The sequence below is a fragment of the Malus sylvestris genome, chromosome 17, assembly GCF_916048215.2.
Source record: "Malus sylvestris chromosome 17, drMalSylv7.2, whole genome shotgun sequence".
In the NCBI taxonomy this organism is placed as follows: Eukaryota; Viridiplantae; Streptophyta; class Magnoliopsida; order Rosales; family Rosaceae; genus Malus; species Malus sylvestris.
The window spans coordinates 7,322,497-7,424,334 of NC_062276.1; the positions used below are offsets into that span (position 1 = coordinate 7,322,497).

Genomic DNA, 101,838 nt, shown 5'->3' on the forward strand with positions numbered 1-101,838 from the left:
CAACACCTTCAATGCATACAAACCTACTATTTGTGAGAGTAACCGAACCAGCTGGCCGATCAGGATACTAAAAATTTCTTACGGTGTACAACCGATAATCGTCCATGCCAATATCATTTATCCTTCAGTTTAAATAACATTTTACAAAGAATGGGATGAAACGCAATCCTTTTGTCACTCCAAGTAAAGCCTCATTTGTCACCATCATGGTGTCAAATTTCATCAAGTCATGGTCTGTAGAAAAACCTAAGATAAATAAAAGCACCTACCATGCTTTTGCTTTGGCTAGCAGCAAACTCGTCTCGTAGTACAATATCTTCCTGGTGGTTTAGAATTTTCAGGAAAGTACAACTGCAAACCACCACCACACACACACAACCATTCAAACCCTAAAAACTTTAAAACAAATTAATATCCACCACAAGAACCAAACTACTCGATCGAGTTCAGATCAAAATGCTAACAAGACTCTTTCAAAATGATATTTTTTAAAGATTTTCTATCACAATTTAACGTTAATTTTTGTATTAACATTATAAAATATTGTGCCAAAAATATGAATAACAAAGAGTTTACAGAGAATGTCTTGATGCCCTTAAACTCATGAAAGGAAGAGAGTTTAATGGGGCGGAGGGTCTTTATTTTTTACGCATCTTCTATATGGGGAATCCAATCCGTTGGAGCACATGTTTATATGTAATCAATCTCGGAAATCCATGTGCTCAATTTTCTGTGGAGATGTATCTCTCGCCAAGTTACCATCATGCATGTGCCCATTATTCTTGGCACGTCGTTGATGTACATCAGGTTTCCAATCTGGTGGCCATTGACATGTCTTTATGGAAGCTAATTTACATTCATTGTCGTTTCGAGCCTTGTGTTTACAGAATTGGAATGATTTACTATACTGCCCATCTCTTTCATGTAGAATGCCATGTCAAGTGTGATGTACACATATTCTCACGTACTCACCATCGTGTAAGGCTATCTCCAACCGAGGGCTGGCCAGAGGGCTCGTTTGAGCCTTCTGGCCCTCCAAGATTCCCCAAGATATTAATATTTTAATGAACAGTACAGGGCCATATTTGCCTCCGTCTCCAACCGAGGGCTAGAGGGCCAAAGGGCTCGTTTTAGCCCTGTCACAAAAAACCGTCTCCAACCGAAGGCCAAAGGGCCATAGGGCCAAACATAATTTATTATTTAAAAACTACAATTTAAATTCAAATCTAACGGCTAGGTGACGTCAACATGATGTCAGCTAGCCGTTGGTAGCTGACATCATGCTGACGTCAGCTAGCCGTTGGATTTGAATTTTTTTTGCTATAAATAGGGTGGATATTGGGCTATAATTCACACAACTTTAAATTCAATCTATTTCAATTCAATCTCTTGCAATTCAATCTCTTTCAATTCAAGTTTGCAATGAATTCCAACTTTGGATCTTCATCCAATTCCAATTGGGGGTCCTCATCCAATTCCAAATTGGAAGCAAAATGGGCGCAAATGAGACAAGAAGATGAGGAGTCTGATGAAGAAGCTCAAGTAAGGCGCAACACACAAAACATGGCAGCAGCCATGGCTGCGGCCATGGTGTGTCAGCCAACTGAGGAACAACCTCAATGGGGTGGCTCTGTTGCTGGTCGCTCTTACAAACCACGAAACAGAGCGATGGCGCATGCCAATCTGATGAACAACTACTTCAACCCCGACTCGGTGTACACAGAAGAGGATTTCAGACGTCGCTTCCGGATGAGGCGTCATGTCTTCGAGCGTTTACTTCGTGATGTCCAGCAGGTCAATCCATACTTTCGACAGAAGCAGGACAGAGCAGGCCGCCCTGGTTTCTCACCTCATCAGAAGGTTACTGTTGCACTCCGAATGATGGCATATGGCTCCTCAGCTGATTCGATGGATGAAACCCATGGTATGTCTGAGTCTACATGCCTTGATACTCTTGAAGAATTTTGTAACACAATTGTTCATGTTTACAAAGACGAGTACCTCCGAGAGCCAAATCAAGAAGATCTGAATCGGCTCATTCACAAAGCTGAAGACCGTAGGTTTCCGGGCATGATAGGGTCATTAGACTGCATGCATTGGGATTGGAAGAACTGTCCCACTGGATGGCAAGGAAGCTTTAGCGGAAGGTCGAGACTTGTCCAAGCCATTCCAAACCCTAGGAATGATGCAGAAAAGTTGTTTACCTTACACCAAGAGGCATACCGAAAGATGTTGAGAGAGCTTTCGGTATTCTACAAGCACGGTGGAAGATTATTTGCGAACCGGCAAGAGGGTGGAGTCGAGAAAATTTGAACTCCATCATGATGTCTTGCATCATATTACACAATATGATAGTGGAGGATGAGCGAGATCGGTATATTGATGGAGAGTCCGATGATGACCAAGAAGATCCAAATAGGTCAAGAAGGGCTCTAGCAAAAATATATGATGGGCCTAATTTGCCTTTCAATCCAAGAACTGATAGTATCTCTATAAATGAGTATATGAGGCGCTATAGAATGATACGTTCTCGTGCCACAAATACGTACCTACAACAAGATCTTGTTGCACATCTTTGGGCCAAAAGAAGCATGGAGTAGGCTTTTAAGTTTTATGTTGTTAAATGTTTTTAAAAATGTTGTTTAAGTTTCATGTTGTTAAATGTTTTTTTATGTTGTATAATTTGTATGTTGGTTAATGTTATTTAATGTTATTTTATATTGTTTAATGTTGTTTCATGTTACTTAATTTAATTTAATGTTGTATAAATGGCCTAGGAAAAAAATAGAATTGAAAAAAATTATGAAACAAATTTTGTGAAATAGAAGTTATATTTTGTGAAATAGAAGTTATAGGAAAAAAAATATGAATCAAATTTTGTAAAATAGAAGTTATAGGAAAAAAATAGAATTTAAAAAAAAATTGAAACAAATTTTGTAAAATAGAATTGAAAAAAAATATGAAACAAAATTTGATTAATATGAAAAGGAAAAAAAAAGGGAAAAAAAGTTTAAATTCATTAAAAAAAAAAGCCTAATAATACAACGGCTACTAGCCGTTATATTAAAAAACATTCAAACTATTAGTGTCGGTTATAACCGACACTAATAGTAGAACTATTAAAAAAAAAAATAAAACCTCTTTAATGCTGTCGGTTTTAACCGACAGCAATAGAAAACATTAAAAAAAAAAAAGCCAGCCCGGGGCTGGCTGGCTGGCCGAAAGCAGCCAGCCCTCCAGCCCTCCAGCCCTCTCCGATCCCGTGGGGCCCTCTCAGATTCCAGAGCCCTCTGGCCTAGCCCTCGGTTGGAGACGGTTTTAGGGCTATTTTCGGCCCTCTGGCCCTCTGGACCTTTCGGTTGGAGATGGCCTAAGTCCTTGTACTGATATTGTAAAACCATGATACACATTTTCGTGCTTATTCGCCTACTGCTGCATCTATCTTGTGTAAAGTGTTAGACATTCACAGTTGCGTTTAATCCTCACTGTTTTCACGACTTATTAATTTTTCTTTCGTTCTGCTAAAAGATTTATGTTCTTGATGCAGTGGTCCTCAGAGATTTGACTGGGATCGGAGTTCTCAAGCGTGGGTTTATAGGAGGACCAAAGCTCATTTATTGAAAATTCTAGAGAGTGAGTTGGAGGAACCGTGTGGTGAACCCATCAGCCTCTCGTAAACCGCCTCAAAAGTTAGGTAATATAGTTTCACTTGGAAATTAATTCGCTGTACTCGTAGTTTTTCTTCCAGAACACATATTTGGGGTCCTCCACAGCTGAATATAATCTTATCTTGACTAGTTATTGTCTGAAAATTTGTTTTTTGTGTGAATAAACAACATGCTTAATGGGAAGGGAACTTCATTTCGTTTCGCCAATTTTCTTGCAATGCAATTGTCTTCTAATTTCCTTTTGTGTTCTTTGGTCTCGCTGGGAAAAATTTCACTGTGCAACTTATGACCTATTTTCAATTTGTCCACTCGACTTTTAATTTGTTATGAGCCCCTCCAATCCTTTAAACCATGCCAATTTGCTCATTTTCTCTTGGTAATCAGAACTTTTTATATTATAAATAATTTTGTAAAGATTCTTTGTGAAAAGTTAATTAAAACTAAAATCGTTTAGTCAATTGTAATCAATTGTAATAAATAAATTGACGGTTAGTAATGTTTTTATCGAATCCGTCCATCTGTTTTTATACAATTCAACGACTAAATGCTCTAGTTTTAGGGAGTTTTTTTTTGTAGAGATGATCTATATATGGTGACATATAATATAAATTTTGTAGAGATGATCTTTTATATAGTGACTTATAATATAACAGTTCTGATTATAAGCATGAAGTTCTGTGAATAGTTTACAATGTATTTTAAGTAGGAGTTTCTACTCAATCTTTGAGGACCCAAGTCCTTTTCATTTAAAAGTCTTGCGGCAAATCGGAATAGAATATTAAAAGTCGCAATGCAAAAAATCAATTAAAAGTAAGGTAATTTAGTCATCAAACTATTTAAAAACAAATGAACGGTATTGGTACAAGCATTACGAACCGTCTCTGTATTTGCTACAATAGATTGACTAAACGATCTTAGTTTTAATTTATTTTTGTAGAGATGATATTTACAGTATGATTCATAGTATGAATGGTTCTGATCATAAGAACAAAGTTCTGTGATTAAAACACTAAGAATTTTGAGTAGGAGTTGTTACTCAAATATGAGTAGGAACTCCTACTCAAATATGAGTAGCCAAGTATTATTCATACTAATAAGTTCAATGGCATTGTTAAAAGTAGGGTAGTGTTCTCCACACATTCATGTTTATCTCCAACACTTCTTGTTAATTTTTGTCATTTGATTTTTTTCAATTCATTTGATTCGATGGTCGAAAATTAAGAGAAGTGTGTATGAGGTATAACAATGGTGGGTTGTATGTCCTTGAGGTACTAGGGCACTTTATACACCCCAACTCTATGGATGAGGATCTTCTTTGGATCTTCTTTGTAGGGATCTGGATAATCAATTAATCGTGTTTGTTTATCGTACATCGTGCGGTCAGTTTTCGTTAAGTACTGTTTGTACTTAAATAAAAAAATTCAAAATAATTTCTGACATCACAATATATAATGAACGGATACAATTGATTGTTCATTTCGATTCCTACAAAGAGGATCCAGATAGGATTCTAATCCCAACTCTATGATCACAGCCACAAAACTTTAATTCGACTTCTAGGTACAAGTGCTTTTCCGCATAGTGCCTGGCTAGCACCTGCTGGTTTTATGTATTAAACAAATAATGGATATTTTACAGAAAAATAAACGCTGTGTTGTGTCTCTTCCGAGTTGCAAAGGATTAAGGATAGAATTAAGATTGAATAATCCTCGGATTGGTACTAAATAAAATATTTTGGTTGACATAAAAGTCTCGATTCCGACTAGAGTTGAGATCAGATGATCCCTCTCAATTATTTACTCATTATATGACCTAACATACGTCATGTTTGAAACTACTTCTAAAATAATTAAAATATTTTTGAGTTAAAAGAAGCACTTGAAATATTTTTTGGATAGAAGCATTTGCTGTGTGTTTCTTTCATGAAGTACTTCAATTGCTTTTTCAAGAAGTACTTATATTTTTATTAAAAATTTGACATGCTTCTAATAGAAGCACTTTTGGTGGAAGCATAATCATCTCTAATTGGGCAATATATCTATCTACGGTTTATAAAATTTACAAATTTGTACTATTATATCCACCTCCAATAATGACTGAAAGTTGAGGATATAATATCCAGTTGTATACAAGAATATTCCGTTAAAATCAGATAAAAGCACCAGTGCATGAGTTGCACTGATCCATTAGACAATTGATTTTGCTTGGTTGAACTATTACAATTTTAATCCAGCATTTTAAACACTTCTGTATTATAGAAAAACCTAATATTTCAACGAATTTCAACATGACATGTGTATTTTAGAAAAATAACTACCCGAATAATTGAGCAGATTACAATGTGTTTATTATGCTTATTTGCCATCAATGTCACACTCATAGTGTTTAAGATCAACGGTCCCTATTGATCCATTTAATTTTGGATACCAACTTAGTGGTTGCTATTATACCATGGCACTATTAAGTTTCTGTCTGCAAGCTCAAAAGGGCAAGCATAATGCAAGTGTACTGATTCAGTACAAAGCTCCTTTCGTAAACAGCATACTTTCTGCGGTTGGTTTGTTCTCTTAAATATCCCCTCTGCCAATTTGGGTGGCCAGAAACCAAGTGAAAATTTAGATCAACCTCCATCGTTCAAGGTGGGAAAGGAAACAAACATTTCACCCAAAATCATGTGAGAGTAATATTCTAATTGAGGAAGTTTATCTGCAAGTGATCGATTGTATCTGTGGATATGATTTCTCTCGTCAACCAACTGCATCAAGGGTTTGAATTTTCTGAATGCCTCTATCCTTAGTCTAGTTTATGGTAGAAATATTGTTTGTAATAGAAAAAAAAAAGGAGGAAGTTTATAGAAAACATTTTTCAGAAATGTTTATGTTTGTAATTTAGCTAGAACATTGATTGGCTTCTTACATTACAGTTGCCCAAGCACATGTTTAGTGATTGTTAATCATTAATGAATGTAAATTCCACAATCTGTCAATTGAGAAAACCTTTGATATTATTGTCTGATTAGTTAAATAGTTGTGCACTCTCACAAAAAATCGAATCCACTATAGGTACCGTCAACTCCTTCAATGCATACAAGCCCATTCTTTGTGAGAATGACCGAACCAGCTGGCCGATCAGGCTCTCTTACTAAAAATTTCCTTCAGTGAATGACTGATAATCGTCCATGCTAGTATCATTTATCCTCCAGTTTAAATAACATTTTACAAAGAATGGGATGAAACACAATCCTTTTGTCACTCCAAGTGCCAGGAACATAAAGCTTCATTTGTCACCATCATGGTGTCATATTTCATCAGGTCATGGTCGGTAGAAAAACCTAAGATAAATAAAAGCACCTACCATGCTTTTGCTTTGGCTAGTAGCAAACTCGTAGTACAATATCTTCCTGGTGGTTTAGAATTTTCAGGAAAGTACAACTGCAAACCACCACCACACACACACAACCATTCAAACCCTAAAAACTTTAAAACAAATTAATATGCACCACAAGAACCAAACTACTCGATCGAGTTGATCCTTTGTGCGAAATACAAAAAAAAAAAAAAAAAAAAACAGTTTTAACAAAACACTCAACGTACTGTTTCCTTTTAACGAAAAATCACATTTTTAACTTTTACTGTCACCATTCATTATACCTTTAAACATGGTTTTCATTAAAAAAGAAGTTTATTTGGACTTTTGGTTAGTTTTTCTAAAAAAAAAAATGCTAAAGAGATTCCTTTAAAATGAGATTTTTTAAGGATTATTTGTCACAATTTAACGTTAACTTTCGTGTTAACATTATAAAACAGTGTGCCAAAAATATAAATAACAGAGAGTTTACATAGAATCTCATTTTGAAAAAGTTTTCTTAACATTTCTCGCATGGTAATTTGCAAAGGTTATTATTATTCTTTCTGAACAATTAACAACCCTTAAAAACGTACCAAAACAAAGTGATTAAGTAAATTAAGAACATATGATTGGGTGATGAACTTGTGGTGTCTGCTGAGAGCCTCTCTCAACCACAACCTGGTTACGTGGGAGATTTATTCGTATTATTTTATGATAATCTCTGATTAATGATTTGATGGCCGACCATGGACCTTACATTAATCAACAAATAAAGATAACGGATAAGATGCTAATCTCATGTTCTTCGTTAATCAACTTTGTTTAAGGTCTTAAGCTAGATATTTGTTGAGAGAAAAGAATAAACAAACATACACAGATATCCAAACCAATGTTAACCACTATGATTAGAACAAATTAAAGTAAAGTACGTAACCTTCGACCTACTAACAAATAAAGTTATGACATGGGATGGGAGGGTGTCTTATACTCTCATGCTTAAGCAATATTGTTGCTAAAACCCACCATCTTGTAAAAACCAGTCAATATCAACTCCCCTTCTCTCCTATTTTACAGGAGAATAGAAACTGTGGTAGTTTAGAGTTGTTTGATTAGAGTAGCTTCGTATCATGTGAGTTAGATAAATATGACATGTCCCAAATTTTTGTAGAACTTGTCTTAGAGTGATGTAATTTGGTTGCTCCTACATAAGGGTGCATGAAAATGTCTAGGATATTAATCAAAGGTTGAGAATTTGGAGAACAGCTGCTACGCCTTGGCTGTTGGTGCATATGATACCTACGACACGATTGATCAAAATTTGCCTGATTGTCAATATGCACAAAAAATTAGAATTTGACAATGATATGATACAAACATTTGAACGGTTAAATTTAACTGATCGTAATTTCAACACCAATAATATATCGACGGTGAGAATTCTCCAACACGTGTGGTGCTTGTGACGTGCGGGAGGTTATCATGGGTCATGACACAACGTTGGCTTTAAATCACAACACAATGTGTTCAAAGGACAAACAAATCACAGCACAAAGAAGTCCCAATCTAGTGTGTTGAACGATGACTTGATGTATGGACTAGGGTTTACTTGCGTGCCACAGAAATTGGCCATGGCATTTTCTGACAACTGCCACGACCCTTCACGCCACCTTCAATCCATCAACTCCACTCCTCTGAGGACTCGGTCGTTTCATCTCCACCACACATCATGTGCTACCTTCTACTGGCGCCGTGCTATTTTATCACAATAAATGCTCGTTTGGTATTGCTGTGTTTTGAAAAAAAAAAACTGTTTCTGTTGTGTTGTGAGAATAAATACATTTTTGTTGCTTTACGTTTTCAGTTTTTTTCACAGAAAATTATGAAAAAAGCTGTGTTAAAGTGTTTACCAAACACCTTTTTGAACTAAGTTTTTTTTTTATACCCACTTTTTTTTAAAATCATCTCAATAACAAACCAGTACTAAAATCTATAGACCTGGCTTCTCTGCCCTCTCACTTCCCATACACCCCCATCCCCTCCTATTTATAGGGTGACGATTAAGTCACATTAACATTTTCTATTACTATTGTTTTTTTTGTCTTATTTTCTCTTTAAAAAAATCAATATAAAATATTAATATGCCTTAATCATAACCGCACAAAAAAAAAATAAAATAAGAGTATGAAAAATGGAAAGGTAGAGAAGCCGGTCCAAAATCTATTCCTTCCAGAAACACGTCTAAATAAATTCACCGTCAAAATATTCTAGTAAGTTATGTTATCAGATTATTAATACAGACCATCCGTGTTCGAGCCGGATCGTCCACGAACAAAGATTTACTCGATTAATAATTCGGATTAACGGCCGGACTAAAATCATCCAACCCTACTTAAAAAGGGAAAACATAATAAGGCACTTCAATACAAGAAAGAGAAAGAAAAAGGAAATGGCTAATCTTGCAAATTACAGAAGGATGTGCTATCGACACACTCAATTTTACTTCTCACACGTCCCTTAATACTTTCAGTCCGTTGATCTTCTTCAATTCATCTGATTTGACGACCAAAAATTAAAAAGGTAAATGAGAAGTAATCACACCCCATTACAAAATAGTATTTTTACAAAATAATGGCACGACGTAAACATGAAGAATCGGAAATTTAAATTAGTAAAATAAAAAGAAAAAATTTAAACAAATTGCGTGCCTAATACGAAATTAACTACAGATCTAATCAGGAACCGCTGAGTTGAGACTGTTGTAAGTAAAAAGAATTATCCATCATCCCCACATCAGACGGCTACAAGCCTCCAAAGCGTAAAAATCGACGGCTTCAGATCCTTCATTAAATTTTACGGATTGTCTTGCCGGCGAAATCTCCTCGTGGACTCAATAACGGGCGAGGACAGGGAACCCGGCCGGTTTAGATCGATCCTCCGGTCTTTTCGAGGTCTCGATGAGTCAACCGAAGTGGCTCCGTCGTCGGGTTCGGTCCGACCCGCTCGAGCTGCCTTACTCGAGCCGCACCTCCGGTGAGGACATGAACGGTCGAGGTCGTCGACCTGTGATGTAAAACGCACGAATCTTAGCAGTTGAAAAATGAAAGACGATTCTGAAATCAACGGAAACAGAGAAGTAACGTACCTGAGAGCGAAGATCCGACGCGGTTTCTCTGAATCGCTTCAACGAAACGGCGGTGGCGTCTTCGGAACTATCTCCATCGCCATTGTTGGACGCAGTCGCAGACTGCTCGCTGCTCGATGCGCTCGAAGTCGGCGGAGGCGGCGTCGCCGTCGAAGACAACGGCACCACCTGATTATCTCCGCCCTCATCATCATCGGCGTCATCGTCGTCCTCAATCTCATCGTTGTCGGAATCGAATTCATCATCATTACCGTCCTGGCTCACCTCCTCCTCCTCCTCGTCTCTGCTTCCGTCTCGTACAACGCAGCTCTCGCAAACCGAAAAAGTGTGGCCGAGCTTTTCGCCGGAGGCATTCCACGGCGTCGGCGACTGGCACCCGTGGCAGAGGAGGCTCCTGGAGTGGCGAGCCACCAGAAAATTGGCGCCGTGGACCTTGGCGTCGCAGTCCCAGCACAGCATCGCCTGGTCCGATTCGCAGAAGATTCTAGCGGGAAGCCGGCAGAGCTCGCAGTTCTTCATCTCTCTCTTGATTGCAAAGGACGCAGAGTCCGCCTTCAGTTTCTGGAAATTTCTTTTCTCGCAGCTTCTTTGTGTTTTCTCGGAAAAAATTATTCTCTCTCTTCTGCAAGCTCGGGATGGGATGGGATGGGAAAGAAGGGAAAAGAAAGGATTTGGCCACTTGCAGTTATTTATAGCAACAACCCTGCTTTTTCATTTCATTTACGATTTTACCATTCTTGAACATGTTTTTGACACATCAACTACTTAAATAATTTAATTTCAAGAGCAACCACTTTGCTACTCATGATTAAATAGGAACTCTTATTTAATTAGTACAAGGTTTTATGTTTATAATCACAACTGTTTGTATTATGAATCACTGTATAAAGATTATTCTTGTAAAAAATAAATTAAAATTAAGGTTGTTAAGTCAATTATTTTAACAAATACATAGACGGTTAGCAATGCTCATTGTTCTAAAAATTCCTGCCTAGGCCTTGCCTGGGCGCTAGGTGGTTGGCCACCACCCCGATTAATGCCTAGGCATTTGAAAATAAAAAAATGACGTTTAGACATGCTGAGACGCCTGCCTAGACCTCCTAGGCACCCGCCTAGGTTGTGACTCATTTAGACAGAAAATAGATAAATTTCATTTTGTATTTTTTTTTTCAATAAACGGTAAGAAATTTGTTGAATACTTAAATAAATACACATTATATGCATATGTTTCCCATATTTTTATTATGTTCTAATACTTCACAATATATATGTTATTCTATTTTGTAGTTTATAATGAAATTATATATATTTTAAGTATAAATTGACATTTATTTACACAAAATAATAATAGATTTACTTAAATCTGCCTAATCTGCCTAGTCTGCCTAGGTGCTACGCCTCAGCTCGTCGTATGACTAACGCCTAGTCTTTTTTAGAACCTTGGTAATGCTTTTACCAAAAGACATTAAATTTAATTAATATTTTACAGATACGATCTTTATATAATGATTTATAATATAAAATGTTCTATAGAGCAATAAATATAACAATCTATTTTTGTACTACTTTTGCCCGTACCTGTTATTTGTAGTTGATTGCATATATTATGGTTTAATAGTATTTCTCTTTATTTGTAGTGAGATATTTTAAATTCGATTATCACTAAATACGAGTTTAAACAATATTATTACTAATTCATTCTAATGCTAAGACCATACGTAGGTAATATCATATTTTAAAGAAAGAATTTTTTTTACTGACGATGAAATCGGACCAAGTAACAAAGGGCACGGAGGTCATTTCGAAGTAGAAAACGGTGCAGAAATTCTTTGGGTGGCGTGTGAGGATAGCACCAAAATAGTCCAAGGGTTTCAAAGGGAGGAGGACCAAAGACGGAGGCTGTGGTGCTCCGCGGCGCCAGGTGTCGGCTCGTCAGGGAATAAAAGCTATGTGTGGTCTATATATCGAGAAATTTTTAGTTACGACGGAAACACGAGTGGTACTCTTTGTGTTTTTATGTAAGTAGTGATAAATTTTATTTTTTAAATTATTAATTTTTTATCACATATATCCTATTATTTATAAAATAACATATGATGTATGATTCTGTGTGACGATCACATTGAAAAAACTATCGTATATATCTAGGGGGCTTTCGGTCTATTGCCTCCTTGGTTGGTGGTGCAGACTTGCGAGGATATTTTTAAAAATCTGGCGGAAAATGTCGTCCAGGTGGCATATTTCAGTGCAAGGGAGATTGTAATGTGGCTTACGTGGCGGAATTTGAGCCAACGGACCACGTGGGTCTGCACCTGCAAACGGATTTGATTATCAATTACGTGTACTGTGGGCCCGGGCTCGTTCGATTTTCAGCCTTGCATTTCGCGGCTCCGAATATTGTTCTCCAATTCCTGGAGTCTTGAGTCTTCCCATACGCGTTTATTAAATATTTTAATATTAAAATAATAATATAGAAAGATGTTTTTTATTTATATTTTTATTTTGTAATAAAAAAAATAGAAATCAACTATAAATAAGCTGCCCACTATCTTTGAAAATAAATTATTTAAAACTTCGGGAAAAAAATAACAAAAACGAGGGAGCACACACAGTATTTATACTAGTCTTTTGGTAATTGTGTTTGCTGCTACGTGGCTCTTTCTCAGCCGTTGGTCTAAGGTCCATCAATTTCTTATCGGATGCCCCCAAAGGGACGTCCATCTAGTAACTAATGAGTAACGGTTTTCAAGTGTGTGTGCTTACAAATCACAAGTGACTTAACTAGTAAAAAAATGCTGGGCCAAGCCCAAAGCCCAAAGCAGATTTGCACACTTCCTTTTCCCAAAACAACTGGACGGCGTTATCTGCGGCAACCAAATCTCAATGCTAAACCCAGAGTTCCACCGGTAAATACTTTCAGTTTTTTCTTCTTCTTTTTTTTTCTTTAGAAAAGGGGAACACATGGTGGCTTGCCACGATAGGTCATCATTCTAGATGTCGGAAAGACTGATAGAGATATTTTAGTTTTTCCTTATCTAACATCATGCGATTCACCAGCATCAATAATCGAATCCAGCACCAATAAATACTTCCATTTCACTAACGCCATTTTGAAACTGTGAATTACCCTATTGATGATCAATGATTGAAAATGTTCTCAGCCTAGATCCCTAATTTCCTTTTCAGAGTTAAATTGGTGTGCACAGTTGAAAGCAGAGTACTACATTTATCATCAATTTATATCATTTTTTGTATCTTCTCTCTAATAGAGATAAGGTCCAACAACATATGTGGGTCTCATCTCTATTAGAAAAATGATACAAATAAATTGTAAGAACATCATTTTCGATAAATAAATGAAATAAATCGATTATGTAACTGTTAATCGAATTGCATACTAAGCGGGGTTAATGTCAGCCATATGTAGGTCTATTATGTACTTCTACGCTTAAACGTAAATGTATTATGCTCTAATAAGTTATAGTATTTGGTCAAATTTGCATCAAAGGACCTCAATTAAAAACCTAGATGGTAGCCAAACATCATTAATCAAGTTTATAAACACGGTGATTAAGAATCCAATATCAAAGGGCAATCGCAAAATAGGCAAAATTGGAAAACTAAATCATCATATTAGGGTTTCTTCATGCCCTTGCAAAGGTGTTTAGTTATGCATATCATAATAATAACAATAAAGGTCAACGATGGTGTGCTCCTAAGCTCTTTCTTAATTGACAAAAAAAAAAAAAAAGACCTCTCTTTCTTTTGGACGAATTTATGCTTATGGTGACATGTAGAGAGCTTAATTAGAACACTTTATTTATAATAGAAAAACTCTAAAAAGTCGGGTAAAAACTCTCATAAAAAGAAACAAAATCGACCACAAACAAGGAAAGAATTCTTCTTGACTTGATAAACACATCACACTTTGCATCCCAAATTGGGGCCTTTCCACTATCTAGAAAATTCTGTAAAAATACAAAACTTGGAGACCAATCTCTTAGATTACCAAGCATATATGGCACGACATTTGAAAAATCGGAGAAGCCTTTAAATCTTCATTCTCCCACAACTGCATAGTTCTGTTGAGAATTTAACTTTCACGGGATTGATTTGCAAAATTGAAACGTTTGGGTCCGTTAAAAAAATATGAAATTTGGACACAACGATCCTTCACATCTTAGCTTCCTTCTTGAGTTGGCCTTGCATCAAACACCTTCAAAAAGTTGATTTATCATAAAAAACGTCCCAAGTTCGCAAATTGGCTGAAAGTAAAATAATAATAATAATAATAATAATAATAATAATAAGGCTCTTTTAAGAACCATTCTTTAATAAAATCTAGAGATAATTGACATGACAATACATGAAATAATGCGCTTATCATACAGGAAAATGGCTTGTGGAACTGAAGTAGCAGTGTTAAAGAAAGCTAAATAAATACTGATGACAAAGATCATGATCGGAAGAACAAGCTGCATGCATGGTAACATGGTTTGCAAATCGCACGCTATCTCCCGTTTCTTGGCGTATGCAATACTGCTGCTGTTTTGCCCTGCTAGGGATACACTAACATATGAGAATCCAATCAGCGCTGGATCAGAAACTTCTGTTTCAGCCAAAGGAAAATTTGAACTTGGATTCTTTACCCCCTTCAGCTTCACCTACAGGAAGCGCTGGCGCTGGTAGCAGATATATATGTTGGCATATGGAACAGCAAGATGAGTCCGAGGACAGTGGTATCTGGTATGGGTTGCCAACAGAGAAAGAAACTCTCTTACAATTAATATATTGTCTCTGTGGCATTACCAATATATATATTTGTCGTGGACGTAAATAATACATCATTCGTCCATTATATAGTTGTCATGGGATTGCACTACATGACATTGCATGATCTTAGATAAATAATGCGTAGTAAAATAGTTATTAAATTGGCTAAATTTTTTGTTCAGAAAACTTATCCTCCACTCGAGAATCGTTTTATGATTTACCCCTCTCGTCCTAATGCCACTTTGTACTAAAATAAAAGATGTTAAATTCGATAACATGTTTACTTACTTGAAATGAGAGAAGTTATGAATAAGGAAAATCACGAAATAGCAGTTGGAGTAACCACACACTCTCTCTCTCATCAATCATATCTTTACTTATTCAGGTATTATATTATGAATTATATAATGTCGGCATACATATTCCAAAAACAATTTCAGATCTCATCATCATTCAAAGTACGTAAACTTGCTAAATCCAATGCTGGCCAAATACTTCCAATTCTCATATATCAGATCAACCTCTCAATTCTCACGGATTTCAGGGTAGGTTTTACATGTGGCTGTAGCTGCCGCTGACTGGTTGCGCTGCGACCGTTGTCATTGGCACTTTCAGAGCACTTGGATTGTCTTCAGGAATGAGAGCATCCTCAAATTAAAAAAAAAAAAAAAGAAAAAAAGAAAAAAAAAACCCTCTAGTAAGTTTCTCTCTCTTTTCCCAAAATTAAAGGTTTTGGATGAATTCCAAAAGCTTGACCTTTTTGTGGCATAATTGATTAAATTAGGTACCATTATAAAATCAATTGATAATATGGGGAGTAGCTCAAGATCATATAAGTCTATAGCTAAGTTGACAACTCACCGATGTGGGACAAATTGTCTCTCACATTTCAACTCTCAACACGCTCCGTACGTGTAGCTGATTTTCAAGCCTACATGTGGACAACAAGTGGGTGATGCGTGAGCACGTGTGACCCTTAGACTTTCACACGTGGGACAATCTGCTCTTATACCATGATGAAATTGGAGTTTCACCGTAAAACCAATTGGTAATATGAAATTTAACTCAAGACTATATAAGCACATATGCAAATTTATCCCTCATCGATATGGAACAAACTGTCTCTCACGTTTCAACTTTCAACACGTTCACGCACGTGTAACTAGACGTAAACAAGAAAATAATGCAGGTTGATTTTGGTCTTCATGGGTCTCTATCATCATATTATTATTAAAGTATAATTGGGAGAAAAACCAAAAAGTGGCAATTGTTTGTTTCCATAAAAAATTCTTAGGTCCGGGCATCGAATACTCCAACCAGTAGCGAGGTCAGTGGACAAAATTTATAAAGGTAAAAAGTTCTAGAAATATGTTGACAATCATTTGAGGTCCAAGTTCATGGTGTGCAGAGAAATTAGACAATATTTCATTCAACTAAATGACTTCGCTTGATGGAAACTATCCAAATTATTCGGATCTTTACTAACCGGAATGTTCAAATAAGGATTTGGATTATCCGAAATATTCGAATGAGGATTTAGACTAACCGGAATATTTGAAGTTGGATATAAACACAATTTCTTATAGTATAATTCCATTACAAGATTGTATGATGAGTAAAGTTTTAAAAGACATAAGGTTCTGACATATAATATATATAAAAAATTGATAGTCTTTCCTTAATATTTTGGTGAATATGATAGTATGAGAAAAATGTTCAATGATTACAAGTTTGTAGTACTTTATGGATTTTTTTTTGAAACTCGTATATTATTTATAGTGAATTTTAAGAGGAATAATTATGTCCAACATATGACCTAAAACTTTAAAATAACCAAGCTGAAAAATGAATATAGTGCGCACAGTAGCAACGGCAACAACCTTCATTCAAGCATTTCGTTGAACACTTTTCATACATGTTTACAATGGCGGATTTAGAAAATAATATTATGAGGGTTAGTTAGAATAGTGCGCGTAGCGCGCAATTTTTTATTTTTTTACCATAAATAGCATGTGTATCGCTATTTCATCGAGTCTTGGTAGACCTAAAGTCATTTGGAAAAGCATATCGCACACCTGTTAATGTATGCAAGGGGCACCACCCAAGGTATCCATGGACATTCACCGAGTCTTGGTAAACCTGAAGTCAGTTGGAGGGCATGTATGAAGGCAACTTTAATATTCAAAAGAGCAGCACCCAAGGTATCCATGAACATTTACTAAAGTTCGGAGGGTCAGCACCCAAAGTATCCATGAATGTCCACGGAAGTTCGGGGGGTTAGTTGACCCCCTGCGCCACAATGCATCTACCACTGCATGTTTAGAAGGGTGGATTCCCGATTTTCATGGGGATTTCGGACGACCGTAGGGCAACCGCCCCTCTTTGCTCTAGTATAGCTTCGCCCTTGACTCGAATGTATTAATATTTAAATTTAAATTTTTATATTTTTAAATAAAAACGATTCAAACATCAAGAACGTCGAATACTTCAAATCACTCGAAAAAAATTCCTTCTTTTTCTATTTCATACATAGAAACCCGCGTAAGCCCATGTCTTGAATTCTTCCTCACAAAAGGAGGTAGAAAAAGTGTGGGTAAGGGGGCCAAAAGAAAAAGAAGAAGATGACATGAGTGGAGATTAAACAATATCTTTCTTACCCTCCTTTCTTGACTTTGGTTTTGCTTTCCCAATAATTCAATCTGGTCTCTCTGATTAAGAGCCACTCAAATTATATTTTACTGTAGCAATGTGCTCTCAGTTACAGCAAAAACATTGTATTTTGGAGATAAACTTACTTATATCGGGATGTTGTTGTGCCGGATTGTCGACATTCTAAGAAAGTCTTTTGTTGTTAGGCATTTTAACTTTCTCATATGGTAGTATGTGATTGTCTCAAATACAGCCAAAATAATATCCATTGCATAAAGAAATTTTTAATTGTGACAGAAATACAAGTGGTACAGTATGTGTTTTAATAGAAGTGGTGGGAAATTTCATTTTTTAAATTATTAACTGTTTAGTACACATATCGTACCATTTGTAGAGTAAATATGATATACCATCCCGTGTACCTGTCATATTGAAAAATCTCCCCATTGCATGGAAGTCTCCTTAGAAATTTTCACTCAAATCAACCAATAATTTATTGGAACACTGCTCACAGCTTGCAAAGGTAACATGTAGCTATCTAGGGGTACTTTTGAGAATACGGAGAACAGCATCAGGACATGTGAATATCTAGAGCCAGACACTAATTAACTTAAATCATTAGTTTTTCCACCGTATGCCTCCTAGAATTATGACAAATGTTCTAGCTTAGGTACTTGTATCATGGTGATCCAAAGCAAGATCAGGAAGTTAATCATCATTAGCTGGTCTGCTAATCACATGTTCTTCTGTATGTTCTTTCTCTACTCTTTCTTGTTATGCACTTGTTTTCTGTGTTGCATTGCTAAAGATACCATGACACTTGGCAGCTTGATTAGTGATGATCAAGGTGATACTATAGTTTCATCAGGAGAGAAATTCGAACTCGGGTTTTTTACTCCTAATGGAAGCTCTCAGAGTAGAAGATATGTTGGAATATGGTACCATGGATCGAATCCGAAAACCGTTGTGTGGGTTGCCAATAGGGACAAGCCGCTTTCAGATGCTCATGGTGCTTTTGGTATTGCAGAAGACGGAAACCTTAAGGTTTTGGATGCCGGCGGTAAAATGTACTGGTCTACAAGTCTTGAGAGATCATCTTCAGACAGGGCTGCAAAGCTCATGGACTCTGGGAATCTTGTTGTTGTGAGCAATGAAGATCAAGGGCGAATTCTTTGGCAGAGTTTCGAAAATCCAACCGACACATTTCTTCCTGGCATGAAAATGAATGAAAATTTAGTACTTACTTCATGGACAAGTAATGTTGATCCTGCAACTGGGAATTTCACATTTCAGCAGGATCGAGAGGGAACAAACCAATTTGTTATCTGGAAAAGATCGGTGAGGTACTGGAAAAGCGAAGTTTCTGGAAATTTCATTAGTTCAGATGAGATGTCTCCTGCAGTTCTTTACATGCTATCAAATTTCACCTCTACCCCGGTCCGTAATGACTTTTTGCCACATCTAACGTCATCTCTGTACAATGCAACGAGACTAGTTATGAGTTCTTCGGGCCAAATTCGGTATCTGTTGTGGGATCATGAGAAGGTTTGGTCTTTGATCTGGTCAGATCCTAGAGATGGTTGCAGCCTGTATAATACATGCGGTAATTTTGGGAGTTGCAATAGCCAAAATGGTTTGGTTTGCAGGTGCTTACCTGGTTTTAAGCCTACTTCGCCGGATAATTGGAACAACGGAGATTATTCAGCTGGTTGTGTCAGGAAATCAACAATTTGCGGCAACAATGCTGTGAGCGACGCGTTCTTGAGTTTAAAGATGATGAAGGTGGGAAACCCCGATTCGCAATTTAATGCCAAAAGTGAGATGGAATGCAAAATAGAGTGCCTTAACAACTGCCAGTGCCAAGCTTATTCATACGAGGAGGTTGACATTGCACGAAGGGGTGGGAGTAATGGTTCTACATGCTGGATTTGGTCAGAGGATGTTAGAAATCTTCAGGAGGAGTATGACAGCGGCCAGAACCTCCAGGTTCGTGTGGCAGTTTCAGATATAGGTACGATGATTCTTCTTATACAAAAATCCTAGAATTGCTATATGTTCATGTAGCAGTTCCAAATGTTCTTTGGTAGACAATCATGCAAGCCAAACATTTGCTCTGTTTTTAAATTTCAATGAATTATACTTTTGCAGAATCAACAACGAGGAATTGCGAAACTTGTGGTACAAACCTGATCCCGTACCCCCTGAGCACTGGACCAAAATGTGGTGATCTTACATACTATAGTTTTAAATGCAACACCGCCACGGGCCAGGTTAGCTTTGAGGCACCCAGTGGCACCTACAAAGTCACAAGCATCAATCCGGATACACGAAAATTTGTCATCCAAGCCAAAAATGCAGATAACTGCAGAAATCAAAATTTCCTACAGCTCAATCAATCGTCTCCCTTTCATGTGATCAACAAGTGCAATGCTGAATTGTCTGAATTCAGTTCTGATTTCTCATTTAAAGGAAGACATGAGGTTGAAATTTCTTGGGATCCGCCATTGGAACCACTTTGTTCTTCATCTACAGACTGCAGGGACTGGCCCCGGTCTACTTGTAACACTACCAAAGAGGGGACGAAAAGGTGCCTCTGCACCGCGGACTATAAATGGGATAGCTTGACTTTGAATTGTACTCAAGGTAACATACTTACACAATGTATGATTGCAAATTTTTTAATTTGAGAAGATAGTGATTGCCTTTTCTTGTCTATTTTTCGCAGAAGTTGGTAACGGTAAGAAAACTGGCGAGCGACGAAAAAAGACCGTGGCTCTAATAGTTGTAGTAACTTTTGTAAGTGTAGCTGTTCTGGCTATTCTCTCAAGTACCTTCGTTTATGCTTACTTATGGAGAAGAAGATGGGTCAAGCGACAAGGTAACTAGAATATATCCACCACATGATTTACGTTATTTACAGCTTCATTAGTATGAATTTTCGGATTTTGATGGAGTTAAGTGTTTGGATTCAGAAGGCAGGGAAATCGTTCAAAAGAATTCGGTGCTTCACTTTTATGACAGTGGGAGAAAAGTTAAAAGTTTTATCGAATCAGGCCGATTTAAAGATGATGATACAGAAGGCTTTGATGTACCATTTTTTGATTTGGAAAGTATACTGGTTGCTACAGATTACTTCTCCAATGCGAACAAACTTGGACAAGGCGGCTTTGGCCCTGTTTACAAGGTACCATCCCTTTATTAGATACATGTCACGGTATAAATCAACTGGTTTTTGGTAAACACTGGACTTTATCTGGATTGTACTACCAGGGTAAGCTTCCTGGGGGACAAGAAATCGCGGTCAAGAGGCTCTCAAGCTGTTCGGGACAAGGCTTAGAGGAATTCAAGAATGAGGTTTTGTTGATTGCCAAACTCCAACATCGAAACCTGGTTCAACTTTTGGGCTATTGTGTCGAGGGAGAAGAAAAGATGTTAGTCTATGAATATATGGCTAACAAAAGCTTGGACTCATTCATATTTGGTTAGCCTCTAATTTTATTTCTCGAATTTTTCTTTTGCAAATCCCTATCTACACTGATTGACCGAAACTAACATGTAATGCTTCTTGGATGGAAAATAATACCATGCAAAGATCGAAAACTATGTGTGTCATTAAACTGGGATATGCGCTTCAATATCATTTTGGGAATTGCCCGGGGTCTGCTTTATCTTCACCAAGATTCTAGGTTAAGGATTATTCATAGAGACCTGAAAACCAGCAACATTCTTCTGGGCGAGGAGATGAATCCCAAAATCTCTGACTTTGGTTTGGCTAGGATCTTCGGAGGCAACGAAACTTCAGCAAACACCAACAGAGTAGTTGGAACATAGTAAGTTCAAGTATGTGCTATTTAACCTTTTCATCACAAGTATATGAGTTCACTAAATCAATTTATATTTCTTGTATTGCAGTGGCTATATGTCTCCAGAGTATGCATTAGATGGGTTATTTTCAGTAAAATCCGATGTTTTCAGCTTCGGTGTAGTTGTAATTGAGGTCATCAGTGGGAAAAGGAACACCGGGTTTTTTCAGCAGGAAAAATCTTTGAGTCTTCTAGGCTATGTGAGTGCTTGAAACATTTCATACACCAAATCGTATATTATCATCCTCAAAATATTACGCCTTACATTTTGTTAATTGATACACCAGGCATGGCACTTGTGGAAAGAAGAGAAGGCATTGGATTTACTCGAGCAGACACTGCGTCAAAGCTGCAACCAGGACGAGTACTTAAAATGTGTCAACGTAGGGCTCTTATGTGTACAAGAAGACCCGGGTGATCGCCCAACCATGTCACAAGTAGTTTTCATGCTAGGCAGTGAAACTGCAACGATTCCAATCCCTAAACAACCCGCCTTTATTGTTAGGCGGTGCCCTTCTAGAAGTAGCCCGCCTTCTTCCTCAAGCAAACCAGAAACATTTTCTAACAATGAGTTAACCATCACTTTAGAAGATGGTCGGTAGCCAAAGCAGTTTCTGTGCGCCTTCTCTTTATCTTACGTTGTTATCATGTTATGACGAGTGCATCAACATTGACTTTCATGATGTTTTTCCTTTTGCCATCTTCAATGTATTCTTTGCTTATAATCCGGTTATGTGTATGTTGTCTGTGCTGTAATATCTACAAATTACAGCAATCTATTGTAACTTTTGGAGCTCCCAAACATTTGGTGATCTCAGATGTGTTGATATAAATAGCAGTCTCATTATTTCAATGTGGAATTAGGAGGTAGAAGGGAGGCATTATCCTTTCTCCGTCTAAGAAAATTTAGTACCCGGAAAATATATTGGTACAAACCAGACCCTGGTTTCTCCCGTGGTGACCTTTTCGTTAGGCTTCTTCTTCAGTCCTGAAAATTCTACCAAACACCTCCTTGGTTTATGGTACAACAAAATCCCAAAGGCACGGATGGTATGGGTTGCTAACAGAGATTTCCCACTTAATTCACTGAGATTTTTCATGCTCCGCGGTGATGGGAATCTCGTGGTGTTGGATTCCATGGTGGGACTAGAAAATAGTGAATGCCACAACTGGTTCACTAATGAACACTGGATATCTTGTTCTGAGATTCGGAGAAGACACTCTGTGGCAGAACTTTGATTATCCCTTCGATACATATTTGCGCAGCATGAAGCTTAATGATATGAGCTGCCACAAACAACTTGTCTGAAGCTAATAAACTCAGGGAGGGAGGATTTGGCTCCATTTACAAGGTGAGAGTTCCGCTGTGTTCTTGATAATAAATACAATAATTTATGTTGTAAGTTTCTTAAATACTTTCCCTGTACGTTTGATTGTCGAGGAATATTTCTCTTTGCCTGGGATTTTTTTACCTCTACAGGGGATTTTGCCGGAAAATGAAGAAGTAGCGATAAAAATGCTGTCAAAGAAGTCAGAACAAGGACATGAGGAGTTCATGAATGAATAAAAGCTTATAGCCAAGCTCCAGCACTCTAATCTTGTTAGGCTCCTGCGTTGCCGGAAAATTACGTGGTACTGGAAATGATCTTGATCTACTAGTACATGCCCAATCAAAGTTTAGACAAAAAATTTCGGTATATATGCTCACCACTTCTAACATTGATTGTTTCATACGGTTGATTTCTAAGACATCACATTTGATTTCCTTTGTTCATTCTACTTCATGTTTTGTCCAATCAGATGCATCTGAAAAATCGAAATGGGATTGGGGCAAACGCTTTCGAATTATAGAAGGCGTTACTCAAGGAGTACTTTATATCCACAAGTTTTCTGGATTGAAGATCATTCACAGGGACCTAAAAGCAAGTAATATACTGTTGGATGGAGCAATGAACCCCAAAATTTCAGACTTTGGAATGGCGAGGATGTTGGGATGAACTAAACCGAAGCAGACACCAATAGGGTTGTTGGTACATAGTAAGTACAAAGAGCAAATGTTATCATTCATGTGAAACCTTGTGCAAATGTTTCTGTTGCTCACTTCTACCACCATTTCATGCAGTAACTACATGTTATCAGAGTGCGGAGAGTGTTGTTGTTGGAGATTGTAAGTGGAAAGAAAAATGCTGATGTTGGTCGCTTTGGACCGTTCACTAACTCTTGCTAGATGGGTAAGTACTAAAGTTTTCTTGCTCTTTACTTCCAGTGCAAGTAGCTAAATGGTCATGTCAGATGGGTTTGAAACTTCATTAGGCATGGAAGTTATAGAAAGAAGGCAGAGTAATGGGGGTGTTAGATGAATCGGTAAGGGAAACATGCCGGCCCAATGAAGCTTTAAGGTGTATCCATGTGGGGCTTTTGTGTGTGCAAGAGTATCCATTTGATCGATCAACAATGTCCTTATAGGAATTTCAGTGATGTTAGCTATTCCTCCAATGTAGACACCACCTGTCACGCTCCGATCTTGACATACGTCAAGGATCGACAAGTGACATCACCAAATACCCGCATCTCAAACATATCCCGCCTCCAGGATATGACAATTCACAACTCGAGAATCGATTTGCATAGCAATTTTTCGTATACTTTATGGCTGCCTCTAACCTCCTCTTTAGATTGCCTACGTACCCTAAACAGGGATCAAGCTCACTATTCCCCACACTCGAGCATTCGTCACATAAACCACTAGGTCTCGACATAATGCCATAAATCAGGCATGCAACAACTCATGGAACATTCAACGAAATACATTAATAATCTCTAGCCACATAGGTCAACGAGTCTAATCATAATGACAACCATCATAACCAACATCACTTCATAATCATACCAATCCATAACACATACAATACATCAAAATGTGGGGGTAGAGCGACACATTTCGGTTGAGGCCTACATTTCTGAAACTGAAATCAAATCCAAGGAACCAACAAGTCAAATGATGCAATTTCGGACCACTCAATGAAATCCATCAACATCGGGTTCCGGACCTCTCAACGGAACCAAGACACCAAAAGGGATTCTGGACCTCTCAACGGAACCAAGACACCAAAAGGGATTCCGGACCACTCAACGGAATCCAAACCTATACGATTTCGGACCACTCAACGAAATCGCGGAATAGAAGGGATTTCAGATCTCTCAACAGAATCCGAATGGATACGATTTCGGACCACTCAAAGGAATAGCGAAGTACAATGCATATCGAATCACGCAACGAAATCCAAGCTGGATACGATTCCGGACCACTCAATGGAATTACAGATCACGAGGGATTTCAGACCTCTTAATGGAATCCAGACGGAGCAGGGAACCAGACCACTCAGTGGAACCCCAACGAATACTCAATTCTGGATCACTCAACGGAACTGAGCGGAAGGCCAAGGAACATATCAATGGCTTGAAGAAACCAAACGTGAATCAAGTGCTCAAGATACAAAAGATCAACGAAACAAGAAATGGAACAATGATACAATGTGAAACAAGTCTCGAAGCAACAAACCCCATGACAATGGGTTAAATGGTCCACTACTAGCCCTCACATTTCGTCACATCATGCCAATCATACAACACAAACCACATTTCAAGCATGCACGTTAAATCACATTTCATAAATGTTCCCAATGTGCAATCGAAACATACTTAATAAACAAGTGTAATATAATACGATGCCACTAGTACACGAATCAAGTCACACGTTAATCAAGAAGTCACGTCATCAGGATGCCCATCATGCTCCATGAAGTCTCAACTGCACTCTAAGATAATCGATACGCTAGAAGAGCTCAACTACTTGGCTAAAAAGCCAACCGTCGATCAAGGTCGAGAGTAGGGTGCACAACCCTAGAAATCTAAAACGGAAGATTCGCCTATCAGATTTCTGATCCGTAACTTCCCAAAGTCCACATTATGCTTCTAGAACAACATACCAAAATTTCATTACAATCCAATGGTTGGATCTTCGCTAATCGCTAAAATTAAGTGGCGGTCAACGTTAAGTTTCACAAACTTCAAAATTTAATTTGGGAAGATCCGTACGTCAAATTCCCGATCCATAAGTTCCTAATGTCCTCAAATATTACATACTATCACATATTAGAGTTTAGTATCGATCCAACGGTCGGATAATCAATTCAAATAATAATCCAGTGATGCACCATAATGAAACTAGGTTTACAATAATCAAATCACATCATACGGATATCAAATCTGAGATCAAGATATCAATTTAGCATAAAATAAAATCGGCGGCCCACTGACCACGCGCCGCCGCAGGTGGCGGTCGGCCACTCCGACTAGCCGAAAAATTCAACTATTTTTAAAAATTACCAAATTTTACAGAAAAGTAGATCTTAGTGAGGGAAGAAAGTTTCATACCTGGGGCCAAGTCCAATTTGGCCAGGAAATACCTCAAATTGCCCACGAACCGTTGGAAACCCTTGATTTCGGGTGTTCTTGATTCGATTCCAAAACAACTCCACGCCCCAACCAATGCATGGGATTTGTTCCTGAGGTTGAGGGGAGTCTATTGGTGGTAGTGGTTGAAGGAAATTGCTTTAGGTTATGGAGAATCGAAGCCAAACCTGTCGCACCCCCCATATGATTTCTCTTGAAATCACTCCAATTTCGTCAGTTTTTCGAGTGGGAATAGGATAGAGAATGAATGGGTTCGAAGTAAAGATCATTTTGACATCTGTCCCGTCGTCAACGGTGGCCGGAATCGAAAATTATGGACTAGTCGGGTCAAAATTACAACCGGGTCGAAAGGGGATCCAGTTCCCCTCATTCTCCCCTCTCTCCTTTCCCCTCCTTGCTTCTGTTTTTCATTGGTCCTTCTCCCCCATCCTTTCTCTCCTTCCTCTTCTTTTCTTTTCATCTCAGCCGTCCATGTCACAATCTGACCATTCCAGAAAATCTATAACCTTTTAATGATGGCCAAATTTACTAAAATATCCCTAACTTTAAACTTTAATAACTCTTTCGTTATAACTCCGTTTCATGAACGGTTTGCGCCTACGTGTTCGTGAGATCGAGCTCTATTTGAAAATATAAATTGTGACCTCGAATGGTCTATGAATTTTAAATAATTAATTTCCAAACTTCAAGCCTCGTAACTACTTTAATAAAAATCTAAATTCAAACAAATTAAAATAAATTCTCGAACAATAATACAAAATCTCAATAATTCAAATACGTAAATCATAACAGTGAAATCCTACCATTACTTTACCAGAACTCCGATAGCGATTCAATGTGGGGAGGGGTCCAGTTCAAATTTCTCTTCTCGTAGCTAAAAAATAACATGATTATTAATCTACGCTGCTAACACAAACAATTATGTAGTTACCCATTTTTGAGAAAGTTGTGTGAATGCAAAAGCTTGTGATCTAATATGATGATGTATGATTTGACCAAAAGGAATGGAAATAATTTTGCTCAACCTCTTAGGTGGTGGTAAGCTCACCACCTTATTAATTGCCATTAAATGTGTGTGAATTTTGAAATTTGTGTAATAGATAGATTAAATCTAACTCATCTAACTATAACTTTTAAACAAATAAACCTACACATTATTTTCGATAAAACGACGAAATGTAAGAAATTTTCTCTGTGATAATCAAATGATTATTTGATAGAAACCTAACATTCAACCTTGACTCGTATGCTCAAGAATACAATCACCACAGAGTTTATTTCTCATCTGAATTCATACAATACGTTTCCATCTTATAAAGCTGACATCACTAGCTAACACATCTGTTAATGGCACTTTAACAACTTGCTAGTTAATAGAAGACAACTGTACAGGATGCCACATGGCACAATATCCTATCATTATTCGATTTCCCAAACAATCAACAGCGATCCGACCTTAGCTCAGTTGGTAGAGCGGAGGACTGTAGTGGGTAATATTCTCTCAGCCATCCTTAGGTCGCTGGTTCGAATCCGGCAGGTCCGATGTAACTTTTGGCACGTATAACTTCTTTTTCTTTCAATTTAAGAAAATATTTCTCGTACCATCCAAATCTGCAGAACAAATCCAATTACCCTTTTTTCTTTTGGTGTCAAATTTTCCAATTTTCCTGATCATTGCATCAACATGCCTACTCCAGCAACGTTTCAACAAAAACTCGCGTTCGTCGCGGCCATGGTCGTTCAAGTTGCAGTGTCCGTATCTCTCTTTGACAGAAAAAAGAAGAGAGGACGCTTGTTTCTTTTTCGAATACTTTTCTGATGTTGCACCATTTTACCAGATGTAGCAGTTAATAATTGTGAGGATCGCTTCTGAAGCCTATCAATCACATCCACGTGCTCCACTTCACACCTTTTGCGGTGTACATGTGTTAGCCTTAACGATTTTGCTTGCAATTTAGCATTGGTTTTTTTTTGTTTTGGTCTTTATGTCCCAGAAATAGAATAGGCACGTCGTCTGTTTGTTTCAACATTTTGGCAATGGGGGGAAATGCATTGTATATTTGACATTGGAAGAAATTAAGATCCAACACGCTTCTTCTGCTATTGGGTCCAATTTTCCCTCGGTAATGTGGAAGAAGGTCATATGATCCTTCATATTTTGGACCTACTAAATGACCAAATTAAGATCGAACGCACTTATTTCTGTTATTGCTCGCTTAGACCTACTCCAACCCTTATGTTAGAACCTAAGACGGTATTATGCTTCTCCCATCTGTCTCTCTGTAGCAGAATTGGGTGGATCCTTTGTGTTTTTATGTTTCTCCCATCTGTTTGTACAAGCCTAGACACCTTGGCGCCAGAAGAATCTCTCGGCGCAGACCAGACCTTGATTTCTTACAGGGGAACATTTGCATTAGGCTTCTTCAGTCCTGAAAATTCTAAGAAAATCTTCCTTGGAATATGGTACAACACAATCCCAAAGAACCCGAAAGTATGGGTTGCCAACAGAGGATCCCCTCTTGATTCTCCGGGTGTTTTGACGCTTAGCGCTGATGGAAATCTTGTGGTGTAGATGGAATGACTAGAAAACTAGTTGTCTGGTCGTCTAATGCATCAATACCAGCTTCTGCAATGAATGCCACAACTGCTGTACTGATCGATAGTGGAAACCTTCAACTAATATTTGAACAAGACATTTTGTGGCAGAGCTTCGATCATCCCTCTGACACATTGTTGCCTAGTATGAAGCTTAGCCTGAACAAAATAACAGGTCAACAAGCGTGTCTTACATCCTGGGCAGCACTTGATGATCCACAACGCGGATTGTTCAGCGTAGGCATTGATCCGAAACTTCCCAGGCAGCTAATTAACTGGAAGGGAAATGCTACGTATTGGAGAAGTGCTAATTTGCTTTTGCAAGGATGCAAACCCATTCTTTAGAAATCAAAGTGGAGAATTCTTTTACGTTGCTCACAATTTCGATGCTAATAAGATTGATTTTACTTTTGGTGCGTCAGATAGCTCTGTAAAAATTAGGGCCGTTTTGAGTCCAACAGGTCAGTTCAATCTGCTGCTGTGGAATGATAAAAGTAGGAGATGGCTTGAAGTGTGGAGAGAGCCTCTTAATAAACGTGACTTTTATGCTGAATGCGGTCCATATAGCACCTGTGATAATAACGGTGATACCCTCTCGTCACAATGCAAGTGTTCGAAAGGTTTTAGGACAGAATTACATAAACAATGGGCTATGGGGGACTGGCCCGGTGGTTGTGTTCGGGAAAAGGCCTTGAGATGTGATAAAGGGGAAGGGTTTGAGAAGTTTGAGGAGATGAAATGTTGGGGAAAAACTTAGAGTACACAACTTTAACACAAGTGTTGGAGAGACAATACAAGTAAACAAATTACTTGTATTACACATACAAAATATTACAACACTCAAAAGGACACAAAGACACTTTAGAAGCAATGACACTCACTCACTTTCTAGAGACAAACTCTAGATCACTCACACTCCTACAAGACTATTCTTACTTCTCACTCTCACTTGGTTGCCTACTTGGCTACTTTCTTGTTGGTTGGTTACTTGGTTACTTGGTTGATACAAATGGTGTGAATGCCTTCTCCTTTTATAGGCATGGATGGAACCTTGGAGAAGCATGGAAACATCATGCTAGAGTTATCTAGATAATTCTACTAACTTCCCAAGTTAGAATTATCTACACTAATCTTGCATGTTGGTGGAAACCTCACCATTCTTCTAAAATCTTCCACCAACTTAAGGAACAGCCTTCTTTGCTAGAGTTTTCTAGCATATTCCCATTATAGAATCTTCTAGAGAAAACCATGCATGTTTGAATTAGAATAATCTAGTTCCTTTGTACTGACTGATCTTAATGGGCTGGTGTTGATCTTTAACACTCCCCTTCAACACCAGCTCATTCTTTTCTTCTCGTTGAGTCGACACGTTATCTTGAACACCCATTTGCATGATATGGGTTTCAAATCTCTTGGCCTTGCCACTGGATCCCAAGTTTGATATTTCTTTAACGTAGCATCCTCTTTTCCCAGCTATGTGCCACTCAGAAGTCTGTGATTCTTCTTTACGCATCTCAGCTTCACTTGTTTCTTCTACTATGCCTGCGTTGGCGCATTTGGGATTTGACTTCGGTATTCCCATTGACCTTCTTAGTTGTGATCGTGGAGTTGGTACTTCCACTTCACTAGGTCTAACTTCTCCTGGTGGTTGATACACACCCACTTGCCAAGGACTCTTAGGTACTTCTTGCTTGACATCGTCACCATCAAGCAATTCCTCAAGCTCATCTAGACTCAATTGGATTTTGGCAGATTTGTCTCCAATTTTCTCCTGCAATGTATCTTCAACCTCTCTCGAGTCAGGCATCACCTCATTGAGCACCATGAAGAAGATGATTCAGCGTCCCATTCTTCCTTCATAGCTAGATATGCTACGGCGTCCCAATCATCTTCACTTTTCTTCTCTGAGTTGGCGACGTTACTATCCACGGGCTTTTTGAACCAACAATCCTTTGCCATGTGGCCCTTCTTTCCACAATTGTAACACTTGCCCTCAAACCTTTTATTATTCTGGGACTGACCATGGTTGCCGTGATACTTTGAAGCTCCCCCTGGTCGAGAACTCTCTCATCCTTGATGACCTTTTCCCTTGTCATCATTTCTTTTAGATCCACCACCAGCATGCTGCTTAAAGTTGCCTTTACTTTTGGTGTAGAGTGCTTCCTCCTCACCTCTTGACGAGACCCCTCCCATTTGCTTTGCCAAAGCTTCTTGATCGGCAAGCAAATTCTCAAACTCAACAAGTGATGGTTGGGTCGGCCATCCTTGTACAACGGAAACGAAGCCTCTTTATTCCAGTCTCAATCCATGGATAATTATTCTTTTTATCTTGGATTCTACAATGGTAGCACTAGGATCTAACTCAGAAATTTCACGGCAAATAGACTTTACCTTGTGGAAATATTCGGCAATCATCATGTCTCGTTGGGCCATCGATAACAGCTCGTTCTTGAGAAGTTGGAGTCTTGTATCATTCCTCTTTGAAAAGAGTGTGGCGAAGGTGTCCCACGCTTCTTTTGGTGTCTTGGCCTTCCGTATGTGCTCTAACATGTCATCTTCAACTGTGGTTTTTAAGGCAAATATGGCCTTACCTGCCTTGATCTTCCATTTCCTCAAAATGCCACTAGTGTCTTCTTTCGGCTATGTAACTTCATTACTGCCGACGACATCCCAAAGATCTTGGCCTTATAGGTAAGACTCCATACACGTCGCCCATGTGTTATAATTTTTGTTGTTCAACTTCTTGATTCCTCAAACAACTTGAAGATCTCCCATCGTGTCGGCAGAACTTCGATAAACCGAACAAGCTTAACGAATAATCTTGCGAAGTACAAAACTTCTCACGATTCTCAAAAACTTCACTAGAGACGGTCCCTGATCGTACCACTCTGATACCAATTGTTGGGGAAAAACTTAGAGTACATAACTCTAACACAAGTGTTGGAGAGACAATACAAGGAAACAAATTACTTGTATTACACATACAAAATATTACAACAATTAAAAGGACACAAAGACACTTTAAAAGCAATGACACTCACTCACTTTCTAGAGACAAACTCTAGATCACTCACACTCCTACAAGACTATTCTTACTTATCACTCTCACTTGGTTGCCTACTTGGCTACTTTCTTGTTGGTTGGTTACTTGGTTACTTGGTTGATACAAATGGTGTGGATGCCTTCTCCTTTTATAGGCATGGATGGAACCTTGGAGAAGCATGGAAACATCATGCTAGAGTTATCTAGATAATTCTACTAACTTCCCAAGCTAGAATTATCTACACTAATCTTGCATGTTGGTGGAAACCTCACCATTCTTTTAGAATCTTCCACCAACTTAAGGAACAACCTTCTTTGCTAGAGTTTTCTAGCATATTCCCATTATATAATCTTCTAGAGAAAACCATGCATGTTTGAACTAGAATAATCTTGCTCCTTTGTATCGACTGATCTTAATGGGCTGGTGTTGATCTTTAACATGAAACTGCCGGATCATGCTATTATTTTAGAAAATATGAGAACGAGTGAGTGTGAATCTGAATGCCTACGGAACTGCTCTTGCACATCTTATGCCTATTCAAATGTGATAGAAGGAGGTACTGTAAAATGCTTGACACGGCTTGATGACTTGACGGATCTTGTAGAGAATCATGGGCTTGGGCAAACCATATATATTCATGTTCACCGCTCTGATCAAGGCATGTCAGTTTAGTTTCTTTTGCTGTTTTCTGTGTCAATTTGTATTCTTAGCAGACAAGAGACAACAAAATTCAACAAGAAAATGATCATTAGTTGGAGCCTTTTTTGTTAGTTGCAGGCGGTAAGGGTCATGTTGATAAGCTGTCCCTTGTAATCCCAACAGTCTCTTGCTTACGATAATTTTTGGCTATTTATTGTGGAAGAAAACATTGAGAAAAGAAGGTAGTGCTACCACACGCACGCACACACCACCCTCTCTCTCTCTCTCTCTCTCTCTCTCTCTCTCTCTCTCTCTCTCTCTTTTCTGCAGGCACCAATTTGCACACAAACGAATGGTGCTATAACAATTAGACTCAAACAGGGAGCGTAGGAAGGAGCGTAAGCGAGGCTATAAGAAATTTTAGCCTTGGAGGTGGAAAGAATGACCCCGAACTACCACTCTTTAGGTTAAGGAGTATAGTAGCTGCTACAAACAACTTCTCTGAAGCTAATAAACTTGGAGAGGGAGGATTTGGTCCTGTTTATAAGGTGACCCTTCCACTGTGTGCACTACATACTAGCACATTAATAGTTCTTCATCATTTCCACCAACAATGTCTTCGGTAATTCGTATGCTGCAGAGCAATGAAGCTACATCACTTCCACCATCCAAAGAACCTGCATTCTCAATACATAGGGGTGCCGGTGCTGTTGGTTGTTCTTCTCTAACACCTGCCAGTTTTTCGAACAATGAACTCACTGTTAGTTTGCCAGAAGGTCAATAGAGGTTCATATTTCGTTTTGTGAACGTCAAAATTAACTATGTAAACCTCAAGAATAAAACTATGACATTCAACTCTTCCTTTCCATATCAGAAACTGTAGATCCTTGATTTTGTTATAATGAATATCTATTTTAAACAGAGACGGGAAGATTTTTGGGATGAATCAATCAGAGTATCAAACTGATGCAAATACTAACAAGATTGTTGGCACACGGTAAGTGTTATACTGCACATGTTTTAGTTATGTACTAAACCTTATGCAACAAAGATTTCGAAGCAGACAGAGGGAGGATTTGATTTTTCTGGCGAAAATGATCCATCATCAAATGGAAACGCTTATACCGTTGCTTACAAGTTTGACGATGATGAGTATGTTTCTTATGGTGTCTCAGGCAGTTCAATAAAATTAAGGCTTAAGGTGAATCCAACTGGGCGGATTGATCTACTTAAGTGGACAGATGACATAGTACATGGCAGGGTGGAGCATGCCTGTTAGTCAATGTGATTTTTATGCTCCTTGCGGTCCAAACGGTGCCTGCAGTACAGGAAAAATGAACCTCTCGCATCACCATGCTAGTGTTTGATAGGTTTTAGGCCAAAATTTCAAGAACAATGGAATATGGGGGATTGGTCCGGTGGTTGTGTTCCAGAAAAGGTACCGGTGTGCGAACGGAGAAGTGTTCTCAAAGTTGGAGGATGTGAAACTACCAGATCATGGTATTATGCTAGAAAATAAAGTTATGAGCGAGTGTAAATCTGAATGCCTCCATAACCGCTCTTGCACAGCTTATGCATATGTAAGTGCGAGAACGAAACAGATATGGTACGGTGACTTGATGGATCTTGTAGACAATCAACTTGTCGGGCAACGAGATATTTATATTCGTGTTCATGGCTCCCAACTAAGTTTGTTTGATCGGGAGGTAAACACATAAATTCCTAATCAACCAAGTTACCTAGGTCCTAAATCCTAATCACAAAAAATCACACTGATCAAATTAAAACACCGAATTAAAACATACCCAATTATAAAACTATCATTAAAAATGAATATTTCATCATTTTGGTATAGCAGCATAGAGCCTAGGGATGGGCAAATACCCATCGGTTATGGGTAACCGCGGTTATCAGTCCATTTAAATTTCAAGATTACGGTTATGGGTAACCGTTTAGATAAATAAACGGTTATGGGTATAACCGTTTACCTGCGAAATTTAAATGGGCGGTTATGAGTATTAACCGCGGTTATGAGTATTAACCGCGGTTATAAACGGGTAACCATTTACCCATTTATTTTATATATGTAAAATTAACACAAACCATGTTCCCTATCGGACAAAACTTAGATCAATGCCATTGATTATAGTGCATGATTTCTATAACTAATATAATATAGTTTTCCTTAATCACTTTAAATTTCATGGTCCATTATATATATTATGTTAATATTTTACATTCCGAGTCAAATAACTCAAGAATACTGTCTTTTAACAGTTTTCGTAACCCAAGAATACTTAGCAAATTTTATATTACCTTCATTGCTAACAGTTAAAAATATCGTCTGTAAACTATTATTTTAATTATTGGAATGATATACGGACTTAAAAAATTAAAATGCAGAAATGTATGATGAATGTACCTATAACAATGTTTAATTGTTAGAAAAACAAAATTATGACAATTTTTTCTTTTTTAATTTTCAAGTTATTAAAAAAACAAGTAGACGGGTGAAAAAGGAGTAAATGGTAAAAAAGAAAGGATAAACGGGTTTAAAAATGATAAATGGGTAAACGGGTACTAAACGGTTACGGTTAAATGGGTACACGGTTATGGGTATAGTTAACCATTTATAAACGGTTATGGGTATAAGAATAACCGTTTAGACAATTACCCAACCGGTAAACGGTTATGCGGGTATGAGAATAAACGGTTATGGATAAATAACCGCGGTTACCCGCCTGCCATAACTGTTGCTCATCCCTAATTGAGCCTCATTAAAAAGAGAAAAAGAAAAAATGCAGAGAGAGAATACAGCAGCATAATCAATCAAGTTGATGCATATTTCAATCAAATTGATGCATAATTCAATCGAGCCTCATTAACAACAGAAAATACAGCAGCGCAAAGCATAACAGAAGCTTGGAAATGGAAAAGAAACCTGCAATTAGGTTTCTTCAGAAGCAAAAATGGCAGAACGGAACCCAGAATCAGAGATAGAGAGAGAGAGTGGAGTGAGTCGGTCTGATCTAAAATAATGAAAATGAGCTTTAGAAAGGAGGAAAGGATTGTAGAATGAGTCTCACATTGACGAGGACCTTGCATGAGCTTATTGCCAATTGGTTTTATGGTGTATACTCAACTTTTTTTATGGTATCAGAGCAGGTTGTTTCTCATGTGAAAGCCCAAAGGTCACACGTGCTCACACGTCACCTAGTTGTTGTCCACGTGTAGGCTAGAAAATCAGTCACACGTGCAGGAACGTGTTGAGATTGGATGATGTGAGGAAAAGTTTGTTTCACATCGGTGAGGGACATGCCTTGCTATGAGCTTATATGGTCTTGAGCTACTTTTCATGTGGCCAATTGGTTTTATGATAGAACTCCAATTTCATCATGATATTAGAGCAGGTTGTCCCACGTGTGAAGCCAAACGGCCACATGTGCTCCACGCCATCCCGTTGTATTGTCTATGTGTTAGGCTCGAAAATTCGTCACACGTGAGGGGGCGTGTTGATAATAAGTCTTCCATTGATGGGAGAAGAGATGAGATGAGAGATCTTGCATGGGCTTATAAAAGATTGGACTACTCCCCTTGCATGGGCTTATAGAAGGTTGGACTATTCCTTATATTGCCAATTAATTTTATGATGGAAACTTATCTTTCTTCCGGAATGTTGTTCAACAATCAAGAAATCATTTTAAAGTTGAGTCAGAGGATACACCAAGACTGGACTTTTCCACTAGGCAAAACAATAAACTGCTGATGAATTAAACAATCTGCAGGCCACCCCCTGCTCTCTGTCGGTGATTTGGTGCCCAAACTCCATCCCCATCCGCCAAAAACAATTGTAGCCAACCAAAACAAACCCCACCCGGAGCCCAAACCCACAAAGACCATTCTTTAAAGCAATGGTATGGCCGTAAATAAAATGAAATTCGGACCCAAACACTATTCATTTGAACAGTGCAATTTGAGATCCCTCTCTAGACTAAAGAAAGTAATGATGTTCATTCGCAGTAGGGTGTGTACTTTCACTAGTTGTGCTGACAAATTATTGTTGATCACTTCTTCTTCTTCTCCTTCTCCCTCCGGCTCTCTGTAGGTGAATGGGGTGGATCCTTTGTGTTTTTATGTTTCTCCCATCTGTTTGTACAAGCCTAGACACCTTGATACCAGAAGAATCTCTCAGCGCAGACCAGACCTTGATTTCTTCTAGTGGAACATTTGCATTAGGGTTCTTCAGTCCTGAAAATTCTAAGAAATTCTTTCTTGGAATATGGTACAACCAAATCCCAAAGAACCCGAAAGTATGGGTTGCCAACAGAGGATCCCCTCTAGATTCTCCGGGTGTTTTGATGTTTAGCGCTGATGGAAATCTTGTGGTGTTAGATGGGATGACTAGAAAACAAGTCTGGTCGTCTAATGCATCGATACCAGCTTCTGCAATGAATGCCACAACTGCTGTATTGATGGATAGTGGAAACCTTCGACTAATATTTGTACAAGACGTTTTGTGGCAGAGCTTCCATCATCCCTCTGACACATTATTGCCCGGTATGAAGCTTAGCCTGAACAAAATAACAGGCCAACAATCGCGTCTTACTTCCTGGGCAGCACTAGATGATCCACAACCCGGAATGTTCAGCGCAGGCATTGATCCGAAAGTTCCCCTGCAGCTAATTATTTGGAAGGGAAATGCTACATATTGGAGAAGTGCTGTTCAGTTTGGCAAGGAGGTTAAAAGATACTTTAGAAATCAAAGTGGAGGGTTCCTTTCTTACAATTTCGATGCTAATGAGATTGATCTTACTTTTGGTGTGTCAGATAGCTCTCTAAAACTGAGGGTCGTTTTGAGCCCAGCAGGTGAGTTAAATCTGCAGCTGTGGACTGAATCTGATACAATTAAGACATGGTTTAAAGCATGGGAAGAACCTATTAATAAATGTGATTTTTATGCTGCATGCGGTCCATATGGAGCCTGTGATAAAAACAGTGATCTCCTCTCGTCACAATGCAAGTGTTTGAAAGGTTTTAGGACCGAATTACATAAACAATCGGCTCAGGGGGACTGGCCCGGTGGTTGTGTTCGGGAAAAGGCATTGACATGTGATAAAGGGGAAGGGTTTGAGAAGTTTGAGAAAATGAAACTGCCGGATCATGCTATTATTTTAGGAAATATGAGTACGAGAGAGTGTGAATCTGAATGCCTACGGAACTGCTCTTGCACAGCTTATGCCTATTCAAATGTGATAAAAGGAGGTACTGTAAAATGCTTGACATGGCTTGATGACTTGACGGATCTTGTAGAGAATCATTGGCTTGGGCAAACCATGTATATTCGTGTTCACCGCTCTGATCAAGGTATGTTAGTTTAGTTTCTTTTGCTGTTTTCTGTGTCAATTTATATTCTTAGCAGACAGGAGACAACAAAATTTAGCCAGAAAATGATCATTAGTTGGAGCCTTTTTTGTTAGTTGCAGGCGGTAAGGGTCATGTTGATAAGCTGTTCCTTGTAATCCCAATAGTCTCAATAACAGCAGGATTGCTTACAATAATTTTTGGCTATTTATTGTGGAAAAAAACATTGAGAGATGAAGGTAGTACTACCACACGCCACCGTCTCTCTCTCTCTCTCTCTCTCTCTCTCTCTCTCTCTCTCTCTCTCTCTCTCTCTCATGTGGGCTACACACAAACGAATGGTGCTATAACAATTAGACTCAAACAGGGAGCGTAGGAAGGAGCATAAGCGAGGCTATAAGAAATTTTAGCCTTAGAGGTGGAAAGAATGACCCCGAACTACCACTCTTCAGTTTAAGGAGTTTAGCAGCTGCTACAAATAACTTCTCTGAAGCTAATAAACTCGGAGAGGGAGGATTTGGTCCTGTTTATAAGGTGACCCTTCCACCGTGTGCACTGCATGCTAGCACATTAATAGTTGTTCATCATTTCTTTTGAATATTTCTTATCGATGTCCCAAATTAAGTTTCATCGTTAAGGAGTATAGCGGTTCCTTTATTCTGGAATTTTCCATCCTCTACAGGGGATTTTGATTGCAAATGAAGAAGTAGCCATAAAAAGGTTGTCAAAGAAGTCAGGGCAAGGGCATCAGGAGTTCATGAATGAGTTAAAGCTTATAGCCAAGCTCCAACATACCAATCTTGTTAGGCTGTTGGGTTGCTGTATTGAAGACGAGGAAATGATATTGATCTATGAATACATGCCCAATCGAAGTTTGGACAAATTTTTGTTTGGTATATGCTCTCCACTTCTACCAATATTCTTTCATATTGTCGACTTCCAGAGCATCACATTTTATTGCCTTTTTGCAACATTAAAATCTTTCTTCTTTACGGTTTGTGCAATCAGATTCATCTGAAAGGACAAAACTGGATTGGCGTACACGCTTTCGAATTATAGAAGGTGTGGCTCAAGGAGTTCTTTATATCCACAAATATTCTAGATTGAAAATTATTCACAGGGACCTAAAAGCAAGCAACGTTCTGTTGGATGAAACAATGAAACCCAAAATTTCAGACTTTGGGATGGCAAAAATTTTCGGGATGGATCAAACTGAGGCAAATACAAACAGGGTTGTTGGGACATAGTAAGTTACAATGTTTCCTTCATATGTAAACCTTATGCAGTCTTTAATGTTGACTTCTCTACCATTCTTGCAGCGGTTATATGTCTCCCGAGTATGCCCTCTATGGCCATTTTTCAGAAAAATTGGATGTGTTTAGCTTTGGAGTGTTACTCTTAGAGATTGTGAGTGGAAAGCGGAATTCTGCTTTTCATCGTTTTGAAGATCCGCTTACACTTGCTGGATGGGTAAGTACTAGAACTCCTAGTTTATGTCCCTCCTCTTTTTAAGCCCTGCAAGACTGATGCGTTTATATACATGTTATTTTCCTTAGGCATGGAGGTTATGGAAAGAAGGAAGAGAAATCGAGGTTATTGATGAATTGTTAAGGGAAACGTGCCAGCTTGATGAAGCTTTGAGGTGTATCCATGTAGGGCTATTGTGTGTTCAAGAAGCTCCAGCAGATCGACCATCAATGTCTTCGGTAATTTGTATGTTGCACAACAATGAAGCTACATCACTTCCACAGCCTGCTTTCTCAATACATAAGAGTGCCTGTGCTGTTGGTTCTTCTCCTCAATCATCTGCCAGGTTTTCGAACAATGAACTCACTGTTAGTTTGCCAGAAGGTCGATAGAGGTTCAGTCATGTTTCGTTTTGTGAACGTCAAAATTAAATATGTAAACCTTAAGAAAAGCACTATCACATTCAACTCTTCTTTTCCATATCAGAAATTGTAGATCCTTGAGTTTGCCATGATGTATATCTGTTTTAAACAAAGACGGAAGATGGTAGATCCCGCATCGTCCAGGGGAGTGGATCATCTATGCCTTAAATGTACATGCCCACCTCCAAATAGCACGAGGCATTTTTAGAGCTTACTGGCTTCCGGTTCCATAGGAACTCCGAAGTTAAACAAGAATGGGCCAGAGCATTCCCATGATGGGTGACCCACATGGAAGTTCTGCTCGAGTGCATTCCTAGAAACAAAACCGTGAGGGCGTGGTCGGAGCCCAAAGCGGACAATATCGTGCTATGGCGGAGGCGGGGCCCGGGAAGTATTTTTATATTAGCGGTGAGAAATTTTATTTTTTAAATTATTAACTTTTTAACACACATATCTTATTATTTCTATAATTACATGTGATGTACCACTCCGTATACCGATCATACTGAAAAATCTCTCTTATTAATCCTCCAATAGTCAAACAAATGAGATTTGAAAAAGATTTGCCGTTTTAAATACATGAATCTACATATAAAGTCATTTGATCCAAATGGTCTTTAGCGCGTGACTTGACCCTTAAATAGTTGACTTTGAATAATCCAAGTCTTTCTTTATTTTTCCATGAACTTGGAAGCTCTAATACCAAACTGGACTTGTTTGCAGATTTGTTTTGTGCAGCCATGGGTACCAAAACCAAGCAAAGTTTGGTGCTTTCAGCTATTTTTTATGCCTATTTCTCAAGCTCCATGTTTCCAGTGCAACTGACTCCGTCACTGCAAACCAATCTCTCTCCGGTGATCAAACCATTGTCTCTGCAGGTGGGATTTTTGAGCTCGGTTTCTTCGAATTAGGTGGCCGCTACTACATCAGTACATGGTACTACAACCAAGTGGTATCTGCGAGTACCATAGTTTGGGTGGCGAATAGGGAGCAACCGGTCTTCGATAAATTTTCTTCAGTGTTGAGGATCTTAGACGGTAATTTACTTCCCTCCAATGAGTCAAAAACTCCAGTTTGGTCCACAAATGTGACCTCCAACAACTTCTCTTCAGTAAAAGCAGTTCTATTGGATAGTGGGAATCTTGCATTCTTTGATGAATCTATTTCATCCTCAGAGCCTTTATGGCAAAGCTTTGATCATCCGACTCATACATGGTTACCCGGAGGTAAAATTGGATTCAACAAAATTACCAAACAAACCCAAATTCTCACTTCATGGAAGAATTCCGAGGATACTTCACCAGGTCTTTTCTCTCTTGAGATGAACCGAGATTAGACCTGGTATTCATGTTGTGTTTTCCGTGTTTGTATCATTTTTGTGTCATACCCGATATCTTAATGAGTCGTGTCGTGTAATACTTGTTAAAATAAACGGGTAAAATAACCGACCCTAAATCGACCCGATAATATTAACAGGTAATATGACCCGACCTATTACCCGTTAAGGAAAATATATTTTAAACCAATAAATAATCAAATGAAAAACATAATACTAAATAAGTGTGTGTGTGTGTGTGTGAAGGATGGCGAATGATGATGTTTTCACTGTGGATTCAAGCTGCTTCTGCTGAATTGATGGATGAATAGTAAAAAGTGATTTTACTATTCATAAATAGTGTCTTGTCGGAATGATTGCTGCTACTGCTGATGCTGCTTTCATTGTGAAAATCACATGGCTTCTACTGTAGGATTTACATGGGTAAAACTTAAAAATGATTACAAATCATTACATTTTGAATTTTACTAATCAAACGAGTCTTGGGCATCCTGGTAATCTGCCCACTTGGCTGGTTGAGACGAAGCGTTTGAAGATTCTAAACTTGGCTCTTCATCATCATTGCGCAGCAAAGCTGCTTCTGCTATAAGCTTATCTGCCATTTTCATGAGCTGTGAGGATTTCTCTTTCTTTTTCGAACTTGATGTTTTGGAGGATCTGGATAATTTAGATTTTCCTTTGAGGGAGGATGAAGGACTAATGTTTGATAAGGATTGGGTATTTTTTGGAATTTCTGGCAATGCCTTTGTTGTTGGTGGTGGAGATACCATTGGACCATGTTCAATCAGAAATTCTGATGAGACTAAACTGATAATTTTTCCGTAATCGAATTTATGCCACCATTTAACCCACCGAGCTCTGTAAACTTGACCTGTTTCAATCTCGTAATTCCATTTCATGATCCAATGGACCTTGTATTTTGCCATAAACAACGAAAGAAGAGTGATTCTGTCGTCGAAACGGCTTCGGTCAAACTGCTTTTGGAAACCAAATGAAAGAATTTGCATGAGATCTTCAGGTAGTAAGCTGGCTGTTGGGCCATAGGCTGACCACCAATTGGGAAGCCATGCTGGAAAGTTTAACCTGAAACTTTTGTAAAATGTGATGAACCAAAAATGACTAAAGTCAGATGTTTGGTGTAAAAATATATTGGTCCATGCTTGAATGTAGTCAAAATAACTATTTTGTTGTTTGGAATGAGATGATTTGGGGTGTGAAGTTGTTTGGTGTGATAAAGGGGGAGTCTCCATTCCTGTTCACTAAGAAATCTTCTGATATGGAAGGAATGGTAAAGGATTTTGTTTTGATGAGTGGTGCTATAAATGGGTTTGATAGCAATGCTTTCGGTCTCACTGAGAATTGCTTGATAATATTTGAGGGTTTTGAAAGATTCAGTTGGGATATGATGGAAATTTGGGGGTAGATAATTGTTTTGGCTATTTTTTCTGGGGATTGTTTTTTGTCAATATGACTTGGTATGTTGAAAAGGTATTTCATTGGGTTTTTCTTGACGTAGGGAGATGTTTTAGCAAAGTTAGGTGTTTTTGGGGTTGAAGGTGATGGCATGGATGAATATAGGTCATAAGGACTAGCTAAGGCAGTTTGGTAGTTTGGATGGAATTGTCCTACAGTTGATTCTAAGGGAGTAAATCTGTTGGTAATGGCTAGGGCCGATGATGAGGAATCGAGAATAGATTCCTGTTTTACTGGTGGTGGAGGTGGAAGAGTGGCTGGAAGCCTTCTCTGGCTACTGCTGTTTCCTGACATTCTTCCCCGGCATAAATTCTCTTGTTAAAAACTCTGGGATGCAATTATGGCTGGCTTTAATGTACTCAATTTTAAAATAAAAAATATTTAGTATGACTTGCCATCATGCAAAAATCTGTTTAGATGTAATGTTTTGAATATCTTTTTGTAAAACATGTTTTGCAGATTTGCAATCGACACGAACTAAAAATTTTTGATTTAATAAATCATTTTGAAATTTGCTAATGCATAATACAATAGATAATATTTCTTTCTTAATAGTACTATAATTAGTTTGTACAGGATTCCAAATTCTTGAATGGAAACGAACAATTTGTGTTTGTGCAGGATTCCAAACTCCTGAATGGAAACGAACAATTTGTTTAGGAGATTCGGAAGAAGTTTTTTTCTTGAGGATACCTCCATAATTGATATCAGATGCATCGGTTTCAACTATCTTAAAAGAGTTGGGAGTTGGAATGCTAAGACAGGGCAATGTCTTAACGTGAGTTTTGATTTGTTTGACAATGGAAGTATGAATGGTAGACCATGCTGGAGGATTATCTTTGAGACGATCAAACAATGGTTTACACTGCTGACGAAGATGATGATAGAATTCTGAAATATAGTTTAATGATCCAAGGAATCTTTGCAACTGGGTTTTGTCTATAATCTGATCTGGGAATTTATTAGCAAATTGAATGACTCGATCAATAGGTTGAATAGTAGATTGGTGGATGTTGTATCCTAAAAATTAAACATTAGTCCAAAACAGTTTGATCTTAGATGCAGAAACAACTAATTCATTGGACTTAATAATTCTAGCAAACAAATGTAAATGTTTCTAGTGTTCGTCTATTGACTTTGAATAAATAAGCACATCATCAATATAAACAATTGAGAAATAGCTATATCGATTAAAAATTTCATTCATAATATTTTGAAATTCACTTGGTGCATTCTTTAGGCTGAAAGACATTACATTCCATTCATAATATCCAAAAGGAGTTACAAAAGTTGTTTTGTATTTATCATTTTCATGAATTTGAATTTGCCAAAAAACCTGATTTCATATCAAATTTTGAAAAAATAACTGCTTGAGAAAGTCTCTTTATCAAATCTCTTTTGTTGGGGATTGGATACCGAATCCATTCCAAAACTTCATTCAAAGGTTTGTAGTTAATAACTAATCTGGGAGTTCCTCTTTCTAATTCTGCATTCTTTTGAACATAAAATATAGGGCACGACCATAGTGACTTGCTTTTCCTAATGATTCCTTTATTAAGAAGTTCTTGGATCTCTGTTTTGCAAAATTTCATAACTTCTTGACTCATTTGGATTGGTCTGGCCTTAGTAGGGATTTTGGATTCATTAAACTCCTTAATGTAAGGAAGTTTAACAATGTGTTGTTTACGATGCTAAAAGGCATTGGGAATGTCAGAACAGACTTCATTAATAAGTTTCTTTTGAAAATTATTAATAGTTTCTAACAAAGACTTATTTGTTAGCTGTTCTTCAATTCTTTTGTGATTAATTTCTTCTTTTAAGAAATTAATGTGTTGTGACTTATTAGTAATCATACTAATAGTTTTTGAAATATTATTTTTCTGTAAATGTATTAGTTTTTTGAGATCTATTTCCAGGCAGAACTCAAATGTAACCTTTTGTCCTACGACTCTGGTGGTAATCCTATTGTGATGAACCTTAAAAGGATATATGAGTGCCAAAAAGGGGAGACCTAATATGACTGGATCTAAAATATTTTATTATTAAAACAAATGGAGTTCTAAAACAAATATTCTTTTGACAAACATGTGCTTTAGATATTTCATATTTTAATTGCATTGGCGACTGGTTTGCAACACTAAGTATTTCTGTTGACTTATGAAAATACTTAGTAGGTATTAACCCTCTTGAATATAATTCAAGTCTGCACCTGAGTTTATTAAAGCAATTGTTTCTAAGTGAAAATCTTCAATTATTATTTTAATTTTAGAATACCATTTCTGGATTCTTATCTTGTATAAAAGACTCAAGACTAGGTCTTGTGTGGAATGTTTACTCAACTGAGTACTTGAAGAGGAACTGCTACTGCATTCTTCTTCGTCAAGTATGACCTGTGATTGGATTTCACTAAGACAAGTGCGGACTTCTAGATTTTCGGACTTTAGAAACCTAATTTCGTCTTTGATTTTATTAACTTCTCTTTGGAGGTCTTTAATTGTGATTTCTTTCTTAGACTTATTAAACCTTTCCAGGGTTGTGCTAAGAGAGATTTTTGGAATTGATTGAGTGTGGCTAGTGCTAGGTTCTTCTGAAGAAACTAATTTATTTAGTTTCTAAGTTTTAAGTTCAGGGTCATCGACTTTACTTATTAATTCGATTAGAAGATCCTCTTGGTCTTCTTGTTTATTAAAGACTGAGGCATTGTTTTTGCAGCAAGCATCGGTGCATCTAACCTTGATGTCTGGAGATGAGCTATTGCTCGATGAATCGTTATCAGAAGAGGATAATTTCAAATCATCTTCTGGTTGACTATGGTACGTGTCTTTTAATTCCAAAACTTGGATTAACTGAAGTTTCTCTTCCTAAGAGATCTTCAATTGATTGATAGTTTTCTTAACTCGACATTTGTTGGCGTAATGACCAAATTTGCCACATTTGTAGCATTTACCCTTCTGGCTTTGGTCTTTGGTTTGAAATTTCTTGGTAGATTTCTTTTTCCATTTGGAATGTTTGGGTTTTTCATAAAATTTATTTCTTTCGAAATTCTTATTTTTGCATTTGTTATATTTGGGATGTATTTGGTTGGATACCTGTTGTAGGTGTCTGACCTTTTCTTCTTATTGGAAGGAGCAATAGGAGGTAATCCATATTGTTCACAGAACGTGCTTAATTCGTATTTAGCTATAAATTTATCTTTATTAACTTGTTTTGAAATTTTCATATCTATACACATTTTCAAGCCTTCATTCTGGATAATATTAATTATATTTCCATAGATAAGGGTATGATATGGTATGATACCATCTTCATTTAATAAAACATTTCTGATTTTATGTGCAAAAAGATTTAGTAATCCATTTATAAATTTTTTTTTCCAAAATGGTTTATTACTGTCTTATATGAGCATGACTTTAGACATGAATACATCTTTGTACCATCTAAAGTCGCTTAGAGTTGGACATCTTAGATTGCTGAGTTGATCATGGATCCTAGAGGTGACATTGCTGGGTGTTCATATGAAATGTTCTATAATTGTGGAAAGCAACGTATTAACTGCGTTAGGGACGCCTTGTCCAATGTGTTCATAAAAAATGGGTATTCCCTCTTTATCTCTTTTAACAACATTTATTATTTCATTTCTGGACTGTTCAATGAGATGTTTCTCCCACCAGGAATGAAGCATTCCTGTAAATTCAGTGACCAAAAGGTCGACAACTTGTGGTTGGCTGAGATTATGATTGGTAATATAACTATTAGCAACCATAGAGATATGTTGGAGTTTATTTAGGAGTTCTTGTTCTGATAAGCCATCAATATTCTATTCATAGAGTTTATCAAAAGAGACAGAAAATTGATTTTGAATATTTCTTTCTTCAAATTGAAGATTAGGAGGAGTAGGCTTGGGATACCAATTCTTGGTAAGAGATTTTGGATTGACTCGTTTATTGATGACTCTTTTGAGTTCCAGATTTTGAAAAGTTGTTCAACTTTTTGAATAGAATCTGAATCACTTTCTAACTCAGATGATGATGAAGATATTTCTGATTGAGTTTTAGTAGGATGTTTTAAAACATGAGCTGTTTTTCCTTTTTTAATTCAAGTAACAACTGATCAATCGTTTGACTTGTAAGAGATTTTGGATTGACTCGTTTATTGATGACTCTTTAGAGTTCCAGATTTTGAAAAGTTGTTCAACTTTTTGAATAGAATCTGAATCACTTTCTAACTCAGATGATGATGAAGATATTTCTGATTGAGTTTCAGTAGGATGTTTTAAAACATGAGCTGTTTTTTCCTTTTTTAGTTCAAGTAACAACTGATCAATCGTTTGACTTGTAGAAGTTGAGGTTGTTTTCAAGGCTACTGCCTTTGAAAAAGATTCTGGGAAATTAACCAGGGATTTTTCTCTGATTATGGGTTTTGGCTGAGAGAGTTTGTCGATTTTAGTTTCAATTTTATCTAATTGTTTTCCAATTGTATGGAGACTTTGATTAGTGAAATTATTTTGTTCAATGACTGGTTTAACTCCTAAATCTTCCTTAGGGACTTTGAAAGGAGTTGCTGGAATTTGGGTATTACCCTTTGTGATTAGAATTGTTTCTTGTGGAGGATGGCTAAAAGAGACAATAGTCTTGTCTTCTTTGAGCCAATTTTCTTTAGTTATTACTTCCAATTTCTTTTCAGACTCATAGTACTTTTCAACATAATCGAAGAAAAATACTTCAAATCTGTGGGTTTCCATGAATTCATTCCATTTTTTTTATAAATTTCTAATATTTCTTCTTGGGTGTATTTGTTTCAGAAAATATTTCTTCGTGGAATGTTTTCTTTAGCTTCAATATCAGCATTAAGCCTTTTGCGGTTTTTTTTTTAATGGTTTGTTTAGAACTAAAAGTTGATGATTAATCTGACCTGCGTCAAAATCAGATTCTGTAGGAGAAGTTTGTTTTCCTTGATCTTGGGTTAGGGGTTGATAAACCGGATGTGTAACCTGGGAGGTTGTTTCTACTGATTTTAACTTGATATTAATCAAATCATTGATTAATTCTTGTTGAGTGACAGATGAACTAGTGTCTATTGCTTTTAATTTCCTATTGGCTAATGAATTGATTAACTCTTGATCTTGACCCATCGTATCGGTTGGTATGGATCTAGAAAAAAAGAATTTCTGTTAGGAGCAAATGATTTATGTGAGTGGACAGACTCACAAGATCCTTTGGCTGGACGATCAAAATTAATTTTGACAGTCCCGTCAAAGTATTGTTCTATGTTGTCTAGATTAACTAAACTGTTTTGGATAGCTACTGGCTTACTCTTATTAATCAAACACCAATATGAAGGTTGACTGATATATGACCACCTAATGGTTCTGGAAACTTTAATATTTGCATTTTCTTGATTGGTTTGAATTAAAAGTGTATGATCTCTAGGGCTTTTAGTTAAAGCCTATAAATTCATACTTGTGCCAATGACTTTGTAATAGACTCTATAAATTAATGTCAAGGGCTGTGTTCCTTCAAGGACTTGATATCCTGAAATTTTGATGTTTAATGTGAGTGCTTTCAGCATATGGGGGTCTGAATGGCTTATGGTAAGATCTAGAAAGCAATCAAAATGGATAGATCCATTATATAAACTAGACTCGATCATTCCAATGATACTATCACTAAAATTCGTTAATCTAGCATCTCGGAGACATAACAAAATAGAGGTGTTAAGTCCTCTACGTGTTAAGGGTTTTACGGCTATCTAGACTAAGCCAATGTGAATGTAGTTATGACCATCTTTTCTATGGGATTTGATTTGTTCAGGTGAAAACAATTGGCAAGTCTCATGTTCTTTACTAAGAGCATAAGCTTTTTCAACTGTCTTGACATAGTGTTCACTTCTAAATGAGGCTACTGACAATTTCTTTTGTAAATATTTTTACTTGAAACCTTGGGGATATTCCAATCTCCAAAGTCAATACTGTCATCAGTTTGAAAATCAAGTTTTTGTTCTTCATTAACAATATCAGGAATAATGCCTAAACTGGACCTAGAGCTAGTGCTGGCCATTGAATTAGATCTAAATAATCTACTCATAAAGTTCACAAATCAAACAAACAAAATACAGAAAACTTATGCTGATTCACCTTCTTCGTGCGTTAGCTAAACTCCTTCCCCGCTCATGCGATCCGCTCATGCCTCTCATGGGTCTTATTGTTTGGAACACGCCTTAATGTTTGGTTGGGGAATTTAAAAAAAAAAAAAAGACTATGAGGACCAACATATAAGATAAGCTGTAAATTGAGGGTTGGAATATGAACCTAACTTGCAGATTATAAAGATGTTAATGCAATTACCACTCACTTGGCTCTGATACCAAATGAGGACAGAAGCTTACAAGCAGATTTCCAATGATGGAATGTTTGATGAGGGCAATAAGAATAGGAACAATAATGATCATATTGATAAGACGAACATGGAATTGGATTATTATCATCAGATCCATAACAAATTTGGAACCAACTATGATAAACAAATAAAAAGAATTGAATGAAAGATTGATCGGTATTTACCTTGAATTTGAGATACTCAATGAATTGACTGTGAGTAAGAATTTTATGTTATTCAAAGTCAGTGATTATGAAAATATTTTTCATAATGAAAATAATGAATTAAAATTAATGATGCAGATATATTTTGAAAATAAGTTTATTGAACTTTGAAATGTAGACTTACAATTTTGCCTACTGGCAATTACAGATGATGAAGATGATGGAGCTCGCAGGCATCCTTCTTTGAAATATAAAATACAAGTATTTAATAATTTTGGTGATTTTGGGATGGAGCTTAATAGTGACTTCTGTTCTTTAGAGAATTCGTAGAGAGTCTCAACTATGTTGACGAAAGTCCCCTTCTACTGAGAATGAATTCTTCTTTTATGGGAAGAGGCTTGATGATTGAGGTCGGAAATCCCGCTGCTTTCTGTCTTCTGCATGTGCCAAAGGGTGTAAAGGATGGCAAATGATGATGTTATATATATATATATATATATATATATATATATATATATATATATAGACATACTATATCGTCACATCCAAAACATAAAAACGCATTTTTCTTTTAAGTATATATTTACATACCCAAAATAAGAGCATAATAAAAAAAAATTAGAACATTTGGACTCGTGAGGACAATATGAAATTGGTGGTGACTTCGATTTGGACGGTGTTGGTCAGGATGACAATGCACCATGTGTGCACAGTGAGAAGGGAGAGAGACTGCATGAGGAAGAAAGGGAGAGAGAGAGTAGAGAGAGAAAAATCAGAAAATTGGTGGAAATAACCCATTTATATGTGGATATTTTAGTAATTTCAATTTTGTGTATGGTGTGCATGGCTTGTGCATGACCCATTTGTCCTATTTTGTCTCAAGATTAAGAAGTTGTCCCATTTTAGGATGTTTCCCTAAGATTTAATAGCTAGATTTGACTTGTAGATTCTCATATTTTTGTCTTTGACCAACGTATAGCAGAATGTGGTAATTAATTCATTGAACTGTCTCTTTACATTGAACTGTTTGACAATGTGCAGAAGCCATGGCTGTTTTACATTGCCAAGTTCAAGGTTGGTCGATCGAACATGTCTTCCTCCCTTTGCAAGGACATAATCAACTTCAAGCAACGGAACATACATTGATAAAGTTGGCGGTCGCCTCGGCTCATCTTGTTCCTATACTGATAGCCCACCATATACTATTCTTCCCCTCGTCGTCTTCCTCCCTTTGCAAGGACATAATCAACTTCAGGCAACGGAACATACATTGACAAATTTGGCGGTCGCCTCAGCTCATCTGGTCCCAATACTGACAGCCCACCAAATAATACTCTTCCCCTCATCGTTTCACTGCATATTTCTTCCTTTTCTCTTTCACGTTTTGCTCAGAATACACGTGTATCTTGATCATTGTAATAATTAGGAATAGCGAAACAAAGAAATTAGACTGGCTAAAAGATATACATATACATATACATATATATATATATATATATTTTATATATATTATGCATTTGATTCCTGGAGAAAAAGAAATTAGGTATTACTGATATATTTATTTAGTATGCTTTTCCAACTAAGGGTGGACGGGGCAGAAAATTGTACAACCCGACTGGACCAGTTCTCCATCACATGAAAACGCAAATCCTGTCTTAAACTCTTTTTTATTGAATAATATGCTTTATTAAACATCATAGAATAGTACATAAAAAATCTATTTAAAATTTAAACATGAATATCAAGAACTAAATCAGCATCTTAATTAAAACATATGTGGCCTGATTAATATAACAAGGTTTAACAAAATGTCGTAAAAATACCAGCACAGTACGCTAGTGATGCAGGTGTCCATAAAAAATAAAAAATAATAAAAAAATCAGTTGGGACAAAACATTGAGACGGCTACGAAAAAAGAGCGTCACACATGCTTGAAGTTCAATATAAAATGATTGTTGCATTAGTCTACACCACTTTCATCATCTTCGCAATAATGAGACCAAGTAACAACTTCGTCAAGGTTAACTCCAAAACTACATGTTTGTACCGATAGATATACCAAAATATTCAAATGTATTAATGTACCTAAATGAAGAACATACAAAATTGTTATCGGAATATATATTATAAAACATTTAGTTGCCTAAATGTAGAAATTAAAATATAGGGGTTTTTGAACTTTAATCCTTCAAGAAGATTAAAATTTAAAAAAAACCTAGTGTTAGATTAAATATTGATTTTAGTCCCTAATGTGTCCTTAATTCAAAATAATTAATGTGCATTTTATTTAATGTCTCCCATTAAATATTTAAATTTATTAATACACAAATTTTAATTTATTTTTTGACCAAAAAAGAGTTTTTTAATTTATTAATTTTATTTAACATTCTTCAAATTTGAAAGACTTAATTAATGTACCTAAATGTTAATACCGAAATGTATGTACCTAAATATATGCACCGAAATGTATTAATATTAAATTAATGTACCTAAATGTGTGTACCGAAATGTATGCATTGAAATGTTAGTACCGAAAATGTATTATATTGAATTAATGTACCTAAATGTTTGTATCGAAATGTATGTACCGAAATGTGTGTACCTAAATGTATGCACCGAAATGTATTATAATGAATTTAATATACCTAAATGAAGAAAATAAAGTACATCGAAATATATTGTATAACAAAAATTAGTTTATCTAAATGTTCACAACAAAATATATTACGATGAATGAAATGAAAATAAAAATTATAATGAAATAAAATTAATACATTAAAAATTAGAAAGAAAAAGATAAATAATTAAAAAATCAAAATATAATTAATAAATGAGGTTATTAATGTATCAAGGGACTAAAATTAGATTTTGATGTTACTCATGGTTTTAATCAAAAAGTCATCTTTGCCAAGGATTAAAATGAAGTTAAAATATATTATGATGAATGAAATAAAAATTAAATTTAAATGTAATTAATACATTAAAATAAAAATAAAAAGATAAAATAAAACATCAAAATACAACTAATAAATGATATGATTAAATGTGCTAGAGACTAAAATTGGATTTTAATCTTACATATGGTTATAATCTAAAACTCTTCTTTTTTAGGGATTAAAATGAAGTTTTCTATAAAACCTACGACAAAAAAAAAAAAAAAAAAAGAAAAGAAAAAGAAAACAAATTAGTAGGCGTAATAGTTGAGATATATAATATTGACAAATACTGAAACTAAGGTAGTGAAACAAAGAGCAAAAATAAAGCCCTTAAACATAATATTTATGAAAAACACCTAAAAATTTAGTTTAACATACAAATAGCGTGAAAATCAAAACAAAATTAGCATATACTTATTTGGGACGGTTAAAAATCAAACTGCTAAACCATCGGCAACCCTTGGTTAAAGAGCACATTACTTGTTGCTTGTTTTATAACTGCGTCTTTATTAAGTAATAACCTTCTTACAATAAACCACAGCAAGTGGCCAAATGGTAGAGGTGTAGACAGCAACTCCCCAATAAACAAAGAAATGTGGGAGGTCTTAGTTCGATACTTTCAGCTGGTGCGTATAACTGTGGTTTGTCATCAGTTGTTTCTTTAAAAAATAAAAAAATAAAAAATAAAAAACCTTACAATAATAAAATTGACTTGGTCTGAATATTATAATTACTATAAAGAGGCTTTTACTGTATTTAATAGTCATGGCATATGGTATTAAAGGTCCCTTACATGTTAACACTTGCATCTAGATGAGTTAAACACCTAAAAATCCTTTAAATTCTATGGAATTTGTTGATAAATCACACAAAACTCTAATTTCATGAAATTAAAAAATCGAAATTTATAGTATCAATTGAAAGATGAAAACTCAAGTTAAGCATGAAACCTACTATAACTTGCACCAATGATTTCACGTGCTCCCACATCACATGTATAATATTGTCCACGTATAATGTATAAAAAGAAGTCACAAATGAAGGGGCATGTTCAAAATATGAAGGCCTAGCATAAAGAACTAAAAATATATGGGGATCTTCACCAACTACAAATTGATATCGAGTTAGATATTCATATTCTAGCATGTTCCCAACGACCTTTTAAACCACTACGGAAAGTGTGGTGTGGGATAACTCAAGTGATATGTTAGCACATTATTACATTCTACCTATGTACATATATTTTTTTTTATAACAAAATGTTGTTATTAAGGGGATACTTTACTAAAACACATGAAAATATTTTATGCAAAAATACATGCCAGATGTTTTTTTTCAAAAAACATTACTATAAAGCACTTTTAAGTTTTTTTTTTTTTTTTTTTTTTTTTGCCAAACATAATTAAAATTGCTTTTGGTTGTCAAAAACATTTTGTCATTCCAAAAACAAGCCCAAACAGTTGCTTAAAGAACAAAGAATAAAGGAAGGAAAGTGATATTCACAATTCATTTTTACCTTCCACACACCCTTGTTAATTTTTTTGCTATTGACTTTTTCAAATCATTTGGTCCAACCACCGAAAATGAAGAGAGGAATGTAAGAAGTAAAAATGGAGTGTAAATAGCACTACCTTAAAAGAAATCTTAAATGTAAGACGCCAGCGTGGCATATACCTAACGAAAAACGTGGCAAGTGCTCATTGATTTGGTGGGTATAAAAAAATGAGCAGCTATGTTGTAGCCACACTGTCTGAGAATCTGAGACTTGAGGCAACGAACTCCTCTTCTGCTTTGATCGAACCTCAAGGTACAAACCCTGTCCTTGTTTCTTCCTCACTCTCTCACAATGTCGCTGCTCATTGCTGGTCTTCTGAAATTAATAGTGGTGTTGTCTCTCATGCTGCTGCCATTTTCTTTTTGTACGGCAAGCAAACACAACAACTTATTAGTACCAGGCCATTCTATCATTGCAAAACAAACTTTGATTTCTTCCTCCGGAAACTTTGCACTTGGTTTCTTCCGTCCTGCAAAGTCCACCAAATATTTCCTTGGTATTTGGTACAATGCAATGCCAAACCCTCCAATTGTGTGGGTTGCAAACAGAGACTCTCCGCTCAATTCTCCGGGGGTCCTCATGCTGAGAAGTGATGGAAATTTGGTTGTGCTGGAAAATGAAGCCATCATCTGGTCATCAAATGCATCAGTTCCAGCTTCTGCAATGAGTTCGACAATTGGGTTGCTAATGGATTCCGGAAACTTTGTTCTCCAATTAGGAGAAGAGTTGGATAAAAACCCTTTGTGGCAGAGCTTTGATCATCCCTCAGATACATTGCTGCCCGGCATGAAGATTAGCCTCAATAAAAGGACAGGCCAGCAAAGGCGCCTTACATCCTGGTCCGCAGTTGATGATCCAAAACCCGGGAATTTCTCTGCTGGCATTTATCCCAAAGTGCCTGCCCAGATTGTAGTCTGGAAGGAGAACATTGGTGATCATCCCTACTGGAGAACTGCTGTCTACAATATGAACGGCCACAAGTCAAAATCAATTGTCATTAGAAATCTCAGTGGAACTTTCTTGTTCCTTTCTTACAATTTTGATCTTCATGATCATCATGACAATGATAGTGATGAGATTTATTTTAATTATAGCTCCCCGGATATTAGCTTGGTGAAAATGAGGTCTGTGTTGGACCCGAATGGGCTGCTTGTCCTGCTGCTGTGGCAGGATGAGCGTGAGAAATGGAGTGAACTGTGGAGGGAGCCAGTCGATAAATGCGATTTTTATGCTCCTTGTGGTCCTTATGCTGCTTGTACTAGAAATGAAACCGTGTCACCATGTAAGTGTGTGACCGGTTTTGTACCTAAATTTGAACAACAATGGGATATGGGGGATTGGACTGGTGGGTGTGTTAGGGAGAAGGGGTTAAAATGCAATCGAAACAGAGAAGGGTTTTCCAAGTTGGAGAAGCTGAAACTACCGGATCATGCTGTTCTGGTTGGAGATAAAAAGAGTAGGACTGAGTGTGAAGCTGAATGCCTTCAAAACCGCTCTTGCACAGCTTATGTTTACGCAAATGTGGCACAGGAAATTAGTTCTATGAGATGTATAACATGGTACGGTGACTTGGTGGATCTTGTTGAGAATCACACTCTCGGGCAAGACATTTATATTCGTGTTCATGAGGATGACTGCAATGATTGTGACGGTATGTTCAAAATTTTGGTTTCATTAAAACAAGCAAAGTCATTTATTTTGGCTCCAAGGTTACCAAAATTAATTTTTTGGAGCCTTCATTTTTGTTGTTCAACTTGATCATTTCCTTTTCACCGCAGGTTGTAAGGGTCATGTTGAAATTTTCTTGAAGCAACGATCAGATGTAATTGCCATTGCAATTGTCTCAGCAATCGTAGGAATTCTTGCAACCATTTTTGGATATCTATTATGGAAGAAAACTGTGAGAAATGAAGGGAAAGCTGGAGGTGGAAGGAACGATACTGATCAACTGCCACCTTTCAGCTTAAAGAGTATATTAGCTGCTACAAACAACTTCTCTGATTCTAATAAAATCGGAGAGGGAGGATTTGGCCCTGTTTATAAGGTGACGACCCATCCATGCCAGTGCATTGTTCTTGATAAATAAGATAATTTATCTTCCCTGTTAAAAAATAAAGATTTTATTTTCTTCTTTCATAAAAAAATCCATACTTCTTCCGCTGCAGGGGACTTTGCCTGAAAATCAAGAAGTAGCCATTAAAAGGCTGTCAAAGAAGTCAGGGCAAGGACATCGAGAATTCACAAATGAGTTAGAGCTTATAGCCAAGCTCCAACATACCAATCTTGTTAGGCTGTTGGGTTTCTGCAATGAAGAGGAGGAAATGATATTGATCTACGAGTACCTGCCGAATCGAAGTTTGGACAAATTTTTGTTCGGTATAGATATGCTCATCACTCTTGAGATTCTTTGTATTTGTTGATTTCCTGGGTATCAAATTTGATTAATTAATTTTTTGCAAGATCTTTTACCAAGTGTATTCACACAAGCTCTCTATAATGCAATTCAATATGTTCATTCAGATCCATCTGAAAAGACAAAATTGGATTGGGGGAAACGCTTTCAAATCATAGAAGGTATTACTCAAGGAGTACTTTATATCCACAAGTACTCCAGATTGAAAATCATCCATAGGGACCTCAAAGCAAGTAATATATTGTTGGATGAAGCAATGAACCCTAAAATTTCAGACTTTGGAATGGCGAAGATTTTCAGGATGAATCAAATCGAAGCAAATACCAACAGGATTGTTGGAACATAGTAAGTATATTTTGTAGACCATCTAATTTCATTCACTTACTAAACCTTAAGCAATTAACCTTTGTTATTATTGCTCACTTCTCTACCTTTAATTCATTCAGCGGCTACATGTCCCCTGAGTATGCATTCTTTGGCCAATTCTCTGAGAAATTGGATGTATTCAGCTTTGGAGTGTTGTTGTTAGAGATTGTAAGTGGAAAGAGGAACTCTTCATTTTATCGTTTTGATCCTTCTTTAACTCTTGCTGGTTGGGTAAGTTTAAGAAATTTGATCATTGTGCACTGGGTACGATCTTTTTTTATATATATATATGCAGTCCTTTTGTTTTAATTTTAAGCCTTGCAAATTTGCAATTAAATTAAGTGAATGATTGATGCGTTTTACATGTCATTGTTTAAAATCCCAGGCATGGGAATTATGCAAAGAAGGTAGAGGAATGGAGGTGATTGATGAATCAGTAAGGGAAACATGCTGGTCGGATGAAGCTCTAAGGTGCCTCCATGTAGGGTTTTTGTGTGTTCAAGAAGCTCCAGATGATCGACCAACAATGTCTTCGGTAATTTGCATGCTGACTAATGAAGCTACATCACTTCCAGCCTCCAAAGAACCTGCTTTCACAACACATAAGAATTCCATTGCTGCTGGTTCTTATCCTCGAGCATCTACCAGCTTTTCCAACAATGCAATCACCATTAGTTTGATAGTAGGTAGATAGACTGAAAAGGAACGATACCGTGAGAAGTACTGGCATCTAAACTTTTGATGTTCAAGAACTCCACACACCGAAAGTTGTGTTGGATAAAATATAAAGAAACCAAATGGTTTGCATCCTTAGATGAGATGATTTTTAAGAAAACTAATGAAAAAGGCTTAAAAATTTTGAGTTTTAACGATAAGGACAAAATAAAGGGTAAAGTGAATAGTACCAGGTTTGACTTTTTAGTGTAAAAATATGGTTTTTCGTTAAAGTGAATAATGTCGTGGGTTTTACGTTAAAACCCCTATGATTTTTTTATCCAACCCTGGAGGTAGATTTTAATTTCAGTAAGATGTAGGGTTCATTGAGAGTGAGTGATTATGTAGAAGTGGTTCTTTTTAGTGATATCATTATTTTAAAAGTTAACTAATTAACGCCACTACGGATTCTCTTGTTTTAGGAAAGAAAAAGAAAATCAGTTCTATAAAATCACTTGAAATGATTTTAGTTAATTATTATTTGAAGCTATTTTTAATTTTTGCTAAACACTTAAAAAATATAGGTAATATCGTTTGTTAAAAAAAAAAAAAAGATGTGATTATATATCGCCCTCCCATAACCCTTCTGAAACGGGTATTACGAATTGGTATATGCAGGTACGTGCATATATATATATATATATATATATATATATATATGTATATATATATATATATGTATATGTATATGTAATGTAATTATGGTATATTATTTGTAAGTACATTACAAATGCACTTATAACAACAATATACAAAATAATGTAATTGTGAACACAGAAAATTCCTGAAACGAAAGAGACAAGAACAACGTGCACAAACAAATATTTGTATTTGAAAATTTTGGGTTACAATCTCTCTTCTATTTGATCCTCTGATTCAATCTCCGTAAGGTGTTGATTTGTGGATGTGCGATTGATCCAAAGGGCCATTGGGCTTGATCTAAGGATGAACGTTCTTCCAGGGCCTGTGGACTTGATCTTGAAGGTGGATTTGAACGGATCTTCAAAGGGGCTTTTGGGCTTGATCTTTTGAAGAACAGTGATGAACGGATCTCCAAGGGCTTTTGGGCTTGATCTTGAAGAACGGTTGGACGTGTGGATTTGAACGGATCTTCAAAGGGGCTTTTGGGCTTGATCTTTTGAAGAACATTGATGAACGGATCTCCAAGGGCTTTTGGGCTTGATCTTGAAGAACGGTTGGACGTGTGGATTTGTTGATGTTTGTTGATCCAAGGGAGCCGTCGGGGCTTGATCTTGAATTTGGTGGAAGTTCTTCGAGGGGCCGTCGGAGCTTGATCTTGAAGGTGGATGATTGTTGATCCAAGGGGCCGTCGGGGCTTGATCTTGGAAGAATGATGAACGAAGAACGAAGAACACTTTCTTCAAGGGGGGTCGGGGCTTGATCTTGAAGGAGGATTTGATGGAGAATGAAAAGGGCTTTCTTAATCCTTCGGGATTTGCTTGAGAGCTTCGGAGTTTCAGAGCTTCAGAGCTTCAGAGCTTCAAGGTGTAATATCAATTGGTTCCTCCTTCTCTAAATGAATGAATTAGCCTTCTATTTATAGAAATTTCCAAGGCCTAATTTTGAATATAATATCCCAGATGAAATAAGTCGTTTCTGCCAGGTGTTGACACGTGTCCTATTTGATGACTTTTCCAACTCATTCAATTTTCGTTGAGTCACACGCTACGTGTAAAATTTATGTAATACATGAGCGTTGACACTTTGATTTATCGGTCAACATTTATTTACCGAAATTTCGATGTCTACAAATGCCCCCACTTCAAGGCACGTCGTATACATGTGCTTGTCACGTGTAGGAGATGCGTTTTGAAGTCCCTTATTGTAGATGTCGATCCAAGGGCCGTCGAGGCTTAATCTTGAATTGGGCTGGAGATTTCTTCAAGGGCCGTTGAGGCTTGTTCTTGAACTTTTGTTTGAAATTTCTTCAAGGGCCGTTGAGGCTTGTTCTTGAACTTTTGTTTGAAATTTCTTCAAGGGCCGTTGAGGCTTGATCTTGAAGGTTGAAATTGGACCACAAGGAGTTTCATGTGGTAGATGATCTTTGGCTTGGGTAGTGGATGAATCGGCACGTATTTGTTTTTGCGCTTTGTTGACTTTCCACAGCTTTGATCTTGAACTGGGAAGGAGGATTTTCTGGATTCCTCCAATTGTTGATTTTCCACAAGTTATTCTTGAACTAGGTTTTGATTCAAGAGTGGTAGACACTTGATCTTGAATCGGACTTGTGATTTCCTCAAAGGCCAGGCTTGATCTTGAATTTGGCTGGAAACTTCTTCAAGGGCCGTTGAGGCTTGATTCTTAAAGGTTGACTCGAACACATGGCAAGCAGGCACGAGGTGAAGGTGACGACTTGTTGCTTTGTTTAATCTTTCTAATTCACACCTGAGCAGTTTGGTCAGCGGTATGATCTTCGAGATTGATGGGCTCTTCTTCCAGTTGGTAACTTGATCTTTAAGGATTTGATTCAAGGGTGGTGAATCGGCACGTGCAGCCCACAACGCCTAGTAAGCCGACCCAAGAATTTGAGGGTCAAAATGAATTCACCGTCCAGAGTGATTGCAACCCTGATGATATGAGATACTTTTGATTTTGAAGAAGTAGCGGATGAATAAGCACGTGCTTGGTTGCATTTGTCTCCACATGCTTCAAGGTATCATTTTCATTTCCTTTATCTGTTCCTCAGGCAGATGTGGCGTCTTCTCGAGTTCTTCATCTCAGACTCTTTCTGCTGAGTTGACTGTGCATGTTGCATTCTTCTCTGCTTGTTTATTCAGGCAGATGTGGCATCTTCTCGAGTTCTTCATCTCAGACTCTTTCTGCTGAGTTGATTGTGCATGCTGCATTCTTCTCTGCTTGTTTCTTCAGGCAGATGTGGCAGCTTCTCGAGTTCCTCAGTTCAGACTCCTTCTGCTGAGTTGACTGTGTAGACCGCATTCTTCTCTGCTTGTTCCTTCTGCACCTTATCTCCACATGCTGCAAGGTATCATTTTCACTTGCCTTATCTGTTCTCGAGGCAGATGTGGCAGCTTCTTTGGAAGTACAGCAGCAGTGGGAGACGAGTACTCGAGAGCAGTGCTAGGTAGGCAATCAGGGAAGGGTTCCAAGCAGTCGGTTCCTTACCCGAGTTTGAGTGGAGGTTCCGGCATATTGTTTTCTTTATCCTTGTCTTTGTAAGTAAGAACAAGGACAAAGGAAAGGACAGGGAGAACGCATGATATGAGATACTCTTGCTTTCTACCCTGGTGATATGAGATACTTTTGCTTTGGAGTCATTGGCTTGCAAGGTACCCCAAGGAATAAGGAACACTGGGTGACTCGAGAGGCTTTGTTGGGAAGGCATTCTCAAAGATGAAGAAATGTTCTGTATGTCTGCCTCGCTATGTAGGGTGAAGGTGGACAGTTATAGGAAGTTCTTTAATACCTGTAGAGGTACTATTCTTTCACTCGTGTCGGCAACCGTTGGATGATTGAACAGTAAACTTTACGTGCTTTCTCCTTCACCCAAAAATCTTCGACAAATTGTCCGTGATTTGCGCAAAGTTGAGTGTGCATATGACAGGTGTTGACGCGACTGAAAAGACTGGCGCCTCTTCGATATCTGGGATCGGCGCTTCGACAAATTACCCGTGATTTCCGCAAAGCTGAGTTTGTGTGTGACGGGTGCCGACGCGTCTGGAAAAGCAAGATGCTTCTCCGATTTCCGAGCTTGCCTCTTCAATTTTTGAATGGCCTCTTCGAATTCTGAGCTCGCCTCTTCGATCTCTGAAATCCCGTCGAGTGCTGATTTTTTTTATAGAGGCATGCAGTTCGTTTCAAAGCACACTTAAATTTTCGCTTGTGAAAACTCCCTTCTTGCACTTCTAAGATCTTGATTTGTCCGTTTTCTTCTTCCTTCAATACTTTGAAAATGTCTGGACCCTCCGACCGTCGTTTTGACTTGAATCTTGGTGAAGAGGCAGTCCCTTCTTCTCCAGACAACATATGACGCCCATCCTTCATATCCCCTACTGGTCCTCTTACCGTTGGGGATTCGATGGTGAAGAATGATATGATCGCTGCGGTGGTGGCCCGAAACCTTGTCACTTCCATAGATAACAGACTACTTTCCAAACGGTCTGATGAGTTGGCTGTTAAGGATTCTCTGGCTCTTAGTGTGCAGTGTGCAGGTTCTGTGTCTAATATGGCCCAACGCCTATTTGCTCGAACCCGTCAAGTTGAATCATTGGCGGCTGAAGTGATGAGTCTCAAACAGGAGATTAGAGGGCTCAAGCAGGAGAATAAACAGTTGCATAAGCTCGCACATAGCTATGCGACAAACATGAAGAGGAAGATTGACCAGATGCAGGAATCTGATGGTTAGATTTTACTTGATCATCAGAGGTTTGTGGGTTTGTTCTAGCAGCATTTGCCTTCGTCTTCTAGGGCTGTACCGCGTAATGAAGCTACAAATGATCAACCTTCTATGCCTACTCCTCCTGGGGTTCCGCCGAGTGATAAGGCGCAATCTGATCAATGAAGGCCCCCTTATGTTTGCTGCTTGCACATTTGTATTTTTTTTTTTTTTTGTAGAATGCAATTTTATGTAATTTTTCCAGAGAAATAAATAAAAATGGATTTTATTTCTCTCAATGCAAAATTTATTATTATTATTATTTTTTTTTTTTTTCTTTTGCTTTTGGTGCTGGATGCACCCACCACTTCCTTTTTTATTTTTTTTATTTATATATATATATATATATATTTTTTTTCTTTATTATTTATTTATTTATTTTACGTCTGCTTTCGGTGCCACTACCTTTCTTTAAAAAATTTTCTTTCTGCACATAGTGCCCATGCACCACCAGAGACTTTTGATCTACCATGGGGCTGTTCCCCATCTTTGATCCACCATCCCCTGTTTTATTATATATTTTTTTATATAAATTTGGATGATGGGTTGAGGAATTTGCAGGGAAGGACGAAGGCGGACGGAGAGTTGTAGTCGAGACTTCATGACCGGCTAGTCGTTTGACGGCGGTTATTGAAGTTCTTCGCCGTTGATGTTTGCCACTGCCCCTACACAACCATTGCACCACCACCGCATTCTTGCTACCTTGCACCGCCGCCATTGCACAGCCGCTGTACTGCCTGCCTGGGCGCTTCCTACCAGACCACAAAGCGCTGCCACAAAACCCTCGAAGTCCACCTCCATGAAGGGACTCGCCAAGCCGTTTGCCGTTTACAGTGGAGTCAGAGACCGTGTCATCAAACTTGAGCTCCTATGAGCTGTCGGACGTGGTGTCGCAGCTCACCCAACCTCCAGGGTCTCAACATTTCCAGGTGCTTCAGCTACAGAAGCTATCTTATCTTCCAGTCGCTTCAAGCAAACTAGCTCTCCCAATCAGGGTGTACATGAAGTAGCAGATGTCTAACCAACACATCAATCCCCAAGAGAGTGAGTTTCAACAACAGATGCAATTTGCAGCTTCTGGTTTCCTAATCAGCAATTGATTAGCAACAACGATTTTGAGTCAGTTATCAAACTCCATCAGTACAGCCTCCATTTGGGATTTTGCAGCCTGTACTTCTGGCTAAACCTGAATGAAGAGATGCAGTGGACACGACCGTGAAGTAGAAGATGTCGGCGGCGGCGGCGGAGAGGAAGATGAGGGCAGCAACGAGGCCGAAGAGCCAGCAGAAGCAGCAGCGGCATGAACTTCGGCGAGGGTTCTGGCGAGTGTAATTCTTGTAGCGGGTTGCGTTCTCTGGCGGCGGGACGCGGTAGACTTTGGTCCTAAAGTCTGAAGGCCAGAAATTCCTATCCCCCAATGATTTTAAAGGAAACCCACTACCACCATCACTTCCTCGACTACCATATCGATCAAAACCAACTGAAACTCCTGAATTCGGACCTCGAACAAGATATTTTTTTTTGACCTGAAACCCACCTCCGAATCCAGAACCTTTTGAGGTTGACTCATATGGGTCACTCAAATTTGGATCAGAGTCAGCTAAATACCTGAAACTTTCATCATTTCTAACCCGAAACCCACCTCCATATTCAACAGCGATGCGGTTTTCCAGATCTGGGTTGGACCTGGATGAGTGGAAGCGCGCTCTTTCTCAGTCCAAAAGCGCCTCCGGTGCTTCTCCATCTTGTGACGGCATTGTATGGCGGTCTTGGGGGGAGAGAGTGCGAAGGAATTATGGGGATGAGATTCGATTGGGCGTTGAGGGAGAGAAGGTGACGGTTCTATCCCTCGATCCTTAGCCACCGTCGGCAAACCAGAGAGCAACGTTTCCGGTCGCCGGACCCGAGGGACTGGAATATACAGGCCAAACACTTGTCGGGAAAATCGAAGATGAAATCGGATGCCACGTCGTCGACGATCTCAGATCGTTTCTCGTCGGGCTGCAGCATCAAGGATATCACGACCGTTGCTTTGGACTTGGATCAATGGTTGTGGTTGTTGCTGTCACGGCAGCTTGAATTTACGACCGCCGAGGATGACTGACCCATTCACTGGTCCTTCACTTCCATGGTGATGTAAAGGTTGCTGGGTATGGGTGCGAGGAAGGAGGACGCCAAGGGTCGAAGACCACATCGGTGAAGATGAGATTGAGCTCGTGGATGCTGCTAACGGATCTGTAGTTGCTAGTTTTCGACGAATCGCCGCACTGGAGAAGCTTGTCAACATTAGCGGCAGAGACGAAGGGGATGAAGTTGTCGGAGTAGAGGATCAGTGAGCGGGGAAGAGTCGATGTTGAGATGCAGGTCACGGAATGAAGTGGAAGGAGGAGGGATTTAGGACTTGGTGTGTAACAGGTGGGCCTGGTTATTGGGCTGTGTTCCTTAGCTGAGGCTTGTGCGGATGGGAAAGAGAATCGGGCCTGTGAAATGAAGGGAGGCCTGGGCTGTGACTCCCTTTCTGTTGATGGAGACGAGGCTGGGGCCTAATTCCTTTTTTATGTTTTTTTTTTCTTTTTTTGCAGATACTGTATTCCTTCTTTTTTTTAATACATAATAACATATGCATTTATTTATTTATTCTTTTGTAATAAAATTGACTTTCTTTAATAAAATTTTTTTTTTTTTTTAATTTTGATATGACTGAACTCGAAATTGAATCTTCGAGCCGCCTACGTACCCTTCCAAAGAAGAGATCAAGTCATAACGTAGTTCAAATACATACATATATATTTTTTTTTTGGTATTTTCTTTTGGTGCCGTTTGCAGTTTCAACTCGTGCAGACAAGGAGTGTTGGTGTCGTTTGCAGTTTCAACTCGTGCAGACAAGGAGCATTTGGTGCCGTGTTGCAGTTTCAGCTCATGCAGGCAAGGAGCGTTGGTGTCGTTCGCAGTTTCAACTCGTGCTGACAAGGAGCATTGGTGTCGTTCGCAGTTTCAACTCGTGCATACAATGAGCGTTTGTGTCGTTCGCAGTTTCAACTCGTGCAGACAAGGAGCATTTGTGCCATGCAGTTTAGGCTCATGCAGGCGAGGAGCTTTGTGTCCTGCAGTTTAGGCTCTTGTGGACAAGGAGCTTTGGTTCGTGCAGTTTAGGCTCGTGCGAACAAGGAGCTTAGTGCCATGCAGTTTAGGCTCGTGCAGGCGAGGAGCCTCGTGTCCTACAGTTTAGGCTCGTGAGGACAAGGAGCTTTGTGAATTTGTCAAACGATCCGTGATAGTTGTTCCTCGCAATTTTCATAGCAAGGAGTCTTGTCCGAGTGATTGAAGAAGTCTTCAGGAAAGAAATCACGCATCGTGATGGGGATGGACGATCTATGTGTCGAAATTTCATCATCTTCAACACGTTCACGTTGCTTTGAAGGTTGACAAGAGCTGCTTTGCCCCCTTTCCGATTGGCGGACTTGTGGAGGAGACCTATACTTCTTGTGCAATTTCTTAGGAGTGACTTGAGTCTATCCTTCAACTTTGCTTGTCTTGGAGGATGCCCCCAGCGGTTGAAGTGAAAACTTTGAGTCAGAAGAGCCAAAAGTGATGGTGGTATAGTTTGATTTCACCACATCATCAAGATCTAGCTCGATGATTCCTTTCTGAGCCAGCTTCATGATGAGATCTTTCAACACAAAGCACTTTTCTGTCGGATGACTGATGAAGCGGTGGAATTTACAGTATCTTAGACTGTCGGTACGATTCATCTCTTCCGGCCATCTGCACTCAGGCAAACTGATCACCTTCTTGTCCAACAGGTCATCCAACATGGCAATCACATCAGAGTCGGGGAATGGATAGGTCTTCTCCTCAAGCTCCTTCAAAGTGCATCTACGCATCTCTTGATCACGAAAAGCTTCGGTTTGAATCGCCTTGCCTCGTGTAGGGATTTTGACGGGAGCTGTGTTGACCGTCATTGCTTCCTTGGTGGGTTTCCACGCAATCTTCTCCAACTTTGGCCCAAGAACTTTGTCGTTCTTGTAGTCGGCGATCGTTCTTTCTTCCCATGATGGGCGATGCTCAACTCCATGTCATGGGCGCGAGTGGCCAATTCCTCGAAAGTCCGTGGTTTAATGCCTTGAAGGATGTATTGCAAACCCTATTGCATGCCTTGGATGCACATCTCGATTGAAGAGGTTTCCGAGAGCCTGTCTTTACAGTCGATGCTTAGAGTGCGCCATCTGTTGATGTAGTCAATGACTGGATCGTTCTTCCACTGCTTTGTGCTCGTTAGCTCTAGCATGCTCACAGTGCGACGGGTGCTGTAGAAGCGGTTGAGGAATTTCCGCTCTAATTGCTTCCAGCTGTTGATGGACTCAGGCTCTAGGTTTGTGTACCACTCAAAGGCGTTTCCTTTCAGCGAGCGCACAAACTGCTTGGCGAGGTAATCCCTTTCGGTCCCTGCGTTGTTGCAAGTTTCAACAAAGTGGGCAACGTGCTGTTTTGGGTTTCCTTTTCCATCGAACTGCATGAACTTTGGTGGTTGATAACCCCTTGGCATCTTCAGGGCATCAATCTTCTTGGAGTAGGGCTTTGAGTAGAACAAGGAGGTATGTGAGCTCCTTTCGTACTGTGCCTTGATGGTGTTGGTGATCATCTCCTGCAACTGCTGGATAGAAAGAGATCCCATAAGTGCCGCTGCTTGGTCTGGCTCCGGCTTCACATCGTTTTTCTCCACCTGAGGCTCATCTTCTTCGTCATCTCTTCTCTTTAGTGGATCATTCTCTGGGTCGGGGTTCTCGTCGTCCTGTGGCTCCAGTCGGCTGACGAGTGCAGCGATTTGCAAGTCTTTTTCTTCAACAATCCGTGTTAGCCTTGCGATCACTTCATTCATTTGAGCCAGTTGTTCTTCGATGGAGGTAACGCCGATGGTCATGACTTGTGCAACCAATAAACGTGACTTTCCTTTAGACATCCAAGATGCTGACGAAGAACGTCGTTGGCTGTTTTGGGATGTCATCTTGTGTGCCTCAGCAGCATGCTTCGGTGCACCCAGCAAGGTCAGGTTGATGACAGATTCACACCTTTGATGCTCCCCTTGCTCTTTTAGCGGCACCAACTTTGAAGTGGCATGTTGAGAAGCAGTTGTGGGGCCAATGGATTGTCCGTTTGCGGCGGAAGTGCTTAGGATCCTTCCCTCAGTGGTTGCGAGAACGGCTTGTCCCTTGCTTGATGCCATTGACTTTGAGGTGTGTTTGGATTCCTTGAACGGAGAAAGAGATGAGAGGTAGAGATTGTCCCACTGGGCGTGCCAATTTGTGAACACAGAAAATTCCTGAAACGAAAGAGACAAGAACAACGTGCACAAACAAATATTTGTATTTGAAAATTTTGGGTTACAATCTCTCTTCTATTTGATCCTCTGATTCAATCTCCGTAAGGTGTTGATTTGTGGATGTGCGATTGATCCAAAGGGCCGTTGGGCTTGATCTAAGGATGAACGTTCTTCCAGGGCATGTGGACTTGATCTTGAAGGTGGATTTGAACGGATCTTCAAAGGGGCTTTTGGGCTTGATCTTTTGAAGAACAGTGATGAACGGATCTCCAAGGGCTTTTGGGCTTGATCTTGAAGAACGGTTGGACGTGTGGATTTGAACGAATCTTCAAAGGGGCTTTTGGGCTTGATCTTTTGAAGAACAGTGATGAACGGATCTCCAAGGGCTTTTGGGCTTGATCTTGAAGAACGGTTGGACGTGTGGATTTGTTGATGTTTGTTGATCCAAGGGAGCCGTCGGGGCTTGATCTTGAATTTGGTGGAAGTTCTTCGAGGGGCCGTCGGAGCTTGATCTTGAAGGTGGATGATTGTTGATCCAAGGGGCCGTCGGGGCTTGATCTTGGAAGAATGATGAACGAAGAACGAAGAACACTTTCTTCAAGGGGCGTCGGGGCTTGATCTTGAAGGACGATTTGATGGAGAATGAAAAGGGCTTTCTTAATCCTTCGGGATTTGCTTGAGAGCTTCGGAGTTTCAGAGCTTCAGAGCTTCAAGGTGTAATATCAATTGGTTCCTCCTTCTCTAAATGAATGAATTAGCCTTCTATTTATAGAAATTTCCAAGGCCTAATTTTGAATATAATATCCCAGATGAAATAAGTCGTTTCTGCCAGGTGTTGACACGTGTCCTGTTTGATGACTTTTCCAACTCATTTCAATTTTCGTTGAGTCACACGCTACGTGTAAAATTTATGTAATACATGAGCGTTGACACTTTGATTTATCGGTCAACATTTATTTACCGAAATTTCGATGTCTACAGTAATAACCAACAATAACAACAAAATCTTATCTCACTAAGTCGAGTCGGCTGTATGAATATTATAAGCCACTGCGCTTGGTTTTGTGTCAAACCTTTCGTTGGAATTTTAGAATTTTAACTATCAATGAGGAAATGAGTACTCATTGAGTTGATTCTCAGAGAAAGGATGAAGACTTTTAATTTGTTAACCAATGACTGGTTTTCCAAATTTTCTAAAAAAAGGTAACGCCAACAACTATTGATACTAAAGGGTTTTTTAGCCAAAATGGTCCATGAGATTTGCATAACTCCTTACTTTGGTCCATAAAATTTGAAATCAATAGAATTGGTCTCTGAGTTTGTTCACAATCAATCATTTTAGTTCTTGGGTGAAAAATTATGTTGAATAAGGATCAAAATGACAAAAATTAACCTCAATTTAATAAATAATAGGCCAAAATGATTTGACAAAAATTGAGGATATTTTTGTCATTTTCTCCTTATTTTATGGAGAATTTTCATGGAATGACCAAAATGATTGATTGTGGACAAACTCAGGAACCAATTCTATTGATTTCAAATCTTAGGAACCAAAGTAAGAAGTTATGCAAATCTCATTAGCCATTTTAGCTAAAAAAACCATATTGAAAAGAAAAAAAAAACTTAACAATGTCTAAATGAGCACGGTCATGTGTGGTTTGATTTTATTTTCAAATCCACATCGAACCAATGAAACATTACAGTTGTTGTACTAGCACAACCCAACTAGTTCAACTTATTTCGTAACCGGCTTGTTTTAGTTATTTTCCTTAGTAAGCAATTAGGAAATATTCAGTTACTCAAAAAAAAAAAAAAAAAAAGGAAATATTCAGTTACATACATCAAGGGGAGTACTTCACATTACCAGAAATTACCATTTACTTAACGAAATAAAAACTTTGGTGGGGCAAAAGTGGTGAACATTTTGGTTATTTTTTTTTCCCTAGACTTTAGATGGCGAAAACGTTTGACAGGCAAAGTAACCTTTGTCGGACAAAGTTTTCATGTCAAGAAAAAAAAATTGGAACGTATTATGACATATTTTGCCCGACAGAATAATGGTTTGTATGTTGGTAAGCATAACTTGGCTCGACGAACCATTTTGTCGGGAAAACCTAATTAATTAAATATTTCATTGGTCACTTCTCCCTTTCCTTGGTGACTTAGGGTTTAAGGTTTAGAGTTCGTCGAGAAAAATGTAACATTTTATCAGGCGAAATGAGGGACAAGGTTGGGCGACGGAAGGGTAAAGAGATCTGGATCTAGATCTATCTCTATAGTTGCTGATGAACGGGGTTTGGCAACTGAAAGGCTGCCTTGAAATTTTATGGTTGTTCAACTATTGCTGTAAGTTTCCATAAATTTGAAGTTCTGGAACTACATATACATTATCCTTCTTGTCTGCAAACTTTTTGTGTAGTCATGAGTACCATAGCAAAGCAAAGGTTGGTGCTTTTAGTTCTTTATTTATGCCTCCTATATCTCAAAGTCTATCCTTCCCTTGCGGTTCACACCATCAATGAAAATCAATCTCTTTGTCGCGATCAAACGGTTGCCTCTGCAGGCGGGATTTTTGAGCTGGGTTTTTTTCAGTCCAGGTGATTCTTCAAAATTCTATGTAGGCATATGGTACTCCAAACAAGTAGCATATGAGAGGACTATTTGTGGATGCAAATTTCTGCCTTCTTCTTCTTGGACAAAATTATACCTACAAAACAATTAACACCTTAGGTCAAGGCCAAGAGCCTCACGCATCCACAATGAATGGAGGGGGGCTTTGGCCAAAGAACCTCCGATGCCAAAGTTAGAATTTAGAGAGAAAAATATTTAGAGAGTTTTTGGGAGTTTTGCAAGAGTATGAAACTAGGTTTTGATGAAAATGGGAGCCAATATATAGGGCATAAGGTGTAACTTATGGTTTAATGTGTGATTTAATGGATTAATTAGGCAATTAATCCATTAATTAGTTAATCAACACATTTTTGGAATAAATATTTTGGGGGTTATGTAATTTATACCTTGTGGAAAATATAGGATTAGGATGGATGAAATAACTTTGAATTTGTTACTTATTTTGGGCACTTTTGATTTGGTTGAAGGATGATTGCCCCTTGCTCGCGCGTAGGAATCTCGTTGTACCTCAAGGGTATTTTTGTCCTCTTTTGTCCAAAAATTCACGTGACGCCTTATGATTATTTTTTGCTCCACAAATGCCCCCACACCTGTTGGGCTACTCATAGGAAAGGGCAGCAGGTGTAGAGATCATCTTGCTTTCGGAAACGTAGGATTACTTTATATTTTGATGTAGATTCTCTCTTTAATAGGAAATTAGGTCCTTCTAGGAAAATGAAATAAATTTCTCTCAAAGCCTATTTAAGTCCACCTTAAGTGGGTTATTAAATCAACTTTGGAGAGCGATTTATTCTACCCTACAAGAGAGAGAGAGCTTAAAGGATATTTGCTCCCTCTCCTCTAGCAATCTTCTACATCTTGCCCGTGCAAATGATCGTCCTTCGTTGATTTCTTCATCTTCTCCGTGCCGTACCGATGTAAGAAAAATTTAATTTCTTCTTGTGTTCTTCTTGGATAGTGCTATTGTGGGGCAGCAGTTGGGGTGGTGCGGCATGTCAGCTGGCAGAGGCTAGGAGTCGGCTCGGCATGGGCCGAGGAGGTGTCGTGGCAAGGGCCACTGCTTGGGCTGTTTAGCTTGGCTAGAGCCAAGGACAGCTTGTGCGGCAGGGGCCGTGGATTGAAGTGCTGGGATGTAGTGCTAGACGGGCTGCATGGCTCATGTCTTTTTGGGCTCTTGGTCCTGACACGGGTTAGGCCAGTGATTGAAGGAAAGGAGAAAGTCACGGGCTTCATGAGCTGTTGGAATGCTAGGCATGCAGGCCTCCTGCCTGCTGGAATGCTAGGTTGAGCTCCCCTGTTGAGTACTGTGAATGGCTTTGGCTGCTTAGTTCTCTTCGCCGGGAGAAAGGTTGACTGCTCCCGAAAGATGAGGTAAAGAGGATCAAGGCGGATGCATTGTCTCGTCTAATCGTTGTCGTGGAGCCTACTATGAATGAAGTTGGAAAGAAGATATCTTCCCCGCCTGCTCAAGAGATGCTGGTCGAGAAAAATTGAAGACTTCCTCTGCTACTCATGAGGGTCTGCCTGCTGCCGATATGCTTGTAATTAACATAACTTCTTTCATTGGGAAGAAAAAAAATGAGGCTGCTAGATCTGAGCCTGTGGCGCTTGCTATGTCGAGAATGGCTAGTACGATTGCTGATAGGATTGCTTAGCATAAAGGTCTCGTTATGCCCCCAGTGCTGAAGTCTATACCAAGATGTCTGTTGGGAGCTAAGTCCGGTTCACCTTTGGAGAGGCTAGCTACTATGAATAGCGATAAGGTGGACTTTGTTGCTAAAGTGGCGCCAAGGCCCACTCATTTTGCTGCTGAGACTGATTCGCCTGCTAGGAAGGAAGAGACTGCTCGCGTGGGCAGCTGTGAGAAATCCACTAAACCTGCTTTTAGGGAGGCTATTGAGATCTGTGTGCTTTTGAAACTAGATCTTCTTGAAGACATGGACGTTTGTGTTAAGTTTGTTGATGGCGGTAGAAAGGTTGTTTGCCCAAGTTCCTTTGCGAAGCATACGACCCAATATAGAAGGTCTACTTTGCTTGCTATGATGCATATATAGCAAGGCTGCCAAGGAGGTGGCGAAGACTATGGCAGCTGAAGCTTATTCCTCAGCTGAAGAGATCAAGATGTTGGATTTTGAGCTTGTTGCTTTGAAAAGGTCTAATATTTCTGCCCTCACTTTTCTGCAGCTTGAGACCGTTCGCCAAGATATTGTTGACTTTGAGACTAAGCTTGACGCGATCCAAGTTAAGAATGAAAGTGCAGAAAAGGAGATTAGATGTTACATACCTCAGATTCAAGATCTTGAGTTTGCAATTTCTGAGCTTTGTTTCGCTGCTTATGCAAAGGATGAAGAGTTGATTGCTGCTTATAATCAAGTGATTCACTTCAAGAAGGTCGTTGATAGGCTTGAACCCTAAGTGTTGGAACTTCAAGGTGTACTGAAGATCAACGAAAGTTTGAAGAAGGAAGTGGATGAGCTGCAGCACGTCCGTGTTGGTTTACTTAAGAAGAATAAGCAGCTGAAGGGTGAGAAGGATGTGCTTGAGGTTTCGAGACCTTTTCTATTTCTCCGGAAGACTTACTTGTTTTTACTTTTGAGCTTCCATTGATGAAGTAGTCGGAGAAGTTAGTGCTCAGGCTGGGGCAGTCGGGGGAGAAGTGCAGGATGATGCCACTGCTAAAAGTGTCACAGCTGTTGAAGGTGTGGCGACCGAGTAGTCATGGGATGTCCAAGCTGCTGTAGTCTTCTAGGTAGCCTTTAGGATTTTATATGCTTTTCCTTGTAGCTCTTGTTTTGCTTAAACTTCTTCGACATTTGCTAATTGTTTATAAACATGCTTATTTCGCTTTCTTCATCTTCGCTTCTTTTGTTCATGCCCTAACCTTTAGACTTGATAGACCAATGACAGGCATGCTACTTTTTTATAAGCAGATAAGCTAGCGTAGCCTATGTAGCCGTAAATGTTGGTGTAGAACTTTGCCAAGTTGTTAACATAGGTTGGCAGCCGAATGCCTTACTTACAGAAGTAGACAAGTGCGCGTAACCACTAGGATGTTAACCTTGGCTTTCTCCAATTCCGTAGGTTGCATAGCAAGTATGACAACACTTTAGGACTTGGTGTATGTTGTTCTGTGCTTGGCAGAGGTGAAGCTTATCGACTACGTAGCATGTCGGCAGTGGATAAAACTTCGTATATGCGCGCTAGCTTGTTTAACCTTTCACAAGAATGTGCGGTTATATAAATCTAGCGCGGCTTTACTGCTCGAAGGGCAAGCCGTAGGCAGTCTTCCGGAAATCGTAGGCTACCTTAGTGCACTTGGTAGCAGCTTTAGGGTTCTAGGGCAGCCGTCTGTAGGGCATACTGCATAATATGCCCCCTCATTCTCTAGGGCCCGGTTCCCTACGGATTAGGCCAAGAGACCAAAAATCCTTCAGTTAGCTAAGCCTTGAAAAAGACCATTGTGGCTACTTCTAGGAATCCCGGCGCAAGCCATCGTGCATCTAGCTATATTAGGGTAGCCAGGCTCATCCACGTCTGGATATTCGGAGTGTAAAGTTTATCCTTTCGTCTTGGAGAGCTGACTCATATGGGTGTTGGGGAATTGGTTTACCCTCTTGCACTAGAGAGCATGGTTGGTCATTCGGGGGCCGCAATTCCTGTGATGAGTCCCTAAGAAGGGTGCAGTCTTCTTTTGAAGTGCCAGAGTGATCAGTTGTTGCAAGCATGCAGCCGAGCCAAGTTATGATTACTTTTGAATTCCTCATTGAAAAACGAGTGAAACAAATGAGAACTTAGCTGTAAGGTAAGAATTGCATAACAACTGGATAGTCATCGGCTTGTGAGGTGGTGCCCGTCGAGCTTTATGAGTCTTCGGGCTTTGATGTAGTGGGAGGTCACACATGGTACTTCTTCATATTGTAGGCCCTCCACCACTTTTCAATCTTTTTTTATCGTTTCATGGTGGCGAGGGTGTAATTACTCTTGTCGCCTACTCTGCTGATCTTGTACAGACCTTCCCAGATGAGATCCATTTTTTTTAGCCTTCTCCGCGGGCAATGATGAAGGCTTTTCTTAGGACTAGAACTCTAGGCTGGAACTGCCGGATCTTGGCTCTTTTGTTGTAGCTGGAGAAGAATTGTTGCTGGTAAGCTGCGATGCGGGTGATAGTCTGCTTGCACTTCTCCTCTGCCAGATTTAAGCTTGTGGCCATCTCCTTTCGGTTACTCGTCTTTTGGTGGTGCGATATGCCCATAGACATCCAGGGAGTTCGTCTGGCCATTTTCTTTTCTTACTGGTAGGGGATTTCTTATGGCAGTCGAGGATCATCTTAGTGGATGCTTTGGCCGGCCTATTGCCTTGAGAATATCTTGGCTTAGACATGTGCTGCTTGATGCCATATTTTTGGAAGAACTTCGCCAAATCTTTGCCTACGAATTACGGACCGTTGTCAGTGACAATGGATTAAAGGATGCCAAATCGGCAAATGATGTTCCTCCATATGAAGTGCTTTATGTCCGTCTGAATCGTGGTCGTCATGGGCTTTGCTTCTACCTATTTGGTGAAGTAGTCGGTTGCCACGATCATCTTGCCTTTGCCCCCAGTAGTTCAGCTGGTGAGTAACTGGGAATCAGAATGAATTGAAAGCTTTTTTACCACAAAGTCTTTTGTCATTTGAAGGCCTGCTAGTGGGACTTCGTACTCTGCTTCATTGTTGGATGCTTTGAAACCTAGAATGATCGCCTGCTCGGGCATCGAACCACCTGGGATGACAAGGGCCACGTCTGCTCTCGACATGCAAATGCCAGAAGTCTCCATTGGGTGGAGCATGCGCGGCTAGACTGTGCTCGGCTACTTTCGGGGCATCGTTGGGCCGCTCTGTTGCGTCACTGAGCAAGGGTCGGCTAGGGCCGTGTGGTGCGCAGCAGGAGGTGGTACTCAACTGCCGGTACATGTTGCTCTTATGTAGAATGTTTTAAGGTGACGAGGACAAAACTTGCTTCCGAGTATGCCCTACTAGTGTTCGTCTACCTTTGGTGTGTCTTTTGGGCCGAGTTGTTGCATTCGTTAGAAAACTTTACATCCGCCAGGGTCTACACCTTTATCGTCGCGTGTATGGATTGGGCGGAATAGTGCGTCATGAGGATGCCTGCATGCGTCTGAAGATAAAACTTGACCTTCCAAGTTGCAACAACTATCGCCAAAGTTAGCTTTTGAATTTTTGGTAACATCGAGAAAAGCTTTTGAACTGTGGAATATAGGTAGTCGGCCCCCCATTTCTTCTTGTATGATGGTAGAGCTTATTGCTGCTTCAGATACCGTCAAACATGCGAATAAGCCCTTCACTACTTCCAGTTTGGATAATAGAAGTGTCTCTCCGGGTCTTGATCCCTTTTAAAAGACGTGAAATGAGGCATGTTGAACTCGCGTGGAGGTTCTGCCTGCTCGATCTCGTCCATGAATGGTGACATGCTTATGTTGGTCATGTTCCATCGTAATGCCTCGTCAGTGACTTCGTTGCGTTGGAAATTGCGCAATCGCTTGGTCAATAGTCTCTCTACTTCTTTCTGAATTTGCCTTTGTTGAGGTAGTGGAGCTTTCAGCTGCCCCCAACCGTGACTTATTGGTCTAAGATGTTTTTCCATGTGTTTGGCTCGTCTATGCCGCGGATCTAGTGCATGTAGCAATTTCCTAAGAGGGGAGCGAGTTCTTTGCAGGCTGCCGGTTGAACTTAAGCCATATTGGGTGACTGTTTTTCTCCGTCCTTCGTGCTGCCTACTCAGATGTGAGGTGAATAATGCTCATTGCGAGCTTAGCCACAAATTAACACTTCGCTTGGAAGGTTTCTCATGTTGACTATCAGAGTGTGACCCCAACCGTGAATGTATGTTCGTCCGTGGGCCTAATCGAGAGTGCACGCTCCTCCGCGCGCTAAGACGGGAGTATACATTATCTCGAGGGCCCAGTCGGAAGTGTACACTGCCCGAACGCTTGGTTCGTAGTTGGTCGAGTGGCTGCTTGCTGGAACGTTGCTGGAGAGGTTCTTCGTCTACCCTTGTCCTACTTCGGGAAAACTTGTCTGGGGCACGTTGCATCTTAGTGCACTGCAAGAGCTGGTTCACCAAAATCGTTTGCTGTGCAAGGGCGCTCGTCAACTCTATGACTTGTTAAGACAAGTGTTGTTCGCCACTTGGATTGGAAGAGCTTGGAAGGAATGTGCCTCATTGGGGCAGTGGAAGGGTGGTAGACTCCGAGCGCGAGATTTGAGTTGGGAAATGTCAAATCCGCGAAAAAATATGGTGAGAATACCCCCGGCTCGATGGTAGGTCCGAATGGTTGAGATAGTCTTGGGGTGACTTGGGCTGCTTGGAAAACCATGGGAGCAGATTGGGCTGCGGAAGCAGACTAGGCCACGAGAGCAGACTGGGTCACAAGAATGGGTTGCTCGTTGGGAGTAGGTTGCTCGGCGGGAACAGGCTGTGCCATGGGAGTGGGCTGCTCGACGGGAGCAAGCTGCTCAGTGCGTGATGCATGCGAATGCGAGGCTTGGGTTCGGGCCCGTGCAAGCTTGGATGGCACGGCTTGGGCCATGGTGGAACCTCGTAGTGGTGGTACCACTCCGCCTATGACCACATTTAGCCTCGTGGATCACCGCAGTCCCATTTCTTGAGTATTAGAATTTTCACTTGTGGAATTTTTTAAATTTCTAGCCATTATAATTTTTCTTATACGTTTTATCAAAGAACCCTTGCAAATAAAAAATTCTAATAATAAGAACGTATGAAAAAATATTCAAATGGACTAGAAAATAGAGAAAAACCTTTGTGCGCGAGAGTCTTCTACAAGTATGGATCTCAACTCTTAATGAAAGCACCAATTTGTGGATGCAAATTTCTGCCTTCTTCTTCTTGGACAAAATTGCACCTACAAAACAATTAACACCTTAGGTCAAGGTCAAGAGCCTCACGCGCCCACGATGAATGGAGAGAGCTTTGGCCGAAGAACCTCCAATGTCAAAGTTAGAATTTAGAGAGAAAAGTATTTAGAGAGTTTTTGGAAGTTTTGTAAGAGTATGGAACTAGGTTTTGGTGAAAATGGGGGCCAATATATAAGGCATAGGGTGTAACTTATGGTTTAATGTGTGATTTAATGGATTAATTAGGCAATTAATCCATTAATTGGTTAATCAACACATTTTTGAAATAAATATTTTGGAGGTTATGTAATTTATACCTTGTGGAAAATATAGGATTAGGATGAATGAAATAACTTTGAATTTGTTACCTATTTTGGACACTTTTGATTTGGTTGAATGATAATTGCCTGCTACTCGCACGTAGGAATCCCGTTGTACCTCAAGGGTATTTTTGTCCTCTTTTGTCCAAAAATTCACGTGTCGTCTTGTGATTATTTTTGGCTCCACACTATTGTCTGAGGAGCAATTGGGAACAACCAGTGTCTGATAAATTTTCTTTAGTCTTGAGGATCTCAGATCGTAATCTAGTTCTATTTAGTGAATCCAAAACTTCAATTTGGTCGGCAAATTGGACCTCCTCCAGCACCTCCGCTTCTATACACTCACTGCTTTTGGATAGCGGTAACTTTGTGTTATTAAAAGCTGGGTCTACATCTGAGTTTTTGTGGCAAAGTTTTGATTTTCCAACCCATACATGGCTACCAGGAAGTAGACTTGGATTCAGCATTGTTTCCCAACAAACCCAAATTCTCACTTCATGGAAGAGTTACGAGGATCCTGCACCAGGTCTTTTCTCTCTTAACCCGGGGAGCACTGCAAATCATATGCTGTGGAATAGGTCTACACAATATTGGACCAGCGGTTTATGGAACGAAAGTTCTAATTCTTTTAGCTTGGTTCCTGAAATGAGGCTTAGTTATGTATACAATTTCAGCTATGGCTCGAACAAAAATGAAGGTTATTTCACATATTCTCTTTATGATCCTAAGAGAATAGCTCGATTTGTGTTGTCTACCTCAGGACAAGTCAGCAGCTAACATGGTTGGCGAATTCCAATGGAATTTGGTTTCGCTTCGACCACAAAAACAATGCTGAGTTTATGCTGCATGTGGGGAGTTCGGCATATGCAATGAGGAGTCCTTGCTCTAAAACTACAAAGAAAAATACAAAGATCTGTATTCAAAAAGACCCAAAACTTTGCAGGAAACGATGCGTCCTCCGAGTAAAAAAAATCTACCACCACCGAACCAAAAAACAGAAACAACTTGCAACCATCATTTCCCAGCAACAAACAACCCCTTAATCACCAACTGCAGAGAGATGAAAGGGCTGAGAAACAAAATTCCAGAAAGAGGAAACAGATGAATACAAAAAACACACCCTTTGTTATCCTGCATCTCTTCCATAATTAGCAAAGCTAAACAAAACCCCAAATTAATTTCAAAAAAATTAATAGAGGACATTCCACCCCGATGATATCCTGCATCTCTTCCATATACCATCTGTGCATCTGAGACCAAATAAAAACCTCTAAATTCAAATTAACCACCCATGAAAAGCCACAATACAAACTGGGTTAAAAAATTCGCCCAAATAAAGATTTAATTTTTTATACTTTGGAATCTAAGAAAATCAAACTTACAGTTCGAAACAAAAGAAAACTAAAAAGATGAAAAACCTTACACTGATTCGGTGTTGACTGAGGAAACGAAAAGGTGAGAACGACAGAAAAAGGGACGACTGAAGGCGAGATTCGAAAGAGAAAAACCGGGAGCTTTGAAGACGATAGAGAAGCTGAAATGGGTATGGGAAACCAAACAAAAAGCAGTGTGGATATAGACTGAGGAAACTGTGGGGAGAAGAAATAAGGAAGATAGAACCCAACGAAGGGCATAACCGACTTTTCACTGCACAAATGAGGTAATAAAAAGGAAACTAAGCTGAATCAAAGGACATTTTTGCCATTTTATTGTTAATGAACAGTAACCAAATGTTTGGGTTTTAGTATATATAGATATAAATATATGAGTCGCACATGTTTTCAGTCATTTTAAACCTTATTCAATAACTGTCGTTGCTTACTTCGCTACTTACTGATAATATTCACGTGCAGCGGCTAGTAGACACGCTATGGCCATTTTTTTGAGAAATTAGATGTATTTAGTTTTGGAGTGTTGATGTTGGAGATAGTAAGTGGAAAAAAAAAGACACTTTAAATGCGGTCCTTAACTACCAATGTTCTTTGATTGAAACTTTGGTGGTTTTTAACTTTTGATTGAAGTCCCTCACATTAATGTAATAATGTATTTTTATGTAGGTTATTATATTTTTAAATTAAAAATAAAATTTGTAATTATTTATATTAATAAGATTTTAAATGAAACCCATATTTTATGGGATTAAAAATATTAAAGATGAATTATACTCTCCAATATATTTTGTGTGTGTGTATATGTATATGTGTGTGTGTGTGTGTATGGGTACGTTCATCAAAACTAATCAAAAAATTATTGTACCAAAGCATGGGTATATTTTTCAAAAGCACAAAAAAAATAAGCCTTAATAACATTATTAAATTTCTTCTATTAAACTTGACATGGATACATTCTCAAATCAATGAAAATAGAATGTATCCATATAAGTTAAAAAATGGATTAGAGAAAAGATTGAATGAAATTTTATATAAAAAAATGGGTACATTTTAAATTAAAAAAGGGTACATTTTTAACAAATTGGTATATTTAAGAATGGATACATATAAGCTTAAAAAATTGAAATTTTTTTATAAAAATTTAATGGGTACAAACTTATTCTAATTTTATTTATTTTTATTTGGGAAATGTTTGAATTGAAAATTAATTAAGAGTTTAATAAGGGTGTGAGTATTAAAACTCTAAATCAATTACTTTTTTTTTATATAAAAATTATGTAACTTACATGTAATTCATTAATATATTAATGATAGGGACTTTGATCAAAATCTAAAAATTGATAAGGTCTTAGTTAATGGACATTAGAAACTAGGGACCGGAAACTAATTTTTCCAAAAAAAAAATGCTTTTGAACACTCATCAACTCTTGCTGGATGGGTCAGTATTAAAGTTCTAACTATTGAATTCTTTTAGATCGACGTGTCGGGGGGTCTCACTCTAATGACACCGATACTATCCCAAACTTTACCACCTGCCCAATGCTTCAGATGTGGAGTTTTACCACAAAAGGCTTTGGTATTAGTTAGAGTGAGATAATTATATTTAAAGTCATTGTTTTTCTTTACCCCCACCGATGTGAGGCTGCTAACATAAAGTCATTGCTTTTCTTTACCCCCACCGATGTAGGACTGCTAACATGCTCCCTTAAGTGTAACTCCATTTAGTGGTTCACACTTGTAAATCCACACATCGGTAATTGAAACTCAGAGGTCGGCTCCAATGGAGTCCAAATTTGTTTTCAATTTTTTTCAGGAAGTGACTCTTAAGAACTTAGGATATAGTTATGCGAGACTGATGACTATATAATTTATGTGGTTAAACTTATATAGGCATGGGAATTATGGAAAGAAGGTAGAGGAATGGAAGTGATAGATGAATCAGTAAGGGATATGTGCGCCTGATGAAGCTCTGAGGTGTATCAATGTAGGGTTTTTATGTGTTGAAGAAGCTCCAGATGATCGACCAACAATGTCCTCAGTAATTCATATGCTTGCCAATGAAGCTACATCTCTGCCACCATCCAAAGCGCCTGCTTTTTCAACGAATAAAAATTCCAATAGTGAAGTTGTTGGTTCTTCTTCTCAAGTATCTGTCAGTTTTTCTAATAATGCAGTCACCATTAGTTTGGCAGAAGTTCGATAAAGCTTCGACAATGTTACCTTTCCTAAACACATTTTAACATTTGGATTTATAACGAAAAATAATAACACTGTGATCAGAGTAAAATCAAATGCACAAGAATTTGGCGATGTCTGTTAGGTACCGTTTGGTATGTGGGACGGGACGGAACAGAGTGGGACGAGGCGTTCCGTCCCATGTTTGGTGGGCCTAAAACGGGTGGAACGCGCTGTTCCACAGGACGAATTTTAGGTGAATTTTCGTTCCACCTCACCCCCTTGGAACGACTCGTTCCACGTCCATGGAACACAAAATTATAACCTCTCCGTCTCCTTCTTCTTCCTCCTTGTTTCCATCCGAGGGCATCTTTGCTCCCTCTCCGTTCCGTCCCGTCCTGTCCCGTCCCGTTCCGTCTGCATACCAAACGATACCTTATATAACTTAAAAGAACTTCCTTCTTTGAATTTCACAATTCTTATCTGCAGATGTCCTAGCTTCAAGGCTTCATTTACAACTATTATTATTTTGGCAAATGAGCGTGCTTCACAACTTATGTTGGTCTGATTCAGGTGCGTTCAACGGTAAAACACGTATTCCTCATGCCTCAGTTATTTGTCTAGGCTTCTTTTTAGCGTCGATTCTTAAATCTTTTACACATTGTAGAGCAATATGAATATGAACACGTTGTAGATCAGTTAATATGTTAGAAGAAACTGTGAGTGCGAGATCGGATGCAATGAGGTTAGCAGTCACCAAGTACGTCATTATTAATTAATTGATCTCATAATCTCTCACAAAGGGATGCCAGACAAATCTAATAAAGCAAAATGTCGGATAAAAAAAAAAGGAACAAGAAAATTTGGTTGGTGGAGATAATGGGATTCTCATTCACACATTACCAACTGTTTATCCCACCCAACCGTTAGAACTTTAGTGGCCCACCAAGAAAGCTCAAGCCCCATCCCCTTTAAAAGATGGGATTTTCCAAATGGATTTGTGTTCATATAGAGGGATAGTCAATTAAATCTTTTAGCGGAAAACTTTGGATCGAATTCTAATCTCTGTCTTCTACACATACGTACATCACGAGATTACACCACAAAAAGGAGTATTCTATGGACGCTCTATAGAACTTGAAGGTCGTCAAGTTAGCTATATGTTTGAGTTCGCCTCCTCGAGTCCTTGGTCGATAGTGATAACCCTAGAGGATGACCTAGTGTGTTCTTCTCCCTTCTCTGAAGCTCTCGTAGACGTTATGCAGCTAATTCTCACATAACTAGATGGTGTAGTTTTGAGCTATCTTCTCTAAGCTCTTTATGTCAATTCAATTAGGCTCAGTTGCTTACCTAAAAACTTTAGTAGTGAAAGTTGAATAAATAGATTTGTAAACCTAAGGAAGAGTGAATTGGTATATACGTGCAAGCAATCCCGTTATTTAGACTGCTAGAAGCTTTGTATGAGCAGTGAATAACGAGATGGGGAGGCTTCCCATGGTCTGAACTGGAAGAAGAAATGACGACTGTGACAGGCCAAAAATGTGAAAGTATGTGGAAAGTCATACCCACGTATAAGACACATATACACCAAAGAGCAATGGGCTATTCAGCATTTTTATTTTTATTTTTTTCATTTTTGCTTTTTATTTCAATTATTGTTTTCTTGCAAAAACGGCAAACTGTGTACAAATTATACACGAGAACTGTTGAATATAATATATTGAGGTATGGTGAAGTTACAATTTTATATTTGTTAAAATAATAGTTGGTATAAGTGCTAGAATCAACCTTGTCCTTCTTTACCCAAAAAATGGGTAGTACATGAATTCTCTAAGGTCTCGTTTGGTACGCTGTATAAAGCATCGGATTGGACTAATAGTACGGAGCCGGGTGTTTGGCATCTATATGTATTAAATAATCACCAGATTAAATAGTCCAGACCCACCTATTTTATACAATTAATGTACACCCACTTAGTTATACACTCTGAAACCATTGTATTATTTAGTCAGGTAGAAAACACTCTTGCTCGCTTGCTCTCTCCGTTCCTTTCATCGCTCTCTCCCGTCCCTCTCACATCACTTGCTCAAGAATCTTAGGTTCTTTTTCTTGCCTCTTTGTTCTCCCCTCCTATTTTTCTTGCAATTTTCCGCGGCGGTTGCTAGTGGAACTATTGCACATAATTGGCGACGGGGCAGAGTGGGAGAATTGCTTGACGTCGCGCTGGGCTTCTTTCTTGAGAGCCTTATAGAGGAGCTCATCCTCGTCCAGGTTGTCACCGTTACTCGACATTGTTGGGGATCTTGTCCCCCTCTCTCTCTCAACTCAATTTTACAATTTTAGATTCCGAATTTCTGAAAAATCCAGAAAAATTGTGAATGTAGAAGGATCTGAACTTGTTTTCCACCAGAAAATTGCGGTCCAATTATATCACACAACTATATATTTGTTAAGAGTTGTTCCACATTGGTGAGGGACAATGTTGGCTATGTGCTTATATGATATTGGGCTACTTCTCATATTGCCAATTGGTTTTATGGTGGAACCCCAATTTCATCATGGTATCAGAGCAGGTTGTCCTCGTGTGAAGCCAAACGGCCATACGCTCTCCACGTCACCCAATTGTTATCCACGTGTAGACTTGAAAATCCATCATACATGCGAGGACATATTGAGAGTTGTTTCACATCGGTGAGGGACAATATTTGCTATATGCTTATATGATCTTGGGCTACTTCTCATATTGCCAATTGGTTTTATGGTGGAACCCAATTTCATCAATATTTACATCGGTTATGGTTGGTATTTTGTTCAAATTGTTTACGACTAGAAAATTGAGAGATTTCATCTAGGTTTTTGGATTAAATAATAATTGAATTTTTGTTATGAGGTAATTAAACTCAAAATTGTGCAAGCTTTCATCTAGGATTTTGAAGGAAATTGAAGGTGGTGATGAATTGATGAATTGATGATAGATTTAAAATTAGGTTTTCTTGGAAAATATTTCAAATCGGAAAAGATGATAGGTTTTGCTGGGAATTGATAATGGGATTTGATAAGAATCGATAATAGGATTTCAAAATTATGAAAGGCTTCATCTGGGCAATTTCATATGGGAAAGATGATGGAGAGAAGAAGATGATGAGTTGGGTTTTTACTTTCTCGTTCTTATTAGTACAGTACCAAATACAGTATAAATAATACGATAATTAGTCTGATGTTATACCAAATGTTGGACTAATTTAGTCAGTGTTATCCAATGACTATTTATCCTATTTGACTGAAATAGTCAGTACAGTCCAAACTGCCAAACGAGGCCTAATAGATTGACAAAAGGAAATGATGTAATCACGATCTCATTTTTATGAGGACTTCCATGGCACGTTATAACTATGTTAACGTGACATTACATGTCAATAATGTAAAAAAATGTAGAAATTTTTATTCTTTTGACATTTTATTATTAATATAGAACATGACATATTCACAATAACAATATATAGTGTCATGTAAGTCGATCTCTATTTTCACACATTACCTTTCAATATTTTATACTTATGCTGATAAAAAGTTGCACAACAAAGTGTGTTCAGCAACCTTCTAAACTAAGCAAAGGAGGATGAGATTCTTAATGCCAACGTGCGACCATTTCTTATATGTGAAACAAATCAAAGCCTACTTCAATGGAAGACATTTCATATCTATAAGTAACACTTTTTGGCACGTAAATATTCTTATTTCTAAAGAGTAATGCAGAAGAGTTCCTATATTTTCCGGGAAAGAGAACGACCGACCTAAGCCCAACCATAAAAGAGGCTTTTTTTAGCCTTTGACCGACTTTTCATCTTCATTTCATGTGAACATGTTCAAAACTAGTTATGTAAACCAACTTCCATCCAATGTGATGAAAGTCAAAAGGCAGTCTCATAATCTGAAGTCTAAAGGCATCTTAAAGTGACAATAATATCCTTCATCACAAGTCATGAAAGTCATATTGGATGTAACTACCAAAGGAAACTACCCATGTCCATCGTTTGAATGCTCTTCCATGTCCGTAGAAATGTGATCGACATATTTTAACCGAGCACATTTAATTATTATTTCTGTAAAAATTCTATCTAATTATTTATTATTTAGTCAACTCAAACAAGTTAATGATTTATATGTTAATATTTTTATAATGAACCGTCCAATATTCTGATATATATAAATAAGAAAAAGATATGTATTTTGATTGATTAATTTTTATCCAATTCCAGATACGATAACAATGGCCCTAAATTTTCTTCAAAAGAATAAAAAAAAAAAATGAAACAATGCCCCTAATAGGTGGGAGAGAAGACACCAACTTTATAAAATGACATAATTAGCCTTGACAAGTTTCTGAGAAATAGAGGAGGCAACCGCTGGCCCCTGCAGCTGTATAGAATCAAAGCCGACCAGCAATTAATCCACTGTTCCATTTCTGTCATCCGAAGGGAGACCACAACCCTCCTCTTTCCAAGAACCCCGTTCCAGTTTCCGCCCTCCTTACCTTTTCTTCCATAATATAAATCCTCCACACCCCTTCCATGTTTTCCTCACACAACCAGAAACCAACATCTAATTTCTCTCTCCAAAACCCAATACATACATCAGAGAAAGAGATTATCATTTTAAATCCCACAAGATCATCAATCATCACCTATGGCAGGAGTTGGAAAGAGGGCTGCTGACGATTTCGAAGACCTGCTGCCGCAGATGGCGGATAAGCTCGGCGGCGAGGGGCTGATAAAGGAGCTGTGTAACGGGTTTCAGCTGCTGATAGACAAGGACAAAGGGGTCATTACGCTGGAGAGCTTGAGGAGGAATTCTGCCTTGCTGGGTCTGCAGAACTTGAGAGAAGACGAGCTTGTGAGCATGGTGAGGGAAGGTGACATGGACGGTGATGGCGCTCTGAACCAGATGGAGTTTTGCGTTTTGATGTTCAGACTGAGTCCTGCGCTGATGGAAGAGTCTTGGATTTGGCTTGAGCAAGCCATGCAAGAGGAGATAAGCGATAAAAATAAGAGACCCTAATTTCTTGATCCGTTGTTTTGATTTGTAAGTAGAATATTATTGGTAGTGAATTTAATCAAGGAAGAGTTTTACTTTTCCTTGGATTATATTCATGGTTTTTTTTTTTTTTTTGGTCAATATATGCATGGTTATTTCTTCATGGTTTTACTTTCAACGTTCTTCGTCCTGAAATAGTCAAATTTGAAAAATACATTGAAATAACAGGCACCTTCTTTTAGTTGTAATTCTTGGACGTGGTGTGTATGTGTGTGTGTATATATATATATGTGTGCGCGCGCACGCGCGCGCCTGTGTGTGTATACACATACATCGATTTTTTTTACAAAGAATTTATAGGGATCTTGAAACCATACGTATTAAAGTTAAGTCCAAGTATAACTTCTTTATAAAGATATGTAACTAATACATGCGTAATTATATTTCGGAAAATTGGTTGGAATAGCATTGTTGCAAAATGAACAATCTAAATAGCACTCTTCCTAAACTCTAATCTGCACTAGTTCTCTTTTGAAGAAAATACTCATTAAAAAAAATTTATGGCATCCAATATGGCATTGTTATGGCCTCGATATTCAGTCAAAATGCTATAAATCTGCTTATGGCAAATTATCAACAGCATATCAATGACATATATATGAACGTTATATGAACATCAGATTGATGGCATATATATGTACAACATATCGCATATTGAAATCAATATGGACATCTCCAAGCAACACAATATCTTCTATGAAAACTTGTTCATGTTCAATAAATTCCTGCCCAAAATTCAGAAGATAAGATTAAATCAATATAATCATGAGGTGCAGCCACATGAAATCGATCTCTTTTCCAAATTTCCCCAACACCTGTACTCTGCTTTTTATATGCTTCTATGACACCTCTAGGGCAGACTAATAAAAATAAATAAATACACTTACAATAATTTGAGTACCACAATAATATATTACGCAACAGTGTTTTAAGTATACAAAAAAAAAATCTCTAAACGTGATTACTGATGAGTAGTAACATCAAGAAACTTCCATTTATGATTAAAAACATATTTTTTGTCAGCTGTACATCCGAAGGAATTATATATTAGCCAGCACTTGCATAATAAAATATAATTTAAAGTTTCATTCAGTGAATCGAATATATGTGAAGGCACTCCATCAATCTTAAACACTCTTTAGAGTGAATATTTTAGTTTTCTAAAGATATCTCACAACAGTTCTTTAAATTTATAGCCGTTGTCACATGTCAAATTGGATATATTGTCACATTACATGCACCAAGATCCAGAACTAATTGCTTAGAAAATTAGGAGGAACGTCGAACCTATCCACAACCAAACAACCCTCCATGTACTGAGTAAATTTTAAAACATTTCTTACGATTTCAAAGTCTTAATTCGAAAAAAGTTGAGGTTCCATTATAAATTAATTAGTAATATCTATATATATATATATATATATATATATATATATATATAGTAGTCCAATTTATTTATAAACCCATACGAAGTTCCTTCTTTCATCAATGTGAGATTTATTTTCAACACGTCTCCTGTGAAATCCCATCCCCGGAATTTCACTATTCATTACATATCTCTTTATTACAAACGACTGGGTACATTCATATTGAAAATTGGAACTTGGAAACAGAAAGATTTTACAAAACAAGTATCAATCATTTTATTCAAAGTAGAGGGCAAAGATAATATCACTAAATATAAAATATTATTGATAGAATGAAAAAAAAGGTTTTTTTTATTAGCACCCCAAAAAATGTTGAATGCACCCTACGTTAAAATTTAATATTAAATAACTTATTTTCCCAACTATGCAATGACAATTTTGACCTTATTAGTTTTTAAAAAATAAAATAAAAATATCTAAATACACCCCAAATCACTTTTAGCGTATTATTTATCTTCTCAACTATCAAAACCATCCCACTCTGCATTGTTGAACAAAACTCTAACCAATGAAACTACAAACATGTTGATTGAGAAAAATTGCTTTTGACGAATGGAACGCGAAATCGATGTTTCGGAAGCTTCACATGAGGTAAGACTTCCTATTTTTCCTTGTTTTAGTGATTTCGACGACATCGATAATTATTTAATATTGCGTTTGTTGCGTTATTTAAACTTCTATATTCATATTCATCTTTTAGGGATCACAAGGATCCCTGCGGCTGTTCATCAGTTTCTTTGCTGATAGGGTTTTGTTGATTTTTGGGCTTTATTTTTCTCTGAGAAACTCTATAATCTAGTTACTGGCATGAAATATTTATTCTAAAAGTAAACCATATATGAAGTTCATTGGATATTAGTCAGTATAATGCCAGAAATTAAGTTGCCACAAGGTTGACTCTTCCCAATTTATGTACTGTATGAAAATTTTGTATGAGTAGCATTTGTGAAATACAATTATCCCATGGTTATGGTGTCAAGGGAACTATGAAATCTTGGGTGGGGATGAAGGGATGATAAACCAGTCTCTTCTCTGGTTCATGCGACAGGTTCCAACTCCAACAAGGATAAGGAGATTCAATCCAACTCTGACTAGGACATTCATTCCTATTCCCACATGGACACACGAGCAGCAGCCTAGTCCAAGATTGATTAGTAGTTCTTTTCCTATATTGATTGTAATTATGTTTTCTGTATCCTACTACACTATTACTTTGTAACCCTATATATATATATATATATATATATATATATATATATATATATATATATATATATGTATATATATATATGTATATGTATATGTATATATATATGTATATGTATATGTATATATATATATGTATATGTATATATCTATCAATAATAATTGGCTCACTCATTCATTGAGTTGAGATTCATAAATAACATCTTTCAGGGGAGGCAAGACCCTTATGGCCTTAACTATGTTTCATCTGTGGTGTGTGATAGCTGTCCATCTTTTCAGTTGTGTATATGTATATATCTATCAATAATAATTGGCTCACTCATTCATTGAGTTGAGATTCATAAATAACATCTTTCAGGGGAGGCAAGACCCTTATGGCCTTAACTATGTTTCATTGGTGGTGTGTGATAGCTGTCCATCTTTTCAGTTGTCATGAGGACCGAGCAAGAAAGAGAGACAGATCTCATGAAAGTTTATTGTCTTTCATGAAAATTGTGAGAAACTTAGAGTTTTTGTTGATTTTCACTTTCATTTTTTTAGGTGTGATAGTTCTTTATTATGCATTCTTTATTATGGATAATGAATAATTATGTTTTTGATATTATAGTCACTGAGTAACCCTTGATTACTATACAGACTTATAGCTTAATTTTACACAATCCAGCCGCCCCTACACATCAATATACGGGACAGTTCCTTGAGGCAATAAAGCAATACATTACTATTGCGATTGATGTCCTTAGAGATGGTAATTGTGGATATAGTCATAGCTGAGGCAATGGGATTTGGTCAAGATTCATGGCCAAGGGTACGTAAGGACCTATTGGCGGAAGTACGTGGTTGCCCATTCCTATATGAGCATGCTTTTGGTTGGAAAGAGAGGCGTGCTGAGATTGACCAAGCACTTGACTATTTTGAAGATTCATATGCATCAGAACTCTACTGGATGAGCATGCTAGATACGAGCCATCTTATAGCTTCATGTTATCGTGTAGTGGTGATTTTTTTTATCCCGTTTGCAATGCCTCTCATTCCTACCTTTATATGTATTAGGAGATGATGACCCCACTAATCTTCGTGAGATTGCAATTGGTTTAGTCAATGACAATCACTTTATATAGGTACTAAGAGTTGACTTACTTTTTTTGCAACATTGAACGTTGTTTTTGAAAATTAATTGACTCCTTTTATTTTGTAAAGCTACGTTTGGCACCAAGACATCCCATGCCACCGGTTGCACAAAATTGGCATATTTTTGTAGTAAATAACGCTCGACACCTTTACGCCAACTACCAAGATCGTGTGGAACAATTTAAGCTATTACCAGGTCTAAATAATGTATCCACCACCGAAACGATGTGTCTTGATTGTGACTAATTTATGTTTTACAAATTGAACTAAAATATATTGATTGCTAGGCGAGAGTACATTTGTAAAAACAAGGTTTATTTTTTAATGGTATCTAGTGGGCATGCAAAGCAACCTTGAAAAATATTTGAGCTAATTCCACATGCCATAAAGGGCTGCACAAATAAACCTTCATCTGCAACAAAATGGCAACATCAGTTTTACTGTTCTACTTCTAAAACATAACACTTATCAACCAACCATAAAGGGCTGCACAAATAAACCGTCATTTAAATTGTGTAAAGTTTGCAACACATCCACCTTTCCATCTAACTTAAGCTTCCTTGTAATAGAATGGCCCTACATAACCAACACAATCATCTTAATTCCGATAATAAGTTCATAATTAATTCTTTCTGATACCTTTTGTAATGCTTACTTATAAGACATGAGAAAGAGATTGAATTACTAACAGCCACAAAATGATCTATGGAACAATAACAAAAACCACAGACTGAGAAAATAAAATGGGCAGAAATGAATATATTATGAAACAATAGCATACAATCCAATCCCATTAAACTTGAACAAGATAGTAACATGAGATTAATCCCTCAAGCAACACAATGAGCAAACCCACTCCATACACTTGCCCCATATTTGACTGTAAGAAAACGGAAAAGGGTGACTCTGAGTGTTCGGTACAAAAGGTCGGTAACCCTTTTGCATCAATTTCTTGTGGAGGAATATAAGGAGTATATTGAGGAATGTGGGGTGTATAAAAGGTGTGAGGTGTATGTATAAAATATAAGGTGTATATTGAGAATGTGAGGTGTGAGGGTATTATGAGAAAATATGTGGGGTGTATTAAAATAATTTTTAGGTGAAAAAACAAATGTGAGGTGTATCAAGTATGTGAGGTTTATTAAACAATTTGTGGGATGTTAATATAATAAGCCAAAAAAAAAGAAAAGAAAGAGGAGGAGGCTTCTGGAAGGCAGGAGAGGGAATGGGGGAATCGTGCGATAAGGTGCCAAGAAGTGGAAAAAATTGAAGGGGGAGGAAAAATTAGGGAAAGTTCAACGGCACAGGGAATCCTCCGCCTCGTCAAGGTGCTTTCTTTGTCCATTTGATTATTCAATTCATGAATCCCTCACTTACCCGTCTTTGATTCAACTGTATCCGAACTTTTTTCAGAAATATTTCTTGTTATTTTGTTGATTTGGGTAATTGGGTATTTGCGGATGTGGTGAGTTTAGTTTGATTCTGGTGAACAAATGGTGGTTGCACGCCAGTTAGTGAATCTCTTAGTTTGTACTTTATGCCCTCTAGTTGATAGTTTGAAATTTGAACGTTTGACACTTTTTGACTTCGAATTAGTTTAATGGGTGTTTATTGAAGTCTTAGTTTGGTGTTGTACTAGCATTGCTCACCAGGATTTGGCAGATTGTGTTTATTTAGGATTGGAAGGCTGGTACTATGTGTGCACAGGCTTATGGTATTCTGCTATAAGAGTGCATAATGCTTGTTGGATCTCTTAACATGTGGTACAATGTAGCTAGACGATATTAGCTCTATTGATTAGCCTTAAGGTTATTGCTTTTGCGCAATGGTTATTTTCTCCCTCGTATGAACACACATATGGGCAGTGAATTGTTTGCATTGTGTTTATATACATATGGGAAAAATAATGGCAAGCAAATGTGTCTGATTGTCTGCATTGGCATTTTCTTCTATTATTGATAGCAAAAAGGGGTTGTAAAATGTTATTCCGCATATCTCAGCTGTTAGTTGAACTCTTTCATATGCATCTTTCATATAAAAAAAAAAATTTCTCAAGGTGCAGAGAGGAGAGAGAGAGAGAGGTGTGTGTGTGTGTGTGTGTGTGTGTGTGTGTATGTATTATCACAGATGAGATTGAATAATTACAGGAACAAGTTATAACAGAGCTCCTCCGTTTCCTTTTTTTCTGTTAATCTCCCTTTATGCCGTCGAGTAATAGAGATAGGAAATCTGCTTCATGCCTCCTTGTCTGCAACCGGATTAGAAGAAAGGGATTGAGGTTGATGCAAACCATTGGGCAAAAGCGCGATTTCATTTGCCAAACATGTGGCATGCTAATTATCAGTAAAGATTCTCATATTCTTTAGTACTCTTTCCATAGCTACTCTATATTACGTTTGTAGAACTCATCAGGTCCTCTTCTGGTGGTTTATATACATTTGTATTTCCGCAAGGATGCATGACTTTTAGACTTTAAATTGGAGATCAGTTCGATTGCATATGCGATAAGAGTGAAGCTATACGACTGTTTATACTAAATATTGCTTCTGATCTTTGATAGAGCTTTCTATAGTAGTGGACTCGAGCAGGTTGTTAGCATATATTTTATTTCTTACTGCTTTTATGCAGTATTAGATTATAAGCCCTGGACAAACCAATGCTCTCCCAACTTTACAGATGCCTATTTTAACATATGAAACAATTTGATCTTTTGGGTTTAAATGTTGAAAAGGCATATATGGTAATTGCCCTAAGTATGAAATATCTATTTAAGGTCTCCATTTGTTTAACATTATCAGACCTGTTGCACATGTTTGAAGTTGGAACGAATATATACATATAAACCCTGAAAGGGATGGAATTGTTTCTTATTAAGGATATATATATTTGTATCACTGGAATTCATATTATGCATTGTCATAACAGAAGGCACGATTCAATGAACTACAAATGGTTTGATCCTTTTAGGGTACTTAGGCAGTCTAATGAGGAGGTTAGATGTAGCCATAAAGTATACGAAAATTACAATGTGAACTGATGCTTGAGTTATGCTTTGTACATGTACCGGAGGCGGGTATGTTAGGTACGGATACTTGGTGACGTCACGTGTCGATCCTGGATGTATGTTGGGATCAGGGCGTGACCCTCCTCACATGTGGTGAATTTTCAATTCAAGCATGTAAACAATACAAATGGATGGAGTGGAGCACGTGTGGCCGTTGGGCTTCACACGTGGCCTGACCTGCTCTAATACCAAGAAGAAATTTGAGGTTCCACCATAAAAACCAATTGTTAATATGAGGAGTAGCACAACTTGCTTATAAGCCCACACAAACTCATTCTCCCATCAGCATGAGATTCATTCTCAACATATCTAATGTATATTTCATTGTAGAAACTTATCAAATGGAGTTTTGTGTGCTCTTAAAAACATTTGTGAGCACGTGGTATATGTTTTGTGTTCTTATAATATGAGCAGATGATAGGATTGATATGTTCCACTTTATGCTATACTAATAAAAAGAAAACAAACTCATGTTGTAAATTTGAGTGAGATTATAATACTACGTGATGGTATTTCAAGTGCAGTTTACTACTCCCCAAAATGAAGCAAGAGAAAATGGTCAACGGTCCATCAACATTTATCCTAATAAAGTGAAAGAAAAATCGTTAGTAACAAAGTGCATATATATTCAGAAAAAAGAGAACTGAAGAAGTAAAAGAAGGTAGTACAAATTTAAGTTCAGTGAAATGCAATTTTAGCATTAGAAGAAGCCCAAGAAAATCCCATCATCTGTGACCTAATCTTTTGTCTCTGGAGAGAATATTTAGCTTTGCAGTGTCCAGTGCACAGAATCATTTCTTCCAAGGCCTTTCCATGCTTCAGCAAGAACTTTGTTAGACTAACTTCATTCTCGTACTCTAAAAACCCATGAATCTTTACCACCTTAAGGTTTTGTAGGAAGGGCTTCAAGGTTTGGGTTTCGGATTCCCAGTACTTTTCTTCCTCTGAGTTGGACATTTCCCACGTATCCTTATTCCATTGCTGGATATGCCCATAAATGAGAAATTATATTAAATTACTTAAGAACAAAATGATATAAATAAACCAAATTATTCTTGTAATACTTACTCTCCTTACAATCTTGTAATCATTTATAATATTGAGAATCAGAGTGTGCAACATGGGAGAGCTCTTGAATATGCACGCCAATCCAGGTATATTATTCTTGTTGAAACACGTATGCAACTCCAAAGATTTGAGATTGTTAAATGGATTTAGATCAACTGCAAAATAATTACTGTTTGATAGAATCTGCAAAAAAGATTAACCATATAAGTCATGCCTCTCACTGAAAAGGCCACCTAGCTAGACTGATGACCTTATAAAGTTAACAATGTCACACATTTACAAAGATAATGTTCTCTTGTCAAATTTTATGTTATCAAATTATTAAAACTACACGTTCAGAGAAGAACTATAATATGATTAATGGCTCAGTAGTCGTTCCACTTATGTTTTCAGACTATCAATCTAGACTTCAAGTGTCAAAGTTAAGGGTCTTATCCAGTGGCGAAGCCAGAAATTTTTTAGGGGAGGGGCAAAATTTAAAAGCGTACAAAATTCCAAAAAATATGTAGACAACAAAATCCTTTTATATAGTAAAAAATTCAAGTGTCGTTCGTAATGTATTAATACAAACAAGTTACAACGGTTGTTGTTCATAATGTATTAATACAAACAAGCCTACACGTGATGTCACACCCCACTCCTAATTAAAAATAGTTTTTGGGTCTTAATTGGTGAGCCCAAGGGCCCACCCCCTGATATCTGTCCCTTTCTCCTGTACTCCCTCTCTCATATCTCTTCCTTTCTCCCCACTCCCTCTTCTGCTCTTCGAAGCTCCCCGAGCTCTCTCTCCCTCAAGTCGCCCTCACCCTCTCCCTCTCTACCCGTGAGCAACATCCATACCCACAATCTTATACACACGCACACCCTAGGACCCTCCCAAGCAAGAGCTCGAACCGAGGACAGGTCCGTGGTGCACCACAGTGGCGGAGGTAGAACAGCCATGGAGGGGTTGGGTTTTCCGGGAGGGGAGGGGCTGAACCTGCGCTGGGGCTGTGTTTTCCGGCGAGGGGAGTGGCGGACGCCACTCCTCGCCCTCACGTGGCTTCGCCACTGGTCTTATCAACCCAACTTTGAAATATCTGGCCAAAAAACGTTACTTAAATTAAAGTACCTCAATGCATTGGCTTTCAAGTGTCAAGCAATGGACATGAGAGAGTCCCATAAAAAGATTGGACACAGTCTGAAGCTTTGCCTTGTGAAGTCGGCTTCTTTAGAATTTTGAGAGTTCGACTTTGATAATGAATGTGATTTTCCGGTGGTAGTGGACGAAATTTTTATATTTGGACTTAAGGTGGTGAAGTCTAGGTCAGGGAATGAGAACCAGATATTACGCCACCGTTTTGATAATACGCTGGATTGGGCGACGATTTTGATGGGTAGGAGGAAGAGGATGTGGTGGAGTACAGCGTCAGGGCGGTCACTGATTCGGTCAATGCTTCTGCTTCTGCTGCTCTTGTCATCGTCGATTTGATCGTTTTGATTTTAGAAAATGAGAAACTTTTCTTGGCAGCAGATCTTGTTTCCATTGTGATGTGGCCAATGCTTGTGCTTCTGCTATATTGCCGTCATTTATTTGATCATTTGAAAAACAGGATAAAGACCATCTTTACATTGGCCCTGAAAAAGAAGAACTCCAGTGGTTAAATCATGAATTGTATAGCCCCATGGAAAGAATGTAATGCTAACATGAGAATCCTTAGTATATTGAGCAACGGATAACAGATTTTTATGTAAGGAAGGAACACGAAGAACATCGAAAAGATGGAAGACATAAGTACCAGAAGTGAAAGAGACATTACCAAAATGAGTGATGGGGAGGGAAGTGCCGTTACCAATAACAACTTGGTCAGAAGAAGACTGTGGAATTAAGGTAGAAGCCGAGCGTGCATCATGAGTCATATGATTGGTAGCTCCAGAATCAAAGTACCAATTGGGGTCGGTTGAAGAGGCAATATGCATACCAGAAAAAGCACGAGGATGAGGACACCGAGCAACAAGATGACCATACTGTCGGCAATTCCAGCATTGTCGAAGAGGAAGAGGAGGGCCTAAGAGGCCTTGAGAAGGAGCCGGGTTGAGTGGCAGGCGGACAGGACAATATCCCTGTGCAGAGGCAACAACAGGAAAGCGAGTGGGTTGAACATGGGTTCGAGAGGTACGGGGTCCGCACGGATTACAAACAGAGAGAAAAGCACTTGGTTGAGCATTGGGAGTCATCTGCACGGCCAACTCTTGCTGAGCCTCAAAGGATAAAAGACAAGCATGAAGATCAGAAAAACTAGGTAATGGCGGGAAATGGAGAATGGCCGTAACAAGCATGCCATATTCGGGACCCAAACCACGAAGAACAAAAGTGACCAAATCAGAATTGGATACAGGGTCATTGATGGCAGTCAGTTGATCCGCTAGATTCTTAGCATGAGCAAGGTAGTCGGAGATCGACTTGGTACCTTTTGTGATGGAGAAAAGATGAAACTTCAGTTGAGCCCCATTAGCAAGAGATTGCTGCGAAAAGTTCTGTTGAAGACAATCCCAAATATCCTTGGAGGTAGAGATACCAACTACTTGAGGAAGAGTAGTTTTAGACAACGTGGCACGGAGAATGCTGATCAGACTTTGATCGGTTTGAAACCAAGAAAAGTAATCCGGATTAGGTTGGGAATCTTGTGATGCAGATGGAGGGTTAGAGGACTTGTCAGAAGAGGTAGTGGGAGCAAGAGTAGCAGGTGGACATGGGAAAGAACCATCAACAAAACGCCAAAGATTTTGACCAAGAAGGAAAGGTTTGACTAGGCTTTCCCATATTAGATAATTGGTGTAAGTGAGTTTCACATAAACAAGATGAGAAATGTTCGGAATAGAGAGAGGAGGAAACATGGAGGGGGAAGCCATGAGAGAGAGAACACAGAATGAGGATCGAACGAGGCTTGTTAGAAATTTGATACCATGTAGAAACTGATTTTTCTTGATTCTTACACTATCAATATACAGTGTATATGTATATATATACAAATGAGTAGATAATACTCTACGGTTACATCTTAAAGACCATAAACATACACATAAATATGGAGTTACAATATAACAGACAATTGGCCAATATTCTATAATTAGTGTCCCAGCCCACATGCCAGCACCAGATCCTCGCCCCTGGTGGAATAGTGACCACTAGATACTCACAAAAACATTGAACATAATCTTTCCAAACATAGGTACATATATCTCAAAATTATTTTCATACTATAAAGTCATTCATCATCTATACTATAAGGAAGTGTGTGAAAACATGTTCTAAATAGTGTATCGTCATCCATTAGATACCCTACAAGAACATGGGTTCAATAGAAAATATGGTATTCCAAAATATTCTAAGTAAGCATAATATCTCATAAAACATAATCATTAAATCATGTTTTTCATGTATGCATTTCTACTATTAAAACATGCATTTTAGAAGGGGTCCACTCACAAATACTCCGTCGTCGTAAAGTCGTACGAAATAGGAATGACGGAATCGCCGCTAATATACGCACCTAAACACATAAAGTGTACAATTAATAAAACTCTATTCAAACGATTGAATTTGGGAAAACGGATGTCAAAAATGGATTCAGGACGTTGAATTACCCTAAGAAAGGTCCCGGGTAAATTTTGTAAAAGTCAACACAAAAAATATTCCCTAATGGGATATTCCCTAACTGAATATTCCCCATAAAATGTTTGGGCCGGTTAGGGTTTAGGGTTTGAAAGGTTAAAGGGTAAAGTGGGCTGAAGGCCCTAGGTTAAAAGGGTTTGGGTTAGGCATTTTAAAAGGGTTGGGCTCACTGAGCTTAGTAGCCCTACCCAAGGGTCTTTGGGCTCCAGAAAAATAAATAAACTAAATAAATAATTAAATGGGTTCAGGTTTTGGGGGTTACATGCCTAAGGCCCAAGTTTTAAATGGCCCAAAGGCCTAAATGACAAAGGGTTAGGGGTTTCTGTTAAGAGGGTTGGGCCTGCCTAACTCCACACATAAGTCACCGGACCTAAGGAAGAAAAAGGCAGGAAATTCAGTCGGAAACCTCCCTAGCTCTGACGGAGCTTGAAACATCACCATTTCAGTAATTCAAAAGACTAAAATGAAGCCCAGAAGAATAGGGAGTCGAATTATACCTATTGGAGGCCGTGAAAAGGCCGGAGTTGGCCGAAAAGTGGCCTGAAAGCCACGGGTATTCGCTGAAATCTGGGTTTAGTTCTCCGAGGTGGTTTTCCTGTGTCAAAACGTCCCCAAGACAACTTATTTTCATTAAAACCACCAGAACATTGAAAAGGAAGAATGAGTGATGGTATTTCGAGCCTCACCTAGTCGGGAACAGTAGAACTCGCCGGCATGGTTTAAGCAACCTATAATCAAGATGTAGAAATGTTGAAGAAGATATTTCTCACTATATTTTAACTGACAGTACATTGAGATATATATAGTCACTAAGACTCTTTACATAAGTGACCTTATCTTCTACAACTAATTACACAAATACCACAACTAACTATTTACTGTTGTAACTAAATTGTGACTGGGTTAGGTCTCTCAATACACCCCCGCAAGCTGAGCTTGGGATCAATTGAAGAAACAAGAGGAAGCTTGGACTTGAGAGCAGCAAAACGACTTTTGGACAGAGACTTGGTGTGTATGTCAGCAAGCTGATCCTGACTACAAACAAAGTGAACCTTGATGAGATTAGCTAAGACCAACTCACGAATATAATGATAGTCAATCTCCACATGTTTAGTTCGGGCATGAAAGACCGGATTAGAAGCAAGAGAGATGGCGGAAATGTTATCACACCAGAGAGTGGGAGCCTGAGAGAGAGGAAAACCAAGGTCACGAAAAATTTTACAGATCCAAGTCAGTTCAGCTGCAGTGTGGGCTAGAGATCTGTATTCCGCCTCTGTGGAGGACCGTGCCACAGTAGCCTGTTTCTTGGCACTCCAACTGATAAGATTGGATCCGAGAAAGACATTGTAACCACTAGTAGAACGGCGATCAAAGAGACAGCCAGCCCAGTCTGCATCGGAGAAGGCTGTGAGATTAGTGGTACCCTGTCTGAACCACAGACCTTCAGAGACAGTACCCTTGAGATAACGAAGAATCCGTTTGGCAGCTTGCATGTGTTGGTCTCGAGGAGCATGCATGAACTGACAGATTTGATTCACAGCAAACGAAATATCTGGACGTGTCCATGTCAAATACTGTAAACCACCAACAATGGAACGATACTCAGTGGGATGAGAGAAAAGAGGACCACTGTGATCCAATTTGTTAGAGCCAAGGGGAGTGCAGCAAGGCTTCGCACCAGCCATATTAGTTTTCCGGAGAAGATCAAGTAAATACTTTGTTTGATGGAGGAAGAGACCTGTGGAAGATCTATGAATTTCTAAACCCAGGAAGTAGTGTAGTGGACCCAAATCCTTGACTGGAAAAATAGTACCGAGATTTTGAATGAAGAGACTGCATAAGGAAGAGTCAGGTCCAGTGACTAATATATCATCTACATACACAAACACCATGACAGGAGTAGGACCAGGGAGAACAAATAAGGAAGCATCTGAGGAAGATTGCTGAAAACCAAGCTGAAGAAGAGCTTGAAACAGTTTGTCAAACCAAGCCCGAGGGGCTTGTTTGAGACCATAAAGGGATTTCCTTAATTTGCAGACATGATGCGGCATAGAAGGATCAGAGAAACCGGGAGGCTGCTGCATGTACACATCTTCCTTCAAATCACCATGAAGAAAGGCATTACTGATGTCTAACTGATTTAGAAACCAATTGAACTGCACAGCAAGAGACAAAAGGATTCGAATGGTGACTGGTTTAGCCACAGGACTGAAGGTCTCTTGAAAATCGATACCTTCCTGTTGATGATACCCCTTTGCAACTAAACGAGCTTTAAAGCGCTCAACAGAACCATCAGGTTTCTTCTTGATTCGGAACACCCACTTGCAGCCAACCACATTGTAGGAGGAAGATGGAGGAACAAGGGTCCAGGTGCCTGTTGATTGTAATGCATTAAACTCATCTTGCATGGCAGATCTCCAATGAGCATGTTTGGATGCTTGCAGATATGTAGATGGAATAAAGTCAAGATCAGATGGAAGAGGATGTTTGGTAGCTGCATAAACTTTGGGCTTGAAGATACCAGCTTTGGAGCGAGTGAGCATGGGGTGAGTATTGGAAGGGGGCAGGGACATAGTTGTTGCAGGAGAAGATACAGATGCATTATTCAGAGAATCTGTACTTGGAGCAGCAGTAGGAGAAATGTACTCTGGAGTATGGCCAACGTGTAGACTTGAATCTGGAACCAAAGGGCCATGAAGAACACCAGGATGTTGAGAAACGAAGAACTGCAGATCAATGGGAGCGGTAACAGAGTCTGAAGACAGACCAGGAATGGTAGGAGAAGACTGAAAAGGATATGTTGCTTCATCAAACTGCACATGTCTGGAAATGTAGAGACGATTAGTGACTGGATCAAGGCATCTATAACCTTTGTGCTGTAAACTGTACCCCAGAAACACACAGCTTTTGCTTTTAGCGTCCAGCTTGGAATGAGTATAAGGTTTGAGCCACGGGAAACATCGACAGCCAAAGACTTTGAGTCTGGAGTAATCAGGTGGCTTGAAGAAGAGTAATTCCCAAGGAGATGTAGAGAGGCCAGAGATTGGCAACCTGTTAATAAGATACACAGCCGTGGAAAAAGCTTCCACCCAATAAAGATGTGGAACATTAGAAGCAACCAGTAATGTGCGGGCAGTTTCCACAATATGGCGGTGTTTTCTTTCAGCACAGCCATTTTGTTCAGGAGTGTGAGGACAGGTTAAACGATGAATAATACCATGAGTGTGAAGAAAAGACTCAAACTGAGCACCAATGAATTCACCCCCTGAATCTGACTGCAAAATTTTGATTTTATTTCCAAGGAGATTTTCTACATATTGTTTGAATACAACAAAAGTAGAATAGGCATCAGATTTTGCCTTTAATGGAAATAACCAACTATATCTACTGAAATCATCTACGAGCAACAAGTAGTACTTAAAGCCACTAGGAGAAGTGATGGAGGCAGGACCCCAAATATCACAGTGTAGTAGTTGCAGACTGTGAGTACTTGTAGAACTGGCAGAACCAAAAGGAAGCTTGTGACTCTTAGCTAAAGCACAATCTGAGCAGAAAAGATCACCAGCAGGTTTGCCTTGCACGACAAGCTTATTTCCTGAAAGAACTTTGCGAAAAATAGAGGAAGATGGATGACCCAATCTTCGGTGCCAAATTTGGACAGGAGCTTTGACACTTATTAAAGCCGAGGGTGATGAGGAGGTGGGATGACTAGAGCCTTGAAGAGGATAGAAGCCATCTTCAACTCGTCCCCGCAAAAGCGTCTTCCCCGAAACTCGATCCTTTACAGTGGATCCATCAGGGTCAAGAGTCAAGGCACAATTATTATCTTTTAAAAATTGATAGGCAGATAATAAGTTGTGTTTCATAGCAGGTACATGTAAGACATTACGCAACTTGAAGGAAGTATGAGATGTATCTAAAGAAGAGATACCAATATTGTGAATAGGCAGACCTTTACCATCTCCTATATAGACCTTGTCTTCACCAGTGTAAGGAGAGGCAACAGAGAGATTTGCAATGTCATTCGTGATATGTGAGGTGGCTCCAGAATCCAATAGCCAAGATGGGGATGGTTTGGATGAGTAGTGAGCACAAAGAGCAGCAAGTTTGGCTGGTGGCACCCGTCCAAAGATCTCAGGATTCATCCTATCAAAACAATCAATTGCTTCGTGGCTGGTGGAACCACATATTTGACAGGTGGTCTTGTGATTGGATGAAGAACCTTGGTTGTTAGATCGGGAGCCTTGATGAAAGGTACGAGGCTGACTTGTACGATAAGTACCAGTGGAGTTGCCTCGTGAATTACTGACATTTCGATTGCCTCGGAAAAAATTGCGATTGTTCCGGCCTCTGTTAGAATTATACCGAGAAGAAGATTGAAGAGGCTGACTATATGCAGCAAAAGCCTGCGAAGAAGGCGTTGGGAGCAAAGGTGCTTGAGACTGAACAGAGAAAGCTTGAAAGGGCTCCGTAGAAGTGGGAGACAGAGTGTGCTTGCGACGAGCCAGGGAAAGCTCTTTGGTCAGCAACAGACCATGCAATTCATCAAGAGAAGTAGAAGACAACCGCAGCATGATGGAGTCAATAAAGGACTCAAATTCATCAGGAAGACCGTGAAGCGTTGCTGCAATGAGATCACGATCAGATACAGTGGCGCCAGCAGCATTGAGAGAATCCGAAATTTCCTTGATTTGCTGTAGATATTCCGAGATCGATTGAAATCCTTTTTGAATCAATTGAAGACGAGAACGAAGCTAGTGAATGTGAGCTTCAGAGACGCCACCAAAGCGTTGTTCAAGCTTCTGCCAAAGTTCTCGAGATGTGGACACTCCTACCGTGAAGGGAATGAGATCTTCGGATAAAGTCGAGTTGAGCCAAATCAAGAGGTTTTGGTCTTTTTCAAACCACTGCTCAAATGCTGGATTCAGGGAGCGATCAGGGAGAAGAGGAGCCGGACATGGCTCAGTACCGTCGACGAGGCCAAGAAGTTTGTATCGGCGCAAGATCGGAGCAAATAACGCACGCCATGGAAGGTAATTGGTGCGTTTGAGCTTGATAGGCACCATGCTACCAATATTTTGGATTGTTAGAGACATATACGAGGTCTGAGGATTTGCAGAGAAATTAGGGTTTGGCGACGGAGACGAAGAGTCAGAGGGGGAGGCCATGAGATACAAGTGCAAGATGCGAGAGAGGAGGAAGAATCAAAGACAGAAAACACAAGATCGATCACGAAATCGATCAAGAAATCG

At 38.6% G+C, this 101,838-nt stretch overlaps 8 protein-coding genes, 2 long non-coding RNA genes, 1 other non-coding gene and 1 pseudogene across 16 annotated transcripts; 9 read left to right on the forward strand and 3 right to left on the reverse strand.

Moving 5' to 3' along the window:
• Nucleotides 1–9,585: 9,585 nt before the first annotated feature.
• On the reverse strand, nt 9,586–10,829 carry LOC126612373 (zinc finger protein CONSTANS-LIKE 4-like). Its single transcript, XM_050280776.1, has 2 exons — nt 10,159–10,829; nt 9,586–10,076 (listed from the first exon to the last, which is right to left on the reverse strand). The coding sequence occupies exons 1-2, from the start codon at nt 10,675–10,677 to the stop codon at nt 9,867–9,869; spliced, it is 729 nt and encodes a 242-aa protein (XP_050136733.1). The 5' UTR covers nt 10,678–10,829; the 3' UTR covers nt 9,586–9,866.
• Nucleotides 10,830–18,178: 7,349 nt separating this feature from the next.
• Nucleotides 18,179–22,296, forward strand: LOC126610840 (G-type lectin S-receptor-like serine/threonine-protein kinase At4g03230). 3 transcript variants are annotated; one of them, XM_050278985.1, is made up of 9 exons: nt 18,199–18,328; nt 18,408–19,591; nt 19,729–20,223; nt 20,306–20,458; nt 20,553–20,764; nt 20,851–21,061; nt 21,173–21,410; nt 21,493–21,643; nt 21,731–22,296. In XM_050278985.1, the coding sequence occupies exons 2-9, from the start codon at nt 18,646–18,648 to the stop codon at nt 22,043–22,045; spliced, it is 2,721 nt and encodes a 906-aa protein (XP_050134942.1). In that variant the 5' UTR covers nt 18,199–18,328; nt 18,408–18,645; the 3' UTR covers nt 22,046–22,296. The 3 variants fall into 3 exon arrangements, with proteins under 3 accessions (XP_050134940.1, XP_050134941.1, XP_050134942.1); XM_050278983.1 differs by having other exon boundaries at nt 18,179–19,591; XM_050278984.1 differs by having other exon boundaries at nt 18,179–19,591; nt 20,556–20,764.
• Nucleotides 22,297–27,169: 4,873 nt separating this feature from the next.
• Nucleotides 27,170–29,993, forward strand: LOC126610842 (S-locus-specific glycoprotein S6-like; annotated as a pseudogene).
• TRNAY-GUA (transfer RNA tyrosine (anticodon GUA)) lies at nt 27,370–27,462 on the forward strand. Its single transcript has 2 exons — nt 27,370–27,406; nt 27,427–27,462. It is a non-coding gene; the product is annotated as a tRNA-Tyr (tRNA).
• A 6,167-nt stretch (nt 29,994–36,160) lies between the features above and the next one.
• On the forward strand, nt 36,161–39,559 carry LOC126610841 (G-type lectin S-receptor-like serine/threonine-protein kinase At4g27290). Of its 3 annotated transcripts, none has more exons than XM_050278986.1 (7): nt 36,161–37,560; nt 37,674–37,796; nt 37,925–38,091; nt 38,240–38,450; nt 38,566–38,803; nt 38,877–39,027; nt 39,114–39,559. In XM_050278986.1, exons 1-7 carry the CDS (start codon nt 36,306–36,308, stop codon nt 39,414–39,416), a joined length of 2,448 nt encoding a protein of 815 aa, XP_050134943.1. In that variant the 5' UTR covers nt 36,161–36,305; the 3' UTR covers nt 39,417–39,559. The 3 variants fall into 3 exon arrangements, with proteins under 3 accessions (XP_050134943.1, XP_050134944.1, XP_050134945.1); XM_050278987.1 differs by having other exon boundaries at nt 36,162–37,560; nt 37,680–37,796; XM_050278988.1 differs by lacking the exon at nt 37,674–37,796 and having other exon boundaries at nt 36,162–37,560.
• Nucleotides 39,560–39,814: 255 nt separating this feature from the next.
• LOC126611731 (G-type lectin S-receptor-like serine/threonine-protein kinase At2g19130) lies at nt 39,815–40,782 on the forward strand. Its single transcript, XM_050280108.1, has 2 exons — nt 39,815–39,837; nt 40,185–40,782. Exons 1-2 carry the CDS (start codon nt 39,815–39,817, stop codon nt 40,780–40,782), a joined length of 621 nt encoding a protein of 206 aa, XP_050136065.1.
• Nucleotides 40,783–53,523: 12,741 nt separating this feature from the next.
• LOC126611732 (G-type lectin S-receptor-like serine/threonine-protein kinase B120) lies at nt 53,524–54,656 on the forward strand. Its single transcript, XM_050280109.1, has 2 exons — nt 53,524–54,566; nt 54,643–54,656. Exons 1-2 carry the CDS (start codon nt 53,576–53,578, stop codon nt 54,654–54,656), a joined length of 1,005 nt encoding a protein of 334 aa, XP_050136066.1. The 5' UTR covers nt 53,524–53,575.
• A 4-nt stretch (nt 54,657–54,660) lies between these two features.
• LOC126611733 (G-type lectin S-receptor-like serine/threonine-protein kinase At1g11330) lies at nt 54,661–56,757 on the forward strand. The gene is made up of 6 exons (XM_050280110.1): nt 54,661–54,935; nt 55,063–55,328; nt 55,450–55,660; nt 55,805–56,042; nt 56,144–56,294; nt 56,449–56,757. The coding sequence occupies exons 1-6, from the start codon at nt 54,827–54,829 to the stop codon at nt 56,755–56,757; spliced, it is 1,284 nt and encodes a 427-aa protein (XP_050136067.1). The 5' UTR covers nt 54,661–54,826.
• Nucleotides 56,758–68,850: 12,093 nt separating this feature from the next.
• Nucleotides 68,851–77,944, reverse strand: LOC126610843 (uncharacterized). Of its 2 annotated transcripts, XR_007618624.1 has the most exons (4): nt 77,799–77,944; nt 76,424–77,625; nt 75,960–76,063; nt 68,851–69,218 (listed from the first exon to the last, which is right to left on the reverse strand). It is a non-coding gene; the product is annotated as an uncharacterized LOC126610843 (long non-coding RNA). The 2 variants fall into 2 exon arrangements; XR_007618623.1 differs by lacking the exon at nt 68,851–69,218 and having other exon boundaries at nt 72,705–76,063.
• A 6,405-nt stretch (nt 77,945–84,349) lies between these two features.
• LOC126609869 (calcium-binding protein PBP1-like) lies at nt 84,350–85,223 on the forward strand. The gene has a single exon (XM_050277800.1). The coding sequence runs from the start codon at nt 84,628–84,630 to the stop codon at nt 84,997–84,999; it is 372 nt and encodes a 123-aa protein (XP_050133757.1). The 5' UTR covers nt 84,350–84,627; the 3' UTR covers nt 85,000–85,223.
• Nucleotides 85,224–89,911: 4,688 nt separating this feature from the next.
• LOC126611484 (uncharacterized) lies at nt 89,912–91,297 on the forward strand. Its single transcript, XR_007618874.1, has 2 exons — nt 89,912–90,127; nt 90,947–91,297. It is a non-coding gene; the product is annotated as an uncharacterized LOC126611484 (long non-coding RNA).
• A 1,244-nt stretch (nt 91,298–92,541) lies between these two features.
• Nucleotides 92,542–94,270, reverse strand: LOC126611734 (putative F-box/FBD/LRR-repeat protein At4g03220). Its single transcript, XM_050280111.1, has 3 exons — nt 94,043–94,270; nt 92,932–93,114; nt 92,542–92,844 (listed from the first exon to the last, which is right to left on the reverse strand). Exons 1-3 carry the CDS (start codon nt 94,091–94,093, stop codon nt 92,542–92,544), a joined length of 537 nt encoding a protein of 178 aa, XP_050136068.1. The 5' UTR covers nt 94,094–94,270.
• Nucleotides 94,271–101,838: the final 7,568 nt, after the last annotated feature.

Coding starts and splice junctions, on each gene's coding strand:
- LOC126612373 (XM_050280776.1), bottom strand. CDS start 10,677: ATGAAGAACTGCGAGCTCTGCCGGCTTCCCGCTAGAATCTTCTGCGAA. Junction 10,077..10,158: donor CGTCGGATCTTCGCTCTCAG/GTACGTTACTTC, acceptor TTTACATCACAG/GTCGACGACCTCGACCGTTC.
- LOC126610840 (XM_050278983.1), top strand. CDS start 18,262: ATGGTGATCCAAAGCAAGATCAGGAAGTTAATCATCATTAGCTGGTCT. Junction 20,224..20,305: donor GACTTTGAATTGTACTCAAG/GTAACATACTTA, acceptor TATTTTTCGCAG/AAGTTGGTAACGGTAAGAAA. Junction 21,411..21,492: donor AACAGAGTAGTTGGAACATA/GTAAGTTCAAGT, acceptor CTTGTATTGCAG/TGGCTATATGTCTCCAGAGT.
- LOC126610841 (XM_050278986.1), top strand. CDS start 36,306: ATGGGGTGGATCCTTTGTGTTTTTATGTTTCTCCCATCTGTTTGTACA. Junction 37,797..37,924: donor AAAAACATTGAGAGATGAAG/GTAGTACTACCA, acceptor AGACTCAAACAG/GGAGCGTAGGAAGGAGCATA. Junction 38,092..38,239: donor GATTTGGTCCTGTTTATAAG/GTGACCCTTCCA, acceptor CATCCTCTACAG/GGGATTTTGATTGCAAATGA.
- LOC126611731 (XM_050280108.1), top strand. CDS start 39,815: ATGGCGGAGGCGGGGCCCGGGAA. Junction 39,838..40,184: donor GCGGAGGCGGGGCCCGGGAA/GTATTTTTATAT, acceptor TGTTTTGTGCAG/CCATGGGTACCAAAACCAAG.
- LOC126611732 (XM_050280109.1), top strand. CDS start 53,576: ATGTCGCTGCTCATTGCTGGTCTTCTGAAATTAATAGTGGTGTTGTCT.
- LOC126611733 (XM_050280110.1), top strand. CDS start 54,827: ATGAGATGTATAACATGGTACGGTGACTTGGTGGATCTTGTTGAGAAT. Junction 54,936..55,062: donor TGACTGCAATGATTGTGACG/GTATGTTCAAAA, acceptor TTTTCACCGCAG/GTTGTAAGGGTCATGTTGAA. Junction 56,043..56,143: donor AACAGGATTGTTGGAACATA/GTAAGTATATTT, acceptor TAATTCATTCAG/CGGCTACATGTCCCCTGAGT.
- LOC126609869 (XM_050277800.1), top strand. CDS start 84,628: ATGGCAGGAGTTGGAAAGAGGGCTGCTGACGATTTCGAAGACCTGCTG.
- LOC126611734 (XM_050280111.1), bottom strand. CDS start 94,093: ATGGGACTCTCTCATGTCCATTGCTTGACACTTGAAAGCCAATGCATT. Junction 93,115..94,042: donor TTGAAAGCCAATGCATTGAG/GTACTTTAATTT, acceptor TCTTTTTTGCAG/ATTCTATCAAACAGTAATTA. Junction 92,845..92,931: donor ATTACAAGATTGTAAGGAGA/GTAAGTATTACA, acceptor GGGCATATCCAG/CAATGGAATAAGGATACGTG.